At 36.1% G+C, this 144,179-nt stretch overlaps 13 protein-coding genes, 1 long non-coding RNA gene, 1 other non-coding gene and 5 pseudogenes across 16 annotated transcripts; 11 read left to right on the forward strand and 9 right to left on the reverse strand.

Annotated features, from left to right (window-relative positions):
- The first annotated feature begins 3,200 nt into the window (after nt 1-3,200).
- On the forward strand, nt 3,201-5,285 carry LOC120197690 (annotated as a pseudogene).
- A 12,807-nt stretch (nt 5,286-18,092) lies between these two features.
- LOC120197693 (squalene monooxygenase SE1-like) lies at nt 18,093-19,789 on the forward strand. The gene is made up of 6 exons (XM_039199118.1): nt 18,093-18,344; nt 18,470-18,581; nt 18,680-18,854; nt 18,954-19,122; nt 19,196-19,414; nt 19,487-19,789. Exons 1-6 carry the CDS (start codon nt 18,093-18,095, stop codon nt 19,772-19,774), a joined length of 1,215 nt encoding a protein of 404 aa, XP_039055049.1. The 3' UTR covers nt 19,775-19,789.
- A 67-nt stretch (nt 19,790-19,856) lies between these two features.
- On the forward strand, nt 19,857-20,470 carry LOC120197312 (squalene monooxygenase SE2-like). Its single transcript, XM_039198889.1, has 2 exons — nt 19,857-20,132; nt 20,222-20,470. Exons 1-2 carry the CDS (start codon nt 19,857-19,859, stop codon nt 20,336-20,338), a joined length of 393 nt encoding a protein of 130 aa, XP_039054820.1. The 3' UTR covers nt 20,339-20,470.
- A 5,975-nt stretch (nt 20,471-26,445) lies between these two features.
- Nucleotides 26,446-27,278, reverse strand: LOC120197313 (annotated as a pseudogene).
- A 6,163-nt stretch (nt 27,279-33,441) lies between these two features.
- Nucleotides 33,442-37,856, forward strand: LOC120197480 (annotated as a pseudogene).
- An 8,560-nt stretch (nt 37,857-46,416) lies between these two features.
- On the reverse strand, nt 46,417-46,821 carry LOC120197315. The gene has a single exon (XM_039198890.1). The coding sequence runs from the start codon at nt 46,819-46,821 to the stop codon at nt 46,417-46,419; it is 405 nt and encodes a 134-aa protein (XP_039054821.1).
- Nucleotides 46,822-48,449: 1,628 nt separating this feature from the next.
- Nucleotides 48,450-49,770, reverse strand: LOC120197285 (mitochondrial import receptor subunit TOM6 homolog). Its single transcript, XM_039198875.1, has 2 exons — nt 49,528-49,770; nt 48,450-48,672 (listed from the first exon to the last, which is right to left on the reverse strand). Exon 1 carries the CDS (start codon nt 49,696-49,698, stop codon nt 49,534-49,536), a length of 165 nt encoding a protein of 54 aa, XP_039054806.1. The 5' UTR covers nt 49,699-49,770; the 3' UTR covers nt 48,450-48,672; nt 49,528-49,533.
- Nucleotides 49,771-50,491: 721 nt separating this feature from the next.
- On the reverse strand, nt 50,492-52,482 carry LOC120197284 (cold-regulated 413 plasma membrane protein 1-like). The gene is made up of 4 exons (XM_039198874.1): nt 52,259-52,482; nt 51,372-51,479; nt 51,224-51,294; nt 50,492-50,860 (listed from the first exon to the last, which is right to left on the reverse strand). Exons 1-4 carry the CDS (start codon nt 52,423-52,425, stop codon nt 50,607-50,609), a joined length of 600 nt encoding a protein of 199 aa, XP_039054805.1. The 5' UTR covers nt 52,426-52,482; the 3' UTR covers nt 50,492-50,606.
- A 3,240-nt stretch (nt 52,483-55,722) lies between these two features.
- Nucleotides 55,723-57,337, forward strand: LOC120197281 (protein JINGUBANG-like). Its single transcript, XM_039198873.1, has one exon. It carries the CDS (start codon nt 55,799-55,801, stop codon nt 57,170-57,172), a length of 1,374 nt encoding a protein of 457 aa, XP_039054804.1. The 5' UTR covers nt 55,723-55,798; the 3' UTR covers nt 57,173-57,337.
- A 434-nt stretch (nt 57,338-57,771) lies between these two features.
- LOC120197286 lies at nt 57,772-58,464 on the reverse strand (annotated as a pseudogene).
- On the reverse strand, nt 58,316-59,536 carry LOC120197282 (annotated as a pseudogene).
- A 6,132-nt stretch (nt 59,537-65,668) lies between these two features.
- Nucleotides 65,669-77,873, forward strand: LOC120197316. Its single transcript, XM_039198891.1, has 2 exons — nt 65,669-66,144; nt 76,551-77,873. Exon 2 carries the CDS (start codon nt 76,638-76,640, stop codon nt 77,871-77,873), a length of 1,236 nt encoding a protein of 411 aa, XP_039054822.1. The 5' UTR covers nt 65,669-66,144; nt 76,551-76,637.
- A 5,893-nt stretch (nt 77,874-83,766) lies between these two features.
- TRNAK-UUU lies at nt 83,767-83,839 on the forward strand. Its single transcript has one exon. It is a non-coding gene; the product is annotated as a tRNA-Lys (tRNA).
- Nucleotides 83,840-84,797: 958 nt separating this feature from the next.
- LOC120197280 lies at nt 84,798-87,106 on the forward strand. The gene has a single exon (XM_039198872.1). The coding sequence runs from the start codon at nt 84,887-84,889 to the stop codon at nt 86,954-86,956; it is 2,070 nt and encodes a 689-aa protein (XP_039054803.1). The 5' UTR covers nt 84,798-84,886; the 3' UTR covers nt 86,957-87,106.
- A 426-nt stretch (nt 87,107-87,532) lies between these two features.
- LOC120197317 lies at nt 87,533-89,590 on the forward strand. The gene is made up of 4 exons (XM_039198892.1): nt 87,533-87,643; nt 87,707-88,268; nt 88,494-88,712; nt 88,951-89,590. The coding sequence occupies exons 1-4, from the start codon at nt 87,533-87,535 to the stop codon at nt 89,586-89,588; spliced, it is 1,530 nt and encodes a 509-aa protein (XP_039054823.1). The 3' UTR covers nt 89,589-89,590.
- A 674-nt stretch (nt 89,591-90,264) lies between these two features.
- On the reverse strand, nt 90,265-93,503 carry LOC120197433 (protein EI24 homolog). 2 transcript variants are annotated; one of them, XM_039198965.1, is made up of 12 exons: nt 93,265-93,503; nt 93,089-93,154; nt 92,852-93,002; nt 92,118-92,170; nt 91,804-91,938; nt 91,650-91,713; nt 91,449-91,534; nt 91,278-91,360; nt 91,021-91,097; nt 90,810-90,925; nt 90,632-90,733; nt 90,265-90,483 (listed from the first exon to the last, which is right to left on the reverse strand). In XM_039198965.1, exons 1-11 carry the CDS (start codon nt 93,384-93,386, stop codon nt 90,667-90,669), a joined length of 1,020 nt encoding a protein of 339 aa, XP_039054896.1. In that variant the 5' UTR covers nt 93,387-93,503; the 3' UTR covers nt 90,265-90,483; nt 90,632-90,666. The 2 variants fall into 2 exon arrangements, with proteins under 2 accessions (XP_039054896.1, XP_039054895.1); XM_039198964.1 differs by lacking the exon at nt 90,265-90,483 and having other exon boundaries at nt 90,610-90,733; nt 93,265-93,502.
- Nucleotides 93,504-93,942: 439 nt separating this feature from the next.
- On the forward strand, nt 93,943-95,096 carry LOC120197728 (cx9C motif-containing protein 4). Its single transcript, XM_039199145.1, has 2 exons — nt 93,943-94,114; nt 94,801-95,096. The coding sequence occupies exons 1-2, from the start codon at nt 94,029-94,031 to the stop codon at nt 94,904-94,906; spliced, it is 192 nt and encodes a 63-aa protein (XP_039055076.1). The 5' UTR covers nt 93,943-94,028; the 3' UTR covers nt 94,907-95,096.
- Nucleotides 95,053-98,786, reverse strand: LOC120197726 (probable magnesium transporter NIPA4). Its single transcript, XM_039199144.1, has 9 exons — nt 98,144-98,786; nt 97,576-97,632; nt 97,117-97,207; nt 96,886-97,046; nt 96,651-96,778; nt 96,426-96,563; nt 95,986-96,078; nt 95,643-95,748; nt 95,053-95,487 (listed from the first exon to the last, which is right to left on the reverse strand). The coding sequence occupies exons 1-9, from the start codon at nt 98,292-98,294 to the stop codon at nt 95,381-95,383; spliced, it is 1,032 nt and encodes a 343-aa protein (XP_039055075.1). The 5' UTR covers nt 98,295-98,786; the 3' UTR covers nt 95,053-95,380.
- On the forward strand, nt 97,214-97,648 carry LOC120197729. Its single transcript, XR_005523291.1, has 2 exons — nt 97,214-97,336; nt 97,540-97,648. It is a non-coding gene; the product is annotated as an uncharacterized LOC120197729 (long non-coding RNA).
- A 17,992-nt stretch (nt 98,787-116,778) lies between the features above and the next one.
- On the reverse strand, nt 116,779-117,578 carry LOC120197417. Its single transcript, XM_039198953.1, has one exon. It carries the CDS (start codon nt 117,420-117,422, stop codon nt 116,889-116,891), a length of 534 nt encoding a protein of 177 aa, XP_039054884.1. The 5' UTR covers nt 117,423-117,578; the 3' UTR covers nt 116,779-116,888.
- Between the last annotated feature and the right edge of the window lie 26,601 nt (nt 117,579-144,179).

A 144,179-nucleotide genomic window follows, 5' to 3' on the forward strand; every position in this document is an offset into this window, starting at 1 on the left:
TTGGTGAAGTGGGTGGAGTTTCAAGCTCTTGTTGAGGTCCTTGTTGAGGTTCACCTAGTTATTCCCTCATTGTCTGCTTATCTTCTTCAAACTGAGGAAAGAAATTAAAGTCATCTGCATGAGAGTTAAAATCTCATTCTCCTTCTTCGTTGAAGACCACATCTCGACTAATCATAATCTTCTTATTGTCTGGATTGTACAGCTTGTAGCCTTTCGAATTAGCATCATAGCCGATGAAGATAAAACTCTCGCTTTGATCATCAAGCTTCGTTCTTCTCTCGTCTGGTACGTGAACATGGGCTATACTTCCAAAGGTTCTCAAGTGGGAAATGTCAGGCTTTCTTCCACTCCATGCCTCTTGCGGTGTCTTTCCCCATACACTTCTTGTTGGAGATCGGTTTGACAAGTAGACTGTACACTCTACTGCTTCCGCCCAAAATTCCTTGGGTAGTTTCTTGCTTTTGAGCATGTTTCGTTCCATGTCGAGGATTATTCTGTTCTTTCTTTCTGCCACACCATTTTGCTGGCTAGGAATTGTCATTGGTCGACAAATTCCATTTGCTTCACAGAACTCTTGAAACTCTCTGGAAGTAAATTCTCCACCTCGATCGGATCTCATGGCTTTGATATTTCTACCGCTTTCTCTCTCCACTGTTGCTTTGAACTTCTTGAAGACTTCAAAAACTTCTGACCTCTTTTTCAAGAAATATACCCAGGTTTTTCTTGAAAAATCATCAATGAAGAGAAGAAAATAGTTATTGTTACCGAGAGAGCTTGGCTTGATCGGTCCACACACATCGGTATAGATGAGCTCAAGTGGCTTCTTAGCTCTTGTCTTTGACTCTTTTGGAAAGCTTTTCCTGAATTGTTTCCCGACTAGACACCCTTCACAAAGCTGGTCAGGATGGTTGATGTGAGGTAGTCCCTTCACCATCTCCTTCTTAGATAACAGCTCTAGACCTCCAAAATTGAGATGCCCAAATCGAAGATGCCAAAGCCATGATGCATCTTTGTAGCAAGCTATCAGGCACTTTGCAACATCATTTTGTATGTTGATCAAGAACATTATATTCTTTGACATCAACACTTTAGCAATAAAGTTATTATTATCCTATTTTATAGAAAGATTATAATTAGTCATATGAATATCATAACCTTTCTCTACCAGTTGCCCTAAACTTAAGATGTTACTTTTCATATTGGGCACATAGTAGACATTTGAAATAAATTGATGTCTTCCATCTTTCAAACGGGTAAGGATGTTACCTCTTCCTTTCACTGCTATTGTGGAATCATCACCAAACGAAACATTTCCTCTTACTGACTCGTCTAGCTCCATGAACATGTCTTTCCTTCCACACATGTGATTGCTTGCACCACTATCAAGATACCAGGAATTTGCTTGGTCACCATCAGTTTCCTTTCGTGCTAGAAGAAGAGTTTCTTTTCCATCTGTCTTTTCCTCCACGTAGTTGGCCTTCTCCTCAATTTTGTTGTTGGGAGCTCTACATTCTGAAGCATAATGCCCAAACTTCTGACAATTATAACATCAAACTTGAGATTTGTCATATCTTGAGTTCAGATTGATTCTTCCATGACCTCGTGTTGAGCTTTCTCCTTTCTCATAGTTGTTGTTAGAATTGTTGTTGTTGTAATTCCAGCCTCGTCCACGACCTCGACTTCCACCTCGTCCATGGCCTCTACCTCTGCCTTGGCCATGTTGGTTTCTATCATTGCATTGGCTTTCATGCATATCCTTGAGTTGCAGCTTGAGGAGTTGCTCAGTAAACTCATGCTTCTTTTTATGCTTCTCTTCGTATGCTTGTAATGATCCTTGGAGTTGCTCGATCATCATTTCTTCCAAGTCTTTAGTTTCTTCAATCGTCACAACGATGTGCTCAAATTTGGGATCCAACGAATGGAGTATATTCTTTATTATTCTCACATCTTCTAACTTTTCACTATTTCTTTTTAATTGATTAGAAATAGCTACTACTCTTGAGAAATAATCTAAAATAGACTCAGATGGTTTCATATGTAAGGATTTGAATTCACCTCTTAATGTTTGGAGACGGACATTCTTCACTTGTTCGGATCCTTTGTAAGAGGTTTGTAGCTTCTCCCACGCTTTCTTGCTAGAGCTTGCACGCAAAATCTTTTCAAAATCATCATCATCTAATGCTTGATAGATGAGGTAGAGATCCTTCTTGTTTCTCTTTCTTGAATCCTTCAAAATTGTCTTTCGATCGGTTGTAAGAGTAGCAAAAATAGCATCATCCACAATCTCGTTACAGCCTTTCCCACACATCTTATGATCTAAGAAGTGCCTTCATTTTGATACTCCAATTGTCGTAGTTGTTGTTGTTGAGTGTCGAAACTTGGAATGATGCCATACCATTTGCCATATCTCTCAATATAATGAGATTTTGTAAAATCCGATTGCACAGATGAATCCGGAATGCCGAAAAACCTTAGGAGAAACTTGGACAACTCGGCCAATGGGCTCTAACTCGCTGACTCGACTCAACTCGGTGAGTCAACTCGATTTTCTAGCAGTAGTCTTCCGGCGGTGCATCAGAACTCAAATTGAGAAAATTCTGGCGACGACGGATTCTTCTCGTCGAGACCTTTGATCTTTTCAACTCGCTCTGATACCACTTTATTGGAAATAAAACACTCACACAAAAAACTTTTATTGAAACTCAAACAAATATTACAAGAGCACTCTCACTCAAAAAAAAGAACTACAACTCACTCTTATAAGACTTTGCTTCTTCACTCACTTAGAAACTCTTAATTTTTCTTGATGTTTAAACTACAATGGGGATGGTTATTTATACTTCTTAAGAACAATCCTATACCACACAAATAAAATAATTTAAACCATTAAAGTCTACAAATATCTAACTCTCACTTAACTAAATTAATGTAAGTAATGACATCTTCATCTAATTGATGTAAGCAATGATATTAATTTAGTTTATGCTTGGGCTTAGGATCCCATAATGGATCAAGTTTATGATCCAACACTATTTAGATTAATTATGTGTATCTATCAATACGAGAAAATCAGTTCAATATCCAAATATTTTGCAACAGTAGTAAAGTCAATCAACCACTACATCCCGTGCTGATTTAAAGAAGCATAGTAATCATCAGAGGTAGGTGATGCACTGATAGTTCATCAGACGCATTCAACTATGGCTGACCATTACGTAGTTGGAGTTGCGGGTGCTATAGCTTCTCTTTTGGGGTTTTTTTTCTTGTACAACAAGCTTAAAAGAACAACTTCTATGGAGTTTCCGAACGAAAACTATGTAAAAAAAACTCGAAATTGTGAGGATTCTGAGTCTACGGATGTTATAATAGTTGGTGCTGGTGTTGCCGGTGCAGCTCTTGCTTATTCTCTAGGAAAGGTTCAAATGTTTCTTGTTTTCTTTATGATTTAACTATGATACGTAAATCATTCTTATGTGCTAACATGTCGCAGGACGGACGTCGAGTGCGTGTGATAGAGAGGGACTTAAATGAGCCTCGCAGGATTACCGGTGAAAATCTGATGCCAGGGGGCTACGTCAAGTTGATTGAGTTAGGCCTTGAGGGTAAACAAGAACAATCCTAGATTTAGATAGCTTATACAGCGTTATAATGTTACTATGTTGCTGGAGTTAAGCCATGACATTGAATGTGGGCACTGCAGAATGTGTTGATGAGATCGATGCTCAACAAGTTCTTGGCTATGTTCTCTACATGGATGAAATGGATGCCACCATATCTTTTCCATTGGAAAATTTTCAGTCCAATGTCTCCGGAAGAAGCTTCCATAACGGCCGTTTCGTTCGAAGGTTGCGGGAGAAATCTGCGTCTCTTCACAAGTAAATTTCGATCCATTGATTTCGTTCATATGAAATTTCGCAAAACAAAACTTTTCTAGACATGTTCAAAATCCATGTATTGATGATATGATAATGTAGTGTGAATCTAGAATAAGGGACAGTGACATCTCTGCTTGAAGAAAATGGGACTGTCAAAGGAGTGCACTACAAAGATAAGAGTGGTCAAGCGCTGACAGCTTATGCTCCTCTTACCGTTGTCTGTGACGGTTGTTTCTCGAATTTGAGACACTCACTCTGCAATCCTAAGGTGAAACTGCTTACCTTGTTGAATTTTATGCTTTGAGAAAATGTAAAGATGTTGATTGTTTTCTGCAGATTGATGTCCCCTCTTATTGTGTCGTCTTTGTTCTTCATGCCAAAATTATGGAGTTATTGTAATAGCAAAGCCTTCGCCTTTTGCATTTTATCCCATCAGCAGCACTGAAATCCGTTGCTTGGTCGATGTTCCTAGTCGGAATTTACCTTCCATTTCCGACGGTGAAATGGCACATTACTTGAAAACTCAAGTGGCTTCGAAGGTTCTTCCTGAACTGTACTCAGCCTTTATTGCTGCAATAGACAAGGGTAACATAAAATAATATCGAATCAAATCATGGCCGCTGCTCCACACCCGACTCCCGGTGCGCTTTTGCTTGGCGATGCATTAGATATGCACCATTCTATAACCGGAGGGGGAATGATTGTTGCACTATCTGATGTTGTTTTACTGAGGGATCTTCTAAGACCTCTGTACAATCTACACGACGCGTTCGCCTTGTGCAAATATCTCGAGTCATTTTACACTCTGAGGAATGTACTGTAATCCCATGTTTTATGTACATTTCGAAAGTGAACGATGACAAAAAAACCGGTATAATATCGCACTTTAACCACATTTACAGCCGATGTCATCTACAATAAACACATTGGCAAATGTCCTACACAAGGTGCTGAGTGCCTCATCCGATCCTGCAATGCAGGACATTCAGCAGGCATGTTTCGATTATCTGAGACTTGGAGGTGCATTTGCATACGGACTATCGGCTCTGCACTCCGGTCTATGCCCTCGTCCACTAAGCTTGGCATTTCATTTCTTCGCCATTTCGATATACGGTGTCGGCCGATCGTTACTCCCGTTTCCTACTCCGAAACGCTTTTGGAATGGAGCTAAACTCCTTTAGGTGAGTATCTGTATTAAAGAATTCATGTGCCACAGGAACATTATATAAATATACAGATTGTTACACATTAACTTGTTCTATATTTGTTGCTTTTCAAGTTGGAACAAGCATTGTTCTCCCATTTATACAGTCTGAAGGAGTGAGACAAATGTTTTTCCCTGTTACTATGCCAGCATATTATAGAACTCCTCCTGGAAATAAGGACACAAAAGTATGAGAAGAAATTCCATAGTTTCTCGAAGTAAGATATTTAGAGAAAATAATACTTTGTTTAATTACTAAAGTCATTTAATAAATTTAATACGCTACATGTTTATTTTATAAAGTTTAATGTATGAACATCTACAAATATGTAATTAGGTTTTTCAAAGTCAAAAAAGAATTTTATGATTAGAAATAAGATTAATAGTCAGCTTGTTTTGGGTTGTTAATTAGGTAGGCCTAAATTCTTTAATTTTTATTTTTATAAATTTATATAAATTTTTATCTTAATTATTTTATCTAGGTTAAATTACACATTCATCATGAATTTTAATCTCTCTCCTATTTCACTAATTGTACTTTCAATTTTTTAATTTACAAACATAACTTTGAAATTACTTCTATTTTGGTCACTCTAACTTATTTTTTCATGTGATATGACAATTTTATTATTATTATATTAATAAATGTAGATTAAAATTAAAAAAAAGAGAACATAACCTCAGTGACCGAAAATGCCTTATAATATACGATTTTAACCAACTTTTTTTGGATTTTCCAAAATGACCAACAAATTCGCAACGCGAACGCCAATTTCGCAACCCAGTTTCCAATTTCGCAACGCGAATATGTAAATCGTAACACAGAAGTCAAATTCGCAACGCGATAGTCAAATTCGCAACGCGAATCTGTAAATCGCAACGTGAATTTGTAAATCGCAACACAGAAGTCAAATTCGCAACGCGATAGTCAAATTCGCAACACAAAAGTCAAATTCGCAACACAAAAGTCAAATTTGCAACGCGGAATTTCAAATTCGCAACTGAATTTCAAATTCGCAACTGAATTTCAAATTCGTAACTGAATTTCAAATTCGCAACTAGATTTTCAAATTCGCAACACGAATTTAATTTCGCAACATGAATTTAATTTCGCAACAGGTTTTAGTTTCGCAACACAAATGTTTTGGATATATAACAACACAGCAGCAGCGGCAACTCATAACCTAAATTCCTAAATCGCAACTCATTCCATCTCCATCTATCATTCTCTCCGGTGACATCTGTTCCTATATCCAACGACATCCTTCCCCATCTCTAATTTTTTTTACATAATTTTGTTTCTATATAATTTTTCAATGATTTCTCTCCAAAATTATCAACTATCAACTTAATAAAGGTATGTTTTTCTATAAGTTAGTGATGATATGTAGTTTATAGCTTGTTTGTTTAGTAAATTAATTTACAATTTGTATAATGAAATCATCTAATGTTGATCATGTTTGGATAGATTTGTGTTTTGGAGGGTCATGGGAGAATGTTCATGGTGTTTTACAATATGTGCCTTTACCCATGAATCTTCAACTAAAATTGTCATTAAAAAAGTTAACTTATGAAACTCTAATGTTACGTGTTGCAAAGAAATTGAATTTAGAGTCTCTAAGTGGATTTAGGTTATCTTATCAGAGAAAAGGTAAAGTTTATTTGTTAACCGACAATGAAGATGTTGAACGATTCATTGCTTACATTAGTGTTTCGCATGAAGATGATGTTACATTGTATGTTGTTGAACCTAGAAGTAGTGAAGTTGGGTCAGTAGCGGGTAATAATCAACTAAGTTCTTCAACCCCAGTTTATGGTGCTCACAATGTACAACATTGTTATCAACCTCAAAATTTAATGGTTCCACCACAATTTCATCACCAATAAAATTTTGTTTCACCACATTTCCAATACCAAACACAATATCAAACACAATCTCAAAACCCACAACATTTTCCTAATCCAAATCCCAATCAACTTTCAGCACCAAATTCCGGTTTTCGTATTGACCAGTTAGACGATTATGAGCCAACAGAAAAAATTGTGAGTACTAGTCAGTATTTGAAATTTGATCTTGGTCAATACCCAGACTTTGATCTTGGTCAATACTCGGATTTTGATGATGTGATGGAAGAAGAAACAGACCCTGCATGTAACGATTTTGATATTGGTCAATACCCGAATTTTGATGATGAAACAGCCGCTGCCGAGGAAGATGTTGTTGATGATAATGAGGAGGAAGTTACGACTGTGAATGAACATGTTGAACATCCATTCTGTAATTCATATAACACTGAAGAAGAAGAAAAAAAGAAGTCCCCGAAGAAAAGAAAAAGAAGAAAATGTCGCGGGAGTATAACTGGAATATGCCAGAATTACTTCAGATACCGGAAGAAGAGTTGGTAAAGATAGCAGTTGATTGTTACAAAAAAGTTATTCGTGTCAAGAAAGATGATTGTTTTGATACAAAGGAAGACTTGAAGATAGCTTTGTATACGAAATGTGTGGAAGATGGCTATCAACTAAAAGTTAATAAATAAAGCAAAGATCGTTTTGAAACAAAGTGTATAATTGACAAAAACTGTACGTGGCGTATGATTGTAAAGAGGATAAAAGATTACGAAATGTTTTAAGTTAGGACTTTTATTGATAAACATGCATGTTCAAGAACCCAAGTTTTTCCTCACCATAGACAGGCAAACAAAAAGGTGTTGGGTGGTTTTCTGGCTGAGTTAATGTTTTTGAATGAAAGGGTATATCGAGGACATGAAATTATGACTGACATGAATGCTCGGTTCAAGATTAGTATCTCATATTCTCAAGCTTGGAGAGCCAAATGTTATGCCTTGGAATTGTTGAGAGGGTCGCCAGAAGCATCGTTTGCCCAACTGCCGGCTTATTGTCACAATTTAAAGCTGAAAAATCATGGGTCGGTAACTCATATCAAAACAGATAGAGATGGACGCTTTGAGTTGTTGTTTATCGCCATTGGTGCTGTGGTTAGTAAATAATTATAATTTTGTTGACTTATTTTTGTTAGTTGCATGCATTTCACATTTAAATGATTATATTTCTTGTGTATATGATTTTGTAGATTCGTTCGTTTATTACTTGCATGCGCCCAGTTATTATAGTTGACGGAGCACATTTGAAAGGTCGATACCTTGGAGTAAACTTATTAGCAGTAGCCATGGATGCTAACAATGGGATATTTCCAATAGCTTATGGGGTTGGCAAATCTGAAACCTCTAATTCATGGTCATGGTTTATGGGGCATCTTAGGGATTGCATAGGTCCTATTAGCAATCTGATAATCATATCCGATAGGGCAAACTCAATTGACAACACTGTTAGAAGGTGTTTCCTAGATGCTTTTCATGGACTTCGTGGTGTTCATTTGTACAGAAATCTAAAATCAAGGTCTGCTGGTATAAAAAATCACAAATGGACATACTAGAATGCTGTAAAAGCTTATCGGAAAGTGGATTTTAATAAGCATATAAATTGTTTAAGACGTGTTTTGCCTCAATGTGCTCAAACACTAGAAGATGTTGGATTTTAAAGATGGTCAATAGTACATCAACTTGGAGCAAGATATGGTTTCATGACGTCTAATATTGCAGAATCAATCAATGCTCTAAGTCGTCATTCCCGAAAATTACCCATTACTATGTTAATGGAGTTTTTTCGAGCCTCTATTCAACAGTGGTAATGAATGTATTATTTCTTTAAATTCGTAACTTATCATATATTTTACTAAGTATTATTTATTTAAATTTACAGGAACATTGGAACGTCGTGTTACACCATGGACTGAAAAAAAGATAACGAAATGTGTTGTGAGGTCAACGTCATGGAGAGTTGAACCATGTTCAAACACTTTGTTTGAAGTATTGGATAATAACTTAAATGGGATTGTCGATCTAAATGCAAAGACGTGTAGTTGTAAGAAATGGCAAACATATGGTTATCCGTGTGGCCATGTTATAAAAGTTGCTTTTAATCTAAACCAAGATGATTCAAGCGCATACGCTATGGATTGCTACACTACAAAAGTATATCGATAGACTTATGCCGAGATTGTCTACCCATGTCCACATCCTTCTGAGTGGGACATACCAGATGACTTAAAAACAATTTTGCCACCAGTCATGGACAGCAGGCTACCTGGCCGACCAAAAAATCACGATCGTATATCGTCTAAGGGTGAAGAGAAGAGGATATCGACATGTAGTCGGTGCAAGGAAAGTGGTCATACAAGGTTGACCTGTGGATCACCAATGCCATCACAATCATCTTTTCCTCTACCAAAAAATAGATCCTCATCAAAATCCAAAGCTTATATGGTGCCAAGCAAAAGGAAATCAAAATCGCAATCAAAATCAAAATCTCAATCACAACCGGGTTCACCTTTTGGGACTTATTAACTTAGGTGATTTTTAAATGCAAATGTTGTATTATGTGTATTTATGTGTGAATGCATACATTTTCAGTTAGACATTCATTAATATCTTGAGTTTGAACATTGCTATGATCTGTTCAATTGTTATCATGTTGGGATTTTCTCTTGTGTTTGATTGCTTGGATAGTTGTTCTCTTGCTTCTTCAAGTGTCCTTAGCTTGTATTTATAGCTTGGAATGTGTTTGATGTTGTATGTTGCGATCAACGTGAAAGTCAAATTTGCAACGCGAAATAAGCATTGCGATAGTCAAATTCGCAACCCGAAATCGTAAACCGAAAATCGCAACGCGAATTTGACTTTCGCGTTGCAAATTTGACTATCGCAACGCTTATTTCGCGTTGCGAATTTGACAATATCGCAACGCGAATTTTACTTTCGCGTTGCGAATTTACCTTTCGCATTGCGAATTTGTACCTTCAACAGGTCTTTTTTGCCTTCAACATAATGCGGATTGAATTTAAAACAACAAATCAACTTTTACATATCAATTAAACAAGCAAAAAAATAATTTTTATTTACACATAAAATTAAACAAATCAACTTTTACAAATCAATTAAACAAAATAAAAAATAATTCTTATTTCCTCATCAATTAAACAAATCAACTTTCAATGTAAAATTCAATTAAACAAGCAAAACAAATGTACCCCAGACTGTTATTTATGCACAAATACATCAACTTCACGCAGCTCACGTCAGGAATAACCTGCAGAAACCAAACATTTGCTCAAACAACATTTTCTACACATATAAAACCAACAAACAACAAATTATTGAATTCTAGGTACTTAACCAAACATTTTCAAACCAACAAAGAGTATATATGTTAACAACACTTGCTCAAACTTACCAATTGTTTATGCAAACTTTAAGCACGCGGATGCAGGTAGGCAACGTCTCGCATATATCGCTCGAGCCATAAAATGTCAAAACCATAAGCCTACTGCACCTCTATCTCTATCTGTGGGAGGTAGAAGGTGTTTACTTCCTGCCGTCAAACGCTCCAAGCACATGCATACAAGAGGACCACAATCCCCTCTGGCTCCCTCCGTTTGTTGTGGCGCGGTATCATCTCTGATCATTGTAACTTTGAACTTTTTTGGCTTCTTGTTTCCAGAATTAGTCCATAATCAATCGCGTCCAAGTATTTCGCCAAATGAGCGCTCCATCCCTTACAAATAATATCTCTCAAATCAGACAATGATATGTAATTCAACATGCTATCATATACCATTGTCTTCAGGGATGGGAGCTGAAGCTCGACGAAAAGACAATGACGACGTTCCAAAACAGGGATAAACACCTACAATCATAAATAATTGTGCACATCAAATAAAATTTATTAAAACCTTTAAAATATTCAAAAAATAAATACTAACCTTATCGACATCCCACCACGCAGGATAAAGTTTAGCTTTTCCATTACCCAGCGTATATGAAGCATCTCTCGGATCCTTCAAGTGAGCTACGTGAAAAGACGTCGGCATAATAGTCCATCGAGTATTTCTTATTTTCCTCAATTTCCTTATTATTAGAAGACGTGACACCCGTGCTTCAATATGTTGTTTTATAAAAAAAATACATATATTAGTGAATTTATTAATAATTTAAAAAAATAATCAAAATGCAATATAAGAAGAATATAAGACTTACCACCCCTTCGTGATAGCCATTATCTTCAACCCCTAATAAAATACCCCACCAAGACCGATCAAGAAACAAATGCATAACATCGTCGAGTTTGCATAGGTCAGAATAACACCCCTTGCTCCGCTCATGTAAATAAAAATCAACTGCGGTCTTAGCCTAAAGGGTATTATCCGTAATTGTGTCTGGTAGTGTTTTCCTCTCCTGCTGAGGAATGGTACTGGCCGGTAACACATACGAAAGCCAACTCGCATCCATCATATCGGGTACGGGAGGGGGTTTATCAATATGTCGACATATGACGTCATGTGAATCGGGCTCTTGAATAGCGGGCGGGACCACTTGAATGATGACAGGGGCCTTTTGAACGGTGGAAGGGGCCTCTTCGATAATGAGAGGGGCCTCTTGAACGATAGGAGGTGCCTCTTGAACGATGATAGGTGCATCGAGCTTCTTCTTATGGAGTCTTGGCACTAGTGGGGTGAACGGAGACGTAATGGCACGTGCACAACGTCTGATACGTGAACCCCGTTGTGCAACAAAAACCTGATGTAAAACATCTACCTTATCGGGCCGTTGAAAATAAATTAATACATAAATCAGTAAATAAATAAATAAATAATGCCGAAAAAATGTTATTTGTATTTTTAGTATAATATTAAACAAATTTACCTCATTGCGTAGAGTATGAACCTCATTCTGCAATGATAAAACAATCTTGCGTAGAGCGGCAACCTCATCACGTAAAGTAGATACCTCACCAAGTAGCGCACCATTGTCATCGTGTAAAAAATCCACCTCACCACGTAAAGACCGAACCTCATCACGACATGCACCATTATCTTCACGTAAAGTACCGACCTCATGACGTAAAGCACCGACCTCATCACGTAACTCCCCTAACTCATCTCGTGGAGGTGGAGAACATGGAGATAAATGCCGTGGCCTCTTTGTCGATCGCCTATAATGAGGTGATGGTGGAGAAGAGGCTCGATGATGTGATGGAATAGGTTATGGTAGAGGTGGAGAAGAGGCTCGATCAGGTGATGGCTCTGGGTGTCGAGCTGTAGAATCGGCTCGATCAGGTGATGGCTCTCGAAGTGGGGGGTGCTCATCATCCGTCCCATAAAAAAACCGCTTACTAGCTTGCCACCAATCAGTGGCAAGCTCAGCCTCTGTAATAGATAGTTGGCCTCCTAACAATATAAAAGCTCAAACAAAGTTAAACTTGTACTAGTAATAACTTGTTTATATATGGTATTATTTGTGTGTTAACTTACATCATTCATCGTCGTATATAGGAGTAACTCTTCCCAATCCAACATGTGGATCCTCTTCCAGGTAATAGCCCTAAGAATATCATTTGATCTTTTTATCGCATATGTCTGCATGCTGGGGAAAGCCTCAAATATCCAAATCTACAAACAATATAATACACAAACATTAGTAATTGTTAAATAATTAATTATAATTTTGGAAACATTATATAGAAATTCTTACCTTAAAGGCCCAAGTAAAGCCTGTCAAAGTGTATTTAGAACCATCGCCCCGCAAACTTTTTCGATCCTCAAAGGTAGACGACAACTTCTTCCAGGTAGCTTTCCATAGATATGAACCCCACGGAAATAGGTTCCATGCATTTAGGTCCTCTACCAATAATATTATGTCCTCAGAGATAGGTTGTCTTCCCTCTTTGCATAAAAAGTCGGTATGTAAAAGTAATAAATGGCATACTCGGACAACATCAAGGTCATCCATCCGAGTAAAACCATCTTTAACAAATAATCTCTTCAAGTCGTCGAATTCTAAACTCGGCTTCGACTTTGCCAGCTCAGGAAAAACCCGAGATAACCATGATGGGCGGGAGATATGACTAGTGTATCAGGTTACTTCATCGTATCCGAAGCGTAGACCAGTGATTAAGCAAAACTTCTCCCGCCCAAAACAAATATACCCCGGTGCCGGAGGAAAATGAAACCATATCTTTTCATCACCACGTTGTATCCTCTCGGGTAGATCGTTAGTCATGGTCTGAAGAAACAAATGTGTCAACATAGCATCTCCACCCGTATGTTGTACTTTCAGCCATGGCCCGAAGCAGGTATCCTCAAACAAATTTCTTTGTAGAGGTGTAAGCATCGATGCAATTTTAGTGGCTAGGCTTAATTTATTCCTTAAGGTCAATGCAGCCCAAAAAAAATTCTACAAAAACAATAAACATACCAAGTTAGATATACCAAAAACTACAAATTATACACCATAAACAGACATGATATTAAACAGTGAAAACAAAGCCAAATATGTTTCAAACTAGCACGGTATTCACCCAAGTCATTATTCCATCATAGTTCACAAAATGCATCAAAAAACATTCCAGAAGTAAGCACTTATATAAACATTTAAAAGGACAACATATAGGTTTAGTGCAGGTTCAAGGACAACATAAAGAGTAGTAGTTTATTCTTGAAACTTAAATTAGCAACACTGTGAAGTTAGTATTTGTCTTTGTTTTGTCTTTTTGTTGAAGTAATGCAATTCATTCAATTGCAGAATAAGAGTAGTTTCTGAAACTTAAATTCGAATCACAACGAGAAAATCGCAACGCGAAACTAAAATCGCGTTGCGATTTTGGTGTTGCGATTTTCATTTTCGTGTTGCAAATTTAAGTTTCAAAAACTATTCTTCTGCAAATTGAAACTTGAATGAATTGCATTTCTTCAACAAAAAGACAAAACAAAGACAAATACTAACTTCACAGGGTTAAAGACTAAGCAGTTTAGCAGTATTGGCAGCAACCGAATGAATTTACTAAGCAATCTCAGTGAAATGGTTAATCTTTATATATATTGAAATTACCAGTAAATTTATCATCAATATAAGAAAAATCTAATAATAATACAAAAATTTCAAAATAAAAATAAGAGATTAAAAAACTAACCATCGGTGGTTGATTTTCTATTTCTGATCGTGAATGGTTGTGAGGGTTGCTCTGAGAGATAGAGATAGACGGATTTCGTCGGAGATGGGGACGGATGTCGCCGTAGAGAGATGGAGATGGAGATGGGATTGAGTTGTAATTTAGGGTTTTAGGTTATGATTTGCGATAATATTGTTTACATTTGTGTTACGAAATTAATATTGTGTTTCGCGTTGCGAATTTGACTTTCGCGTTGCAAATTTGACTTTCGCGTTGCAAATTTAACTATCGCGTTGCGAATTTGAAATTCAGTGTTGCGAATTTGACTATCGCGTTGCGAATTTGACTTTTGTATTGCGAATTTGACTATCGTGTTGCGAATTTGACTATCGCGTTGCGAATTTAGAAACTGGGTTGTGAAATTGGAAGTCGCGTTGCGAATTTGTTGGTCATTTTGGCAAATCTAAAAAAAATTTGTTAAAATCGTATATTATAAGGCATTTTCGATCACTGAAGTTATTTTCTCTTAAAAAAAATATATTCAAACCTTAAATTACAAACCCTCACCCCACCTTCGACAGTCTCAACCTCACCAAAATGTCCCTTCCTTTTCGGCCATCCCCGTCCAACGGCACCACACCTTCCTTTCTGGCCATCATTCATCCACCAGTACTACATTTTTCTTTGCCCAAATCTCTCACCTTACCTACTATTTTCTTTAGTAGCTTTGAAAACTCAGAAAACCTGGGTTTCTTTCGCTGCTTTTAAGTTAAATGTACAAATTACCTAAAATCTTGTTTGTTTTAAGTTATCGACCAAGAAAACGAAGACCCATGATTAGTAATTTACTGAAATTTTCTTTCGAGAAATATAGAATAGAAAGTTGAATCCTTTTACAGTCTCAGATGATGGTGGCATCTACATTTTCTCGTCCTCAAACTCCTTCAAAGCTCATTGAATCAAGAACCGATCATGAAGAAAACCCAAATACAACTATAATTAAAGGGTTTGCTATTAAAGACAATGGCTCCATTGTTAAAAGAAAACCCAGAGGTAAGACAGGTTCCTTCATGGTATTTGTCTTCATCTCCATCACCTCCTTCAGCAGCGACAGTTAAGATGATGGCAAGGTTTCCTTCACATCTTATTTCTCGTTCCACTAGTACAGCGGCGGCAGGGGGGAACAAAATGGAAGGTGTTGTGCCAGTGGACGGGCCTTAGCTGAAAAGGAAGGGACAAATTGGTCAGGTTGAGGCTATTGAAAGTGGGGGTGAGAGTTTGTAGTGTAGGTTTTTGATATAATTTTTAGGTTTAGATATGATTTTAGATTTTCATTTAATTTAATGTGATTTCTTTATTTTAATCTACTTTTATTAATATAATAATAAAAATAAAAATATCACGTGACATGAAAAAATAACAAAATAAATTAGAGTGATGAAAATATAAGCAATATCAAAATTCAGTAAGTAAATTAAAAATATTAAAAATACAATGAGTGAAATAATAAAGAGAACAAAGTTTAGTGATAAATTATGTAATTTACCTTATTATCTATTTATATTTTTTAAATATATTTTTATTATAAAAAAATCTTGAGAATAATACAAATTAGGTATTTATAATTCAACCTAAACTAAATATAATGCCGACCCCTTAGCATGTTGAAAAGAAATTTTTTTTTTTTTTTGATAGCTTAAATAATCTAAAACATCAATGGATTAATAGGGTAAATTACATCCAATGAAATCATTAATATTTAAAATTTTACATTATAGTCACTAATATTAATCGATTTATCATAAAGTAAACCTCACAACTTTGATGTTACAACAACAACAACAACAACAACAAAACCATATTCCCATATGCAATAGGGTAAGGGGGAGGTAGGGTAGTAGGATGCCTCCAATACCAGGTTGAGAGCAACTTCCGTGGAAGACCTCCGACAGTTAGAAAAATTAAAAGTAAAGATAGAAATAACATGCATGTATAAATAAATAAATAAATAAATATTTGAACAGTCTTCATATGCAGTCTACATATGTGCGTCTGAAATGTGACGTAATCCCTGCAAATAAATCCCTGCATAAAAATCTCTGCATATAGACAGAAATGTAAGACCCGACTAATATTTAAAAAGGGTAAAACTTGAAGTGAAGGATATACAAAATTCAACGATAGCAAGCAACGAGAAGGAATAAAGTCAAATGTGTTAAAACCTAAACTAAAACAACACTACTCCGCTACCCTAGTTCTAAGCCTTCATAAATTCCAATGACAGAAACGTATATAAAGAATAAGTCATGGAAATTACTACAAATGCATAAAAAGAAGACAGAGATGATATACCCTATGGATGTGATCTGTACTACTCGGTTACCCTGATCTTAAGTCTCCATACTTTCCTATCAGAGGTCATGTCCTCAGTAAGGGCTAAATCCTTTAAATCAAATCTCAAGCAGTCTTCCCACTTCCGCCTTGGTCGTCCTCTCCTTCTGGCACCGTCGACTGTAATCGACTCCACCCTCCTGACCGCATCCGATGGTTGTCGCTTAAGGACATGCCCAAACCACCGTAGTCTTCCCTCCCTCAATTTTTCGGGTATAGGCATCACCCCCAAGGACATCCTAATAGCAGAGTTTGGTGTCATGTCCCATAGAGTCCTACCACATGCCCATCGAAGCATTCTCATTTCTGCGGCCTCCATCCTCCTTACGTGATCCTTCTTGATTGCCCAACATTCTGATCCATACAGCAACGCTGGTCTTATTTACATTCTATAAAATTTTCCCTTAAATTTTAGAGTCACATTCTTGTCACACAAAACTCCGGTAACAACTTTAATGTTAACTTTTGTTAAATTAATGACATGTCACATTAACGAATGAGGTAATATTTGATTTGACCTTTAAATTATAATTAAAGTATCAATTTGATCATTTTACAATTTTAAAATGGAAAACCCGATGACGACAAATAAATATGATCGCGAAGTAAAAGAAACGAAAAATTAGATACCGATATTTACGTGAAAAATCTTTTTGCAAAATGTCACAGATGGAGGAGAAGAAGTTTCACTGCATCAGAACAAGATTACAAGAAGATTTATCGTTAAATGCAATTTAGAGTTTAATCAACCTACTCCAAAACTATAATCCTTCGTCAAGCAATTCTAACTAAACTCTTACCTATAATTCTGATATTTTATTAAAGAATCTGGTATGCAAGGCCGGGATTTATTTATATTTGTATCGCCAAACTTCAGCTAGATGTATCCAATACTCTAGACTTATGCTATTCCAGGTGGCTAAAAAGAAGTAGTGTCACTGCTTAACTTAGCTAGGTGAACTACCTTAATTTTTGCATGCTATTTATTGTTTGTAATTACACAATAATAATGCGTTCCGATAACTAATTATAATTATATTCTTTAATTCTTAAAATATAGTTTATAGGATAACATCATTAAGTACACAGTTGAATCTTATTATTACACGATTAAGTGGTAAATATCGCTCGTAGTGTTCGAGATGAGAATATATATTTATTTATTTTCTAGTATAATATAATATTATTATCATATTTAAGAGTATGACTTCTGTTTTAAATTTAAGATAATCCATCTTCTTTAAAGTTTGGCTTAATTAGTGTTGAACTCATCAAACTAAACTTAAAACACACCATTAATATTTAATACCAACGAGGGATGAACCCAAAGGAGGTAATCGGGGTAATTACTAGTCTTGAAAAATTTTAAATTATCATGTATTTTAGAATTTTTTATATATTTTATATTAATAATTTGTTTTTGGCTTTTAAAATTTTATGAATGCATCTCTTAACATAAAATTTTACATCCGTCCCTATTACCGTCCATGGAGTAGCCATGAACGAAGAATAGTTATAAATTATTGCTTCACCAGTCGCAGACTGCATTAGTCTCCTATTTTCCTTGATCATTCATTCCATATTTTGTTCTTAAAATGGCTGATTATTACATAGTTGGAGTTGCAGGTGCAGGTGCTGTAGCTTCTCTCTTGGGGTTTGTTTTCTGGTACTACAATTCTCTAGTGAGATTTAGGGGACTGAGCACGATGAATACAACAGCTTCTATGGAGTTTCGAAACGAGAACTGTGTAAAGAAAGCTAGAAATTCGGAGGCTGTTGGGACGACGGATGTTATCGTAGTCGGTGCCGGTGTTGCCGGTGCTGCTCTTGCCTATTCTCTTGGAAAGGTCCCAGTATTCTCTCTCTTTTCCTGCATGGTTTCATCATCTCAATTTCTTCATGCATGGTTCTATGTAATTTTACATGTTAAGTATAATTTCCAATCAGTCCATCATCGATTTATAAGTTACAGGACGGACGTCGAGTGCGTGTGATAGAGAGGGACTTAACCGAGCCTCTCAGTATTGCCGGTGAAAATCTGATGCCAGGGGGCTACCTCAAGTTGATTGAGTTAGGCCTAGAGGGTAAACAAGAACAATCCCAGATTTAAATAGCTTATACAGCATTCTAATGTTACTATGTTGCTGGAATTAGGCCATGACATTGAATGTTGGCACTGCAGAATGTGTTGATGAGATCGATGCTCAACGAATTCTCGGTTATGTTCTCTACATGCACGGAAAGGATGCCACCGTATCTTTTCCTCTGGAAAGGTTTCAGTCCAATGTTGCCGGAAGAAGCTTCCATAACGGTCGTTTTGTTCAAAGGTTGCGGGAGAAAGCTGCATCTCTTCACAAGTAAATTTCAATCCATTGATTTCGTTCATCTGAAATTTCACAAAACCATACTTTCCTAGACATGTTCAAAGTCCATGTCTTGATGATATGATCATGTAGTGTAAGTCTAGAACAAGGGACAGTGACATCTCTGTTTGAAGAAAATGGGATTGTCAAAGGAGTGCACTACAAAGATAAGGGTGGTCAAGTGCTGACGGCTTATGCTCCTCTCACAGTCGTCTGCGACGGTTGTTTCTCAAATTTGAGACGCTCTCTATGCAATCCTAAGGTGAAAATGCTTAGGGAATCTTGTTGAATTCTATGCTTTGAGAAAATTTAAAGATGTTGATTGTTTTCTGCAGATTGATGTCCCCTCTTACAGTGCTGGTTTTGTTCTTACAAACTGTAAACTTCCATGTGAAAATTATGGAGCTCTTGTAATAGCACCTCCTTCACCTTTCGTGTTTTATCCGATCAGCTGCACTGAAATTCGTTGCTTGGTTGATGTTCCTAGTCGGAATTTACCTTCAGTTTCCGATGGCAAAATGGCCGATTACTTGAAAACTCAAGTGGCTCCCAAGGTAGTCGGATTTTTCTTTTATCGATTCATTTTGTGAACACAATGGACTATCAACATGACTTGAACATTTCAGGTTCCTCCTCAACTGTACACTGCCTTCATATCTGCAATAGAGAAGAAGGGTAACATAAGAATAATGCCCAATAAAATCATGGCTGCTGCTCCATACTTGACTCCCGGTGCACTTTTGATCGGCGATGCATTCAATATGCGCCACGCTTTAACCGGAGGGGGAATGACCGTTGCACTATCTGATGTTGTTTTACTCAGGGATCTTCTAAGACCTCTGCAAGATCTATCCGATCCGTCCACCGTCAGCAAATATCTCGAGTCCTTTTATACTCTAAGGAAGGTACTGTAATCCCATGTTTGATGTACATTTCGAAAGTCAACAACATCGAACAAACCCCTATAATTTCGAACTTTAACCGCATTTGCAGCCGATGTCGTCTACCATCAATACATTGGCCAATGTCCTGCACAAGGTGCTGAGTGCCTCGTCTGATCCTGCAATGGAAGACATCCAGCAGGCATGTTTCAATTATATGAAACTCGGAGGCGTGTTTGCATGCGGACTATCGGCTCTTTATTCTGGTTTATCCCCTCGTCCATTAAACTTGGCATTTCATTTCTTGGCTATTTCAATCTATGCTGTTGGCCTGATGTTACTTCCATTTCCTTCTCCCAAACGTTTGTGGAATGGAGCTAAACTCCTCTGGGTTATTATCTTTACCGAACAATTCTTCTGCAACATGAACATGATATAATTACATGAATTTACCATGATCTTTTCTGTTTTTTTTTCCAGGTTGGATTAAGCATCGTTCTTCCCTTTATACAGTCTGAAGGGGTGAGACAAATGTTCTTTCCTCTAACTGTGCCAGCATATTATAGAACTCCCCCTGGAAATGAGAGAAAACCATGAGAAGAAGAAGCTCCATTGATGAATTTGCAGCATAAGTTGTGAGCAATTCCATGTCTGTTTGTTGTCAGTATTGAGTTTAGGTAAGTTTGGTAATGTCTACAACAATGTTGTTTGCAAATCGTTGCTAATACTTGTAAGAGTATATCAACAAGTCTCCATCAAGTATAAATACTTGTTTCTTGCAACTCAGAATAATATATCAATATGGCTTTTTAGATCTTTATTTGTAATTTCACAAGAAGATGATAGTGTTGGAAATAAAACACTCACACAAACAACTTTTATTGAAACTCAAACAAATATTACAAGAGCACTCTCACTCAAAAACAAGAACTACAACTCACTCTTATAAGACTTTGCTTCTTCACTCACTTAGAAGCTCTTAATTTTTCTTGATGCTTAAACAAAAATGGGGAGGGGTATTTATACTACTCAAGAACTATCCTACACCTTACAAATAAATTATTCCAAACAATCATACACCACACAAATAAACTAATTCAAACCATTTGAAAATAAGACATACCTAACTTTCACCTAACTAAATTGATGTCATTGCTTACATCAATTAGGGGAAGATGTCATTGCTTACATCAATTTAGTTTAGGTGTGGGTTTGGGTTTGGGTTTGGGTTCTCATAATGGATCAAGTTTATGATCCAACACCCCCCCTTAAACTTGATCTTGTGACCCCTAGTAAGTTCCTCAATCTTATGAAGTATTCGCTTGTCAGTGGCTTGGTAAAAATATCGGCAACTTGATCTTGTGACTTCACGTATTCAACTTCCACATCCTTTCTTGCAACACACTCCCTTATATAGTGGTAGCGAATGTCGATGTGCTTGCTTTGATCATGGAATACTGGATTCCTTGCTAAGGCAATGGCTGACTTGTTGTCGACACAAACCTTGGTAGGCTCTTCTTGTATCAAACCTATATCTTTCAATAGATTTCTAAGCCAAATTGCATGACAAACGCATGAGGTAGCAGCAACATATTCCGCTTCATAAGTAGACAATGTGACAATCGGTTGTTTCTTTGACATCCATGTGAAAGCAGTATCTCCCATGAAAAATACAAATCCAGTAGTGCTCCTTCGATTATCTATGTCTCCACCCCAATCACTATCGCTATATCCAACAAGCTTGTAATCATTAGAAACTGAATAGAACAAGCCAAAGTCAATTGTACCTTTCAGATAGCGAAGAATTCTCTTTGCAGCTTTAAAATGGGTGGTTGTTGGAGATTCCATGTAGCGACTAACCAATCCAACTGCGTGAAGAATATCAGGCCTCGTGCAAGTTAGATAACGTAGACTTCCCACCAAACTTTTGAAGAACGTTGGATCTACACTTTCTCCTTCTTCATGTTTGGACATCTTGATCCCATATTCTGTCGGTGTGCTTATTTGCTTACAGTTCTCCATCTTGAACTTCTTTAGGATCTCCTTTGCATAGCTTTCTTATAAAATGAAAATTCCATCCTTTTGTTGCTTAACTTCAATGCCAAGGTAGTACGCCATGAGCCCCATGTCTGTCATCTCGAATTCCTTTATCATCACATCCTTGAATTCATTAAACATGCTTGGGTTGCTTCCGGTGAAGATCAAATCGTCCACGTAGATGCACACGATCAGAATATCTTCATCTTTGATCTTGATATATAGAGCGTGCTCGTAGGGACATTTGTTGAAGCCATTTTCTTGGAAGTACTTGTCGATTCGGCTATTCCATGCCCTTGGTGCTTGTTTTAGCCCGTAAAGAGCCTTCTTCAATTTCAACACCTTGTCTTCGTGCCCTTTGACTTCGTAGCCTGATGGTTGTTGAATGTAGACTTCCTCTTCAAGAACTCCATTTAAGAAGGCAGACTTTACATCCATCTGTTGTATCTTCCACTTGTTTTGAGCTGCCAAAGAAATGATTAATCTAATAGTCTCCAATCGAGCAACAGGAGCAAATACCTCATCATAGTCAATTCCAGGCTTTTGACTATAGCCTTTAGCAACTAGCCTCGCCTTGTGCCTTTCAATCTCTCCTTTGGCATTTTGCTTTATTTTGTACACCCATTTGACACCTATCGCCTTATGTCCCTTGGGAAGTGAGATAAGTTCCCATGTGTCATTCTTCTTGATGGCCTTGATTTCTTCGTCCATCGCATCTCTCCACTTCTTTTATTGTATTGCTTCTTGAAAGATCACTGGTTCACAATCGGCAAACAGACAAAATAATGTAAGATTATCTTGTCGTTCAGTTACCTCATAGAGATCTCTAAGGTTTCTTGTACGTTGCACAACTCTTTCACTTTGACTCCCACTTGACAATGACGAAGGTGATGAGTCTCCTTGAGTGGTTGATGTTGGTGAAGTGGGTGGAGTTTCAAGCTCTTGTTGAGGTTCACCTAGTTGTTCCCTCATTGTCTGCTCATCTTCTTCAAACTGAGGAAAGAAATTGAAGTCGTCTGTATGAGAGTTAAAATCCCATTCTCCTTCTTCGTTGAAGATCACATCTCGACTAATCACAATCTTCTTTTTTGTCTGGATTGTACAGCTTGTAGCCTTTTGAATTAGCATCATAGCCGATGAAGATAAAACTCTCGCTTTTATCATCAAGCTTCGTTCTTCTCTCGTCCGGTACGTGAACATGGGCTATACTTCCAAAGATTCTCAAGTGAGAAATGCAAGGCTTTCTTCCACTCCATGCCTCTTGTGGTGTCTTTCCCCATACACTTCTTGTTGGAGATCGGTTTGACAAGTAGACTGCACACGCTACTGCTTCCGCCCAAAATTCCTTGGGTAGTTTCTTGCTTTTGAGCATGCTTCGTGCCATGTCGAGGATTGTTCTGTTCTTTCTTTCTGCCACACCATTTTGCTGGGGGGATCTAGGAACTGTCATTGGTCGACGAATTCCATTTGCTTCACAGAACTCTTGAAACTCACTGGAAGTAAATTCTCCACCTCGGTCGGATCTCATGGCTTTGATCTTTCTACCGCTTTCTCTCTCCACTGCTGCTTTGAACTTCTTGAAGACTTCAAAAACTTCTGACTTCTGTTTCAAGAAATATACCCAGGTTTTTCTTGAAAAATCATCAATGAAGAGAAGAAAATAGTTACTGTTACCAAGAGAGCTTGGCTTGATCGGTCCACACACATCGGTATGGATGAGCTCGAGTGGCTTCTTGGCTCTTGTTTCCGACTCCTTTGGAAAACTTTTCCTGAATTGTTTCCCGACTAGACACCCTTCACAAAGTTGGTCAGGATGGTTGATGCAAGGTAGTCCCTTCACCATCTCCTTCTTAGATAGTAGCTCTAGACCTCCAAAATTGAGATGCCCGAATCGAAGATGCCAAAGCCATGATGAATCTTTGTAGCAAGCTTTCAGGCACTTTGCAACATCATTTTGAATGTTGATCAAGAACATTCTATTCTTTGACATCGGCACTTTAGCAATGAAGTTATTCTTATCATCTTTTATAGAAAGGTTATAATTATTCATATGAATATCATAACCTTTCTCTACCAGTTGCCCTAAACTTAAGATATTACTTTTCATATTGGGCACATAGTAGACATTTGAAATAAATTGATGTCTCCCATCTTTCAAACGAATAAGAATATTACCTCTCCCTTTCACTGCTATTGTGGAATCATCTCCAAACGAAACATTTCCGCTTATTGACTCGTCTAGCTCCACGAACATGTCTTTCCTTCCACACATGTGATTGCTTGCACCACTGTCAAGATACCAGGAATTTGCTTGGCCACCATCAGTTTCCTTTCGTGCTAGAAGAAGAGTTTCTTTGTCATCTGTCTTTTCCTCCACGTAATTGGCCTTCTCCTCAATTTTGTTGTTGGGAGCTCTACATTCTGAAGCATAATGCCCAAATTTTTGACAATTATAACATCGAATTTGAGATTTGTCATACTTTGAGTTTGGATTAATTCTTCCACGACCTCGTGTTGAGCTTTCTCCTTTCTCATAGTTGTTGTTGGAATTGTTGTTGTTGTTGTAATTCCAGCCTCGTCCACGACCTCGACTTCCACCTCGTCCATGGCCTCTACCTCTTCCTTGGCCACGTTGGTTTCTATCATTGCGTTGGCTTTCATGCATATCCTTGAGTTGCAGCTTGAGGAGTTGATCAGTAAACTCATGCTTCTTCTTATGCTTCTCTTCGTATGCTTGCAATGATCCTTGGAGTTGCTCGATCGTCATTTCTTCCAAGTCTTTAGTTTCTTCAATCGTCACGACGATGTGCTCAAATTTGGGATCCAACGAACGAAGTATCTTCTCTATTATCCTCACATCTTCTAACTTTTCACCATTTCTTTTTAATTGATTAGAAACAGCTACTACTCTTGAGAAATAATCTGAAATAGACTCAGATGCTTTCATGTGTAAGGATTCGAATTCACCTCTTAATGTTTGGAGACGAACCTTCTTCACTTGCTCGGATCTTTTGTAAGAGGTTTGCAGCTTCTCCCATGCTTCCTTGCTAGAGCTTGCACTTGAAATCTTTTCAAAACCATCATCATCTAATGCTTGGTAGATGAGGTAGAGAGCCTTCTTGTCTCTCTTTCTTGAATCCTTCAAAGTTGTCTTTTGATCTGGTGTAAGAGTAACAAAAACATCATCATCCATAATCTCGTTATAGCCTTTCTCTATGATATCCCACACATCTTGTGATCCAAGAAGTGCCTTCATTTTGATACTCCAATTGTCGTAGTTGTTGTTGTTAAGTGTCGGAACTTGGAATGGTGCCATACCATTTGCCATATCTCTCAATATAATGACTTGATTTTCTGACAGTAGTCTTCCGGCAGTGCGTGGCGGTGCGTCACTCAGATTGAGAAAATTCTGACGGCGTCGGATTCCTCTCGTCGAGACCTTCGATCTTTCCAACTCGCTCTGATACCACTTTATTGGAAATAAAACACTCACACAAACAACTTTTATTGAAACTCAAACAAATATTACAAGAGCACTCTCACTCAAAAACAAGAACTACAACTCACTCTTATAAGACTTTGCTTCTTCACTCACTTAGAAGCTCTTAATTTTTCTTGATGCTTAAACAAAAATGGGGAGGGGTATTTATACTACTCAAGAACTATTCTACACCTTACAAATAAATTATTCCAAACAATCATACACCACACAAATAAACTAATTCAAACCATTTGAAAATAAGACATACCTAACTTTCACCTAACTAAATTGATGTCATTGCTTACATCAATTAGGGGAAGATGTCATTGCTTACATCAATTTAGTTTAGGTGTGGGTTTGGGTTTGAGTTCTCATAATGGATCAAGTTTATGATCCAACAGATAGTCCGTAATCAAATTATATATCCAAAGATAAAAATAAGATAATTTTAATTTTAGAAATCCTAAATCTTTATGAAATCAATGTGTATCTGAAAGGATAATATTAATTTATAAATTCAATATCAACATGATATAATCTAAGAAAATTATAATATCTTGCTGATCAATCAAATTCTGATACGCTCATATTTTTTCTGAACGCGAAAATAATCACCATTAATGATAAGATCGATTTTTTATTATTTATATTGATTCTTTTATACCTTGAAAAATATAAAAAAAATCAATACGATATTGTTTTAAATATCATTAAAATTCTCTGAAATATATAATTGAACATTAATATAAAAACATTATTTATATTTTGATTTAATCTATATATTTTTATCTAAATTTATTTTATTTTAATTTATGTTATTTAATAATCATCTAAATTATAATTTAATTATAATTATAATTATTCTGATATTAATATTTATAACATTTTTTGTGTTGATAAAGCATTCATTATCAAACTGATTCAATTTTAAGTTTAATTCAATTTAGTTTGACATGTTTAATAATTTAAATTCGGTATTTAAAAGTAATCCATACTCAAAATGATTCGAAAAAGTATAGTTAAATAAAAATTAAACTTTGAGTTTCAATTAAAAAAACTAATTAGTTAGCTACTTCATTAAATATTATCGTATAGATCAATATTGTTCGTACATAATTAAAAACTAAACAGATTAATTATATAACGTAAAGCAATAGTCTTACCTTCAATTATTCATATAGATCATTTAACAATCTATGTCAGGACCATGACCAAAATTAAAACCTTCTATATCAAGACCGAAGTCAACGTACCCACTTGACTCTCCGGCGACAAAACCACCATTTTGGACGGCGAAGCTGGTGGCTGCTGCCGCGGCGAATACGTCTCCCATCAATTCATTAACCCTGCTAGCCACATTGTTCCTCAGCTCCTCCATTGCTTTAGCATAAGCTTCAAGTTCCTCAATCCCCCATATTGCTATCGATAGGGTCTTCCCACCAAAACTCTCCCCATCTCTTCTTTTCTTCGTTCTCTTTTTCAATCTCTTTGATTCGCTTGTTTTCGACCTCTAACTTTTCCAAAGTCTCTTGACACTCCTCGTTAAACTCCTCAATACACGGAACGATGGCGCCGTTTATCGTCGAACCATCGTCTTTGAGAGGGTTTTTGCTAAAATAACGATCCAATATCACATTTATATCCAGGTAGCCAAAGCAAAATGGTTTCCCTTTGGGAGAGAATACAATGATACCGATGTTGGGGCCGCATAAAACGCAAAGTTCGCTTCCCTTTTTGAATAAACCGTTGCGATGCTTCGAGAAAGTTACTTGACGACTGCTTTTCGTTCTCGAGTTATTCTAGAATTAAATGAATTATAAATTTTCTACTTTATTGGAAAATTATACGATAAAATTGATTTAACTTTAATTTTATAAATTTAGAAGAAAAAAAAGTATAATAAAAAAATTAAATTTAATGTTTAATTTGGTTAAATCTGATTTTCATTTTTTCAGTTAATTTCTTGTTTTTTTTAATGAAAATGCTAATTAATTATACAATTTTTAATTGTATCGGCATGATAATTTTATAAAATAATCTACGTGTACATTATCATAATTTTAAAATTATTTAATGACCTGATATATTAAATAAAATAATATCACTCGAGAAATAAAATACGTGTGAACAACCACACGAGTTATTATGTTTGTCAGTTCGTACAAAATTTAATGTTATAAGTAATATTTTTTTTATTAAAATCACAACATTTTGATTATAAAAAATATTAATGTCATATTTATTTGTTTTCTCTCAAATCTATTTGATTAACGCTTACAGCTGATTCAGTCACCAGTTATCTCTATTAAATTAATTTTTTAAATAATTTTATAATATTAAAAGGAATTATATAAGAATCATTATACAATCCCAAAGTTTTTTCCGTAAAAAGATTAATTAATTATATATTATAGAATCCCAAAAGATTTTTTTTCTGTAAAAAGAGACTAATTATTGCCTTAAACCAATGCTTAATTAAGCCTTAATTAAATATAATAATAATAATCTAATTTCATAATTATCCAAAATTTTATACTCTATGATTATGGTTTGTAATTGGAGAAAAAGTACAAACTCATTAAAGTTCCCGTGTTTGTTTATTTTACAATATCTTGAATATTAATTCTTTGATTAAATCGTAAGTAATCATTGATATTTTTAATTATATTAATCTAAATGTAGTTTTTAGAAAAACATATTTATTTATTTGATAATGACTTTTTTATTTACAATAAAACTCACTATAATTAATTAAATAATTTTAAAGTTGACGGATTTTATAAATTATTTTTCTGTTCACCATTTTCCCTTTAAAAAGTTATATTTCTATTTAATTTTTTATATTGCTATAATTCATAGGGCAGATATCTTAGAATCTAAATTTGAATTTAAGGTTCAATTTATTTAATTTATTGATTCAAATTAGTATCTAAATTTTACTTTTTATTCAAACTAATATTTACGATAAATAACTTTAATTTAAGCAATTTAAACTTAAAAATCAAGTTTATATATTGAATTGGATCAAAAAATATAACTACTATATTGAATCTTAAAATCAAATTTATACACCTGATTAAACAAAAAAATTAAATACCAAATTACATCTTAAACATAAATTCAACTGGTATATATCATATTATATTCGTAATATATCTAATATTGATGTCGAGTTGAAGTTCGTGTCGTTTTCATATTATATCTAATGCTTTTAATTTAATGTTTATTAATTATTTTTATGTATCAGAATTATTATTTTAATAAATTTTATATATCACAAATTAATATTATAGGAGTAATTTTTTTTAAAAGATTTTCTTTATCATTATATTTAAAAGAGTTAATTGTAACATATATCTTAAATTATGACTTTCAATTTAAATTAGTCTTTAAACTTTTAAACGTTTTCATCCTTAAACTATGACCCTTATTTTAAATTAATCTCTAAATTTTTGAATATTCCAATTTTATCTTAAAATTTTATATATATATATATGACGTCCTATGTCAATAAATTTGTCAAAAAATTATGAACCGATTTCTATTATGTAATAGTATGATTTGACGTTAATAATAATTAATGTTGTATCAAGCCCTAAAAATATTATTTAGAAATAAATTGCAAGATTCTTTAGCTTTTATTTTTTTCTCTCAATTTATTTATAATTCTTTATATAATTTTAAAGTTAAATAATTATTTTATAATAGTTTTATTAATAATGAATGTGATTGGTACGTACTAATAGTTTAATGATGAAATTGAAATGTTTAAAAATTTAAGGATCAATTTATAATGAAGATTCATTAGGGGATGAAATTAGAATTTTCAAAAGTTTAGGGACCAATTTAGAATAAAAATCATAATTTTGGTTGAAATTTAAATGTCCAAAACCGGACGGACTGATTTAAAATGCAAGTCATAGTTTGGGGGCGTTTAGTGCAGTTGACTCTATTTAAAAATATGAAAGGAACCCGCGGACAGTTCTTGCTCTAGAGCATCTTATTGCTCAAAAGGAACCGGACCTGATATTCCTCTGTGAGACACGTTTACAACGTCCACGGGTTGAGTCTTTGAAGCGTCGCCTGGATATGGAGGGTTGTTTGTTTGTTTCTAGTAGTTCTTCTTGCACTGGTTTGATTTTATTTTGGCGTTCCTCGATCTCTGTACAGTTGCTTTCGTTTTCTGATCTTCATATCGATGTTATGCTTGATGGTGCTTTTTACACTTTCCGATTTACTGGGGTCCATGGATGTAGTGACCGTCGCCGCCACTGTGATACTTGGGCTTTGATTGATCGCCTTCGTTCACACTCCTTGCTACCTTGGGTTGTTGGGGGAGACTTTAATAAGATCCTCATCGATTCCGAGAAGGTTGGTGGTCGCCGGCGATGTCGTGCTGATATGCATGCTTTTCGTGACACACTCCATCGCAATGAACTTTGGGATATGCGGTCTCTTGTCCGTGGTTGGTTTACTTGGCATAAGGGTACTTCATCTTCTACTCAAATTTGTGAACGGCTTGACCGTTTTGTTTCATCGGCTGAGTGGCAATCTCTTTTTCCACTTGGCATGTCTACCAGTTATTTTATTTCTGCTTCAGATCATTATTATATTCTTCTGAACACGTCTCCCTCGACTGCTCCTGGTTCCCGTCTTCAGCATGATTATTTTAAGTTTGATGAATGTTGGGGTACCGATCCGGAGTGCGTGGCCAAAGTGCGTGCTAGTTGGCTCCATTCTGATGCTTCATTGCTGTCAAAAATTGCTGGTGTGGGCTTGGTTTAGAAGGACTGGCAGCGTGCCAAGTTTGCAGCTAATAAGGGCCATATCTTTGATCTACGGGAGCGTTGTGGACCCATGACCTTCATCGCCGCCTCACTTCTGCTGAAATTTACTGGCCACAACGCTCCCGTGTTAGCTGGCTTGCTCATGGTGATCGCAACATGTCGTACTTTCAAGCTCGTTCATCTAACCTCCGTAATCTGAACAATATCAAGGGTCTATATGCTGCGTCTATATGTTGCTTCTGGTGTTTGGGTAAATGAGTTGGAAGATATTCATGTTACGGCAGTGGACTATTTTTCTACACTCTTTATGACATCTTCCCCTCCTCCGTCGGATCAGCTACTCTCTACGGTTGCACCGGTTGTTACAAGTGCCATGAAAGATCAACTCCTTGCTGAATATACTAAAGAAGAAGCTCACTCCGCTTTCCTCCAGATACACCCTCACAAGGCACCCGGAATTGATGGATTGCCAGGTAGTTTTTTAGATCATTTTGGCCTCTAATTGGTGATGATGTACTTAATTTTTGTTTAGATCTTCTTCATGGCCGTGAATCCTTGGCTAATGTAAATCGTACTGTGTTGGTACTAATTCCTAAAGTAGCCGAACCAGAACTGATGTCTCAATTTCGTCCAATAGCACTATGTACTGCCATTTATAAAATTGTCGCCAAAGTGTTGGTTAATAGATTGCGACCACTATTATCTGATTGCATTGATGATAACCAAGGTGCATTTGTGGTTGGTCGGTTGATTATTGATAATGTCCTTATTGCCTATGAACTGTTCCATTATTTGAAACAACACGGCAGAGTTGCCTCCTCACGGGGTGCTGCGCTAAAACTAGACATGGAAAGGCCTATGATTGGGTTGAATGGCCATTCCTCCGAGCTATGCTTCTTCGCCTTGGTTTTGCTGATCAATGGGTGTTGTTGATAATGTCCTGTGTGACTTCTGTCTCCTATCAAGCTCGTATCAATGGCTGTCTATCTGACTGTTTTTGTCCCTCTCGTGGTCTTCGACAAGGTGACCCACTTTCCCCGTTCCTTTTTGTTCTCAGTGCTCAAGGCTTATCTTCTCTTTTACATTGGGAACAACGTCATCATCGCATACAAGGTAGTCGGGTTAGTCGACATGGTCCTCGTATCACTCACCTTTTTTATGCAGACATTTGTCTATTATTTTTGCGCAATGCCGAAGCTGAATTTGCACGTGTTCGGGATGACTTTGCTTTATATGAATGGCTCTCCGATCAGAAGGTTAATTTTTCTAAGTCCAGCCTTTATTTCTCTCCATCTACCCCCCCTGCTTTGCAATCTTCACTCAGTTCTTTAGTAGGTGTTTCCTGTGTTTCTGATCCGGGAATGTACCTTGGGATGCCTCTAATTGTCGGTCGAAATAAGACTCAGTCTTTTGGCTTCCTTCGCGATAGAGTTGCTAAGCGTGTCCGGGAATGGACAAAAAATTTGATCTCTTATGGCGGTCGTGCAGTGTATGTTAAAGCTGTTGGTCAGGCGTTGCCTACTTATGTCATGGGTTGTTATCTAATTTCGAATGGGGTGTTATCTGACATCACGACTTGCCTTAGTACATATTGGTGGACGGGCGACACATCCTCTCGAGGGTGGCCGCTTGTTGCTTGGCACACTCTTTGCCAACCAAAAAGCTTAGGCGGGCTTGGTTTCCATGATTTCCGGCAATTTAATGTTGCAATGCTTGGCAAACAACTTTGGAGAAAACTTCAACAACCTACTTGTCTAGTGGCTCGGATGTTGGCAGCGAAGTATTTCCCGACGAGTCATGTTCTCGAGGCTTCGCTTGGTGATCACCCTTCCTTTCTTGGCGAAGTTTGTATACGGCCATTAAAGAATTACGTGCCGGTTTCCATTGGCAGGTGGTATTAACAGTACGATTCCCTTACATCGTGCTAACTGGGGTGGTCTTCAGCCGGTTCATCTTCAATCTTCGTATTTTGATGGTACTTCCCTACCGATACTCTGTGGGGATTTTATGTTGCCGGATGTTCCCCGATGGAATGTTCCTTTGATTCACCAAGTATTTGTTGAAGATGATGCTCAAGCGATTCTGCAATGCCTTATCGCACCAGTTCAATCAGATGCGCTTTTATGAAGTGGTCATTCATCAGGTACCTATTCTGTTCGTTCTTGTTATAAATGGGTGGTTCGTCAGCGCTCTACAACCGTCCCTGCTTCCCGGTTATGGCTTTACCTTTCCCGTCTACCCACTCTCCCTCAGGTACGCATGTTTGGCTGGCGGGCTGCTCATGAGGCACTTCCTGTTGGTTGTCTTGCTCATGTTGGTGCGACTGGGGTACACTGTTGTCTATGTGGTTCGGCGGAGGAGACAGTTTCGCATGCATTGCGTGATTTCCCATCTGTCTCTCAAATTTTAGTGGAAGCTGGTTACTTGTCTACTCTTCATCCCATGGATTTTTCATCTTTCGGTGCTTGGTTGGAGCATTTGATGAATACGCTCTCGGTTCCTCGTTTATCGGTCTATTAGTTTTACTTTGGAAAATTTGGCATCGCAGGAATATTTTCTTTCATGAAGGACAATGGCTTCCCGGATGGCAACTGATTGCTTCAGGTACGGCATTCCAATCGGAATACTTCAATGCTGTTGCTTGTTCTGCGTCTTCCGCTTCTGCTGTCTCCTCTGGTTTGCATCCTCAACGCTGGACGAAACCTCAACCAGGTACTTTTAAAATAAATGTTGATGCTGCATGTCCTCGGCCTTCTTCTTCCTCGGCTATCGGCATTCTCCTTCGTGATAACTCAGGTGCGGTCATTAGCGGGCGCGCACTTCCTGTTGTGGAGTCTCGCTCTGCTGGTATCATTGAAACTTAGGCCATTTGCCATGGTGTCCATTTGGCGGTGGAGATGGCACTTCTTGCTGCTGTCATCGAAAGTGATTCATCGAACGTTGTTCAACAGCTTGCAAATCCAGCCACTGATCGTTCGATCCTCCGGTTCCATCTGCTTGAAGCACGAGAACTCCTTGATTCCCATCCTTACATCTCTGTCCGATTCGTTCGGCGTGAGGCAAATGGAGCTGCTCATGCACTTGCTAATTATGTCTCCATTTCGTCTGTGCCTTTAGTTTTTCAGTCTGTAATTCCGAATTGCATTACTGCAATTGTTACTTCTGTCGCTATGTTCAATTAATGAATACCGTTTAATTTCAAAAAAAAAATGAAAAGAAGCAAAGGACAAAAGTGAAACGACAGTGTTTCGTACTTCCAGAAGTGTATGAGAAGAAAGCATCTTCTTCACCACCTCTATTTTCCTTAGCTCTCACAAATTTTTAAATATATAAATTTTTTTATAAAATCATTTAATTGGTTCTCTCTATTATAATCTTCGCTTTCCCATCCTTCGTTTCTTCTTTACACTCTTCAAAAAGATAGTAAAACTATTGCTGGAAACGAATCGATTCAATATTTTTTTCGACAAGAACAATAGTATTTATTGTTATATTAGATAAATTTGGAAGCTTGTCGATTGATCAATCTGTCGATGGAGGATTGTTGGAGCGGCGATGAAGATTACTGCTATTCGTCCGATCGAAACTCCCTCGACGGTCTCGAGAATGAGGACTCCGATTTACAGTGGGCCCCTTCAAAAGGGTCCCACTAACAAGGTCGATTTTCTCCCTTTCTTTGTCTTCTTAGGAATTCAATTTCTTGTTTCAATTTGGCATCGGTTTATTGATTCTGGGTTCTGAGTTTTTTGTTTTTTTTCCAGTTTAAAGCTTGGGTTTTTGTTTTCGTTCGGTAAAAGATGGTTTTGGGATGTCTTGTGGATTTTCAGAGGATAGAGTAATTTGAAGGAGCTTTACGATTTTCCTTTTTGTTTGGGGATGTGTTGTTTGCATGCTCATTGAGGAATTCTTTAATTTCACAAGCAGAGGAGCTGCTGATCGTTGAATTTGATCAATTTTTTTTCTCCATCTGATATGTATATCCTCTTGCGTGTGCTTTTGTTAGACTATGTTGCGTTGTGTAATTGAAATTTTCCCCTCCAAGAACATGGGGCGGGGGTGATTAATCTTGATGGGAAAACCTTAAAGAAGAACAGGTTAAATAGTTTTTTTTATGGATTATATTATCTTCATCAGAATTCTTAGAATGGGCGCATACTTGTGTTGTAACCCTTTATGGTTTTATGCAGGTAATTACGAAAGAATCACTTTTAGCTGCGCAGGTAAAAAGTTATTCCCTTTCTCTTTTTTTTGGTTTCCCGTGCAAGCCTGCTTTATTTTTTAGGATTGGAATTGAACTGATTGTTTTGGTAGAGGGAAGATTTGCGTAGAGTAATGGAGATGCTATCTCTTAGAGAGCACCATGCTCGGACTTTATTTATTCATTACCGATGGGATGTTGAGAAGTTGCTTGCCGTACTTGTGGATAAGGGGAAAGCAGACTTGTTTTTTGAAGCAGGTGTTTCTGTTGTTGAGAGTGAGGATACAGAAACACTAGTGTCATCTTCATCTCTAGCAATGTGTAACATATGCGTAGAGGAGTTACCTGGTGGAAAGATGACGAAAATGGACTGTGGCCATGCCTTTTGCTAGGCCTATAAATGAACTGAACGTTCAGCGAACCGTTCATGAACCGTGCGGCGGGAAGTTTGTTTATGTTCGTTTATTTATTAAATGAACGAACATGAACAAGATTTTTTGTTTGTTTAATTAAATGAACGAACATGAACATAGGTCTCGTTCGTTCATTTACGTTCGTGAACGTTCGGTTATGTTCGTTTATGTTCGTTTATGTTCATTTATTTATGTTTAACCTAATCTTCTTAAATCAATTTTGGTGACCTATTTGTAAGTATCTTAAAAATATTAATTAATCTGATATTCTGATGATTAACTCCATAATTAATCCAATTTTATTTGGAGATTAAATTCAATATGTTAACCCGTGAGGCACCTCGCACCTATATTTATTTTCCCCTTTTTTTCCCCAAACCCTAGTGTTCACTAGAGAATGGAGACGATCGCTGAAAGCTTCAAAACAAGTTATATTATAGTGCAATCTGAAGTTTTACAGGTATGTTTTCATCTCTTTCTTTGTTTTATTTGGCTTAATAGTTGATATGTAAAGTTATTGCGGGTATCTTCACATCTAAAACTCAAGAAAATATTATACTTCTTTCTAGAAATAGATGGGAAGATAAAGATAACAATCAGAAGTATATGAACATCAGTAAAGAGAAAAATATATAGAATTTGTCAGAAAACAAAACAAAGGTTTCTATGCAATTTCTGAAAAATAATGTAATAGCGGAAAATGATTGTTCATATGTAATCATGGACCACTAAGATAAATGTTATAGCGTTAAATTAAAGTCGTGTGAATCATTTAAAATCTTTAAAAGATCGATCGAAATATTTGATATCTTCAAACATTTCATCACTGCTAATCAGCTCTTACGCTATTTATCACTGTAGATTTGGTTGATTTGCATTGTCAACTATTTTTCATGAAAGAACAATGGAAGGTAGGGTCTCCAACGTTTATGTTCGTTTATGTTCGTGTTCATTTATGTTCGTGTTCGTTTATATTCGTTTATTTATTAAATTTCGTAATGTATGCACAATGTAACTGAAGTTGTAACAGCTTGCACATTTTAGTCTATTGAGTTGATATATTTCCTCCTTTTTCCAGGTTGGACAGAACAGTTTGTTGTGAAGATAAATGAGGGTCAAAGTAAGCTCATTAGGTGCATGGCACACAAGTGCAATGCTATTTGTGATGAAGCTGTTATCAGAAATCTAGTTGGTAAAAGGCATCCTGATCTAGCGGAGAAATTTGATCATTTTCTTCTTGAGTCATACATCGAAGATAATAGGATGGTTAAATGATGCCCTAGTACTCCTCATTGTGGAAATGCCATACGCATTGAGGATGATGAATTTTGTGAGGTAGAGTGTTCTTGTGGTGTACAGTTTTGTTTTAGTTGCTTATGCGAAGCACACTCTCCATGTTCATGTACGATGTGGGAGCTTTGGATGAAGAAGTACCGAGATGAATCAGAAACAGTCAATTGGATCACTGTTCATACAAAGCATTGTCCAAAGTGTAACAAACCTGTGGAGAAGAATGGTGGATGTAATCTTGTGAGCTCTATCTGTGGACAAGCATTTTGGTAAGGATTTCCTTTTATTTTAACTACTGTTTGCAAATTTCTGAAACCTGTATAAATCTTTTCTTGGTGACAATTAATTCTCTAGATTCAGTGTTTGGTTCTGGCATAAATGTTTATTTCAAACCAAAGCTTTTGAACTTGAACAAGCTGCCACATTAAGAAGAGCTTAAGTGACTTGTTCTCCTTCTCTTTCCTGTTTAATTACAGTATTTGTTTTATTTACATGATTTATGCACTGCTAAATATGAATTACTTTTATCACATTTCTCTCTTTTCCAACTAATGCAGTTGGCTGTGTGGTGGTGCTACTGGGCGGGACCATACGTGGTCAAGAATTGCTGGTCACAGCTGTGGTCGCTACATAGAAGACCGTGAAAAGAAGACTGAACGAGCAAAGCGAGATCTCTATCGTTATATGCACTATCATAACTGTTATAAAGCTCATACGGATTCGTTTAAGCTTGAGAGTAAACTCAAGGAGACTATACTGGATAAGGTATCAATTTCAGAAGAGAGGGAATCCAGACTTAGAGATTTCAGCTGGGTAAATAATGGACTTCTTAGACTTTTCAGATCAAGGCTGGTTCTGTCGTTTTCATACCCTTTTGCAATTTACATGTTTGGAGACGAATTATTCAAGGATGAGATGACAGATGAGGAAAGGGAAATAAAACAGCATCTATTTGAGGATCAGCAGCAGCAGCTTGAGGCAAATGTTGAGAAACTCTCCAAGTTATTGGAAGAGGCCTTTGATCAATATACCGATGATAAAGTTATGGAGATACGGATGCATGTAATCAATCTTTCTGTGATCATTGATAACCTTTGTAAGAAAATGTAAGTCTAGTTATTACACAACTACTAATTGATGTTTATGAGAGGGTTTTAAGTTCATGTGCTGAGGCTATTGATAAAGTGCATCGAAGGAATTGATAAAACTACTGGTAATAAAACTACTAATTGATAAAGTTATTGGGTTCTCTCCAACGAAATGCCCATAATATAGCTCCATACAAATCCAAGGGCATCGAGAAAGCGTCAGAGCTTGCTGTCTGTTGGAATAGTAAACCCAGTACTACTGGTAAATGCCTTCCCTCTGACTGTGGCACTAGTGGTATGTGCACTTATACTTTTGGAGATCAACACACACATACACACAAAAAACTCATATATTTTAAGGATTTTACTGACAATGCAATATAGGAAAACGCAACCGGTCTTTCAGCTTTGGGAGTTCAGATGACAGTGGTTGCCCATCATCGAAGCAACCTAAAAAGGAGAGTTATGGAGGTGGTTTCTTTGATCTGTAACTTGCCGGCAGAAGTTCTTGACAGGAATTGATCTCTCTAATAGGCTTTTTCCAGATAAGTACATATGTACAGATCTAACTAGAGACCTTTCACTTTATCTAATGGGATTTGATGATTCTATGGATTGAGCATAGAACCGCTCAAATGATTTACTCTCCCTGCTTAGCATCTTTTTTGTCCCTCTTCTCAAATTTATAGATTTTGGAAGATCAATTCTGGATTTCCATAGGTTCTTTTATCTTTCAAAGTTTGTGTGAACTGAAAATCCATTTAATGTACAGAAGCCTTAGGCTTTTGAATACGAGTAATTTCTCAAACCTGATATTTGAGTTGTGCAAAGTGTGCTCCTTTGAGATATTCTTCATTGCTTATCTTTGCATCTGTTGGAAACTATGGAGTTTGCTTGGACCTTTTTTTTGGCAATTCTACTTGTCGCTATCTGATCCAACCCGTCGGTCATGAGAGCCATGAGAATATATGCCGGAATTATCCTCTTTAGGTGTTACCTCCAGATATTAAGTTTGTCACCCACAAGTTCTGCAAGTTTGACAGATCAAAGTACATAGTCTCTATCTTTGTCATTTTGCTTAATATATCTTTCTCTTTCCTGCCGGCGATGATGTCCGATGCCGACACTGACAAGCTCGGTCCCCCATTCGAGCAGGACTTGAGCCTTCTGAAACTCTGAGAAAGTCCGAAGCAAGCAACTCATTTAGTAATCGTCATATAGTTTAATGCTATAATTGTGATTAAAATTCCAAGTTAAACTGATCAATCAATCATAGATCCTTGGCAACGTTCTTGACAACCGAACTTAAGGAATGCTATTTACTCCTTTTTAATATTTTCTTCTCTATTTCTAATACCATATCCCACGAAAAGAAAAGGCAAGAAACTTTTCTTAAAGAACTGAGAGAGAGAAAGAAAAGAAAAAAACAAGTCTTTTATGGATGGATTCTAATCTTTTTCCTTTGTCAAAGGGAATTACACAAAGGGATGCGCACCAAAGCAAACATTTCATATAAAAAATAGGGTACAGAACATGTTGAGTATTTTATCATTTTTGTTCCGTTTTAGTTAACAAGATATTTTTGTTTTAAAATTATACTTAACGTTTAGTTTTTGTTTCATCTTTTAATTCTGTTAAAAAAAATTAACGATGATGTTAACTTATCACTATAAGATAATGCCACATTATCATTGAAAAATATAAAAAAAAATCACGTCAGCAAAATGAAACTAAACGTTAAATATAACTTTAAGAAAATAGTTAGGGTGACTAAAACGGAACAAAAGTGATACTTAGAGTATTAAAAGTGTAGTTTACCCTAAAAATATTAATCTTTTGTATGCATTCTTTGACCTTCAACTTTCAGCCCTTTTGAGGTCTGGTTTCTTTTTCCTCAAGTTCTGCCTCCCTTTTGGTTATTTTAAAGGGATGACAACACATCATCCTATGTAACTCGAATTTGATGATGAATATTCGACACGAGTATATGTTTGATATGAATTAATATATATATATATATATATATATATATATATATATAATATGTATGAGTGTCAAATGTGTCGACATGCATTTTCGTCCGGCTTTATATTTATACGTTAATTCATGCCATATAATTAATGTATAATATATATGTATTATATTATATAATATATACATATTATGTTGTAATTTATATAGCATAAATATATATTATATCAATATATATTCATTTTGTTATTTTATTTTTCAAGTCCAACAATTACAGGCCCAAATCCATACAACTGGTGACCCAGAACCCAAAGCAAACCCAAATCTGGAGCCCCGACCCATACATTAACCCGAACCGATTAGGGTTTCAAAACCCTAACCTTTTCTTTGGTTCCAACCGCCAGACATCACCACTGTTGGATCTCATCTTGATCCAACGGTCCACAACAGGGCCCGGCTAGGGTTTCATCATTTTCCCTCGACGCCGCATCTACCTCCTTCGATGATTCCTCACGCTTCATGCAACCAACGTCCGTTTTTCTCGGTACATCAACGAGCATCGGCGACATGTGACACAAAAACACCCAACAAACAGGAGTGTTAGTTTACATATGACTCAAAAAAATCGGAACTAAAAATAGGCTTTTTTAGGCTATATATATATATATATGCATGTAAACATTATAAAAATCATCAAGATATACAAGAGAAATACAAGAAAATACAGAAGCAATATCGGAGAAATCGAAGCACTTGTAAACGTTCGAATGGAAATAAAAAGGGTACCTTTTTTTACCTTGTTCGACTTTCTACTCGCATGCAATACTCCCTTGTTGTTTGTTGTTTTTCCTATTTTTTTGACTCGGAAAAAAAAATCAATCGACCGATGATCGGAGGGGAGGGCAATCGAGGAGTTTCCTCAGATCTAGTCCTCCCCAAGGCTAGTTTTTAAAAAAGGTTCGGATTTTCGAGAAGGGGAGGGAAAGAGCTTTCAAAAAATATAATTTTTTTGCCACCGCCGATGAACGGCGGACGGCGAGGCGGTTACCGGTCGATTTTTGAGTTTCACGACCGTGTTCTTCATGAAAATGAAGAACACGATGAATGTTTTCAGAGGATTTTTTGGCTTTGCCTTTGATCCATTTCGGGGGGAATGAATTTTGTTGTTAAGTATTGGCATTTATACTCAACCCGTGGAGACCCGTGACCCGACACGCGGATCCTAGGATCTGCGTGTTTTTTTCCTGGGAATGGGATAATTCCCATTTTGGTCCCCTCGTTTCTAAAAGGCTTAATTTAACCCCTAGATTGAATTTATACCCCGATTTTTCTTTGAAATCTACCACCAAATTTGTTTTTCTATCAATTTGGTCCTTTATTATAATAGTTTTATATATTTTATTTATTTATTTAATTTACCATTAATATTTACCAATACATATTTTTATTACTTTTTACTTCCTTTTATTCGTTTCTTTATTTATTTATTTTTCTAACATTTTCTATTTATGTAAATATATTTTTATTTTTTTATATTTTATTTTCTGTTTTTATCATTTTTCTTTACAAAACATTATATATATATCCTTATTTTTTCATTTATATATATATATATATATATTAGTTCTGTTATTTTTTTAATTATTTTTATTTTTCTATATTTTGTGCTTTTTTGTTTCTGTTTTTATTTGATTTAATATCCTTTTTCTTATTTTATTCCTATTTTATTTTGCTTTGTTTTAGTTTATTTCTTTTAATTCAGCATCATGTATTTTGTTTTTATATTTTAATTCAATTATGCAATTTATTACACCTAATACTGTTGAGTTAATCGATTGATTGAATCGGCCAAGAGGGGGGTGAATTGGCAATAAAAATTTAGGTGGAAGCTTTTGTAGAAAATTGAAAGAAATTGCACAGCGATTTAGAGTGGTTCGACTTTATCAACCAAAGTCTACGTCCACTACCTTAGCTATCCACACTAAGGAGTTTCCAACAAATTCACTAATTTGTTCTTTCTTTTGAGGCCAAAGAGATAACCTTACAACTCCCTCAAGAATATACCCCAATTCTTGAGAACACTCTTTTCTCAAAGAGAAATACAAATTTGCAAACTTACAAGAAAAACCTCACAAGACAAATATGTTTGCACAATTCTAGAACAAAGAAAGAACACTCAAGAATAAATACAATTGAGCACAATAAGTGTTCTTGAAAGCAAAATGAATATTGAATGAAAAATAGGCTTGAAATGCTCAAACTTGAGGTTTGATGCTTTCTCTTTGATTCTCTCTTGATTCTAATTGCTTGATGTTTCTTGTTATTGATCAATGGCTTCTAAGCTTGCTTAAATACACCTTGAATCACTTCTGAACGTTGGGGATGATTAGAGAAAATAATATAGCCGTTTTAGTGTGAAAACAATTAATAAAACAGTTTGGAGCGTGGGGGGAATCGGTATCCCCTATGGGGAATTGGTTCCCTAAGTGTAAAATTCAAATATTTCGACTGTTATACAAAGGGGGAATCGATACCCCCTGGGGGGGAATCGGTTCCCTCCGAGCATATTGGAATTCTCGGAGCCAAACCATTCAGGGGGGAATCGGTACCCCCTTGGGGGGGAATCGGTTCCCTCTGAACAATCTGGAATTTTTGGCTTTGAAATGATTCGAAATACTTTGTAAAATTATTTTGAAATTGTTTTAAGATTAAAACTTAATTTTACACTTGAGTAAGGATTAAAAATGATCTTTAAAAGATTTGGAGTAATGTTTTGATATTCGAATAGTTATATCGAATATACTTAGAAAATCATTTGGAAAATCTTAAAATTCATTTAACATAATTTGTTATATCGAAATATCAAAATGTTTTCAACAATCTCCCCTTTTTTGATATAACAAAACATTTTAGTAATTTTAAGATTTTGAGATTTTGAAATCAAGTTTTGAAATTACTCCCCCTTACTTTAACACTAACACTTCTCCTATTTATCATTTAAAAAACACATTTAACACTTCTCCCCCTTTTTGTTAAATCAAAAAGACATTTTAAAGAATTAAACAAGGTTTTGAAATCATTTAGCCAATTGGTTATATTTTAAGTTGCTAAGATCACAAGCAAGAGAAACGTTAGCCATTAGTTTCATAATCAATATTCATAGTTAATGTGAAATGGCAAAATTGGTCATATATCTAATCATGAAGTAAATAATGCAATAATGAATAAATTTAATCACACCAAATAGATAATTTCTAACCATTCATAAATCCAAACAAATTCAAAGTCAATCAATCCACAAATTCAAACATTCCAAAATATTCAAAAAGTTAAAACAATAAGTTTGGAGTTCAAAGCAAACCATAGAATCACATATCAGGATCAGGAGGAGGAAAACGAGCTCGCATAGCGGCCATTTCGTGAGTGAGGTCATTAATATGCGCGTTGGTTGCTTCGTTGTTTGCACGCATCTCCCGAAGAATTTCTAATTGTTGAGCTCCCATTGTGGATAAGTGGGACTCTATAGAAGTAAAGCGCGAATCCATGGTAGCATATCGGAAATTGAATGTCTCCATAAAGGATTGAAAATATGGAGGCACTTGATGCGTTTGTTGTGCTTGCTCCTCGGGCTTCTCCTCGGGCTGCTCAGGCTCATTTTCGGCTTCATCGATGTCTCGCATTAATTGCTCAAGCTCGAGATCTTCGTCAGCTTCGGGTGGAGCTTGTGAAGAACTAGCTCTCGGAGTATTTGCAGAAGATCGAACCCATTCACCGGTTTCTTTATCCTTAATCCATCCCGCTCTCGTTAAGGAAAGAAGGTTAATTTGTTTCTTAAGGGGAAAAACGGAATCTAGACCGACTCTAAGCCCAGCTTTGGAAAACAGATTACTCAAAATGCAACCGTAAACTAGGGATGAACATAGTTTCTTGTTAGGAACAAGATTTACGGTTTCAACAATTTCAGCAAAAATAATCTGAGGTAGGTTAATTTTAATATTGTTTTCGAAACAATGTAACCACCAAAGATATAAGGCTCTAAGAGTAGAATAACGACCTCCGTATGGTCGAAACCACCAAGAAATCATTAGATGAAGAAAACGTTCATGAAGGTCTAAGACACTTGCACTATCCCTTCTTTTATAACGAGATCCTAAAACCTATTTTTCATTTGAAATACCATCATTATCTAATCCGAATGTATTGGCTATGTAAGCCGAGTCAATATATAAGAATTGTCCTAGAAGGTAGGAACGAATTCCTATGGTTTCGGTTTCAGTTTGGTTTTTAACACAAACGGCATTAGAATAGAAAATACGAACAAGTTGATGGTAAACGATGGGTTCAATGTCAAAGAGTTTATCAAATTTCCACTCTTGTAAAAGAGGAAGATATTTAAAATTAATAGCTAACATAGCTTGACGAGAATGAATATGTTCTTCCCGGATTTTGTAAGAGTCGAAATATTGATAATACCAAAAACGATGATTTCTAGGACCAGGATGATTGAAACACGAATTTTGGATAGTCAAGTTAGGATCAATGGGATTAGGATTAGAAATTGGAATAGGAGGAGGATTTGAAGGTGGATTTGGTTGACGGTGTGAGCGACTAGATGATGACCTAGCACGTTTAGGATTGGACATAGTTTAGGAAATCAGAATAAAATTGATAACCTGCAATTTAGAAAACACATGTATGCAATTCAATCAATCCCAAAACTCAATTGAGTCCTCAATATTTCAAGGTTCTCTAAATCAATCCTAATGGGCAAAGTTTTTGAAAAACTTTTGAAAAATCTTAAAATTCATTTAACTTAATTTGTTATATCGAAATATCAAAATGTTTTCAACAAATACTTTTTTAACTTTTTAAGGGTATTCTTTCAAATCCATCAAAGGTACATAATTTGGATCGAACTTTTATTTTTCAATTTTCTTAATTAAGATAACTGAAAATTAATTAGTACCGAAAGGGTAGTTCGAGGGTGTTAAATGTTAATCATTCCTTGACTCTAACCGACTCCCGAATCCGACATATCTTTGGTAAGATGTCGATCAGGTAAGAAATCAAGGTACATGATCAACCTATTTTGTCCTTAAAATAAATAATCGGTGACAACTCTAACGTTTTTTTCAAGTTGAAGCCTAATTCCGGACTCACCTGAAAGACGGCCGCGACAAAAATGCATAATAAAAAAAGTCGAAATGAAATAATTCAACTCAAGCCATATAATCGGCATGCACAAAGCTTTTTGGGATATAATCCCAGAGTTATAAATACTGCAAAGATTGCAATTTTGGGAATCAAGATAGCTGCTAAAATCCCAGAGTTATTTGAACAACAATGGCTGCCTATGAAGGAAAAGGTTTCACCGAAGAGCAAGAACCTTTGGTGGTCAAGTCATGGACCGCAATGAAGAAAAACTCAGCTGAATTGGGTCTCAAATTCTTCTTGAAGTAAGCATTTCGATTGGTATTTATTTTTCATTTCTTTTGTTCTTGTCAATGATCCGGTCATTGAACTATTTTCAAATGATCGTTTTGGTCACTAAATTTTCAAAAATGGGGCAGGATTTTTGAGATCGCACCATCAGCCACGAAGCTGTTTTGATTCTTGAGAGACCCAAATGTTCCATTGGAGCAAAAGCTCAAGCCCCATGCAATGTCTGTCTTTGTTATGGTACGTAAAGCCTTCTGCATATTAAGTTTCCGGTCAAATTGTGGTTTCGGTCCCTCTATTATGCTATGAACATACTTGGTCCCTGAAAACATGCATGGATGAACCGGCGGACGGCGGTGTTCCCCCGAAAAGTTGGAATTCTCAAATAATTTAGATATTTTCTTTGTATTTTCTATTGATAATATATTTTTGTTTCCTAACATAAAATTTTACATCCGTCATTGTCTACAGACATGTGAATCTGCTGTTCAGCTACGCAAAGCCGGCAAAGTTACAGTGAGAGAGACGACTCTGAAGAAACTAGGGGCTACCCATTTCAAGTATGGTGTAGTTGCTGAACATTTTGAGGTGACAACATTCGCTCTTTCTGAGACCATAAAGGAAGCAGTTCCAGAAATGAGGTCAGCTGAGATGAAGAATGCATGGGGTGAAGCTTATGATCGCCTGGTTGAAGCCATTAAGGCTGAGATGGTGGCCTGCTCTCAGGCTTGAAGTGCTTCCTAATTTGGGTTCAATAAGAGTTGAAGGTTCAGTCATTTGATGCTGTAATGTAACATAGTTATTGCTCATCATTTCTGGGTTTTGTTGCTTCTTTGCTTGTGTGCTTGCGTCTGTCTTTTGTTTCCTTATGCAGTTTCATAGATGATTGGAGAATATTTATGTACACGATTAATATGATAAAAGGATCTTATCCCATTTGATTTTGAGTAAAAATGTTGAAAAATAATTGATAGATTTTTGGGGGAAATAATCGCGAGATGACATATGAGCTCTTTTCTTTTATCATTTCCCACTACACTTAGAGATGATCATAGGTCGGGTCAAGTTTGTAATCCATTTGAACTTAACTCCAGTATATACCTCTTAACCTGTCACCTGATTCAGCCCGGATTTCAAAAAGTTTCATCCGACTAATCAATTCAATTTTTAGGGTGAAAATTTGTATTCAACTCAACCCAACACAAACAAACTTTATTTTTATCAAGTAAAATAGGAACGTAATTGAAAAAGTATAGATAGAGAGATATCATAGTAAGGTGCGGGTGCAAATTTTTTCCTTAGAAATTAGATTATAATTTAGGTCAAGTGAAACCTTCCTAAATCTAAATTGAATCAGATGGAAATGAAAGAATATAATACTCAAATCAAACTCGAATGAACAAAAAACCTGATATAATCCAACTCATGATCATATCTAATTTTGATCCTATCTGTTTCAAGTCCTCTCTTCAGTTATCAACATGACATCAACGTAATGTAACATGTTTGGAAATTAAGGTGAGTCCAAATATTTTATATATATATGTATATATTGTGCAGCTGCCTGCTTGCATAAGGCAATTTGCTGAATAAAATATTCAAGTAAAGTGGTGTTCAACCAACTACCAATTTGGAACTAAAACAGCTTATATTATATTATAGAACTGGTGATTTTGTCAAATATAATCGAATAAATACATTGCACAATTGATCTTTTGCCTTTTTGCCTTTTATAATGCAGAAAAGATAATGATTTGGAAATATACAAAGCATATACAGCACAGTTGTTTCTGCAAGATATGGTTGTCCCTGTATGATATCATTCTTGTTTCCTCGTCAATTTAACAATTAAATGTTAACTCGAATTTATACGATTATAAATGAATTAAAATAAAATTTTCATATGTAATAGGAATACGTATGTTTGAAATTTAACGTGTTTTTAATATACTTTACACCACATCTGAATTGTTATTCAACCTCTAAATTCTGGACTCTAGAAAACATGAAAATGATGCCTTGTGAAGAGTAAACAGTGTTCAAATGAGATAGTGATCCACTGGCTTTAACGGCAAGTGAACACAATTCTTGAAGAGAAAGTGTCGCTTGAGATTTGGACAGTGGCATGAGGAAGTAGATTCGATCAAGTCGAAGCTGTTCGTCATCGGGTACGCGAGGAGGGCGTGAGTTTACGTACATGAGCTCCGAGTCACAGAGGAAACAGTCCGGATTCTGAGAGAGAATAAGGCAGGCTTTGATGGGTTGCCTGAATTCTTGAAGGTTTCCATTTGGATGTATGATTTTGGTCGTGGGTGGCGGTCGGCTCGAGTTTCCGCCCTTCCTCGTCGAGTGTTGAGAAGATGCACAAACACCCATTTTCGAATCGATGATTTCGAATTATACTATCACAACACGGTCATCTAAGCCGAACCAAGTCGAGATGAAAAAAGAGAGTGGAACTGAGGCTGGAATGGAGGAAAACGGGTGTGACATTGAGCATTTTATAGGGAAAGAAAAGCAAGGGCAAAGATGCTCCAATTCCCAGGTTTTGAAGAAAGCCAATAGTTTCTTACATTTTTATAGGAACTAAAAGTGATGCATCAAGATCAACAATCAGTTTGTCTTATACGATCATATATTAGATTTCTTAAGGTTAAAGATTTAAATTTTACGTTTACGAATAGAACAAATTGGGTTGGAAATAGGGATGGCAAAAAAACCCTAACACGACGGAGAAAACCGAAAACCGAATTAAACGGGTATGGGAAAAACCGTTTATGCTAAACGGGGCGGGGAAAAACCGTTTATGTTAAATGGGGACGGGTTTAGTAATCCCCGCCCCGATTACCCGCCCCGATAAATATTAAAAATAATTATTATATATATATATAATATTAATAAATTTAATTTAAATTAAAAATATATATAATATTTATATATTTAATTTAAATATATATACCCGGCCCGAAACCCGTTTAAATAACCGTTTATGCTAAACGGGGATACTCGTTTCCCCGCGGTTTTCTCCGATTACCCGATGGAGATCCCCGTTTAAATCCCCACGGTTTTTTAAGCGGGGACGAGTACAAGTTTTTTAAATGAGGACGGATACGGGTTTTTTAAATAAGGACAGGGATGGGGACTAATACCCAGCCCGTTGCCATTCCTAGTTGAAAAAACCACTCTCACAATAAACCTCTACAAAATCTAATCTCGATTATTCGATCAATAAATTAGATACTGATAATTAATTAAAAAAAGTTAGATGCATTAAGTATGCAATTTGAGGCTGCTAAATAAAGTGGGGATTTAGATATGGTCAATGATCGAGTCAAAGAGCATAGATTCTTAATTCTACAATTATTTTTTATTTTATACCATCCCTTTTCGTACTGATTAAAAATAAATTTGTCCAATTGTCAACACTAAAAGTATTTGATTAAAAATTTGTTGTTCACTTCGAATTTAAACACCACGTATGTCAAGATATGAGCACTCATTATCAAATGATTAAAAAATTTTAAACAGATATTACCTTACATTCACCCAGATTTATTAAAAAAAATATTCTCTATACTTCTTCAGTTACGTCTCTATTTTATCTAATATTTTTTTTTTTACATATTTGTTTCAAAATGGGTAAGATTTCATTAAATCCAAATCGAATCAAATGACAATTTAAGAGTATTATACTCGAGTTGAGTCCGATCAAATTTATGTAGCATCGAGTGAAGTAAAAGAATCAGTTTGCTCACCCTTACCAATAAGACCATTTTTTTAAGGTCCTCAAACCATGACCTAAATTGTTTGTAGTTTAATTGAATCTTTAAAATATTATATAATCATATCAATCAAATTCTTTTATAGACCTAACATCAAGTAGGACATTTGAACTAACATTTAACGACTAAGCTTATGGCTAAGATGACATAATGACCAAATCGATACAATATCAGCTCTTTGAGGGCACAATTAGAACGTTCTTTAAGTTCGGGCACTAAATTAAAATCCGATCCAAAATCCAAATACTAACAGAGACCAGGTGATTGTATATTCATGTAGTTATGACTGGATTCATTTGAATAAAAAGACCAACAATCATATGACCAAAGCAAGCACGCAAATAAACTAATGTGATCACACTTCGGCCCTGTACTAAATCGGAAAAGGAAACTGGAACTCACAAACTCTTTCGTGTTCCGATTCAATTCTCGGCTTGTAAATCCACTGCATCATAATAGGAGGAAAAATCAGCAACAAACTTTTCCCAGCCACTAAATTCATATTGAAGGCATAGATTTTAGGTGCACTGGACTGATAATCTTACTCAACGATCGCAGAAAAAGTTAAATAACAGTATTCTATTTCGATTGTCACCATGCAGGCATGCAAATCTAAACTGAAATGCAGAGCGACTAATTTAGATAACGATATTGTTTGGAAGAAAGATAAAAGAGACTTGCCCATGAAAATGGGGATTTGCTAACAGCTATACAAATTTGGCATAAGAACCAGTAGTCATACTACTTGGCAAGGGAAAGGCACCAATGCACACTTATGTAAATGGATACAAAGAATGGCTTTCATAGCTTTTATAACACACTCAACTCGCAACGAGACAGTAATGGCAACTTTCAAGGAAGTTGAACGGATAGATCCGAACCCCGAAAACAGTTGTGATAAAAGAAAATCATCCGAAGCCAATGAATATACTCCAAAACTTTAACAAAGATGACAATCAGGAAATTGAAAGTGCCCTAGGAAGGCAAGGCAACCGTTGTTCACCTATAGGACAAGGCATCCCCTGCCAAAACTTTAACAAAGATGATACTTTTAAGCTTAAATACTTAATAGGTCCTTGTTCTTTAGAGGTTAAGCAATTCAGCCCCTGTCAATGTTAGATCCTATTATAACCATCCAGAATTTCATTGCCTTCCTGAGTATACCCATTTGGAGAACTTCCATTTACATAACAATAGTCTGTAAAAATCCACATAGCAAACAATACCCAGTCCCCAGAATTGGCCTTCTTCTTATAATAAAGATTTCAGGGTACAATAAAGCTAAAGTCCTTGAATTTACCTGAATCTAGAACTCGAGCTTGAGCTCATCCTTTTCATCGGAGAGGTAATGGAGAACGTAAGGGGTGACACGAACCACGGCTACCCAGACCCCAAACATAACCACGTGTGCCTTCAGCTGTTTCAAGGCCGCCGCCTTGTCGGGTTTGCGCATAAACATACCTGGGAACATCGCTGCTTCTGTTTGAGTTCTGTTGTGATTTTCGATTCGAGTGGTCGATGGAGATGGAGAGGGAGAGGGAGAGGGAGAGGGAGAGAGAGAGAGCCTCAAACACTAGCCGCGTTGGGGTTTTAATGCTACGGAGAGGAAGCTTTTCAATGTATTTGTTGGCTTATTATACAAACTAGTACCTGAACTTGATAATCTTTCTCAAATTGGTACCTAAATGTGGAAAATTACAACTGACCAAATTGTGAATCATGAGACTTAATGGTATCATTATTAGTTAAAAATTATAAATACCAATTTGAATAAAAAAATCGAGTCTATACTTAATTATACAAAAAAATTGAGTATCAAATTAAACTCTAAAATTAAATTTAGGTGCATAATAAGACAAAAAAATTACATATCAAATTAAAATTTCAAGTTTACATACCAAACTATTTATTTACCTTTTATCTTCATGACTATTATTTTTGAGGTAAAGTTTCAAAATTTTGAGACCTTACTAATAAAGTATCAAACTCTTTACCGTCTCATTAAATATGTGTTGATTTATATTTCAATGTCATTTTCACGTTACCTTTTATAATATATTTTATATCATATTTTAGTTCTTTTAGTACAATGTGCTTCAACTTACATCTTGTGCGATACAATAATAATTATGTAAATTAAACTAAAATTTTACCTATATTAATTATTAGTTAATCTAATAGGATGAGACGGTTTACGAAACTAGAAATAGTGTTAAAGAAGTCGATTTCAAACAATGCAAAACAAAAAATCAGTACACTCGGACTTGCATGAACACTCGATGGATAGATACATGTCTTAAATACAAGAACCAGTCCATTAATTATAGTGTAACAAGTAAACAATGCAAATAAAATCAAGAAAACTGGTGATTTAAGAGCCTACAGGATTTCAACGATCAAAGCCCAAGCAGGATAGACCAACAGGAGAATAATGCCGACCGTGTTCGATATCCCGTGCGCTTTCGTGAATGAATTGCGAAACCCACCCGATGCCCTGATGTGTTCTTGAAGAAGGTAACAAGCAATGGCAAGGCATATCAACACACCAACCAAGCTGTTTCTCAGCGTGCTCGAGAATAAGCTCGGAGCCACCACGATTAGAAGAATCAAAGCGGCCGGTAATTCCAGCCAATCTGCAGTTTCAGATCGTAGTTGTCAACTCACCAACCACTTCAATGCATAATCTTTCAAACAATACAAGGCAAAACAAGCATCGGTCCTCGGCGTGTTATATCGGCCAGGCTAAGGTGCAAGGAAAGCCTAAGACGCCCACGAGGTCGAAAACACCCGACTTGTCCGGTTGTCAGCCGGAAAGCCAGGCCGTTTAGCATGGCAAGTAACTATCAAAACCCGACAACCTTGCCAAGAAGCACCTTGAACAACTTACATTACGGGGCGATAAACCAATCGCTAAACAAATCAAGTAGGCTAGTGCACTAGTAAGGGCAAACATAGTGAAACAAGGAGATATCAACATAGTAAAACAAACATCATACCTGGAAAACGCCTAGGGAAAAACAAGCGTAAAACAACTGCAACAAAAGCAATCCATTTTCCGATGTCTCCGCTGCACGACCAAAACAATTTATTAATCTCGAGGAGACGAAGGAATGCTTGAGGTACGATACGATAATGGATCTTTACCGGAAGGCGCTGAACAGTACCCAAGGAAGACTCAAGAAGATGTATGGGATTAGTAATGTTGTAAGAATGTTTGTTTTCCAATTTGTTCTGTCCAAAATCAATAAATATCTGCAATAACCACAAGGAAGGACAGAACAATAAACCATTAGAATTCTTGAACACGTCAGTTCTGATCTGCATTCGAAAAACTTGATTAACTCGAAGTAAAAACAAGTCGTAATTCGATCTGGGCATAAAAAGTAACAACCTGAATTCTAATCGATCCGAATCCAAACTAATTGTACACAAAACAATTCGTGCCTGAATACAATCGAGATAATCCTAAAATCTGGAAATGGAGCTAAAAACAGGTTTTAATTCGATTTGATCATAAAAAATCAAACACCCTGAATTCTATTTGAACTGAATCTAAACTAGCTGTACTCGAAACGATTCAAACCCGGTTACAATCGAGATAACTCTAAAATCTGAGAATGAAGCTAAAAACAAGTTTTGATTTGATCATAAAAAATAGACAACTTGAATTCTAACTAAACAATTTGAACACGAATACAATCGAGATAACCCTAAAATCTGAGAATGAAGCTAAAAACAAGTTTTGATTTGATTTGATCATAAAAAGGTCAACAACCTGGATTCTGATAGATCTGAATCCAAGCCAACTGTACTCCAAACAATTCGAACTCGAATACGACCCAGATAACCTAAAATCAGAGAATGAAGCTAAAAACAAGTACTAATTCGATTTGATCATAAAAAGCCAACAACCCGAATTCTAATCGATCTGAACCCAAACTAACTGTACTCAAAAGGATTCGAAGGCGAATACAATTGAAATAACCCTGAAATCTGAGGATGAAGCTATGAAGAAATAAAGAGTAGCATACATGGCAGCAAAAGAAGCGACCCACTCAAATACTGAAACCCCAAATCCGGAAGCACCCAACATGATGGAATGATTAGCGAGCTTCTTAGCAGCAAAGACGAGCTCTTTGAAATCAGAACTCATCAGATGACTAGTTTCTTGCTTAGCCCTCGTTGCTAAATAACTCATCTTTTTTTTCTTCTTCCAGAATCCTATCCCTCAGCTTACGAGTCACAATGCTATGGATAAAACCGAAGAGTGATCAAAACAGAACATGTTAATAAACAATTCGCAGCGTGTTCGAGATGACTGGAAAATAGTAATAAACCAATGAGACGCCTCCTGGTGTTCCTGGGAAAAGGCAAATGATTTTGGCTTGTTTTGGACATTGAGTGTCACGTGGAGGAAGATGCTTAGCTATGGTACTGTTTAACTATGTACTTTGAGTTAGTGCCCTAATTCGGACTTCATTGAAAATATATTTCTTTTGGACCAAATCAATTTGAATTTTCATGTTAAAAATTAAATTGAATAATTCTTTTTTAAATTAATCTTATGAGATGATAAAGAAAAATATTATATTTGAATCGAGGTAAATTAAAAACTCGATTTATGATCATCTCTAATGGCAGCTTTGTTTATTGGGCCTCTTTGTTTCCAAGTTTGGTGAAGAAGAAGCTCGAGCCATAGGATGGAGGCCTTTTATTGGGAGAATGGGCTATCTGTTTGGACTAAAAAAACATTATTTTTAATTATTAAAAACATATATTTTAATTTTTCAATAATATTATAGTTATTAATCAGGAACTGACGCACAATTTTATATTTGAGAGATACAACTTACAAATATTTAGGGGCAAATTTATAAAATTTTATGGAGTAAAAATAAACTTTCAATAGAAAATATATAAATTATATGAGAATTTAAAATTTTCAGGGATCGACCCCGCCAACCCTTATCCATCAATAATTGTAATTTTTATTAGTAAAATAAATCATGACACATTTTTTTATTATAATGTTAAAAATAATTATCCTTCTTCAAATATTTAACATAACCTCTCAAAGCACAATCCATCAGTTATTTTTTTTAAATATTTTATAATTATCAAACATAAAAAGTATAAATAACTCAAAAATTATTTTGGTAACTAATCCATTAATTTCCACAAGGTTAATAAATGTTTGCTACTATATCATGAATTCAGAAAGATAATTATAAATACATGAACCAACTTTTCTCAGTAGTTAAAGGAATCATTATTATTCTTAGAGGTCATGAATTCGAGCACCATCGACTGTAATAGTGATTGGACGTTCATTATCAAATGCTTGAGAGTAATAAAAACAGATGTTACTTTGTAATCACTTTTAGCTTAATCGAAAAAAAATAATTATAAATAAACAAACAAGATAGTAAGATAATTATATAAAAATTTATATAAAAATTCTAAATAAAAAAGATCACAGGCAAAGGAGAAAGATAATTATTAATAAGCCAGTTGTACAGCTGAAAGTTGGTCTTCCATTTGTGCTATGATCACTTAAAAATATTCTTCTTCCTCAATAATCAATGACATTATTAGGGTATGGGACCTGATCAGTCAGTGCACGACATGACGATGATTACAGGGAATGTATCTTCGTGTTGTTTAATGTTGATTTGTCTCTTTCATGTTTGTCATCCTTAACGATGTCCATTTCCTGAACATGAGCAAAACACCAGTAGGCAGTGCATATATCAATATAAAGACTGAGAGAGAGAAGAAGACGAGCGACAAGACGTGGACTAAAAAGGAGTTGTCGAGGTTTGGAAAAGCAGAATAATTGTGATGGGCTGACAACCGAACCAATTTGCACCAGAAATCGGGAAGAAAATGCAGTGTCTGGGTAATGTCATGAAATGGTTCAAAGTCGGAGTAATGGTGCAGTCGTTGAACTAACCCAGAAAAGAGCTTGATTAGCCAACCTGTGGCTAGGAGTGAGTTGAGTCATCCCCAACGAAACCCTATTTTGGACTTATTTTAAGGTTTGAAAATAATGGATCTTTCCACACACAAAAATTAATAATTGAGTGTCAAGATTTTATTTCATTTTCCTTTTAAGAAAATCTTAACAAAAATTTTCTCGATAAAACATTATAAATCTACATTTATTGCATGTGGTCATGTATAGATATACATAGTTTGACGGATAGAATTATTGTTAAAATTATTTTTAATAATTGATCTTATGAAATAAAATGTCTAATTCTATCATTGTTTAGTGTTCGCACATATATTATACATGCACCAAAGTACAATAGATTTGAAAGATGAGAAAAGAGTTGTCGTAGAAGATTCGAACCGTAAATTTGATGTTAATAAATAACGACGAATCTGCAAACTTTTCGGATCCTTTATAGTTTAAATATTTAGTCAAATAAGACCTATGCCTCTCTCAAATTTTAAATTAAATTCTTAATAGATCATTTTTCTTTTGACATAAAACAATTTAGTCCCCAATATTTGATCTTAACTCATTCACGTTAACAAACTTAAGGGACGTGAAATTGCACCATTAAACTAATAGCTAAGGGCAATTAAATGTTACTCTATGGTAACTATCGATATATTATTTGTGGTGATTGGTGGCAATAGAAGATACCAGAAAGAGATCAATATGCCATATCTATGGTGATCATGGAAGGTAAGAGGGTCCACTTCCGAAGGGCACTAAGGCTAAAGACATCGTTTTCATTTGAATTTTTGTTTGCCGCTATTGTAAAATGGATGGACGCACTACTGCTGATATGAAACACAATTGAATTTAATAGATATGTTTCAGTAATTAATCACGATATTATTATTAGCATATATTGTTCAAACTAATATTATCACATCATTATTCTAATAATAACATGTTTAAATAAAAAGGATCTAACAGAACATTCTATCCCTCCACCTATTATCAGACTAGACCCAACTTTAAGGAGGCTCAATCCAATACGAAAAGCTATCAATCTTTTTGAAGTATATATAGAAAAAAAATTTATTAGATAAAATAGAGACTTAATTAAAATATGTATAAATTATTCCTAAATATATAAAGGATAACTATACTATTTTTTTAATCAATCAAATAAAAAAAAATTAATCATAAATTCGAACTCAACATAATTTGACCTTAATAAAAAAAATTTAATTAAAAAACTAACTTTATGAAATCGAAGTGATCAAAAGTATTGATGCCAATCCCTATGAACACGTCTACATATCCATGTATAGAGCAGGGCACTTTGTCTAATTATATAATTTGTTTTATTTTAATTTTAACGGGTATCTTAAATTGCTATTTATTTCCTTATTACTGGCAATAGCCGGTTCCACTCATCCCACCACGTTTCAAAAAAACCCAGAACCTCACATTTACCTAACACTAATTTAATCTCCATCTATATATAATCTTCGCATTATCCCATCATTTTACCCTCAAAACAATCTCTCGCCAATGCTTTCCTTTCACCTTTGACATTACAAATTCCGATTTTTCTGATCAAAATCATCAGTTTTTTTGTCAAAAAATGAGGAACGATGAAGGTGGAACGATGGTTTTGGAACACGCTGGCCACCGTGGCCGACCAAGTAATCTTAGCAATTTGTTTGCAATAAACAATGGCACTGGCGAGGAAGAAGAAGACTCCCCACATCGTCATAGCAATGCTTCAATGGCCAGTCCGAGGTATTCCATCAGCACCACGACGAGCGGCGAGGGTTCTCCTCCTCGCATGATGTCGCCGTGGATTCAGCCTTCTCCATGGCATTTCCCTAGTTCTTCGTCTGCCCTCGAGAACGATTTCGGCCAAATCGGACTCATCGGGTCTATCGTTAAAGAAGAAGGCCATATTTATTCATTGGTCGCCGCCGGTGATGTGTTATACACCGGCACCGATAGCAAGACCATCCGCGTCTGGAAGAACTTGAAGGAGTTTTCGAGTTTCAAAGCTAAAAGTGGGCTGGTTAAAGCCATTATCGTGTTGGGTGATCTGATCTTCACGGGTCATCAAGACGGTAAAATCCGTTGCTGGAAAGTTTCATCGTCGAACCCTAGCGTGATCAAAAGAAACGGCAGTTTCCCGAATTTCACTGATTTCCTCAAAGGCTCTGTTAAACCGAAGAATTACGTTGAAGTTCGGAAGAAGAAGAGCGTTCTTCGGATCAAGCATTTCGATGCTGTTTCGTGCTTGAGTTTGAATGAAGAATTCGGACTATTATATTCAGGGTCATGGGATAAAACCATGAAAGTGTGGCGGATATCGAATTTTAAGTGTTTGGAATCCGTCGACGACGCGCATGACGATGCTATAAACTCCGTCGCCGTCGGTTTCGATGGCTTCGTGTTCACCGGCTCTGCTGATGGGACGGTTAAGGCCTGGAAGAGAGAGTTTCTAGAGAAAGGAACCAAGCATTCCATGGTTCAAATGTTGTTGAAGCAAGAGAACGCGGTGACGGCGTTGGCCGTGAGCAAGAAATCGGCGAAGTTGTACTGCGGATCCTCCGACGGACTCGTCAACTTCTGGGAACATGGGAACCAAAACCTAACGCACGGCGGGGTTTTAAGGGGCCATAAAATGGCGGTTCTCTGCATGGCTACCGCCGGAAACTTGGTGTTCAGCGGCTCAGCCGATAAGAGCATATGCGTCTGGAGGCGAGAAGAAGGCGCCATCCACATGTTCCTCTCGGTCCTATCCGGTCACACCGGCCCGGTGAAATGCATAGCGGTTGAAGAAGATCACGGCACTTCGAGCAACTCCGACCGCAAGTGGATTGCTTACACTGGCAGCCTCGATAAATCAATCAAGGTGTGGCGCGTGGCTGAACATGCACCAAACTTGAGGGTGATCCAACACGGTTTCCTTTCTGACGATGATGACGGGGGAAGAGGCAGGCTCGTTTAGTGGGCCTCGGAAGGCACCCTTGGCGGCTGTGGAAGGAGCCACGTGTACAAACCAAATAATTTTAGCTGCCACATCGGTTAAAAAAAAGCAAGGTAAAAGAGGGTAATTTTAAATTTTACAGTCTATGCATGAAGAAGAAGATAGAGTGAATAGCTCATGAGCATTATGCTTTGGCTTGTTACTTGCAGCTTAAGGTTGCTTATTTTTTTATTTTCCTTTACTCCAAATTGTAATATGGTATTGCCTAGCTTGGACAAGGCATTGCCTAGTTGTAAATTTGTAAAGGAAGGTATTCAACATTATATGATTTTCTCCATCTCTTCTATTTCACTCAATTTGAATAGAGTATAAATAAACATAAATCAAATATATATATAGCCTATAAAAGTATAATATAATTATTTCATATCACGAAAGTCATTTATAAACAATTTATATTAAAATTTTTATTTATTTTAATCTTTCATGTTTTAATAGGATTTTGTAGCAAAAGTATAATATAATTATTCGAGTGGAGAAAAGATAAAAAATAAGAAAATATTGTAAATTACTTAGTTTTTATCTCCTTTCATAGCAGAAGTATTTGATTTGACAGACACTTTGGACACACATCTGTGCATTCAACTTGACTTGCAAACCAAGCCATATGCATCTTTGCACCAATTACCTATAGAGCATGGAAGGTAGCTTTGGGGTAAGAGTAACCTCTAATGGTGTAGCTTTAGGCACCGATATTCCGGGGCTTTCACTCATATTGACTGCATTATCCGAGACTGTTCCCCATTTTAATCCGTGAAGCAGTCGAGCCAAAGCTAAGTGTTGGAACCGAAGCATGAAAGTGATACCTGGGCAAATCCTTCTACCACAACCAAAAGGTATGAGCTCAAAATTTTGACCCCTCACATCTATGTTAGCATGGTCACTGAGGAATCTCTCAGGCAAGAATTCTAATGGCTTACTCCAAATTCCGGGGTCACGCTGCAACTTCCAGAGGTTAACCAAAAGTCGAGTGCCTGCCTGAACATGGAAACCAGCTACTGTACAGTCCTCAATGGCTTCTCTTGGTACAGATAGAGGCGCTGCAGGGTATAGCCGCATTGTTTCCTTGATAATGCTTGCAGGTATATTAAGTTGTTTATGTCCGACTCTTCCACTTGCCGTTGGTTTCCGACATTGATGTCGAGTTCATCTTGGGCCTTCTTCAGCACATGGAGATTATTCAAAAGCAGGGAGACTGCCCATGTGAGTGTGACCACATTGGTTTCAATGCCACCCAAGACAATAATCTGCAATCACAATTACCTAGTCAAAGGTTATCTGTTGTCTGATGTTGCTATGAATTACATGATTCTAATCAACAATAACATACCAGGCAAGTTGCTTTAATGGTATCATCGGCCTCTCAAGATGGAACATTGCTTTCTTCCATGATCGACAACATGAAATCGAGGAAATCCCGATCCCCTTTGACACCTTCGTTGCACCTCGTTTCGCGATGCTCGTTCACCCAGCTTCCGAGTACAAAATCCAACTCCTTTGCTGTCTGCTTTATTCTTCCTATGTTTCCCATCACTACATCAAGCCAACCAAGAAAAGGCAAGGCATCGGAAAACAAAAACAACCCTGCCAAATAAGAGAAACCACAAGAGGCCTTCTGGCATCGTCTCAATTCCTCGATTCCTTCAGTACCATAGTATCTTTTTCCAGCAATCATCCACTACAGCAACGCCTCTGTTCCTCACCGACTGCTCATATAAATCCTTTATAAAACTATCAATTTCGATGTCGGGAACATGCTTGAGTAACTCGAGCCGACGACTAGAGAGGAGCTCCACCGTTACTAGTCTCCTTGCACTACGCCAATACAGTCCATAAGGTGCGAAGCCTAACATGTTACGGTCGTACCCCATATGCTTTACGGCTAAGGACTTTGAACGTGTGAGGAAGACCTTATCATTGGTTGTGAAACATTCCTTCGCAACTTCCCAATTACTCACCACAAGTGCTCGATGAATCCCGAGACGGGTCTATAAAGCCGGTCCGTACTTGTCGGCCATGTCTGCAAATGTTCTATGCAGCAGCTGGTTTTTCCCAAGAAGACGAAGATGACCGATAAACGCTATCACGCTGGCAGGCTCCGGGGGCATCCTCTGTTGTTTCTTCTTGCCTGTAACAAGGATGATGGCCACTGATATGGTAATAATTATGGTGGAAAAGAGTGCAAACAGGAGATTTACCTGAAATTGTAAGGAGATTTCCATTGTGTGCTTCAATGGAGATGAATCAAAGTAATTCCTTATAAATTATCTATAATAAATACAAAATTGGAACATAGGTAAGTAGATAAAAGTTAAGAGATTATGAATAATTCTTGTACGAGAAAATAATGTCGTTTCAACGACAAGGCCAAGTGGATATACACCAAATACTGTTGCCAATCTTACCTACACATTTCCATTTAGGGTGATATAGTTATCGGAACGATTAACAGTAAAGAATATGATCAAATAAAAAATAAAAAAACATCAATATTTACGTGAAAAATTTAAAAAAATAAAGGTTAAAATATAATGACACGGACATACATAATAAATAAAACAAGATCGTGAGCAACACCATTTGTATTATGGATGGCAGAATGACCCGAACCCGACGGGGAAACCCGAAACCCAGTTAAGTTTGGGTCGGGTTGGGTTTGAATGATGTCGGGTCGGGTATCAGAGATTTTTTCGGGGATTTTTTTTGGTTCGGGACAAGGTATTCCCGCCCCGCCCCGATTATATATATATAATATATTTTTATTTTTTATATTAATTATATATATAATATTTTATATATTTTATATTAATTATATATATAATATTTTCGAGTTCGGGTTTAGGTATAATATTTCGGGTCGGGTTCGGGGACGGGGCAAAAAAATCCTCGTCGGGGATGGGGATTCATTTTAGGGACGGGGACGGTGACGGGGCGAGCAAAACCCGCCCCGAACCCGCTCGGTTGCCATTCTTAATTTGTATAAACTATAGCCGATATACCTGTCAGTGTATTTTAACGCCCCAAGATATAATGTTTTTTTATATAAACTATGTGAAATGTTTAAATAATAATAATATAAAAAAATGAGGTCGTTATTAACAATGAAGGTTGAGGATTAAAAATACTACTTACCACCCACTATCACCACGCAATTCAACTCAAGCATCTGCTAAACCACAAGGTCTGGATTATTAAACTCTACTCTTGTTTCTTGCCAATGGAACTCCATCATTTCAGCCACCAACATCCATTGTTGTTTATCCAACACCCGAGTAAAGCAGTTCACTATTTCGGGTGTGATCAGCCTCTAGAGGGTCCCAGATACGGCTGCGACAACTGCAACTATCATCTTCATAAGCGGTGTGCAGAGTTAGAGTTACCCTCCCAGATTCATCATCATTTCTACCCTCCGCACCCTTTGATTCTCTTCCCAAAATATCCTTCTTATCTGGGTTCTTGTTGTTGAAGAAAAGTCAAAAAAATGGTGGGGGAGCACCGCCTAATTATAAGTCAACAAAAGGGGCTTATTTTTTTAGAATTTGGGGGCGTCGGTTTGGGTTTTTTCAACATTTGGGGGAACCGAATTCGGTGCCCCAATTTTTTATTGAAATAGAAATAGGGTTAACTACAAGATTAGTCATAAGTTTCAATTATAAATACCCTAACTCATTTAGTTTCAAAATCATCCCAAAAATCATTTCTTTCTCCCAATACTAGAGAGTTTTCTTGTGAGTAGTGAGTGTTTTGTAAACACCTGTAAATTTTCTCTCTTAGTAAAAGATCTGCAGCAGTCCGGAGACGTAAGCACAATTGGCTGAACTCTGTTATCAATTTCGGGTATTATTTTTCCGCTTTTATTTCGTATTCTCACTAATCTGGTTATAGGGAAATTACTTGTACTTGTTTATTTCCCAACAACTGGTATCAGAGCTTATGGTTGTGAATTCTGTCAAATTTTATGCGAGGTTACTATTCAGGTTACTATTCATGTGAATAGTGAATTTTGTGAATAGTAAAATTCGGTCGGCGATACGAGTTTGTCGACGGAGGTCTTCTAATACACGGTGGTTCACATAAATTGTCAGAAACAATCCGAAGAAGCCAGATTCGAGTGGGAGCAATGGCTGCAGACGAAGGGAAGGTGAAAATTGAAAAGTTCGATGGTGCGGACTTTGGCTTTTGGAAGATGCAGATCGAAGATTTTCTGTACCAGAAAAATCTATATCAACCCCTCTCAGAAAAGCAACCAGATGGCATGAAGAATGAAGACTGGGCTCTTCTCGACCGACAAGCCCTCAGAGTTATCCGGCTGATGTTGTCTCGAAATGTTGCTTTCAACATAGCAAAGGAAAAGACCACGGCGGGTCTTATGGCGGCTCTTTCCAGTATGTATGAGAAGCCATCGGCCTCAAACAAAGTTCATTTGATGAGGCGATTATTCAATTTGCGGATGACGGAAGGGGCATCAGTGGCTCAACACCTGAATGAACTCAACACAATCACAACTCAGTTGAGTTCCGTGGAAATTAAATTCGATGATGAAGTTCGAGCTTTAATTCTATTATCATCCCTACCAGACAGTTGGAATGCTACTGTTATAGCAGTTAGCAGCTCGTCGGGAAATAGTAAATTGAAATTTGACAATGTTCGGGATCTGGTACTGAGTGAAGAAATTCGACGGAGAGAATCGGGTGAAGCATCAACCTCCTCAGCCTTGCACACGGATTCCAGAGGGAGAACTTCAGAAAGAAATTCAAATCGTGGCAGATCCAAATCCAGAACGGGAAAATCAAGAACGGGAAAGAAAGATTTTACCTGTTATAACTGCGGCAAGAAGGGTCACTTTAAAAGAGATTGTCGAGCACCGAAGAAAAATACCGGCCCACAGGAATCTACCAACGTGATAGAGGAGACAGGACATGCCATGATTCTAAGCGTCAACAGTCTAATTGAATCATGGATCTTGGATTCAGGGGCATCTTTCCACTCCACCCCATGCTGAGAAATCATGGAGAACTATGTCAGTGGTGATTTTGGGAATGTTCATCTAGCCGATGATGAAACCTTGAAGATCGTCGGAAAAGGAGACATCCGATTAAAGTTGCCAAACCAGACCACATGGACGCTGAAAGGAGTGAGACATATTCCTGGCCTTAAAAGAAATTTGATTTCTGTAGGACAACTTGATGGTGAAGGATTTAGCACAACCTTTTCAGGCTGTGAATGGAAGATTACCAAAGGAGCACTCGTCATTTCTCGTGATAAGAAAACTGGTACTCTCTATATAACCTCAAATTTAGAGAATATTATTACAGTAGCAGATGCTGATGGAAAATCAAACATATGGCACCAAAGGCTTGGCCATATGAGCGAGAAATGGATGAAGACACTTTTGTCAAAAGGGAAGCTGCCAGATCTAAAGAATCTAGATGTCGGACTATGCGAGGATTGCATCTTTGGAAAACAAAAGAAAGTCAGCTTTGCAAAGATTGGTAAGACACCCAAGGATGAAAAATTAGAGTTGGTTCATACTGATGTATGGGGACCATCTCCAGTTTCATCTCTTGCAGGCTCATTATATTATGTCACATTCATCGATGATTCTACAAGGAAGGTGTGGGTTTATTTTCTGAAGAAGAAATCAGAAGTCTTTGATACCTTCAAAAAATAGAATGCCATGGTGGAAAATGAGACTGGTCTGAAAGTCAAGCGGTTGAGGTCTGACAATGGATGAGAGTACAAAAATAGGAGATTCAGAGATTCAGAATGGCGTAGCAGAGCACATGAATAGAACTCTGAATGAATGTGCCAGAAGCATGAGGATACATGCCGGATTACCCAAATTTCTATGGGCTGAAGCTATCAACACTACAGCTTACCTGATCAACCATGGGCCCTCAGTTCCTTTGGATGGCAGAATACCAGAGGAAGTTTGGAGCAAGAAAGAAATAAACCTTTCACACTTAAGAGTGTTTGGTTGTATTTCTTATGTACATAGAGACTCTGCTGAAAGAAGTAAACTTGATGCTAAGTCCAACAAATGTGCCTTTGTTGGTTATGGCGGTGATGAGTTCGGTTACCGGTTTTGGGACTATGAAAATCGGAAGATCATCAGAAGCAGAGATGTCATTTTCAATGAGAATGTGATGTACAAAGACAGGTCAACTGTAGAATCAAGCAGTTCAAATACCAAAGCTGAAACAAAGGAATTTACTGATTTCGAGGAGATTTCTGGAAATGATGTTCAGATCAGTGCTGAAGCAGTTCAAGAAGAACCAGGCACACCGGAACTAAGACGCTCCTCCAGAATTCCTAAACCAACCCAACGTTATTCGCCTTCTTTGCACTACTTGTTGCTGACTGACAATGGTGAACCAGAGTGCTATGATGAAGCAATGCAAGTGGAGGATTCAGTCAAGTGGGAGTCTTCCATGAAAGATGAGATGGACTCACTTATGTCAAATCAGACGTGGGAATTAGCTGAATTACCACCAGGCAAGAAAGCGCTCCATAACAAGTAGATCTACAGGATCAAAGAAGAGCACGATGGGAGCAAACGCTACAAAGCAAGATTGGTTGTCAAAGGTTTTCAGCAAAAAGAATGTGTTGACTACAATGAAATTTTCTCTCTAGTTGTAAAACTGTCTATAATCAGACTGGTGTTGAAAATTGTAGCTGCAGAGAATTTACATCTTGAGCAATTAGATGTAAAGACAGTCTTCCTTCATGGTGATTTGGAGGAAGAAATCTATATGAGGCAACCAGAAGGTTTCATAGAGGCAGACAAGAAAAACCTGGTATGCAGGTTGAAGAAGAGCTTGTATGGTTTAAAACAAGCTCCTAGACAGTGGTACAAGAAGTTTGATAACTTCATGAGTAGCAGTGATTTTACCAAATGCCAAGCAGGTCATTGTTGCTACATCAAGAGGCTCGACAACAGCTTCATTATTCTATTGTTGTATGCTGATGACATTCTCGTTGCAGGCTCAGACATGCAAGAGATTATAAACTTAAAGCAAAAATTGTCGAAGCAGTTTGCTATGAAGGATCTGAGCGCTGCAAAGCGGATTCTTGGGATGAGGATCAAGAAAGACACAAAGTCAGGGACTTTGATGTTATCACAGGCTGAGTACATCAACAAAGTACTCTCCAGGTTCAACATGCAAGATGCTAAACCAGTAAGTACACCTTTAGGTGTTCATTTCAAACTCTCCAAAGAACAGTCACCAAAGACGGAGGAAGAACATGCACACATGGTGAATGTGACGTACGCCTCAGCAATTGGAAGTCTGATGTATGCCATGGTTTGTACCAGACCAGATATTACTAATGCAGTGGGAGCTGTTAGTAGGTACATGAATAATCTGGGCAAAGTACATTGGGAAGCAGTCAAATGGATCCTCAGATATTTGCGGGGTACCACAAATAAAGACTTTGTTTCAAAGGTGGAGATATGATACTGACAGGCTATGTAGATGCTGACTTAGCCGGAAATGTTGACATTAGAAGGAGCACTACAGGGTATGTCTATACTCTAGGAGGTACTGCAGTGAGTTGGGTTTCTCAACTACAGAAGATAGTTGCTCTCTCCACAACTGAAGCAGAATATGTTACTGTTACGGAAGCCAGCAAGGAGATGGTTTGGCTCCAAAGTTTCTTGGAAGAGTTAGGCAAGAAACAAGAGAACAATGTCTTGTACTACGATAGTCAAAGTGCTATACATCTAGCAAAGAATCCGTCTTTTCATTCCAGAATGAAGCAAATACAATTGAGATATCATTTTATCCGGTCTCTTCTGGAAGATGGGATTTTGAAACTTGAAAAGATTAGTGGAGCTCAAAATCCAGCAGACATGTTAGCAAAGACGGTAACTACGAACAAACTGAAGTTGTGTTCAGCTTCAGTTGGCATGCTAGAGTAACAAGACCAGAAATGCAACTGCATTGATCGAGGTGTGAAGATAGATTAAAATCAGTCTTCAAGTGGGAGATTGTTGAAGAAAAGTCAAAAAAATGGTGGGGGAGTACCGCCTAATTATAAGTCAACAAAAGGGGGCTTATTTTTTTAGAATTTGGGGGCGTCGGTTTGGGTTTTTTTAATAATTGGGGGAATCGAATTCGGTGCCCTAATTTTTTATTGAAATAAAAATAGGGTTAACTACAAGATTAGTCCCTAAGTTTCAACTATAAATACCTTAGCTCATTTAGTTTCAAAATCATCCCAAAAATCATTTCTTTCTCCCAATACAAGAAAGTTTTCTTGTGAGTAGTGAGTGTTTTGTAAACACCTGTAAATTTTCTCTCTTAGTAAAAGATCTGCAGCAGTCCGGAGACGTAAGCACAATTGGCTGAACTCCGTTATCAATTTCGGGTATTATTTTTCCGCTTTTATTTCGCATTCTCACTAATCTGGTTATAGGGAAATTACTCGTACTCGGTTTATTTCCTAACACTTGTAACTTCTGTGAACGCCGCTTTAGGGGATTTGCTTATCGTTGTGATTCTTGTGACTTCGATCTCCATGGAACCTGTACTTTACTTCAAGTATCTGTTGCTTCGAATTTCCCTACCTGTTTGCACCAGCATCCATTGTTCTTCGTCGAAAACCATGAAGACGAAGTCACAAACGATTGCTATGGATGTAAGAATCCATTGTTCGGTCCGATTTACCACTGCTCGGATTGTACTTATCCGACGTTCTTTAACCTTCATAAGAAAAGTGCAGAATCAAGCCTTGAGATTAATCACCCCTATGATCTTAAGCACCCTCTTACTCTTTTGCCGGCACCAGCTGCTACTCATCCTCAAGAATGTAGCTGCTAGTTGTGCAAAATCCAGTGGGATGGGTTTGTTTATTCTTGCTCTCTTTGCAACTTTGAGCTTACCCTTGATGATTTCTTGGCACCAAAAGAAATCACAGTTGCAAGTCATGGACACCCATTGATAGGGAAGCGGTGGCGGATTGATGAATGTTGCTCTTGTTGAAGAATCAAACCTAGAAAGCTCTAGACTCAATAAAGAACAATGGGAACAAATAGGGAAGGTGGCGGCAATAGATAGGGTTATTTAGGGTTTTTGTGTGTGCTGGAAACAAGATAAGAAATAAGATTAAAACAAGATAAAAAAAAGATAAAAGAATTGCAAATAAAATAAGATAACCAAGAAATCAAAAGATATCCCTTATGAAGGTGAACGGTAAAGATGATTGATGACGTGGATGGATATGTGGAAAATCGATGGATAATGTCCTATCGAGCCCTCCTAGTCGCTATGAAAAGGCAAACACGTTAATATGGCTCTAACCAACCCTCCTAGTCGCGATGAAAAGGCAAATTGGAGTGTGAAGATTAATCTCCCTCACAAGAACTTGAAAGAACTCAATGAGAAGAAGCTTCGAAGGCACAAGGCAATCAACACTTGCAAAAACGAACTCTCGTTGTATTATTAATCAAAGAAATCTTGATTTACAAAGTTTAATGAAGCCTCCTTTATATAGGGACTGAGTTCTAAAGGTCCTAAATAACTAATGAATAAAATAATAATAAATTAAACATATCTTAACTCTAATTCCTAATAAAATAATAATAACTAAAGATAATATTTTTAACCCAACCTTAATTCCTAATAAAATAATAAATCTAATCCTAAAAGATAATGCATCATCCTATATTAAGTTATATTACAAATAATCAATAAAAATATTAAAAATTCGTAATATTTACAAAATCCTGTATTAATCCCGTATAGGATTTTCTGCATGCACCGTCTTTAGTAATACAACGGTTGTATCTCCAGAAGACAACGGTTGTAATACAAAATCCTGTATTGAGTTCCCGATATCGGATTGATACGATTAAAGAACCGTTGGAAATATAAGATACATACGGTTGTATCTCCAGAAGACATGTCGACCAAATAAGATCAGGATACCATTCAAAAAGTCGTATCAAGTCTGCTGCTGTTCTGATCTTCTTTTCCAAAGCTTGGATGAGTGGATCATTTGGAAGAGTTATTACTTCTTCCTTTGATGTGAGCCTTGTGATGCATGTATCATCCTCCCTTTCTTCAAAAATATTCGACCTCGAATCTGAAACATTAAAGGGAGAAACATTAGAATAGTTTAATAATCCATTCACATTATGCTTACCGAATAGATATGCTTTGAATCTTCGAGACTTTGTTCTTCTAATAGGTTCGAGTAGAAACATTAGTCCAAAGAAGCATGTATTATGGACTCTGGTGCATGTATCATTCACCCACTCCTCAAAAGGATTCGTCCTCGAATCTAAAAATCCAAAAGAAAGAGATTTAGATGTGTTGAAAGAAAAACTTGTGAAACATTTACCAGGATCAATGTGATGTTTCTTTATGCGTTTTAGTCGAGGTTTCTTCTTTGTAGGAACTGATTTCTTGTAGTCTTGAAATCCTCTTTTGCATACAAGTCTTGTAATCTGATGTTTTGGTTGAAATTCAACATGGCGTTGGCCACTGTTGGCTTTCTGTATGATTATTTCAGATAATTTCTCCATGGTTTTATTCGTTTGTGGCGAGAATGAGTGTTTAAAAACCATGTCAACTGGTTTGTTAAAGTAATCCCTTAAGTCTCCTAAGTGTGGTTCATGAATTAATGATTCTCAAGAGGAGATTTGTGGACTGTAGAACCTGTTTAGTTGACAAGGAAACTCATATACAAGATAAAGCTCATTAAAAGCACTTTTAAAAGTATGGGTAGAAATATCAAAAATATCCGAGTTATCGTGATATACATCTTTGATATGTTCAATTCTCGGAACAGTAGTATAAGTTTGATAGGTAAGAGTATACCTTCGTGGTAGTCTATCATATATTGTGTTTTGCTTACCTCGGTATGTTACACACTTAAAGGAGTTGTGTTTAGTATAGATGACAACTTCACGAGCCTTACCTTGTAAGAAGGAGAAGAAGTACGTTAGAATGTCATAAAAATGAGTAATAAAATACTTACCTTTAGACTCTCGTAAATCGTGACTCTTCATAGATATGGCATAGTGATTAGGGCTTTCAGGTGGTAACCCGTCAGGAGGGTCACCTAGCACTATTCGACAACTCTTGGCGATGGAAGATGGTGTAGGCCAGTCTCGTGTTGCTTTTACTATTTCATCATTTGCATGGATTTCCTGTGCACGAACTATAAAGCCTGTAGAGTTGTTCAAATCATGTTTCGTCATTAAGATGGCGTCACGACTAAGGCTTTCCTGGATGTAGCCTTTTTGTAACAAATACAACTCTTTGGTTTCTTCGAGATTGTATGTTTGATGAGGTATGATGGAACCTTGAATTAGATTGTGTTGAAAACATTTTGATGTTTCGATATAACAAATTAAGTTAAATGAATTTTAAGATTTTACAAAAGATTTTCTAAGTATATTCGATGTAATTATTCGAATATCAAAATATTACTCCAAGTCTTTCAAAGTTTATTTTAATCCTTACTAAAGTGTAAAATTGTGTTTTATACTTAAACTATTTTAAAACAATTTTACAAAGTATTTCGAGCCTTAATCGAGCCAAAAATATTTTCTTTTTAAAGGGTTTCAAGAAAAATCAGATTGTCCAGGGGGAACAGATTCCCCCCAGGGGGTATCGATTCCCCGGGAACAGATTCCCCCAGGGGTATCGATTCCCCGGGTACAGATTCCCCCTGCATGGTTTGGCTCCGAGAAATAACAGATTACTCGGAGGGAACCGATTCCCCCCTTGAGGGTACCGATTCCCTCACTGTTCATCAGCCCAACGGTCATAATATTTGAATATTATGAAGGGGTATCGATTCCCTATGAAGGGGTACCGATTCCCCCCATTCTGGGCAGCCTATTTTTGCAGAAAAATCATTCCCAAACGGCTCCAAAACATCCCCAACGGCTAGATATGACTTCAAACACATTCCAAGCTATAAATACAAGCTAAGGACACTTGAAGAGGTAATAGAACAACTATCCAAGCAATCAAACATAAGAGAAGAATTTTTCATTCTTATTTCATCTTTCTCTTGTATATATTTTGTTCTTGTGAGCTCAATCTTGTAAACACCTACCTTAGAGAGGTTTTCTTGTTTACATTTCTTATCATTTTGTAAAGGGGAAAGGTTCTAGCTTAGCCCGTGTAAAAGCTAGGGAAAGGTTCTAGTTTAGCCCGGAAAAACTAGGGAGTTTGTAAGGTTACTCTTTATCCTCAAAAGAAAGAACAAATTAGTGAATTTGTTGGAAAATCCTTGGTGAGGAGCTAAGGTAGTGGACACAGACTTTGATTGAGAAAGTCGAACCACTATAAATCGTTGTGCAATTCTCTATTTTTTAATCTCCTTACTCCCTAAACACAAAACCGTTCCGACCCCTCTTTACAAACTGTTCCGGTTGTCGATTCGAGCTTCTGAAAATCCTAACAATTGGCATCAGAGCCTAACTCGTTAAGAAGGTTTAACCACCTTGAGACAATCCTAGAAGAAGCTCAACCAATTCCCGACGCAACCGACAAATAAATGACTTTTTCCTCCGGTGCTTATTATCTTGAAGAATATCCTATTATGGATTCACAACCGGTCAACAAGCCACCCTTCTTCAATGGAGCAAATTATACACATTGGAAGAATAAGATGATGTACTTCATTCAATCATACAATCTAGGAGCTTGGTACTCAATCATGGACGGTTACTCTTTTCCACCCGGCAAGTACAACGATTGGAGTAGAGAAGAGCAGAAAAATTTTAGCTTAATTCTAAGGCTATACATATTCTATTTTGTGCTTTAGGCCCAAATGAATATGGAAGAGTCTCATCTTGTTCCAGTGCCAAAGAGATTAGGGATAAGCTCCAAGTCACTCATGAAGGAACCGACGAAGTGAGGGAATCAAAGAAAAGTCTTCTCAACCATAGCTACGAGAACTTCAAGATGAAACCCGATGAAGACATCAAAGCTATGACGGATATATTCTCTATGATTGTCAACGGTCTCAATGGATATGGAAAAATAATCCCAAATGAGAAGCTTGTGAGGAAGATGATTTACTCTCTTCCAAAGGAGTGGCAATCAAAGAAGACAGCCATTATCGAAGCAAAAAACCTAAAGTCTCTCACTCTCGACGAGCTAATTGGTTCCCTTCTCACTCATGAGATGATGGTGAAGGAAGATAAAGAAAGGGAAGAGAAGAAAAACAAGAAGAAGAAGAATGAGGACATAGGCATTAATGAAAGCTATCAAGATTCAAGTGATTAGGTGGGTGAAGACGATGATGAACAAAAAGAAGAGATGGTCAAGCTCTTGAAGAAACTCAAGAGATTCATGATTTCCAAGGAAGTGAAACATGAATCAACCAAGAAGAAGAGTCCCCCGGTATGTTTTGATTGTCAAAGAAAGGGGCATGTCATGTATGAATGTCCTCTTCTAAAGAAAAAGGGGAAGAAGACATTTGTTGCATCTTGGAGTGATGAAGATGATTCCAATGATGAAGATGAAGTAGTCAGCCTATGCCTCATGACCACTCAAGAAGAATTCGAGGTATCTTCTAACTCAAATGAATTTAATTCATTTACTTTTGATGGGTTACAAGATGCTTATAATAGGTTGTATTTGGGATTTAAGACCATGAATTCCAAATATATGAAATTAATTTCAAAACTCAAAATTGAAAATAAATCGATTTTGAAAGCTAGAGTTGATTTTGAAAATCAAAATGAAATTTTGAAAAATGATTTATAACTTTCAAAAATCAAAATAAATGATTTAGAAAAGAAAAATTTTGAGTTAGAAGTTAAGCTTGAAAGCTTAACAAAAGAAAAAGAATTAATTTCTAAAAACAATCTATTATGTTTAAAAATGGCAAAATGCTCACATTGCCATTATCATGGTCATATGGAACATACTTGTCCTTTGAAGAAAAGAAAACATTTTAAAATTAGGCAAGTATGGGTTCCAAAAGGAACAAGGGGCATTGTAACTAACGTTCAAGGATCCAAAGCAATTTGGATACCAAAATCTACTTAAATGTCTCTTGTAGGTATGTGAAAGCAATTGTGATGAAAATGATGATATTCAAGATACTCTAGCCACACATGAAAAAGGAATGGGTAACCTCTAAGCTTAATACTTTTAATTTTGGATTATTTGGTTGCTCATTTGATTTTAAGCATGCATGAGTTTTGGTTTTAAATGATTATACATCATTGTTTTACTCTCATGTATGTTCAAAAGATGATTATGATGAACATTTTAAAATTGTAATGATTTTTCAAAATTTTTAGTTCATCATAATAAAATTTTGGTCAAAATTTGTTTTAATGCAAATGATATCTCTCTAACAATTGATATCAACTTTTCAAATACTTTGATTTTATAAATCTTTAAAAAAATTGACCTAAATTTAAATGTTTATGCATGTGGTTTAAATAAAAATGATATCCCTCTAATAATTGCTATCAAAAATTTTCAAATGCATAACATTTTTAGAAAACTTTATGCATATGATCTTAAATTCAACAATTAGTATTGCATAAAGTATTTTAGTCTTGGATATATTGAATTTCATATGCCAGTAACATGTTTGTTATTCTTTGTTGAAATTCAATTTTGTTTAAGTGTCAAGATCTTAAAAGAAAAATTTTATTTGGAATGCATTTATTGAGGGGGAGATTTGATTTTTTTCAAATGATTTTTAAAATGTCAAATTTACTACTTACTCTCCAAATTTATTTTGAACTTCAAATATTAGTGTCTTTTTGATTTAACAAAAAGGGGGAGAAGTGTGAAGGTGTTAAAGTGGAGAAGTGTTAAAGTAAGGGGGAGTAATTTCAAACTTGATTTCAAAATATTAAAATTACTCAAATGTTTTGTTATATCAAAAAGGGGGAGATTGTTGAAAACATTTTGATGTTTCGATATAACAAATTAAGTTAAATGAATTTTAAGATTTTACAAAAGATTTTCTAAGTATATTCGATGTAATTATTCGAATATCAAAATATTACTCCAAGTCTTTCAAAGTTCATTTTAATCCTTACTAAAGTGTAAAATTGTGTTTTATACTTAAACTATTTTAAAACAATTTTACAAAGTATTTCGAGCCTTAATCGAGCCAAAAATATTTTCTTTTTAAAGGGTTTCAAGAAAAATCAGATTGTCCAGGGGTAAAGATTCCCCCCCAGGGGGAACAGATTCCTCCCAGGGGGTATCGATTCCCCGGGAACAGATTCCCCCCAGGGGTATCGATTCCCCGGGTATAGATTCCCCTTGCATGGTTTGGCTCCGAGAAATAACAGATTACTCGGAGGGAACCGATTCCCCCTTGAGGGTACCGATTCCCTCACTGTTCATCAGCCCAACGGTCATAATATTTGAATATTATGAAGGGGTATCGATTCCCTATGAAGGGGTACCGATTCCCCCCATTCTGGGCAGCCTATTTTTGCAGAAAAATCATTCCCAAACGGCTCCAAAACATCCCCAACGGCTAGATATGACTTCAAACACATTCCAAGCTATAAATACAAGCTAAGGACACTTGAAGAGGTAATAGAACAACTATCCAAGCAATCAAACACAAGAGAAGAATTTTTCATTCTTATTTTATCTTTCTCTTGTATATATTTTGTTCTTGTGAGCTCAATCTTGTAAACATCTACCTTAGAGAGGTTTTCTTGTTTACATTTCTTATCATTTTGTAAAGGGGAAAGGTTCTAGCTTAGCCCGTGTAAAAGCTAGGGAAAGGTTCTAGTTTAGCCCGGAAAAACTAGGGAGTTTGTAAGGTTACTCTTTATCCTCAAAAGAAAGAACAAATTAGTGAATTTGTTGGAAAATCCTTGGTGAGGAGCTAAGGTAGTGGACGTAGACTTTGATTGAGAAATTCGAACCACTATAAATCGCTGTACAATTCTCTATTTTTCAATCTCCTTACTCCCTAAACACAAAACCGTTCTGACCCCTCTTTACAAACCGTTCTGGTTGTCGATTCGAGCTTCCGAAAATCCTAACAGATTGGTTTGGCATTGTTTTCCTCTTTTCAGTGGTAGTTCGTTAGGTAGATCACCTAACACTTCTCGAGAATCATGTAAAAGAGACGAAAACACACTAGGCAAATCCTTGTTAATGTTAGAAATCGAAACAATTGATTCCCTAAAGCGAACAAGGATGCAAGGTTGTTTGTAAAGAAGGTTCTCTCTCAATTCTTTTGTACTCACACATATATTTTGAGTCACTATTTTCATCAAACATCTAGGTTCACTCACCTCCCACGGGTTAAACTTTAGGGACTAGAAGTGTGTAATCCTTTGCTGGTCGTTGTTTCTCCTTGTCGGGTTTGTCATCTCTGGACTTTTTTTAGAAGATGAAGAAGGATTTGAAGGATTACCTTGGTAAGAGGATGAAATACCTTGGTAATGTTCTCTGAATTGGAATCTCCTTTGGATTTGTGCTTCGATTGTCATTGCTTTCTTTAGTGTATCTTCAAGGTTTTCGTACCCATGGAGGTTAAGAAGATCAGTGATGTTTGAGTTCAAGCTGAAGATGAATCTTGACACGGTGACCTCTTCTTTTTCGGTTATGTTAGCCCTATTGAGTAAGGACTGCATCTCCTTATAGTAGTCTTCAACTGAACTTCTACCTTGTCGGAGTCGGTGTAGTCATAGTTTAACTTCTCGTGTATAATGTGTCGGTAGGAATCGCTTCCTCATGGTTTGTTTGAGGTCGGTCCAAGAAGTGATTGTTGGAATTTGGAAGTTCTGGATCTTTTTCCTTGTTTGCATCCACCAAGTTCTAGCATATCCTTCGAATTGCATGGTGATGAGGGGAACTTGTTTAGCTTGGGGGTAGTCATGGTATGAGAACATGAGATCAACTTTTCCTTCCCAAACAATGTACCTGTCCGGATCGTTGTATCCTTTGAAAGATGGGATCATGAACTTTGGTTTTGCAAAGAGTTCGGGTGCTTGGAAACGTGGTTGTTCTCGCTTGGGTACCAAAAGTTCAGCATTGTTTGGTCTTTGATTCTGTTTTGGTAGATCCAGTTGTGGTTCTCGTCATTCTCTCACGGTATTGGTAAGTTCATCAAATCTTTCAACTTGAGTCGTGAGTCGTGCAAGTGTGGCTAAGATAGCCGTAAGTGTCTTGTTGTTATTGTCGCCCATCCTTAAATCATAACACTCGAAAGAAAATTTTAAAGTAAAATAAAAATAAAAGAAAGAAAATTCAACGAAGCAAGAAACCTCACAAGTCACTCCAAGAAAGTAACACAACGAGAGGCAAGTAAGCCGATCTTGTACTCTTTAAAACTCACTTTACCAAGTAGTCTTCCACAGTTCGTATCGGAGTTTGATTACTAGCAAAGGCGATAAGAAAAACCTAAAAGCTCTAAGAGGCCAAACAAAGGTTAGACTCCAAGAGAACGAGAATGCAAAGAAGAAAGAAGTATGCAAACTCTTTAGTCCTACTAACACAAGGAAGATAATGTGTTAGATAATGAAAAAGAACAATAACAGGGAAAAACAAAAGAACCTAAAGCACTAAGGGTCAAAGAAAAAATGACCAAACCAGAAAACCTAGAAAACGCTGGATCAACTTGAGCAACGTTTTTGAGGGGGTTACCGGTATCCAAAAATTCTGGAAAATTTCTTGAATGTCTTTAGATGCGTCAAGCAACCACCTGTAAAATTTCAGAACCAAATACTTTCAGTAGTATCCAGTAGACTCTGTTGAACGGTGAGTCCTCAAACAATCTGTTTTTCTTGATCGCTTTGTTCGAAGTTGTTCTTGATATCCAAAACTTCTTATTTTTTGTGTGAATGATCTCCAATATATGGAGTTTCAATATGTAAATTTTCACCACAAAAGTCCTCCTGTAGAATTTTCAAGAAATTCGACAATATTCTAGACCGAATCTGCCGATAAAACTTGAATGTTGTATTTGAAGGCTCTAATGAACTCTGATTGAAGTGAATTTTGGACTGGAGATTAAAATTAAGATGAATATGATATCTGAAGAAAATAATCCCTAAATACCTTCATTTTCAATTTTTTTTTTTGAAATTTTGGCTTTTTTGTTTTTTTTTTGTTTTTTTTTTGTTTTTTTTAAATAGCAAACTAACAAGAATGATTTGAATCTAAATTAAAATTAAATAAAAATAACCTGAAACGATGAATCTTCTCTGAACTAGCTCCGTTGGGGTACCTTGACGGTGTTGTGTGCAAGAACAAACAAGATTGCTTGCTTCTTTCCAAGAATCGTCCCAAATCTGATACCAATTGATAGGGAAGCGGTGGCGGATTGATGAACGTTGCTCTTGTTGAAGAATCAAACCTAGAAAGCTTTAGACTCAATGAAGAACAATGGGGAACGAATAGGGAAGGTGGTGGCAATAGATAGGGTTATTTAGGGTTTTTTTGTGCTGGAAACAAGATAAGAAATAAGATTAAAACAAGATAAAGAAAAGATAAAATAATTGTAAATAAAATAAGATAACCAAGAAATCAAAAGATCTCCGTTATGAAGGCGAACGGTAAAGATGATTGATGATGTGGATGGATATGTGGAAAATCGATGGATAATGTCCTATCGAGCCCTCCTAGTCGCAATGAAAAGGCAAACACGATAATATGGCTCTAACCAACCCTCCTAGTCGCGATGAAAAGTCAAATTAGAGTGTGAAGATTAATCTCCCTCACAAGAACTTGAAAGAACTCAAGGAGAAGAAGCTTCGAAGGCACAAGACAATCAACACTTGCAAAAAATGAACTCTCGTTGTATTATTAATCAAAGAAATCTTGATTTACAAAGTTTAATGAAACATCCTTTATATAGGGGCTGAGTTCTAAAGGTCCTAAATAACTAATGAATAAAATAATAATAAACTAAACATATCTTAACTCTAATTCCTAATAAAATAATAATAACTAAAGATAATATTTTTAACCCAACCTTAATTCCTAATAAAATAATAAATCTAATTCTAAAAGATAATGCATCATTCTATATTAAGTTATATTACAAATAATCAATAAAATTATTGAAAATTCGTAATATTTACAAAATCCCGTATTAATCCCGTATATGATTTTCTGCATGCACCATGTTTAGTAAAATGGCCATATCTTGAGTTCCCGATATCAGATTGATACAATTAAAGAACCGTTGGAAAGATAAGAGACAGACGATTGTATATATAGAAGACATGTCGACCAAATAAGATCAGGATACCATTCAAAAAGTCATATCAAGTCTGCTGCTATTCTGATCTTCTTTTCCAAAGCTTGGACGAGTGGATCATTTGGAAGAGTTATTACTTCTTCCTTTGATGTGAGCCTTGTGATGCATGTATCACCCATGGATTCTTCTACTGAAACAAATATCATTTGTTTGTGATTTTTGTGGCATCGCCGGAAATCACAGCCCTTATCTCTATATTATGTGTAACCTTGTTGTACACAAGAAGTGTATTTCGATGCCCCGAAATTTCATGATTACGCGACATCCTCATGTGATTTCTCATTCATTTTGTCTTCAAGAAGATGATCAGTTTCAAGAATGGATGTGCAAGATTTGTTATGAAGAAGTCGATACAAGGTATGGCAGTTACTGTTGTTCTGATTTCGATTGCAATTATATTGCTCATGTATATTGTGCTACCAATAAAGCGATTTGGGATGGAACAATTGTCTCGGAAGACGCGAACAAGAGGTTCGAGGAAGCATCATGTGAGTCTCAGAACTTGATTACCGATGTTGTTGAACAAATGCGAATCGGTGAGCATATGGTTGCGGTTGAGATCAAACATACCTATCATGATCACAATCTAATACTCATTTTTAGTGGAGAGATCAAAGATGATAGCCAATGTGATGGGTGTATGAGGCTTATCTCAACTCCTTTCTATAGTTGTGAGCAATGTAAGTTTTTTCTCCATAAACATTGTGCTGAATTGCCTAGAGAAAGACGACATCCATTTCACAATCACTTGCTAACACTCTCGAACTCAAACTCAAGGGGTAACTATTCAATATGCTATGCTTGTTGGCGTCCTTACCATGGATTTAGCTATCAATGCAACTACAAAGATTGCGGATCATTCTTTCGATGCGACGTTCGATGTATTTTGTTATCGGACACTCTAAAGCATCCGAGTCATGAGCATTCACTCTTTCTCATCCACGATTTTCCAACAAAGTGCAGTGGTAGTCTCGAAGTAATATTCGAAGATTGTATTGCATATAGATGCATGAAGCGTTGTGATTTCACTTTAGACATACGATGTGTGAAGTTACCGCTCACGGCTCGATACAAGTACGACAGACATTCCCTTACTCTGACTTATTCCGATAATTCTAGTCCTTCTCAACATTACTGTGATCTGTGTGAGAATGAACGAGACCCGAATGACTGGTTTTACTACTGTGCCGATTGTGATAACTCTCTTCATTTCGTATGTGTTCTCGGGGATCCTCTGTTTATGAAGCTTGGAAGCAAAGTCAAATTGTCTTGTCATCAACATCCATTAACTGTTGTGAAAAACATCTGGAATTGTCGTCGATGTAAAGTATGCAGTAGTCTTCGCAGTGGGCCTACTCTAGAATGTAGAGAATCTGAATGTAATTTTAACATTCACTGTGAGTGCAGTCGACTTTTATATAGATATTTCCAATGATATTTCATTAAAGTTTAAAGCTCTTGTATGGTTGTTGAGCGTGTACCTCATACATAAAACATACATATATGCATACCATGATTTTCTCATTGCTACGGATTTCATATCTATTTCATGCAGGTTTCATAGAAGGGTCTTTGAATTTGATTTTCACTTTTCTGATTTTTATCCCACAAATTGGAACTTTTTCTTCCAAGATAAAATGTCAGGAAAATATTTGATGTCAAGTAGTTCATCATATACAACATCTTGTTGCGAAAGACGGCTATCTGATAGAGCAAAATCGCAACTAATAATTTGAGAAAATAAAAATGAAGATAAAAGAGACACAAAATTTATGTGGAAAACCCTTAAATAATATAGGGTAAAAACCACGGGCAATGGTAGAAGAATTTCACTATGAGAAAATAGGAATTACAACCTCTCTCGATCTACCAATGAGAAAATAATGATAATTCTCTCTTGATAAAAAAGGAGAAAACAACTCTCAAGAAACTCTCTAAATTCTCTAGTATTTGAAGAAAGCTAAAATGCTTTGGGATGATTTTGAAGCTAAATGAGCTAGGGTATTTATAGTTGAAGTTTTAAGGACTAATTTGTAAATACCCTAAATTACAATGGCTAAAAAAGAGATTTTACCATTGCTGAAAATTCAACAATAATTGTTGTCCCTTTTTTTCAAGCAGCACCGAAAGTTGCATTTATTATGCACACTTTCGGTGCATAGTCAACAATCTCCCACTTGAAGATTTGATTGGAACAATCATATCTTCACACCATTCTTTCTACCTTGTACCATCATGTTGCTTACGTCTCTGACAGGCCACAAGAGGATCGACACCAGGTAAATTTATCAGCATTGATCGCCTTCGTCATGAAATATGTTATATTGTCTTTGGTATGGATCTTCTGCATATCTATCGTCCCTTCTTCCACCTTTTCACGAATGAAATGGTATTGAACTCGTATGTGCTTTATCCTTGAATGAAATCCTGGATTCCTTGCTAGATGCAAGGCATTTTGACTGTCACAAAACAGAGAGACATACTCTTGATTGTGCCCAAGCTCCTCCAATAGCATCTTCAACCAAATTGCTTCTTTACTGGCTTGTGTAGCTGATACATATTCTGTTTCTGTTATGGATGTAGCCACAACTGACTGCAATTTTGAAACCCAGCTTACAGCTCCACCAGCAACTTTAAACACATATCCTGTAGTAGATTTGCTTTTATCTAAATCCCCTGCCAGAATCAACATACCCATTGATAAGTAAATTTGATCCTCTGTAATATAATGCAACATTTGAGGTTCTTTTGATGTATCTCAGGATCCTCTTTACTGTATTCCAATGCTCTTTGCATGTGTTCACCATGTACTGACTAACCACTCCCACTGCTTGTGCAATGTCTGGTCTTGTGCATATCATAGCGAACATTAAACTTCCCACTGCCGATGCATACTATACTCGAGACATCTCCATCCTCTTTTCTTCACTGCTAGGACTCATACTAGAGGATAATTTGAAGTTAATAGGAAGAGGGGTAGAAATTGGCTTACAATCTTGCATGCTAAATCGTGACAAGATCTTCTTTAAGTAATTCTTTTGTGAAAGCCAAATCTTCCTATTACTTTTATCTCGATGAATTTGCATCCCTAGAATCTTGTTTGCTGATCTCAAGTCCTTAATTTCAAATTCCCTAGCCAGTTGTGCCTTCAATTCTTCAATATGATCTTTTTTGGGTCCTGCAACCAACATGTCATCCACATACAACATCAATATAATAAAATCGTTATCACCAGACCTCTTGAAATAAGCACAAGGGTCTGCATTAAGTCTGTTGTATCCAAGGCACATAATGAAGGAATCAAATCTCTTATACCAACACCTCATCGCCTGCTTTAGACCGTACAAAGACTTGTTCAACCTGCAAACCAAGTTCTTATTTTCTTTTTCTTCAAAACCTTCAGGCTGGAGCATGTAAATCTCTTCTTCAAGATTTCCATGAAGAAAAGCTGTTTTAACATCTAGCTGCTCTAGATGTAAGTTCAATATAGCACATATTGCCAAAACTACTCGAACTGTTGTTAGTCGAACCACAGGAGAAAATATTTCATTGAAATCAATACCTTCTTTTTGAGCATATCCTTTGACCACCAGTCTTGCACGATACCTCTCAACTTGATCGTCACCATTTTGCTTGATTTTGAAGACCCATTTGTTACCAATTGGCTTCCTTCCTTGTGGTAGTGGCACAAGGTCCCATGTATTATTTTTATGAAGGGCTTCAATTTCTTCTTGTATCGCAATCATCCACAGTGAAGCATCTGAGTTGTTTATTACCTCATGGTATGTTGATGGCTCACCGTCCTCTGTTAAAAGGCAATATGTAATATTACCTTCTATAACATAATCTAAGTGCCAATTGGGACGTCTTCTCACACGATCTGATTAACGAGTTGTTGGAGCTTCAGAACTCTCTGGTTCTGCTTCAGAAGAATCTTCTTGTTCAACATCCTTTTCCACATGTATCTGTGTAGTCTCTGACTTTTCAGTGCTATCATCGTCTTCTTTTCTTTGTAGCTTATCTTCTACAAAGACAACATCTCTGTTGATTATCACTTTGCGGGCAGTGGGATCCCACAAGCGATACCCCTTTACTCCATCAGCATACCCCAAGAATTTGCATTTCCTGGATTTTGGATCCAACTTTGAAATTTCTTGGGAGTTGTACATCACGTACACAATACTTCCAAATACATGGAGGTTTGAATAATCAGCTGGTTTACCAGTCCACATCTCTATTGGTGTCTTCAACTCTATTGCAGTTGATGGAGCTTGATTCACCAAATAACAGGCGGTATTTGCTGCTTCTGCCCATAATGATTTTTCTAGGCTTGCATCCCTCAACATTGCTCTTGTTATTTCTAACAAGGTTCTGTTCATCCGCTCTACCACTCTATTTTATTGAGGAGTGTTTGCTACTGTGAACTGTCTTTTGATACATTCTTTCCTGCAAAAGTCATCAAATTTTTGCTTGTGTATTCTCCTCCATTATCTGTTCTGAAATACTTGATCTTATTTCCAGAATCAAGTTCCACCCGCGCTTTGAAGTTTTTGAAAGTTGAAAACACATCTGACTTCTTCTTAATAGGGTACACCCAGCATCTCCTAGAGTAGTCATCAATAAATGAGACAAAGTATTTTGCTCCGCCTAGGGATGTAACCGGTGCTTTCCATACGTCAGAATGAACCAATTCTAGAACATTTTTGCCTCTAGAATTTGACGTGTTGAATTTCAACCGGTGCTGCTTACTTGTTATGCAATGCTCACACAAAGTAAGTGATACATTTGTTAAGCCTGGAAGTAGCTTTTTCTCCACAAGGACTTTCATTCCTTGTTCTGACATGTGTCCAAGTTTCTGATGCCATAGCATTGTAGAATCTGAACTACATGAGGCAACAGAGGCTTCTACTTCTAACAAAATCTCTCCCTTTAGCATGTACACGTTTGCTGCTATCTTTTCGCCTTTCAGTACCACAAGCGCTCCACGGAACACCTTCATGATTCCTTTCCGTGTGTCAATCTTGCTTGCATTATTATCCAACAATCCGTAGGATAATAAATTTTTCTTCAGGCCTTTCACATGCCGCACATCTCGAACAACTTTAATTGTTCCATCATACATCTTCAATTTGATAGTTCCCACGCCAATGATCTCTAAGGCATGATCATTGCAACTATACACAGATCCTCCTGAGACAGGTTCATAATGATAGAACCATTCTCTTCTTGAGATCATGTGATATGTTGCTCCCGAATCAATGAGCCATATATTTGCATATCTCTTTCTACCTTCCACGGTGGTTGACGCTTCACAACATAGAACATCTCCATAATCTGAAGTGTTTGCGGTATTACCTTGTGGATTGGATTTTTTATTTAGGCTCCAACAATCCTTCTTCAAGTGACATTTCTTTCCACGGTTGTAGCACTTTAAATTCTTCTTGCTCATCGACTTCGATCTACCATGTTTGTGACTGCTGCTTTGGCCACGTTCTGTTGATCTTCCTCTCATCGTTGTCATCGTTGTCAACGCTTTTGCTTGTTGCAGATTTACTTGTCTGTCTTCCTTATTCTTGCGCCGATTTTCTTCTTGTAGAACAGCAGCTGCAACATCATCGAAGACTAAACTGGTGACATTACTGTTTGTCAAGTTGATGATGAGTTGATCGTATGAATCCGGTAGACTTTGAAGTAGAAGTTCAGCACGTTCTTGTTCTCCTATTTTACAGCTTAAGGATGTAAGCTGAGAAAATAAGGTGTTCAGTGTATTTAAGTGCTCCGTCACTGAAGTAGATTCTGGCATACGGAGAGTATACAATTTCCTTTTAAGGAAAATTTTATTGTGCAGCGATGTGGCCTCGTACAATTTGGTGAGATGATCCCATATCTCCTTAGCTGTCTTCTTCTCCTCGATGCTTGACAATACTTCATCTGCTAATGCTAGATGAAAGTTTGCCATAGCATTTCCGTCCATCTCGTTCCATTTGCTGTCATCTGCGAAATCCACCGGCCTTTCATTGATAGCCGCTAGACACCCGTCTTTCCTCAGGATGGCTTTCATCTTCAATTTCCACAATGATAAATTTCTCCCATTGAACTTTTCAATGTCAATTTTTTATTGTCATAGCTTCTATTATTGATAGCTCCCACTATTTCACTATCGTGAATAGTTCTCTAGAACCTCAAAGAATGGGTAATACCTTCTTATTTTCTTATGTTGGAGGATCCGCCTTTTGGTGGCAACCACAAAGACAATAAGCAGATATTACACACTCAAATATGGCTCGGATACCAATTGTTGCGGAAGACGGCTATCTGATAGAGCAAAATCGCAACTAATAATTTGAGAAAATAAAAATGAAGATAAAAGAGACACAAATTTATGTGGAAAACCCCTAAATAATATAGGGTAAAAACCACGGGCAACGGTAGAAGAATTTCACTATGAGAAACTAGGAATTACAACCTCTCTTGATCTACCAAGGAGAAAACAATGATAATTCTCTCTTGATAAAAATGAGAAAACAACTCTCAAGAAACTCTCTAAATTCTCTAGTATTGGAAGAAAGCTAGAATGCTTTGGGATGATTTTGAAGCTAAATGAGCTAGGGTATTATAGTTGAAGTTTTAAGGACTAATTTGTAAATACCCTAAATTACAATGGCTAAAAATAAGATTTTACCATTGCTGAAAATTCAACAATAGCTGCTGCCCCTTTTTTTCAAGCAGCACCGAAAGTTGCATTTATTATGCACACTTTCGGTGCATAGTCAACACATCTCGGTGTGGAAAATGTTGAATAATCAAAGATTAAAGTTGATTATTAGAGAATTGATTGATAATTGATTGGTTCATGTTGGCGTAGGTCATATACTCGATCTACTCTATTGATTGTGTCGTGAGATTATAGATCGAAGTTATCTTCTTTAAATACTTATAAATTAAGAATTGGTCACCCTCGAGTGTGCCTCCAATGTTCAACCTATTGTTAATACTTCTGCAATGTTGTTTTGTTAATCTTATGTGGAGTACATGCAATCTCCACGCTCAGGTTGCCATGCAAAACTCTTCATTGGGAGTGGTATTTGCAACATCTCTTTTCACTATCCGACTGCTATATCGGAATTGATTATGAACATAATGAGAAGTAATTCGGGCTTCTTTTATTATATATATATATAATCATTAAAGTTAATGATGTGAATATTTTACATTGAAGGGAAAGTCCAAATTCCAAAAAACATGCATATTTATCCCATGTCGAAATGTGTTTTATTAATTTTGTTTGTAAGTAACAATTATTAAAAACCGAATTATTGTGTCAACTAGCCGTCTTAGCTCAGCTGGTAGAGCGCGTGGCTTTTAACCACGTGGTCGTGGGTTCGATTCCCACAGACGGCGTGTTTATTTTTCATTTTGACTCCGCAATATGCTTGGGGAGTAACGGAGTATAGCTCGGGAAACACCACTATCCGCTCACATGGTGGTTGTGTCGGTTATTGTCTGTTTTTTTTTTTTATGTATTTAGCTTTGGTTTGTCGACGACTTTGTTTGTATGGGATGCCTTGATCGTCTCCGACGTCCACATTCCGATCCAACACCAGATGTAAATTGAGTGCAACATGTATAGATATAAAATTGAAAACTAAAGTAAATTCACAGGGAGGATACAATTGATCTGCAAATACTAAGAAGATCCCTGAACTAGTACTACAGTTAATGGCATCGATACCACTAAATCTCTGGTTGAGTGCCTAATAAAAGACCAAAAGACATCTACGCACAGATCATCTTCATTTTCGGCATTGCCTTCATCATCTGCCGAGCACGTTCTTTCGCTTCGGCACTGAGCTTTGCGTCGGTCTCCTGTAACATCTTTTTCCTCTCTGCTTTCTTTTTCTGCAAGGCTTCTTGCCTCGCATTGTGAAGTTCGAATTTGACTTATATATTAATGGGTCAAAAACTTTTGTTCAAAACCTATTTTTTGAGGCTAAAATCTTTGTCTAAATTATGTCAAATTCCAAACAAACCTTTAATTTGAACAGACAAACTAACAGTTGAACATATCAACGATGAAATGCTTAAATAATCAAACTTGGCTAGTTGAATGTTGAAAATATAACTTATCGTAATTTAATAATCGGACGATTTGTCGATATATGTATAAATTAGTATGTACGCTGTAGAAATTGCAAAATTGGAGTAGGTCACCGAATCCCTTACAAAGTACGATTTTTTTTAAACACCCAATTGCCTAATGGGAACAGAACACACGTCATTGTTTAACTATGGGCATGTTTGGATTGTTAACCCTGTTGCATTCATTTACCAACCATGGACGACAAGTCAACGACCAAGAACATTGGCATCTCCCTTGAGACCCTAATAAAGCATCTGCTAACTGCAAGGCCTGGATTCAAGTGAAGCAAATTAAACATTTTTCTTGCAATGGATCACACTGTGTCTGAAAGCATGAAAGGTGAGGACATGGAAATCCATCATTTCAGCCATCACCATCCACTGGTCTTTATGCAAGATCAGGGTTTCGCAAGTGAAGCAGCTTCCTGCTTCGGGTGTGGTCGGTCGCTAGAGGGTTCGAGCTATGGCTGCACTGAATGTAGGCATTTTCTTCACAAGGAATGTGCAGAGTTAGCGTTAGCCCCTGAAATTGATCATCACTTCCATTCCCAACACCATTCGACTCTTTTGCCAGGATTTCCTTATAGGGGTGGTTTTTGTGATTTTTGTTATAGTGGCTCTGCAGGATTTGTTTATCATTGTGCTTCTTGTAGATTCGATCTGCACGTAAACTGTGCTCTGCTTCAATCATCCATTGCTGCAAATGTTCCCTCTTATTTGCACCAGCATCCATTGTTCTTCCTTGAAAACCATAACAAGGAAATCAAACGCGATTGCTCGGGATGTACGAAACCGTTATCTGGTCCAATTTACCACTGTGGGGATTGTTCTTCTAAATTCTTTAACCTTCATAAGGAGTGTGCTGAACTACCCCTTGAGATTAAACACTCCTACGACCCTAAGCATCCTCTTACTCTCTTGCCGATACCACCTACTCATCATCACGATTGCAGTTGCTATCTATGCAAAATCCAGTGGGAAGGGTTTGTTTATTCTTGCTCTATTTGCAAGTTGGAGCTTACTCTTGATGATGTTATTACACCACCAAAGATCACAACTGCAAGTCATAAACACCCATGGAAGCTTCTGTTGAGACAAATGTCATTTATTTGTGATTTTTGTGGCATCGCTGGAGATCACAACCCGTATCTCTGTACGAAGTGTAATCTTGTTGTCCACAAGAAGTGCATTTCAATGCCTCGCAGTATCATGATAACAAGGCATCATCACATAATTTCTCATTCATATTCTCTTCCACAAAATGAAGTCGGATACTGGATTTGCAGAATTTGTTATGAAGATGTCGATACAAGGTATGGTAGTTACTATTGTTCTGCATCCGATTGCAATTATATTGCTCATGTATATTGTGCACCCAATAAAGCAATTTGGGATGGCACAATTTTCTTGGAAGACAATGATGAGAGCTGCAACGTAACACAACATACATCCTCGAATTTGATTATTGAAGTTGTTGAACAAACGTGTATTGGAGAGCAGATGGTAGCGACTGGGATCAAACATGAATACCATGATCACAATTTAAGACTCACTTTTTCTGGGGATATTGAAGATGATAGCCAATGTGATGGGTGTATGAGGCCTATCGCAACTCATTTTTATAGTTGTCATCAATGCAAGTTTTTTCTCCATAAAGATTGCGCTGAATTACCTAGAGTAAAACGACACCCATTTCACAAGCATGTGCTAACACTCACAAACTCGAGCTTGAGCCCAGTGGATGGCTATTCAATATGCTATGGTTGTTCCCGTCCGTACAATGGATTTAGCTACCGATGCTACAATGAAGAGGGAAAATCACACTTTAATTGGGACATTAGATGTATTTCACTATCAGACACTTTGGAGCATCCATGTCATGAACATTCACTCTTTCTAGCCCACAACTTTCCAACCAAGTGCAGTGGTTGTCATTCAGAAATATCCCGAGATTGCATTGCATATAGATGCATGAAGCGTTGTGATTTTACTTTAGATATACGATGTGTGGCGCTACCGCTCACAACTTGGTACAAGTATGACAGACATCCTCTTACTCTGACTTATTCTGATGATTCTAGTCCTTCTCAACATTACTGTGATCTGTGTGAGAATGAACGCAACCCCGATGACTGGTTTTACTACTGTGCTGATTGTGATAACTCTCTTCATTCCATATGCACTCTCGGTCATCCTCAGTTTATGAAGCTTGGAAGTGAAGTTAAATCTGCTCGTCATCCACATCCATTAACTGTTGTGAAAAACATTTGGAATTGCCCTCCATGTAAGGTATGCGGTAATCTTTGCAATGGGACGACCCTAGAATGTAAAGAATCTGAATGCAACTTTACCATCCACTGGTGGTGCCGTTTGCAGTGATATTCCACTCAAGTTTATCAAACACAGATTCTGCAACTTCAAAGGTTTGGAAGTCTGTAATCGTTCCATGTAGTGGTGTCATTGAAGGATAATATACTTTTAAATTGTGATGAGTTGATATGCTCTTGCCTGCTGAAACTAAATTAGGTGAGAAGCACGATGGAAAAATTACACTTTTTTTTAATAGTTTGTGTTAATTATAAGATAGTAATTGTTTATAGTCTTGACAACGCGAACACACCCAATAGTAGTAGCTACTCAAATTCAGAACTTTTAAGGAGAAAAACATTCTCTTTAATCACTAAGACCACTAGATGAGTTCAAACAGTAAAATCACACTTAAATCTCTTGTAAATGAAGTACTTGATATTAATAGATGAAAAAATAATGGACCTTTTATTCACAAATAGGTGGCAGTTCCATTTTATTTGGCCAACATGAATTTAGGCCCTACAACCATTAAATGAGTGCATTTACGGCTGAAGACATTTACGACTCCCTGAGATCATAAACACCCCTAATAAACCATATCTGCTAACCTCAAGGACTGAAGCAAATCTGAGTTGTTATCTTGCAATGGATCGCACTGAGTCTGAGAGCAGGAAAGAGGGAGATATGGAAATTCATCATTTCAGCCATGAACATCCATTGATGTTCATCCAAGATCAGAGCTTTGCCAGTGAAACAGCATACTCCTTTCGGTGTGATCAATCTCTTGGTGGTCCGAGATATGGCTGCAATGAATGAAAGTATTTTCCTCATAAAAGATGCGCAGAGTTAGAGTTAGCCCCCCAAATTGATCATCCCTTCCACACTCAACACCCTTTGACTACTTTGCCAAAAGTACCTTACGAGGGTACTTGTGATTTTTGTTCTAGAGATTGTTGGGGAATTGTTTATCATTGTGCTCCTTGTATTTTCGATCTGCACGTAAACTGTGCTTTGCTTCAATCATCCATTGCTGCAGATTTTCCTACTCGTTTGCACCGGCATCCATTGTTATTCGTTCAAAATCATACGGAGGAAGTCAAACACAATTGCTCTGCTTGTAAAAATCCATTATTCGGACCAATTTACCACTGCACACATTGTTCTTTGCCTAAGTTCTTTAACCTTCATGATAAATGTTCTAATTTAGCCCTTGAGGTTAACCACCCCTATGACCCTGACCATCCTCTTAGTCTCTTGCTGAAACCAACTACTCATCTGAATAATTGTGGTTGCTATCTGTGCAAAATCCAATGGGAAGGGTTTGTTTATTCCTGCTCTCTTTGCAACTTTGAGCTTATCGTTGATGAATATTTCGCACCATGAACAATCGAAATCGAAAGTCATGAACATCCGTGGATGCTTCTGTTAAGAAAAATGTCATTTACTTGTGATTCTTGTGGCATGCTTGGAGATCACACCCCTTATATCCGCACTACGTGTGACCTTGTACACAAGAAGTGTATTTCGATGTCCCGTAAGATCGTGATAACATGACATCCTCATGTGATTTCTCATTCGTATTCTCTTCGAAAAGACCAATTTGTAGATTGGATGTGCAAGATCTGTTACGAGGAAGTCAATAGAAGGTATGGCAGTTACTCTTGTTCTAACACTGATTGCAATTATATTGCTCATGTACATTGTGCTACCAATAAAGCAATTTGGGATGGAACAATTGTCTTGGAAGACAATGATGACAGCTGCAATGAAACATTGCATGAATCTTTGAATTTGATTACGGACATTATCGAAAAAACGATTATTGGTGAGTAGATGGTAGCAACTAAGATCAAACATGAGTATCATGATCACAATTTAAGACTCATTTTTAATTGGGAGATTGAAGATGACAAGCAATGTCATGGGTGTAGGAGGCCTATATCAATTCCTTTTTATAGTTGTGATCGGTGCAAGTTTTTTCTCCATAAAGATTGTGCTGAATTGCCTAGGAAAAAACGACACCCATTTCACAAGCATGTGCTGACGCTCAAACTCACAACCAGGGGTTGGCTATTCATCATGCCATACTTGCTGCCGTCCTTATCATGGATTTAGCTACCAACACGACGAAGATTGCAGATCGTCCTTTCAATGTGACATTCAATGTATTTTATTATCAGACACTCTAAAGCATACGAGTCATGAGCATTCACTTCTTCTCGTCCACGACTTGCAAACACAGTGCAGTGGTTGTGTCGGAATAATGTTGAAACATGAAATTGCATATACATGCATGAAGCATTGTGGTTCAACTTTACATATATCGTGTGTGACACAACCGCTCATAGCTTGGTACAAGTATGACAAACATGCTCTTACTCTGACATATTCTGATGATTCTAGTCCTTCTCAACATTACTGTGATCCGTGTGAGAACGAACGCTACCCTAATGATTGGTTTTACTACTGTGCCGATTGTGATAACTCTCTTCGTTCCAAGTGCACTTTCGGGGACCCTCAGTTTATGAAGCTTGGAAGCAAAGTCGTATACGGTAATCATCCACATCCATTAACTGTTGTGAAAAACAATTGGAATTGCCCTCCATGTAAAGTATGCAGTAATCTTTGCAATGGACTAGCCCTGGAATGTAAAGAATTTGAATGCAACTTTACCATCCACAATTGGTGCCATTGGCAGTGATATTCCACTCACGTTTATCAAACACAGATTCTGCAACTTCAAGGTATGTCCTTTATTTTTTTTTAATAGTAAGGAGGCAAAAGCCAGATTACATTAGAGGACGTTAGGCCTCAAGTAAGGTGGCCCATAGATATCACAATGGAGGTTCTGCAGCTTAAAAGGAGCTTCAGGGAGGATACAAGTTGTTCCATCTGTGCAAACATCAGTTTTGGCGAGATTATCAGCAATCGAATTTGCTTCACATTTGATAAGCTTGAATTCCAACTACCAATTGCGAGAAAGAAGCCGGACAATCATTCTAATAAGAGTCATCGGGGACAAAGAGGGATTAATTGAACTAATTAAGTTGTAAGCTTCAATGTTGTCCGTTTGACATTGGACCTTTTCATAACCCTGTCTCGAAGCAAGGTTGAGTCCTTCAAAAATACCCCCGAGTTCAGTTTGGAGGATCGAAGAAAACCCTATGTTTTTGTTCTTCATATCTACTTTGCACTATGTTATTATTGCTTGAACACTTCCAAGTTTGTTTAGATTAGACATTATCTGTATACAGACATCATCTATGTTTCCTTTTACTTGGTTGTTTTTGTGATAACTCCATGTACTTTGGAGCTGGCTTGTTTGGAAGTCTGTAATCATTATATGTTCCGGTATTTTTCCACTTGCATCATTTCGCATTATCATTTTCATTTATAAGTTAATAACACCAAACTACACACATTTCTGATAATCTCGTAAAGGGACAGAAATCAGTGACAGTATATGCTCTTACACTTTTAATTTCTGCATTTTTATGTACACAACACTTATACGAAAACGAATTCCCAACGGCCATGGCGCTGTCGTGAAGATTCTTGGATGAAAATTTTAAACCAACTGCCAGTCATTCACAACCCTGTTCAAGAAAATACGAGATCAAACATATTTAACGACGATGAACGAAAAAATTTGCTCCGAGAACAAGGTTCGGCACATGTAAGAACACGAGAAAAGAGATAAAAAGTTCAAAAACTTCTTTTCCGAGCTTGTGAAAATGGACTTACTGTTGAGAAGCTGTGAGAAAGTAGGACAGTATCTGTTATAGCGTTTTATTGTCTTGCATTTGTTCTTGGGATTCCAACGGGAAGAGGGACAAGACTCGCATCCTAGAGGAGAAATAAATGATTACATTAAAAAACAAAAGTTTAGGTATTTTAAAGCTAATTAAAGCAGGCGGCTTACAGTAAAGTATCCGCTGCATAAAATATCGGAAGCTTCCCCAGCTCGGCACCACTAAATCCTCTTCTTCGAGTGGAAATAACTCGCTCGGCCTCTGTGCCTGTTGCAGTAAGAACAAACTGAAAAACATGCATGTTAAAGACCATCCAATGTTTCGGGAAAGAGAGATTCTATAATTACCAGAAGAATAAGGGTTGAGAGACTTGGGACGAACCAGAGGGAAGAGTATGGCCATAAGACCGTAGCCGACAAGAGGTGAGAAAAAGAAAATTGCCAGAACACAAGGACTTCCTAAAAATACAGTTAGAATATCAGTGAGATTTCGAACATTATATAGCAGTCCGTTCAACAAAGAGTGGTCTAGTATATAGTATTTATTTTCAGCTTGTAAAAGTACAAATTTTCTCGAGTTCTATTCACTTCCGTAACGGCAATCTCAAATAGAAATTGTCTGCAGTGAAAAGTAATTACCAAAACCAGCAAAGAACGCCCAATTAGTTTCGAAGAAGTCCAGTCTCTTTTCCAGACCCCATTCCGTAAAGTTCCATTTGTACCTAAGAAGTTTAAACGTTTTTTATCCACTATCTAGCTCAGAGTAAGGGCAAAAAGATTAAGAACACAAATACGTTTTTTACCACGTACTCGAAACAGTAATAAGCATACATCCAAGAAAGAAGTATGAAATTGAGTGCCTTCCCGATATAGGGTATAAATCCCGTGGCATAAACCTTCATGTAAATTGTAAAAGGATGCAAGTCATCATCTCGAAAATATAGATAACTTCATACACAGAAAAGTGTTGAAGGAAGCCCGAAAAAATATGATATAGATGATATTTTTTACCTCTAAGAAAAACAAAGTCAGAAGAAGCACCGAATATACCTGCTCCCCAATTCCGATCATGATCCTGAAGGAAAATATACAATGAAAACCAGACTTACACATCTATGCAATGTTTAATTTTTTGTTTAAGAAGGACGCCCACAGTCATTAGTACCCTCCAAGGCCAGCCGGCCTTGCTGCATTTGCTTTATTGTCCGAGGTCAATTTATCATTTTGTTTTGGGGATTCCACCACAGAAGGCCCGGATCTCCCCATTGCAGCAAAACCATGAGTAGCAATGTCATTGTACCTGGACCAAGACATTGTTGGTTCAAACAGAAATTCGGAAACAGATAACTTTAACATGCGTTTTAAATCCCATCTGGTAATTTAAACGATTACAGGATACGAAGGTCCAGATGGATATTGCAATTAATTAAAATGTCGCATAGGAGAAACAACTAAAAGCATGACGGGTGAGAAAAGTACCAGAGATTGCTCAGAATAAAGCTGAAGACGTACAAGGGATAGAACCAAAATACCTGCAGGTGATAAATCAAATTGGTGATGATACCTGGTTTGATAAGGTTAATTTTTCATAGTGAGACAAAGATCACAAGACACTATAAGCATTGTCTCGCTTCTAAATCCTTTCAAAACATCATATGTTAGGTCAGCAATTATCAGAACTAATGTTAAAACCTATATAAAGGCATAAGATTAACAGCAACTGCAATAACACATGCAGAAAATGAAACAATGTGCATGGTACGGCTGTGATGAAGTACACTATGAGTATTGACCATGAAGCACAAAGATAAATCAATACACAATTACATGGTAATTATTGTCTCGCTTCTAAATCCTTTCAAGACACCATATGTTTGGTCAACAATGACAGGAACTAATGTTAAAACCCATATAAAGGCAAAACACTATCAGCAAATGCAATAACACATGCAGAAAGCGAAACAATGTGCCCGGTACAGCTGTGATAAAGCACACTATTAGTATTAGCAATGAAACACAAAACGCACAGTTCCCGGCTAAGTACTCGAACAGGATTGAGCCTACAGGAAACTTTGGAAATAATACATATAGATATAGGGCACAACAATTGAACTTTTCTTTTAGAAAGCAATCAGAAAGCACATAACCGTAAATAGCAACAATAATGCAGTTTGCATCGTACACAAATCAACACAATTCCACTAAACACTTACATAAAACAGCTGTATGAGGAAGCCACGTAAGAAGGAATAAAATCTGAAGACACCATGGAATTCAGACATTTCTTCACAACCGGCCTGCGTGTAATGATCAGGCAATATCCATTGTAGTATTGGGATAACAGCCGAATGCAAGACAAACAAACTGAAAAAAAAATACAACAAAATAAAGCAAAATTACAGTCATTTTCCAATAAGCAATTCTGGAAAAAAGAAGGAACTCAGCTTTACCTTCCTAAGAAAATGAATCCATTTAAAAGGAAACACTGTCCGGTTCTAATCAAAAGCTTCTTCGACCTGTCAAAAACAAAACAAAACAAAACCCATCTAAATGAACAAAATCCAGATTTTAGTTACCGAGAAAAAGTAGATTAGAGTGATTGATTAGAAGAGAAAACACAAGAAACCTGTAGCAAAGAACGAAAACTCTGTTAATACAACAAGCTTCTCTGAAACCCTCCGCCCATAGAATCGAAGCTTGTTTTAATTTGGATCTCGAAATTTCAATCAATGGTTTAATATCGTCCATCTCTCTTTCGATCGATAATCAGAGGGAAAAAGAGAGTTTTATCCTTTCACTATGGCGACCTTTGACGGACAGGACAGAGGCTTTGGCTTTGAGACCTTGTGAGAGCTTTGCCTTCAAATGATTGGACCACGTCTAGACTTACACGGCAAGTTCAAAAGAGTCGTATGATGAATTCGAAGTTAAATTAAATTAAATTGAATCGTTATAAGTTAATTTTTCAATTTTAAAAAATTAAAATCATATCAATGTCTTAATATATAGAGTTCGAAACTGATAATAATATTTTTATTTTTATTTTTATTTATAATTTATTGAAAATAGACACCAAATTAAATTTTGAGATCAAATTCAAGTGCTTAATTGAATTTAAAAAATTAGATACCAAAATAAACATTTAATCCAAGTTCAGATACCAAAATGTATATTTACCATTAATTCAATGTCAAAATGGCCGAAGTCGACCCGAAATTAACCGGTCCAAACCAACGCCACCCGTCGATTTCTCATATTTAAGCTGCCGCTTCTCTACGAGATTCTTGAGCTTACGTGAATCGAAGAAAAAGAACAAAAAGAAATTTCATCAATTTTAAAGCTGAGAATATTTGATTTTAGAGTGGAGAAATTAAATCATAGAAACAAGAGATGGCGCAGCCAAGCAAAGAGCCTTGCAAGAAAGAAGCTTGCGATATCCAAGCTTGTCTCTCCAAGAGCAACTTCCTTCCTCAAAGGTAAGAATCTTTAGGATTTTCCTTAGTAACTTGATTGATTTCGGGTATGGTTGGGCTTTCTTAGAGAACTTGATCGAGGAACCTTGAAATCGTCCTTGGTTTAATTATATTGAAAAAGGGATGGATCGTGGATATTCGTTTTTAGAGACAATGGGGTAGCTTACAAGTTAAACTGTTTGTATCAGTTTGATCCATCCTTGATGCTGCGATTATTTTCAAAAATGGATGCTTAATTTGAGTCCTGTTTGTGAATAAGAAAACTAAACTAGCAAAAGATGTCTCCTACTAGACATTGTCAATATCACCCTGTATTGGTCCGTCTAGGGTTTTAAATTCTTTAGATTAAGATCGTTTCGAGTGTAGGTTTGGTTCAGTTTTGAGTTGTTTCGAGTTCTGTTCATTCACATTTGTCTGTCAATATTACCATGTATTGGTCAATTTAGGTTTTAAATTTTTAGGTTAAGACCATTTCGAGTTGGGTATTTTCAGGTTTGAGTAGTTTTGTATTCGATTCATTCAAGTCTGCTAGTTTTTTTTGAAGTCATTTTGGGTTTTTCTTTCATTTTGATTTGACACTTGGATTAAGATCATATTGGACTACTTGTTATTTCGATTTCTAGATCATTCTAGATTGGGTCATTTTGAACTCGGATTTTTTCTAAAATGATCCGTGTTATGTATCATAGGTGCCAGAAAGTAATCCAACTGCTGCAATCTTGCTGCGAGAAATGCAACTATGAGTCCACCCATTGTGCATCTGTGTCTGCTCTCCTAAAGCAAATAGCCAAGTGAATGCAAAGACTGGACATCATGGTTTGATTTCGTTTGTATTTTGCTTCGACGTTGTCGGTACACTACATAATACATATAACTCAACTGACGCATTGTATTTTGAAAATCAGGCACATATGTATATTTGAGATGCCATTTTAAATAAATGAGAAGGGAACAACAGTTGATCTACCAAATCAAAATTGCAAAAGATTTGCTAGTATCTGATTCTTTTCTTTGTCCTTGTTTTTCTCACTTCACATGTTGAGAACATTGGATATAGTTTATACAAGGCAAAAGAGATTACATTGGGACTATTACAAGGCAAAAGACTCTGAAGTTCATATAGTTTGGTCTCGAAGCCGTACGGATAATCTCACCTTCCCAAAATGCGGGTGTGATCGAATCGGTTGTAAAATACACCTCGACATTCAACAAGGCTTCTCCCCATAAGCTCTACTGAGATTTGTAGAATGGCATCGATGACCTAAAGTTTCAAAGTGATCTCAATGAACCCTGGCACTTAAGAGGGACGCCTTCATCAAAGCCATCTTCTTCGTCATGCTTTAATGCTCGAATTGACATAGATGTCAAACTTGGACCTGGTTTAAGATATGATCCATCAAATGTTTAAAATGTCAAAAACAAGTTGAAAGCTCCAATGAAGTAATGCTGCAATGTGCTCCATGTGCTACACGAGGTAATTAATCGCGATGAATGAGAATAAATTCACTATTCAAGGTTGATGAGATCATACCATCAACCATATCCTTGGTTTTGTGAAGAAGAAAAGTTCCTGAAAGGATAGTTACAAATCCACACATTTGTGTTATAATCTGCGTCGGGGTCTGCCTGTCCCAATCCTGATAAGAATGCAAACGAGTAAGCATTTTATCAAGTCACAAATTTTAGTATTGAAATAGAGAAGAAGATGGAAGAAGCACATATATATAGGTTAAGCAATCCATTGCACGTAGTAGACTAATCGATACGATAATAAAGTTTAAACACGGCCTGGTTCAGAAGATGTAATATACGTTGAATGGTATAATTTAATATACTTATGAACCATTTTGATACCATAAATGTCTGGCAATTACCTTAAACATGATTACACTCGCTAAAATAGTCAGTGATGTGAACATAACATAGTATATGGGAGAAACAACAGCTGTGTTGAAAGTGTCAAGTGCCTGCAAAATCATAAATGGATAAATTTCAACTAATGAATGAGGCAAGCATATCCATAAGCATAATGAACCCTTTCTATAAATTTTAAATTAACTAGTGATCAAGACAAGTTTTAAGATTACGTTGGCTAATTAACTTAGTGATCTTCAAGAAAATGAAAATTCCAATATACCCTTTCTATAAATTGTTCAAAACTAGAGATGAAATAGAAAATAAAAAAATATAAATATTTATTTGTTCTCTCTTCACATTCCCCACATTGCTATCTTCTTTCATTTCTTTGAAGGGTAAAATGAATGACATTAAGATAGATATCAAAGGAACAAAAGAAAAGACAACTAACCATTACCTTGTTTAAATAATTAATTTGAGTAAGCACACAAGTGATAACAACTAAAGTAAAGGCCCATGTTTGTGGATATACAAGCTGATTCATTCCTGAAAAGGTTAATTTCAAGGCTATACCAAGTGCTTTAACACTCATGACCTGTGAAAGAACACTTAAATAAAAATCTGCAAATATATCGGAATGCAAATAAAATTAAGTTACCACCAACTTGATAGGGATGCATACCGAAATGGAACCCACAAGAGAGCAAACTGCAATGTAAACCATAATGTGCGTCTGTCCATATTGCGGTACAATGTGGAATACAAGTATAAAGACAACTGTTAAGACCAGTGCTGTGTAAAAGAGGAACCCTGAGAGAGGATCAAAGAGGAGCTACAATTATTTTCTTTGTTTGCAGTTCAACAATTTCGAATATAAGACAGTGTTCAGTGCCAAGGGCAATGTAACAAAATGGAACCTGGCTCTGTAGCAAGATTCCAAACTTCCGTTACGGATTCAATCTGACGTTCTGGCGGAGCATGCAAAACAATAGTTGTAGATCCCACGACACATAAAGCACAACCAAGAATCCCAAAAGTATGTAATCTTTCCTGTAAAATTATATGCGCAAGAACCGCACTGCAAGAGGTGATAATTAGCAATCAACAATAAAAGACCAAATCTAAATTTGAGTGATATGTTTCCATGCCTGATAATAATGCTGAGGGCACCAAGAGGAGTAACCAGTATAGCGGGTGCAAATGCATAAGCTGCAAAATTAGCAATTTCCCCCACAACCACTGTAGCACAGCCAATTACCAAACAGAATTAACCATTTTCCAATCCAGAATCATGAACCATAAGCAACTGAAACAACTAAGTAAATTTAACAAGACTGCACAGTTGGAATAGTTCCTAAACATTAAGATGTATGCATGCAACGAAATTAAGAAAATTATATTTCTATAGATGCCAACAAAACATTGAAAGGATCATCCCATTATGAATAGGTGCAATGTGGCTTCTACAAGATCATCTTTTAGGGATAATATTCGAAAAGAAGAGAAACAAGAAAGGGCTAAAAGTAGAGAGTGGTTCCTGAATCCCATTAGGGAAACGAAAACATAAAAAGGAGCGTTAATGATAGACAAAAATCCATAAACCTTACTTGTTATCATGCCTATCCACCAAAGTGGCTCCAACAAGTAAGAATAACCTCCAACGCCTGTGCAAAAGGTAAACACCAATAAAACAAAAGTCATTGGCACTGTGTTAAGCACAAGCCACAAGAGCAATACAAGAGTCCTTTTAAAGAATGAAAACTTGAAAAAACAATAAATGATAGCAAATGCATCCCAAAAAGTTCTTCAGGCAACTGAGGTAAATACTAAAAAAAGAGTGCCAATTTTAAAGCAACATAACAATAATATCATGAACAGAAAAAAAATTATTCAATAGCAACAAATTATACAAGCAAAACAAACCATCAACTCGTATGCCATTTTTCTTCAGCATAGTCTTCTAAAGACATATACATTACTTTGACAGATTATGCATAACTTTGCTAATAAAATCTTTCACTCAAATCGTTTAATGACTGTAAATTGATTCCCGACATTTAAAGTTCACTCAATTTCACTTTCTACATTGGGTTCTATAATCCAATGCATTGCAACACCCTGCATTAATCAAGAAAGAAGAAGAATTGTTGATAAAAGTTTGATAAATTGCAGTACCTGCCCTGATACCGGAAGAACCAGCTTTCTTCAAGCCTTTTTTCTTAACAATGAAACTGGCCCCAATAAATAAGCTGGAGGAAAGCGCTAAAACCAAACCCTTAAAATTATCTGCGGACATCCCCTCAGTCCACCTCCGTACAGCCGCCATACTTTAAAGCTGCAAAAAAGTTTCCAAAATCCCTAATATGAACCGGGAAACTCTACACAGAGTCACAGTAACTCGACCCGATCCTTAATCAGCTCAGAACTCGGACCGAGTTTTAAAAACGAGTTCATGAATCTCGAAATCAATCGCGATTTTAACCGATCTTGACCTCCCAAGAATGACGGACACAAATAGCAGTTAATCCTTAGTATAACGAGTTACGAGAACGATTATATCCAGACAAAAAGAGACGACGAGACAAAGACGTTGAAACAGGAGGAGGACAAAAAATGATAAAAAAAAAAAAGAGAAAAGGCGACGAATATTTATAGTGAAGTTGAAGAGAGAGAGTTGAGTGGGTTGACTCGGGGTGAGTTGGGGCGGAAAGAGCAGATCTCACGTCTTGAGAGAGCGAAAATGGAACCGAAGAGAGTCGTGTGGCTGTCAGTGGGGATGAGAACGACCGAGTTAGCCGAGTTGTTGGGTGAGTTGCCGAGCTTTATTTATTTTGAAGTTTCTTGGAAAGGAAGGGAGTGAGAATTAAAAGTAAATAAATAAATAAAAAATGTGCGTGGAGGAAATGCGAGGTGTTTTTGTGCTACGGCTCTGGTTTAATTGTTTCCTAGGTGCTAATTAATCTTGAAGATAAGCAAATGAATCCTCTTATTTTTGTTTATATACTTTTTAAATCCCTGAAAATTTTGTAATTAGAAAAATTGATCATAGTTCCTCTTTTTAGGTTTAAATACTTTTAGATCTTATCAATTTCAATATTAGATAAATTAGACTCTAATTTCTTGATTTTTATGGATAGAGACATCATTCATTACCAAAAATAAAAGGAAATAAGAATAATAATCTAAAAATATAAAAGTGCCTATAGTAATTTTATTCAAAAAGGTAATTACATAATGATAAAATTGCCCTCCAACATTTTTAAAAATGATCACTTTGCCCCTATTCTTTTTTAGAGCATTTTAGCTCCTAACATTTTAATTTTTTATCAAAACAATCCATGTTGAATGACAATTAATCAACTAACGATTTTCATCTAACAAAATTAATTTTGACAAAAAAAAGGAAAACTTTTAGGAGTTAAAATGCTATTAAAAATAATAAGTGGCAAAGTGACCATTTGTACAAACGTTAAAAAGGTAATTTTCTTATTATACCAAAAGTAATAACACAAACATTGCAATCTTTACCTATTGTTTTAATTTCTTTCATTTTGATCCGAATTGACACAACCGTTAAAATCTCTACCCAGACAACCTATCGCGTCACCAAAAACACTCTTTTAGAAAGTGGATTGGAAACCAGTTCGGCGAGAGTAAGAACATGGATCCAAAGAGTTTGTATCCCCGTTGCAACCAAAATGATGATTTACAAAACATGTTTCCCTTTATAATTCTGTATGTATGGAACTGGCGTGCTTGGTAAATGTTAATTAAATCCTTAGGAAATTACAACAAAACAACTCTGGTTTCTAATTAACGGTTGGAAGCTATCAAAGAAAGGAGCGGTGGAACTGGTAACTCGAATTTCATCTGTGCTGAAGTTTTACAGAGTTAGAATGCATAGATGGTGATCATTTTCTCTTCCTTCCCGTGAGCCCAACTCAATGAAGCCGACGAATTTGCGCTCACTAACCGCTATATCCGGCTTCAGGCTAATGAATTCAAACATGAAGCCATGTTGATCTGTCATGGCATTGGTGCTGTCTGAGGAAGTTGTGGTCGCCTCGTCTTCATCGTCCGTGTAGCTTGTTACCGCCATGGCTTTATCAGCATGAGCTAAAGGTTCTCGCCTGATCACTCTGATCCTATACTGCCCCTCACCACCTTTCTCCACCGTCAGCCGATAAACCATCACTTTATCACCGATTTCCAGCTTCCAACACCGCACGAATTGAAGCCATCCCTTACTAAAAACGGGCTTCGGATATCCATTCTTCTTCCTTTTAGAACAAACAAAGGTCCACACTCTGCCATCATCGTCCATCACCCTAAACTCCACGGTATACCCGTCTTCAAAATCCAAGAAACATATTTTCTTCTTCGTAGGAACAGACAATCTCTTCTGTTTATCCGTCTTTGTAAGAGTCTTGACGAATAATACTTCTACTGCCATGTTTAAGAGGAAGAAGATATAGTGAGAAAGAGAGAAAAATGGAGTGTATATATAAGGAAATGGCTGCCATGGCGCGAGTTCAGTGGTTCCTCTGTTTCTTTATATTCGCGCGCCATATTATCAAGAGTATCGCTCGATCCTCTTGCTTATATGGCGCGACACTCTCGTCTTCATCAAACCCCCCAAGTTCACAGTGCAGAAGGCAAGTACATTTGACAGCGATATGAAGCGCAAAGAAAATAAGAAATAGAGTATATAACTGGCCAAATTATGATTTTGGTCCCTCTTCCATGCTTTAATCTGGGATGAAATCCAAATACCTTAATTTGATATATAATATATCTCAGCTCCTTCATTTTTTAAAGGTTATAAATAAATCACTTAATTAGAATATCTTTACGAACATATCACAACATCGCTAAAATTGAAATGAATGTCTAATTTGATTTAGTATAATTAACATTTAGTCCTAAAAATTTATACATTCTATCAATTTTATCTAGACAATTTAATAAAGTTAACTCTTCTTAGTTAGATATTCTATTAATTTAGTCTTATTCCTAAGATATTGTTAAATTGGTGTGGTTCTGTCATAGGTGGTTAAGGATTTGAAGATGTTGCAGGTAGATTTCTGGGTTGTGTAATTGGATTTGTAGCATGTTTGTTTTATATCCGGGACTTGACATGTAGTACTTTTTTTCCTGCATTTAAGTTTAAGGAGATTTTTTAATGTGATTAGTGTCAATGTATATCCATTGTATGATTCTCCTTTACAATCGTACCTTTATTTTTCAAAAAAAAAAAAGTTATCGTTAAACAAATTATTATATAAAAAAAGTAATAAGAGAATAATATAACATTTTTGGGAGAAAAACAAGTAATTCAAAAGAAGAATAAAGATTAAAATGATGAAATTTTAAATATTCAGGATTAAATTTAGTGAAATATTTTGAACTAAGACTAAATCGATAAACTCTAAATTTTAAAGACTAAAATTATTACACACCAAATCACATCATTATTCTATCTAATATATATTTCTTTGTATAGGAAGGAAAATCTACATTATCGATGTTAATTATTTAAATTACTTGTTGATACTAAAAACAGATAATTATATTAAATTAAATTAAAATATAAAGATTAAATTTTGAATTTGATCATACTAGGAATCAAAACCAAAATTATACCTTATTTTGAAGGCATAAATAAAATGATAAACTACATATTTAGTCATCTAATTATTCATATAAATTTGTTTATGTCACCTAATTATTTTTTAAAATCATACATGAACTTATATTTTTATTTCGTTTTGATCATCCGTCGTTAAAAAAATATATAACTTGTGACATGACAATATTTTTATTTTTTTCAATAGTAAATAGTTAAAATAAAACAAAAACGTAAATTTAAATATATATATATATATTTTTTAAAAAAATAATTGAATTATCAACACGGAATTCAGGAATAGTTCGGCAACTAAATATTAGCTTACCCTAAATAAAAAAAAAAAAAATTGGTGTCGGTCGACTTTCTTCTCTGTCGGATGATTTTCTCTTGCAGTGGTCTCCAAAATCTCGACGCCATTGAACTAAGGACTGAAGATGACGATGGAAGATTAATAAAAGATAGGCAGCGATGCTGTTCGATTATCTGTCGATGCGCGCGTTCTTCTTGCTTTTTTTTTCCTGTTCTGCCGAGTCAAAATCCAAACTATATATATATATATATATAAGAATACAATAATGAATCAAAATCAAACCCTAATCTCAAATTTGTCGAGCCTTGTCAGAAAGCAAAATCCAATTGAGCAATGTAATTAATTGGGAGATAACTTTTATATATAGTTATAGATATTATTAACTGTGATTAGGGGCCAATTAATTATATGTTTGTTGAAAATCTTTAATTGATTAACAGTGAATATTTATTAACGGATATTTTTATATTTATTTAATTGAAAATGTATTGTATACCACATAGTTACTTTAAGTGATATAATGTATTTTATATCATAATTATAGTGATGTGATATATGTTATATTATTAATTTGAGTGATATGATATGCAACATATCAATAATTAAAATATATATAAGAATATCACGTCAATAACATGTATTTAACGCTAGTTAAATAATGTTTTTCATTTGATAAAAGTTATTTTAACAAAAATAAATAAATGTTGAAAGTTAAAATACTAAAAAACATATATAAATCAAAATTATCACTTGGACTAGGGGTGCTTAATGAGTTGAACAGGTAGAACTCGACTCGTTCAAAGCTCGATAAAAACTCGACTCGAGATGACTCTACTTGAACTCGAGTTCGACTTGAGACTTTAACGAGTTGATTCGAGTAAAGTCCGACTCGACTCGATAAGTTCGCGAGCAACTCATTAATTTTTTTATATAATTTTTTCAGTAGTTATCTTAAAAAATTATTTCATTCAAAAAAACTAATTTACTAATAGATAATAAAAAAAGATGATGAATTGCTAATCTATTACTTTTCTAATAAACAACAAAAAATACTAAAATATTAATTAGTATTTTACTATACTAAAAAATCAAACCATATTTATTATTTTAATGTATTTATGAATTGTTACTTTTGGAGTTTAAACTTTGAAATTGTTTCATACACTCTTTTCATAATATTTTTTGGTTAATTTTATTAATTTATGTTTGTATAGTATTAATAGATTTTACCTATAATTAAGAAAATAAGGTAAAAATTTCGGTGAGCTTAACTAGCATCGAGTTTAACGAGCAATGAGTCAAACAATAAGTTTTTTTAACGAGCACGAGTCGAGCAAACATTTAACGAGATTAACGAGTAACGAGTCGAGCAATAAATTTTTTTAACGAGCATTGTTCAACTCTCGATCGACTCGCTCGATAAGCACCCCTAATTTGGACTAACATTGGGTTAATTTTATCGTTATGCCGATAATAAAATAGAAAAAGCTATTATTGTAATTATATCTCTATATATAAGTGGTAATATTATGTTGGTCGGGTTGGGTCGAGTCGAGCTTTTTAAACTCGACCTCATCCTTAAAAAATATGACCTAATCTAGGGGTGGATAAAACTCGAAGTGACTCAAAAAAATTGATTTTTTAACTCAACTTGACACAAATTAAAAGTTTCAATTTTAAATCGAACTATAAGTAAGACTCGGATAATCAATTTTTTAGAATCTAATAAATTGGTTTTCAAGTTTAAGTCTCTCAATTATGCATGATATATGTATATCACATGTAAAAGTTATAAAGAAATACAGTATATAGTTAAAAATATCGTTTAAATTATAAAATAAGACTTGTTAATTCGACTAATTTGAATTTCTTTTATTCAATTAAATAGTTATTTCTACTTAACTTCGAATTTAAATTTTTAAACCCATTAGATTAAGTTGAAACCCGTATATATTTATCGAACTCATACAACGAATCCGTTTAATATAGATATAATAAAAGTCAAATAATAAAATAAAAGACTAAGGTGGTGTTTGTTTTTGAAGAGGTAAAAGGTCTGCAGTCTGCAGACCACATCTGCAGACATCTGCAGCAGAAGAGGTGGACCAAAAGTCTGCAGTCTGCAAGAAGAAGACTGTTTGTTTTTTAACGTCTGCAGACTACTAAAATAAACTGAAATATAAAATAAACTGATTTTTTTAAACTTAAAAGAGTTTTTTGCAATATAATTTTAGTTTTACAATATTAGAATTTAAATAATTCATACAACTACAATAATAAATTTTTTAAGAAAAACAAACATCACCTTATTAATTCTATTATAAATCTCATATAATCACATGCATTATTAGTTTTATAAGTTTTATAGAATAAAATTTATAAATGATCATTAAATTATATGATTTTTTTAAATATGCAATTATGTAATACTTTTAATTTTTTTAAATATATATTCATAATTTATTTTTATAATTATATGATATTTTTAGAATATAATTTTTATAAATTATATGATTTCATATTTTGTAAATCTTAATTTTTTTATATTTTTTATACAAACACCACCTAAGCAATGTGTTTTAAATACTTATATTTTGTATAAAAAAGTTTAAATATAATTTAAAAATAACAAATCCAAAAAAAATATTATTTTTAAACTTAAATCAAAATAATTAAAATAAATATAAAATTTTAATAATATATAAAATAATTTATATGATATAAAATAAATTTAAAAAATTAATATTAAAATTAATATCTATAATATAATATTAAAAATTAATATTTAATTTATTTAAAAAATTAATATTTGTTGAGTTAATCGAATGACGAAATTGGCCAAGAGGGGGGTGAATTGGCAATAAAAATTTTGTGGAAGCTTTTGCAGAAAATTGAAAGTAATTGCACAGCGATTTACAGTGGTTCGACTTTCTCAAACAAAGTCTACGTCCACTACCTTAGCTATCAACACTAAGGATTTTCCAACAAATTCACTAATTTGTTCTTTCTTTTGAGGCCAAAGAGATAACCTTACAATTCCCTCAAGAGTATACCCCAACTCTTGAGAACACTCTTTTCTCAAAGAGAAGATTACAAATTTGCAAACTTACAAGAAAACCTCACAAGGTAAGATGTTTGCACAATTCTAGAACAAAGAAAAGAACACTCAAATATGAATACAATTGAGCACAAAAAGTGTTCTTGAAAGCAAAATGAATATTGAATGAAAATAGGCTTGAAATGCTCAAACTTGAGGTTTGATGCTTTCTCTTTGATTCTCTCTTGATTCTAGTTGCTTGATGTTTCTTGTTATTGATCAATGGCTTCTAAGCTTGCTTAAATACACCTTGGATCACTTCTGAACGTTGGGGATGATTAGAGAAGATATTATAGCCGTTTTAGTGTGAAAACATTTAATAAAACAGCTTGGAGCGTGGGGGGAATCGGTTCCCCCTCATAGGGAATCGGTTCCCTAAGTGTAAAATTCAAATATTTCGACCGTTGAACATGGGGGAATCGGTACCCCCTTGGGGGGGATCGGTTCCCTCCGAGCATACTGGAATTCTCGGAACAAAACTGTTTAGGGGGAATCGGTTCCTCCTATGGGGGAATCGGTTCCCTCCGAGCATTCTGGAAATCTCGGAGCCAAACCATTCAGGGGGAATCGGTTCCTCCTATGGGGGGGAATCGGTTCCCTATGAGCAATCTGGAATTTTTGGCTTTGAATTGGTTCGAAATACTTTGTAAAATTATTTTGAAATTGTTTTATGATTAAAACTTAATTTTACACTTAAGTAAGGATTAAAATGATTTTTGAAATATTTGGAGTAATGTTTTGATATTCGAATAGTTATATCGAATATACTTAGAAAATCATTTGGAAAATCTTAAAATCCATTTAACTTAATTTGTTATATCGAAATATCAAAATGTTTCAACAATCTCCCCCTTTTTGATATAACAAAACATTTTAAGATTTTTAAAATCAACTTTTGAAATTACTCCCCCTTACTTTAACACTTCCTTCAATTTATCATGTAAAACATTTAACACTTATTCTTCTCCCCCTTTTTGTTAAATCAAAAAGACATTGTAAAACAAGGTTTTGAAATCATTTAGCCAATTGATTTATTAATTATAAGCTTAAGCTGCTAAGATCACAATCAAAAGAGAGGTTAGCCATTAGTTTCACAAATCAATATTCATAAATAATGTGATATGGCAAAATTGGTCATATTGCTAATGATGATGTAAATGATGCAAAAATGAATAAAACACCAAACATATAAGTTCACACCATTCATAAATCCAAAATCCAACAATCCACAAAATCAAACAATCCAAAATATCCAAAATGTTGAAACAATATTCTTTTTGTTCAAAGTTTTAAAACTAAACACATAATCAAACATCCGGATCGGTAGGAGGAAAACGGGCTCGCATAGCGGCCATCTCGTGTGTGAGTTCATTGATACGAGCGTTGGTTGATTCATTGTTTGCACGCATCTCCCGAAGAATCTCTAATTGTTGAGCTCCCATTGTGGATAAATGAGACTCTATAGAGGAAAAGCGCGAGTCCATGGTAGCGTATCGAAAATCGAATGTCTCCATAAAGGATTGAAAATATGGAGGCATTTGATGCGTTTGTTGTGCTTGCTCCTCGGATTGTTCAGGTTCTTCTTCAGCTTCATCAATATCCCTCATTAATTGTTCAAAATCGGGATCTTCGTCAGCCTCGGGTGGAGCTTGTGAAGAACTAGCTCCCGGAGTAGAAGAACGAACCCATTCATCGGTTTCTTTGTTCTTTACCCATCCACTCTCGTTAAGGAAAGAAGATTGATTTGTTTCTTAAGAGGAAAAACGACATCTAGACCGACTCTAAGCCCAGCTTTGGAAAACAGATTACTCAAAAAGCAACCGTAAACTAGAGATGAACAGAGTTTCTTGTTAGGAACAAGATTTACGGTTTCAACAATTTCAGCAAAAATAATCTGAGGTAGGTTAATTTTAATACGGTTTTCGAAACAATGTAACCACCAAAGATCCAAAGCTCTAAGGGTAGAATAACGACCTCCGGATGGTCGAAACCACCAAGAAATCATTAGATGAAGAAAACGCTCATGTAGGTCTAAGACACTCGCACTATCTCTTCTTTTATAACGAGAACCTAAAATTTGTTTTTCATTCGAAATACCATCATTATCTAATCCAAATGTATTGGCTATATATGTCGGGTCAATATATAAGAATTGTCCTAGAAGGTAGGAACGAATTCCTATGGTTTCGGTTTCATCTTGATTTTTAACACAAACGGCATTAGAGTAGAATATGAGAACAAGTTGATGGTAAACGATGGGTTCAAGATCAAATAGTTTATCAAATTTCCATTCTTGTAAAATAGGAAGATATTTAAAATCGATAGCTAACATAGCTTGACGAGAAGGAATACGTTCCTCTCGGATTTTGTAAGAATCGAAATATTGATAATACCAATATCGGTGATTTCTAGACCCAGGATGATTGAAACACGAATTTTGGATAGTCAAGTTAGGATCAGTGGGATTGGGATTAGAAATTGGAATAGAAGGAGGATTTGGAGGTGGATTTGGTTGACGACTAGAACGACTAGATGAAGACCTAGGACGTTTAGGATTTGACATGGTGAAGGAAATCAGAATAGATAGAATAACCTGCAATTTTAAAACAAATGTATGCAATTCAATTAATCCCAAAACTCAAATGAGTCCTCAATATTTCAAGATTCTCTAAATCAATCCTAATGGGCAAAGTTTTTGAAAAACTTTTGAAAAATATGGTTTTGAGAAACAATATATGTATAGTTTTTCATAACAACAACATAATTTAATCAAAACACAATAATTTGAAAAATAACATTTTTTTTATTTCGAAAATTTAAAAAAATTTGAAAAATTCTTGTGTTTTTGATGAAATTAGTTGTAACATCTAGTTTCTAATCACTAAATAATCAATGCCCGATCACTATTTCAACCTAGAACTAATTGAAACTAATCCTATGTTCAAAAATAATGAAATAAAGAGTTTAGAAAAAATTTACCTTGAAAGATGAAGATTGAGGGGATTTAGATGTTGTTTGCACGATTTTAATGATTCCAACAGGTTTAGAAGATGATATTTGAAGCAAATTCCGATTAATATTGTTGATTTGAGGCAAAAATGGAGATTTGAGAGATTTAGAGGGGAGAAACGGCGAAGAGAGAGGAAGAGGGTTTTTGAGATTTTGGGGTTGTTCTGCCCGATTTTAGCAGAACCCCAGGGGGGTATCGATTCCCCTGTGGGGGGAATCGGTTCCCCTTCAAAGGGGGAATCGGTTCCCTCAGGGGGGGATCGATTCCCTCTGCACCAAAATGCTAAAATCCGATTTTTAAGCACAAAATGCTAAATTAATCTTTTCTAGTGGTATTGGCAACTCATATATCAAAAATTAATTATGTTCAAACAATTAAATTAATCTTTAATCGATTTTTGAACATAAAATTAATTTTCACTAAGAATCACAAACTCCCCCTAACTAATAGCAAGAATGCAATCAAAAATTATTATTATAAGCATTTTTCAAGATTTATTAAAAGGGCTAAAATTATTTTAAACACTTAGTGAAGATAGGTTGGTCAAATCTAATTCTCTCCTAAGTGTCCAAAATCTTTCCTTGTCTAAGGGTTTTGTAAAGATATCCGCTAATTGGTGCAAAGTATCAACAAATTCTAGAACTACATCTTCCTTAGTGACATGGTCTCTAATGAAGTGATGTCTTATTTCAATGTGCTTAGTTCTAGAGTGTTGGATGGGATTTTTAGTGAGACAAATAGCACTAGTATTGTCACACTTGATAGGAATGGTACCTACTTCAATTCCATAATCAAAAAGTTGTTGTTTCATCCATAAAACTTGTGCACAGCAACTACCAGCTGAAATGTATTCGGCTTCAGTGGTAGATAATGCAACACAATTTTGTTTCTTTGAAAACCAAGAAATCAGCATATTTCCAAGGAATTGTCAAGTACCGGAGGTGCTTTTCCTATCTAATTTGCATCCTCCATAATCCGCATCAGAAAAAGCATGCAAGCTAAAGCTAGAGTCTCTAGGATACCAAAGTCCTAAACTATGAGTGTCCTTAAGGTATCTAAAGATTCTCTTAACAGCTAGTAAATGTGATTCCTTAGGACATGATTGAAATCTAGCACATAAGCAAACACTAAACATAATGTCCGGTCTACTTGTAGTTAGATAAAGCAAAGAGCCAATCATTGACCTATATAATTTAACATCTACACATTTACCTCCTTCATCTAAGTCAAGCTTTGTTGAAGAGCTCATTGGAGTGTTATGAGGTTTCCCATTTTCCAGTCCAAACTTCTTGAGCATATCTTTGACGTACTTAGCTTGATTAATGAAGATGCCATCTTTTCTTTGCTTGATTTGGAGTCCCAAGAAAAATGAGAGCTCCCCCATCATGCTCATCTCAAACTCACTTTGCATTAGCTTAGAAAATTCTTGGCAAAGAACATCATTAGTAGAACCAAATATTATATCATCAACATAAATTTGAACTACTAATAAATCTTTACCTTTTCTCTTTAAAAACAATGTAGTGTCAACATTTCCTTTTAAAAAATCTTTTTCAATTAAAAAATTTGACAATCTTTCATACCAAGCTCTAGGAGCTTGTTTTAAACCATAAAGAGCTTTTGTCAATTTTAAAACATGATCCGGAAAATTTGAATCTTCAAAACCTGGAGGTTGTTCCACGTACACTTCTTCTTTTATAAAACCATTTAAAAATGCACTTTTAACATCCATTTGATATAATTTAAATTCATTGAAACATGCAAATGCTAATAACATTCTAATTGCTTCCATCCTAGCTACGGGAGCGTATGTTTCATCATAGTCTATGCCTTCTTCTTGAGTATAGCCTTGAGCAACAAGTATAGCCTTGTTCCTCACTATATTACCACTTTCATCAAGTTTATTTCTAAAAACCCATCTAGTACCTACAGTAGATTTATTATTAGGTCTTTCAACTAATGTCCATACTTTACTTCTCTCAAATTGATTTAATTCTTCTTGCATAGCCATAATCCAATGTTCATCTTTTAATGCTTCTTTGATGTTCTTAGGCTCTATGCATGAAATAAATGCAACATAATTACAGATATTTCTAAGAGAAGATCGAGTAGTTACCCCTTTTGATGGATCACCTATAATTTCACCATCTTTGACATAGTTGTACTCTCTTGGAAAAGATACTTCCCTTTCTTCAATGGTTGGATTCTCGAGGGGATCATGAGTTTCCTCATCTTTTGTTTCTTCCTTTGATGATGATTCTCCAACGTCATGTCTAACGTCATTTGCTTGTACAATACCTACATCATCATTAACAGAAGAATCCTTCCTCGGAAGGGGATTATCATCGAAAACAACATGTATAGACTCTTCTACAACTAAAGTTCTTTTATTAAATACACGATAAGCTTTAGAATTTAAGGAATAACCCAGAAAAAATCCTTCATCACTTTTAGCATCAAATTTACCAAGATTTTCTTTACCGTTGTTTAAAACAAAACATTTACATCCAAAAGGATGAAAATAGCTAATGTTAGGTTTTTTATTTTTGAGAATTTCATATGGAGTTTTCTTTAAAATTGGCCTAATCATTACTCGATTTATAACATAACAAGCGGTATTTGTGGCTTCCGCCCAAAATATTTTGGCAAATTATTTTCACAAAGCATGGTTCTAGCCATTTCTTCTAAAGTTCGATTTTTCCTCTCAACAACTCCATTTTGTTGAGGGGTTCTAGGTGCTGAAAAATTGTGGATAATACCATTAGAATTACAAAACTCAATAAATCCAAGATTTTCAAATTCAGTTCCATGATCACTTCTAACACTAGTGATAGAGTAACCTTTTTCATTTTGGATTATTTTTGAAAATGTGATGAAATTTTCTAATGCTTCATCTTTAGTACTTAAGAATAGAACCCAAGTGTATCTAGAATAGTCATCTACCAAGACAAATGCATATTGTTTTCCTCCCAAGCTAGTAGTTCTAGTTGGCCCAAAAAGATCTAAATGGATCAATTGTAATACTCTACTAGTTGATACATCATTAATAGATTTAAAAGAAACTCGTTTTTGTTTTCCTTTAGCACAAGCATCACAGATTTTATCATTATCAAATTTAAGCTTAGGCAACCCTCTTACTAAGTCTCCTTGAATTAACCGTTGCAAAACACTCATACTAGCATGACCTAGTCTCCTATGCCATAACCAACTATCATGCTCACCCTTAGCAACTAGGCATAAATTAGTCATATCAATAGAATCTAAATGCACCATGTAAATGTTTCCTATTCTATGACCAACAATCATAATCCGATTAGATGCAATGTCAATGACTTTACAACCATTAATTTCAAATAAGACATTGAATCCCTTATCGCATAATTGACTAATACTCAATAGATTATGCTTTAATCCATTCACATATAAAACATTTTTAATTTGTATGGAAGAGGTATTACCTATTGTACCAATACCTTCAATGTGACCTTTTGAATTATCACCAAAAGTCACTTCTCATCCATTTTTGACGTTAAGCTCTATGAACCGGCTTTTGTCTCCGGTCATGTGTCTTGAGCATCCACTATCAAGGTACCATGAATTTGAATTTGTTTCTCGTGCCTTGTAGCAATTCTCCTTTCCCTACAAACATAGATTAATTTTTTATTTTTGGTACCCAAATTCTTTTGGGTCTATATTCATTAGTTTCCAAAATCCTAGTCCCCTTAGGTATCCATTTGTGTAGGATATCTTTATCTTTAGTAGTAATGAGTCCTTTAGGAACCCATATACTTCTAAAGATTTTACCATTTAAGGTTCGTTGAGGATTTCTATAATTGTAGTTTCTAAAATCTTTTCTAACAAAGTTGGATTTTGAATTTTCTCCTTTTTCAAAACGTTTTGTTCCAACTTTATCAAAAGAAGTTTTAAGATCATCAATTTTCTTTTGATGATCATCATTGACCTTTGAAAGTAAATTTTGCAAATCTAAATTTTTCTTTTAAAACTCTTATAGTTTGATTTGCAAATCTTTGATTTTACTTTCAAGATCATTGTTGGTTTTGGATATGAGTTTATTTTCATTTTTCAACTTTGAAACATCATTTTTATATTTTAAAAATAATTTCTCATAATCCGAAGCCAACCCATTATATTCCTCTAATAACTCATCATAAGATAAATCATCAAAATCAGATGAGTTAGAGGTTACCTTAGAATCTTCCCCAAATGCCATTAAGCACAAGTTTGCTACTTCTTGTTCTTCTTCATCGGAACCTTCTTCATCGCTCCATGTAGCCACATGAGCCTTGTGCTTATTCTTTGATTGACCATTCTTCTTCAATTGTGGGCAATCATATTTGACATGCCCTGGCTTTTTGCATTCATAGCAAATGATCGGGTCCTTCTCTTTTGGTTCATCTTTGAGGCCTTCATTTCGTTTGAATTTTCTTCCTCGGTAAGGTCTCATCATTTTTCTGAACCGTTTGGCAAACAATGCCATTTCCTCGTCATCATCATCATCATTAGAATCACTCTCATCTTTTGTGGATTTGAGAGCAACTCCAATTTTTTCTTCTTCTCCTTCTCCTTTGGTGTCTCTTCAACTTTATCAAGGTCCACCTCATCTTCAAGCATCATCTCATGAGTGAGGAGTGAACCGATAAGTTCTTCAAGAGTTAAGGACGATAGGTCCTTAGACTCGATGATTGCCGTCTTCTTTGATTGCCATGATTTTGGGAGGGAGTAGACTAACTTCCTCACAAGCTTTTCATTTGAGATGATCTCTCCATATGATTTGAGACCATTGACAATCGTTGAAAATCTATCCGTCATAGCTTTGATGTCTTCATTTGGTTTCATCCTGAAATTTTCATAGCTATGCGTTAGAATACTAATTTTTGATTTCTTTACCTCATCTGTACCTTCATGTGTGACTTGAAGTTTGTCCCATATTTCTTTGGTGGTTGTACACGATGAAACTCTTACGTATTCATCTGGTCCAAGAGCACAAAAAATAATATGGATGGCTTTGGAGTTGAGCTGGAACATTCTTGTCTCTCCTTCACTCCACAACCTTGGATGAGTGAGAGGTTTGATGTATCCTTCTTCTACAGCATTCCATGCTCCCATGTCACTTGCTTGAATGAAGTACATCATTCTATTCTTCCAATAGGCATAGTTAGCTCCATTGAAGAAATGAGGCTTGTTGACGGGCATCGAATCGAGACCGGAGTCGAAGTTTGAAGTGGAGGCCATTGATGACTTTGTAATCGATGTAACTCTTCCCGGATCGACTCAAGAGGCGATTAAACCTTCAAATGAGTTAGGCTCTGATGCCAATTGTTGAGTTAATCGAATGACGAAATTGGCCAAGAGGGGGGTGAATTGGCAATAAAAATTTTGTGGAAGCTTTTGCAGAAAATTGAAAGTAATTGCACAGCGATTTACAGTGGTTCGACTTTCTCAAACAAAGTCTACGTCCACTACCTTAGCTATCCACACTAAGGATTTTCCAACAAATTCACTAATTTGTTCTTTCTTTTGAGGCCAATGAGATAACCTTACAATTCCCTCAAGAGTATACCCCAACTCTTGAGAACACTCTTTTCTCAAAGAGAAGATTACAAATTTGCAAACTTACAAGAAAACCTCACAAGGTAAGATGTTTGCACAATTCTAGAACAAAGAAAAGAACACTCAAAGATGAATACAATTGAGCACAAAAAGTGTTCTTGAAAGCAAAATGAATATTGAATGAAAATAGGCTTGAAATGCTCAAACTTGAGGTTTGATTCTTTCTCTTTGATTATCTCTTGATTCTAGTTGCTTGATGTTTCTTGTTATTGATCAATGGCTTCTAAGCTTGCTTAAATACACCTTGGATCACTTCTGAACGTTGGGGATGATTAGAGAAGATATTATAGCCGTTTTAGTGTGAAAACATTTAATAAAACAGCTTGGAGCGTGGGGGGAATCGGTTCCCCCTCATAGGGAATCGGTTCCCTAAGTGTAAAATTCAAATATTTCGACCGTTGAACATGGGGGAATCGGTACCCCCTTGGGGGGGATCGGTTCCCTCCGAGCATACTGGAATTCTCGGAACAAAACTGTTTAGGGGGGAATCGGTTTTTCCTATGGGGGAATCGGTTCCCTCCGAGCATTCTGGAAATCTCGGAGCCAAACCATTCAGGGGGGAATCGGTTCCTCCTATGGGGGGGAATCGGTTCCCTATGAGCAATCTGGAATTTTTGGCTTTGAATTGGTTCGAAATACTTTGTAAAATTATTTTGAAATTGTTTTATGATTAAAACTTAATTTTACACTTAAGTAAGGATTAAAATGATTTTTGAAATATTTGGAGTAATGTTTTGATATTCGAATAGTTATATCGAATATACTTAGAAAATCATTTGGAAAATCTTAAAATCCATTTAACTTAATTTGTTATATCGAAATATCAAAATGTTTCAACAATATTAAAATTAAAATCAAATATAATATAAAATTAAATATAAAACCTATTTAAAGAGGTTAGAAGACGTCTGCAGACATAAGTTCTGGTCTGCGCCGCGCAGACCACGCGCAGACGTTAGAAGAGCTTCTGTCTTCTAAAAAATAAACGGTCTGCGAAGCTCAATGTCTGCGCGTAGTCTACGCGACGCAGACATAAGAGCTTTGCATACCTTACACAGTAAAAACAAACACCACCTAAAGGTTACCACTTCAATCCTAACAGGAACGCGCGACTGATTGAGACAGAAATGAACAAAAATCTCTGCTACCAACCGTGTTGACCGATCCATTAACTCAGTTGAACTGAGTCATCTCACAATCTACAAAAACCTTCTTCTATAAAAAGCCTTGCTTTAGAGTCATTCGAGTTTAACTGAGCCATTTCACAATCTACAACCAAAAAGGCTTGAGCCGATGCTGATTAGTGAAAGTTTAGATGATGAGCTTCGATGCATGGAGGCTATCGTCGAAGAGCTTGTGTGGATGATTAATGAATCAGAGGATCCTACACAGCAAGCATGCCGTCGAATCGATTCGTTCATTGGCTGAAATCCGTGATGGAAGACGAAACCTATGCAGAATTAATAGTATTAAATTGTGGTTGCGGCTGCGGCGTTGAGGTTGCAGGTGTTACGAATGTAATAACATTATATTTTTTCAAAAAATAACTATGTTTTATATTGCAGATGTAGTTTACGGTGTCGCGATGATTTTGAAAAAACGTTGTAATACCTTTACACTGCATTACAACAGCAATTTAATACTAATACTGCTTTGGTGGAATCACAGCTCGGCAATGTGCAACAAAGGAGCAGAATGGACTGGTACTTAATTACGCGCTTCCTCGCCATGAAACCATATTACAGCGAGCGAACAAGCCAGGGTCGCGACTAAGATTATAATCGAGTTGAGTCAAGCTCCCGCTCAATATTTGCTGCTTGAAACTGGATCGAATTAAGCTCGTTCGAATAGGTTTTTTAAACTTTAATTCGGCTTGAAAAAAGATCGATCTATTCAAACTCGACTCAATATGACAAACAATATGAAGCAACTCTAGATTGTAATTTAAACATATTATATTATCTTTCTGTATGATATTTTGTGACTTTTAATTGATTCGAATTTGACTCGATATAATTATAGTTTTGTTGTATATGTGACACAAATGAATAATAAATTTTATTGCATATTTGATCATGTGATCTGAAGCTTCCTATTTTATTCATTTCGGACATAAGAAGTTTTAAATGCATGATAATGAATTATCTAAATCTTTCTTTTATTGGAATGGCCGAGCCTTTCTTGCTCATCATGCATTATTTTCTAGGGTAAATTATACTAGTGACTATTTAATTATAGTAAAAAATTTAATTTAAATATTGATCTTTTAATTTTTTTCAATTTGATCATTTAACTTTTTAGATGATGTCAATCAAAATATTTGTACTCAACATTTGACATAAGATTTGACTACACATAACATGATTTTTATAACTACATATTTAATCCTCATTACTTAAAATTTGACAAAGGAGCTGACTCATCACCATCTGATTAGAAGATTAAATGTATTTTGTTAAATTAAAATTAAGAATAAATTGATAGAATGCATAAGTAATAAAGAGAAAATGTATAATTGTATTAGTTTTGTCAATTAGCACATCAACTCCTCCATTAAATATTAACAACATGTAACTTGATTGACATTATTTAAATAGTTAAGTGGCCTAATTAAAAAAATTGAAAGATCGATGATCAAATTAAAATTTCTCTTTAGTTAAGTGGTCATATGTGTAATTTATCGTATTTTCATGAAAACGACTTAATACAAAAATTAACCCAAAACTATATTTTCTTCCAAATCAATTTAATAATTTCATGAAAGTGTTAATGACTTGATAAATATTGATTTGAAGTTGACTAATTTAAGAGGTAAATTACCTCATAAAATTATTTTCAAGATGAAACTAAACATAATTATTTCTTAAATTACATTGGCGCATACATACATATATATATATATATAGTTAGGATCTATTTACACCTAGTGTAAAACTCTTGCTTTATTCTTTCATGTACTAGGGAAGTCAAAAGTTAAGTTATATATACATATAATAAACACTTTAATTTGTGAGATGTTATTTGATTTTATCTTAATCAAAAAGCTTAATACAAAAATTAATCCAAAACTATATTTTTTCCAAAAAAAAATTAATTAAATTATTTTTATTTATAAATATGTGATACATTATTATTGAATATAGTTAATTTTAAAATAAAATGATAGTTTAAGTATAGTTTATGATAAAAATAAGTTAAATACCTTTGTGGGGGAAAACAATAGCGTAGGGACTAATATTTGAATTAAGCCTTGTTAAAACACAGTTGAGAAGATGCATAGGGTTTTGAAGATTTCTTCGATATCCAATTTCCCACCAGAGGAACGATGGGCTTCTTCTTCAACAACTTCATTTTCCTTTTCCCTTCGAAAAGACATTTAATTTCACAAACGGCCATCTGATTTCCCATTCTTTTCATTAGCTCAAAACCCAGAGTGGTCTTCCTAAGTGTCGATGTCGCCGGCTGCGGCGGCGTCCTTTTAGCCGCTGCAGCCGCCTCCTCAACCTGCGCCAGCTTAGACATGCTCCTATGAAGTTCAGCATTAAGCGAAGCCAACGCAATCTCCGTCTCGGTTTTTCTCTCCTTCAGCAGCCTCAACTCCGCCTTCGTTTCCTTAAGCTCCGCTTCGAGTTTCTTCAACATATCGACAACCCCTTGCTGGTCACTCTCCCGATCATCTTCTTTAACGGATCGAAATGGACGAGAAGTGTCGACGTTGGAGCGATCACCTTCGAGTTTGAGTGGCTTTGAAGGGGGAGTTGGGGCTTGGGTTTCCATGGTGGGAGAGCTTAGCTAGAGATGAATGAAATTCATAGGTTTTTTATGTATGAAACTATGGAGAAAGATGGGGAGAGAAGATTGGATAATGAGTTGGTTTTCGAAATTTCTTTGCTTTTACTGCAGAAGAATAGAAGAGACCGAGAGGTAGAAGAAAGGTAATGGAGAAATGGATATACTAGGGGTATTAAAATAACAAAAAAATAATTTAGGTACTAAAATGAAAAAAATATATATACATATTTTATGAAGCAATTTAACGCAATCTTTATGTAGGAAAAACTTGCATTGATGACAACTATACGGAGTTGAGTTAGGCCTCATACACCCAGCAAACTGGCTATTATTATCTTTGATCTCCCCGTCTTAAATTGTGATCATGGTATTCATGTTTGGTCTCGGTTGCTATCATATGCTCTTCAATTCAGTAACCAAATTCAAGGATGCATGCTGTGTTTCCTTGTAGCTCTCATCATTGTCTTCCAACACAGTTGTTCCATCGCAAATTGCTTCATTGGTTGCACAACATACATGAGCAATATAATTGCAATTGGATGCAGAACAATAGTAACTATCATACCTTGTATCCACATGTTCATAACAAATTCTGCAAATCCAGTCTCCGACTTCATTTTGTGGAAGGGAATATGAATGAGAAATCCTATATATGAGGCTGTCGTGTTATCATGATACTCCGAGGCATTGAAATGCACTGCTTGTGTACAACAAGATTACACTTAGTAGGGAGATACGGCTTGTGATTACCAGAGAGGCCACAAAAATCACAAATCAATGACATTTGTCTCCCACAATTTAACCTTTAAGTTGTCTCCCACAAAACAATCTGAAACAAAGAAGTCACTGATTAAAGATGAAAAGGTTAAGCTTTTACCGGCCAAGGCATCCCATACAAACAAAGTCGTCGACAAACCAAAGCTAAATAAAAAAAGAAACAGACAATAACCGACACCACCGCCATTGTTTTCAGTGAGCATATATAATGGTGTCTCCGTATTAGAGTATTATTTAACAGAGGTTGTTATAACTGATGGTTAATCTGTTATAACTGATGTCTATTCAGTTGGACTAATCTGTTGGGCTAGTTGGTATAATAAATAGTGGGCCTGTCCACTATGCAAATATACGTATGCTTTGTAATTCTCCTAAACACTGTATTGTTCTGATTTTCTGAAATAACATCAAGCTCAGTCTTCGTTCTCACTTCTCTTCTTCTTCACACATTCACTATCAGTTTTCCATAGCTAGATTGTTAGTAGCTACTCTATAAATTTCCTGTTATGGTATCATTCGCCTAAACTTCTTGCGGCCGTTTGTCTTATGATTCTGCGCAGAGTTCCTGATTTTTGTGCTTTCGTTTGCCCTAATTTTTCAAGTTGGTGCTAAATCCCTAATGTTGCGCTCCTAATCCTTGTCGAAGTGAAGTGCCTCCTTTGCTTGGCCTCAGCACAGTTCGTTGATCTCTGCACTCCGGTTGATTGTCAGTTTGGTCATTCGATTTCAGGCTGCGTCTTCACGTCATGTTTCTCTACTACTCCTTGTTTGGCTCTTCGATCTTCAAATCTGGTGAGATCGCTCCTTTACTTTTCTCGATTGTTCTGGCATACTGATCTTCAATTTACAGTTACTGCTCTCTATTGATCTGACATTCTGCTCTTCGATTTGTGTTTACTGTTCTCGGTTGATCTGGCATATTGCTTCCTTGCTGTTCATGTACTGTTTTGCTGCTTATATTTCGTTCTGATTGAAAGCTTGTGTGCTTTATCTTCTGCCTGCTTGTTTCCTTTATGGAAAATACTGCTGATGGCATCACTCTTAACTCTGTTAGCTCTGCTTATGTTGTCTCCTCTATACTATTTTCTACTAAGAAAATCAATGTGACCTTAGATGATCAAAACTACCTGTTATGGCATCAACAAGTATTCCTTACTATTAAAACTCATAGGCTTCAAAAATACATAGACTCTAACATCTCTTGGCCTACACAGTATGTAACTAGAGATGGTGTTATTAGTCTCAATCCTGAGTATGAACTTTATGAAGAGTAAGATGGAGCGCTTGCTTCCTGGTTGTTCTCCACTGTTAGGGAGGAAGTCCTACCACATCTCATAGGTCTTAATACTGCTGCTGAGATCTGGAATACTCTGCATAAGTTATATAGTGGCAAAACTACCTCTAAATTGATGTCATATAGGAGAATGCTTCATTCATATAGAAAGGGAGATCTGGGTATGCGAGATTATTTGATGAAAATTAAATATATATGTGACAATTTAGCTAGCTGTGATGAGATAATATCAGAATATGAACACATCACTGCTATATTGAATGGTCTGCCACCTGAGTTTGAGTCAGTTATCACTGTTATAACTGCTACCCCCACTCCTCCAGATCTAAGGTATGTCAGCACCATATTACTGGATACTGACATTAGACAATCTCAGTCCTTTAACCATGTCATAACTTGTGCTTATGTTGCTACTCAAGCTACAAGTGATCAAGTGACCTCCAATAATACTTCACATTCTGAATATCAGTATAAGGGTGAACTTGTTGATAATACTGGTCAAAATTTCAATAACAGTAACACCAGTAATAGGGGCAGAGGTCGAGAACGGTTTTCATCCTCTAGACCACAGTGTCAATTGTGTGGTCAGATGGGACATCTTGTTGAAAGATGCTATTATAGATTTGATATGAACTACAAAAATGAATCCTCTCGACCTACACAAAACACTAATACTAAAGGCTATTCCAATATTCAAGCCAATGTCAGCTCGTATGGTCCCAACAATGACAATTTCAACCCTTATAATCAAGTGTATTATACACGTTCTGCACCTCAAATTCCTCAGTTTTCTGCACCTCAATTTTATTCACCTCAAATTCCTCAATTTTTTGCACCTCAAATTACTCAATTTTCTGCACCTCAAATTACTCAATTTTCTGCACCTCAAATTTCTTAATTTTCTGCAGCCTCTCAAGTTCCTCAAGTTCTGCTTTTCGACCACATAATTATCATGTTAATATTCAACATCAAATCTGTTCGAATACCCACAATATGTCTTCATTCCCTACTGGAAATCCAAATAAGTTCACTGCTATTACTCAACCACAAATCACATCTCAAGCCTATATAGCTACATCTGATACACTAGATGATAATGCTTGGTATCCAGATTCTGGAACAACTCATCACATAACAAAAGACTTGAATAATCTGCAGATTAAAGACACTCATCCTGGAACAGGTAGTGTAATTGTAGGCAATGGTAACTCACTTCCAATACAGTGTACTAGTCAGTCACATTTCTGTGTTAATTTTAATAAGTTTCACTTAAATGAGCTACTATATGTTCCTAACATTACTAAAAATTTGATGTCTGTTTCCAAATTCACTTAGGACAATCAGGTTCTGCTTGAGTTTTATCTTAATTTCTGTCAAGTTCGTGACCTGCAATCTCGGAAAGTGTTGTTAAAAGTAAGTCAAGATGGAGGGTTGTACAAACTCAATATTGCTATGAATAATACTGATAATACTTGCTGGTGATAAATTACATATTAATAATGCTGATAATAATTATTTGTCTTCAATAAGCTGTTACATTGTGAATACTAGGGTGTCTGTAGATGTGTGGCATAAAAGACTTGGCCACCCTTCTAAAGAAGTATTATTTTCTGTATTAAAACATTACAATGTAACTCTTTCTAATTGAATAAAAAACATATATTGTGCAAAGCATGTCAGCTTGCTAAATCACACAAGCTGCCCTTTTATAACTCACTTACTGTGTATGAACAACCATTAGAACTTATAATATCAGATGTGTGGGGTCGTATTCATGTGTATTCTAATGGGTTTAGGTTTTATGTTGCCTTTACTGATGCTCACAGTAGGTATACTTGGATTTATTTCTTGAAACAAAAATCTAAAGTTAAATATGTTTTTCTTCAGTTTCATAGACAGATGGAAAGGCAATTTGGTGTCAAACTCAAGGTTTTTCAATCAGATGGAGGAGGTGAGTTTAGTGCTCTTCGAACTTACATTAAAGAACAAGGTATAGTACATAGGTTATCTTATCCTCATACTTCTGAACAAAATGGTTTAGAGGAAAGGAAGCATAGGCAGATAGTTGAGGTAGGTCTCTCTATGCTAGCTCAGGCTTCTATGCCTTTAAGTTTTTGGAATAATGCTTTCGCTAGTGTTGTTTTTCTTATTAATGGGTTACCTACACGTGTGTTGTCTGGTCTGTCACCATATGAGAAAAATTTTCATAAAGCACCAGATTATAGCTTTTTTAGAATTTTTGGTTGCACATGTTATCCTTTTTAAGACCCTATAATCAGCACAAATTTCAGTTTCGTTCTTCTGCATGTGTCTTCTTGGGACATTCACCTGTTCACAAGGGATATAAGTGTTTAGACTCTAGTGGTTGTGTCTATGTGTCAAGACATGTTCGATTTGAAGAAAATGAATTTCCTTATCAATAACACCAAAGTTTTCCCACTGTTTCTGGTCAATCAGTATTAAACAGTCGAAAGCACTCAAGTGTCAACAATATTTCTCAAAATAACTTATTTTATCATTCCTTTCTTTCCATCCCTACTAGCACACACAATTACAAATCTGTCCTACCATCTACTACACCATTAACATCATCACATTCACCATATGTATCATCTTCAACACAATAACACATCACATCTCCATTTCTTCCTCCAAATTCATCTCATTCAAATTCATCATCTTCTACACCATCATCATCTTCACCACATGTATCATCTTCATCACAACAATTCATCTCCTCCCCATCTCATCCATGTACCTCAGAATCAATTGAAACTACTACTTCATCTCCATCACCATCTCCACCTCCATCCTTACCACCTCCAACTTCACCATCACCACCATCATCTCCACCTCGACTAGTTCAGAATGCTCATCCTATGGTCACCCGTGGTAAAGCTGGCATTTTTAAACCTAAAGTGTTACTTGCTGAGACAAGTCCTCAAGAGCCAGCAAATGTCTATGAAGCATTATAGCATCCTGCTTGGTGTGAGGCTGTTCAAAGTGAATATACTGCTCTTATGAAGAATGGTACGTCGGAGTTAAAGCCTCTGCCTCCAGCACGCAAAGTAGTAGGTTGAAAATGGCTTTTTAAAGTCAAAAAGAAGCCTGATTGGTCAGTTGAAAGGCTTAAAACTCGTCTAGTGGCCAAGGGGTACTCTCAAATGGTGGGAAGAGATTTTTCTAAGACGTTTAGTCCAATGGTTCGAGCGAGTACAATAAGAACTATTCTGGCAGTTGATGTCATGAAAGATTGATCACTTAGACAAATTGAAATCAACAATGCATTCCTTAATGGGAGGCTAACAGAGGAAATATACACGTGCCAGCCTCCAGGTTTTGAGCAAAGAAGTGAAGATGGGAAGGAGTTGGTATGTTGCTTGAAGAAGGCTCTTTATGGGTTTCGACAAGCACCTAGAGCATGGTTTGAGACCCTGAGAAAGTTTCTGGTTGATTGGACTTTGTTGCTTCAAAAGCTGATTCTTCTCTGTTTATCAGGAACTCAGTATGTTCTAAAGTTTTATTAATGGTATATGTAGATGATATAGTCATCACAGGAAGACAGGTGATTGAAGTGGATGTCATAGTGCAAACAATTAATAAGGAGTTATTTCTTAAAGATTTGGGTCAGCTAGAGCTGTTTCTTGGAATGCAAGTTGAACATTCTCAAAGAGGCTTGTTTTTAAATCAGAAGAAGTATATCTCTGAGCTACTAAAAAGGTCAAGCCTAGATGAGTCAACCCCCACTCCTACCCCCATGGTTATTGCTCCTAAACTCAAGGCTAATGATGGACAGTTGTTTGGTGATGTCCATCTTTATCGTAGTATTGTAGGAGGTCTGCAGTATATATGCTTAACAAGACCTGACATAGCCTATGCTGTTAATAAGGTTAGTCAGTACATGAACAACCCATGTGATACTCATTGGAGGGCAGTGAAACGTATATTGAGGTATCTCAATGGGACACTTGAGTATGGGCTGTTTTTCTCACAAGCTAAAAATTTTAGTCTAGTCTGCTACACTGATACAGACTGGGCAGCCTCGGTGGAAGACAGACGATCCACAACAGGCTATTGTGTATACCTTGGAGGTAATCCGATAGCACGGTGCTCTAAGAAGCAAATCGTTGTCTCCAGGTCTACATCAGAAGCAGAGTATAAGAGTCTTGCTAATTCTATTTCTGAGTTAGTTTGGATAGAATAATTGCTTGGTGAAATAGGGATTAGTGTAACTGGAAAGTCAGTTGTATGGTGTGATAACACCTCTACAATCTCTATGGCAGCAAATCCAACACATCATACTCGTATAAAGCATGTAGAGATTGACATTCACTTTGTGAGGGAAAGAGTTTTGGCTAAACAACTCAGTGTTAATTTTGTTCCTTCTACAGAACAGGTAGCTGATATACTCACCAAACCATTGCCACCTGCAGTTTTTTGTTATATGCACTCTCACCTTGGTGTAAAGTCTTGGACAGAGATCAATGGTACCAGCTTTGTGAAGCAAGTCTAAAGAAGCCAAGGAAATATTGAATTGGCTATTCGGGTTAGTAGAAAACCCAGAGAATATTAGAGTATTATGTATTAGAGGTTGTTACAACAATTTGAAGGTTGTTATAACTAATGGTTAATCTGTTATAACTGATGTCTATTCAGTTGGGCTAATCTGTTGGGCTAGTTGGTATTATAAATAGTGGGCATGTCCACTATGCAAATATATGTATGCTTTGTAATTCTCCTAAACATTGTATTGTTCTAATTTTCTGAAATAACATCAAGCTCAGTCTTCGTTTTCACTTCTCTTCTTCTTCACACATTCACTATCAGTTTTCCATAGCTAGATTGTTAGTAGCTAATATGTAAATTTCATGTTACTTCCGAGCTATACTCCCTAAGCATATGGTGGAGACAAAATGAAAAATAAACACGCTGTCTGTGGAAATCGAACCCACAACCATGTGGTTGAAACAGTGGTTCGATTTTTAATAATCGTAACTTAAAACGCAACTTTAATTAATAAAACGCGTTTCAACATTTAATACATTTTGCATATTCTTTGGCTTGCCCTTCAATGTAAATTAGTCAAGTCATTCATTTTATTTTATTGATTACATTTATATAATATAATTATATTTTCTTAATAAAAACATTCATTAACTGAGATAATTTTCACAAAAGAAACAATTCAACCTCACTCTTCATTATCAAGTTCTTATTTTGAAGCCTAACTACTTCCCATTATGTTCATAATCACGGTCGACATCGCGTCGGACATGCTACCATCGGAGAAGTAAATGAGATGTTGCCATTACCACTCCCAATGAAAGAGTTTTGCATGCCAACCTGAGTGTAGAGAGATTCACCAAGTTGCATGTCATCATGCATAATCACAGTTAGCAAGGTAAAGTTGTGAGCTATTGCTTGGACACAATAAAATTCATAGGAAGAAAAAAAAGATTGAAGTTTGCTTTGGTTTAGTCCAGGCTGCCTTGCAAAATATGCTTTTATTAGGGTGTTTTTGGACTTTGACTTTTCGTAAGATCGTTCGATTATAAGAGATTACATCAACATCCAATTAATCAGATTTGATTATTTAAGGAATAATGAAGAGTAGATATGAAAAACAAAACACAAACCTGCGAGGTTGCAACATCCGTATTTGATGAACATGAGCACTTAAATCATTATAAGCAGCGAAGGCACTCATAGTGGATGGTAAAGTTGCAGTTAGATTCTTTACATTCTAGGGCCGGTCCACTACATAGATTACTGCATACCATACATCGAGGGCGATTCCAGATGTTTTTCACAACAGTGAATGGATGTGGATTCTTATTGGAAATTTTGACTTTACTTCCAGGCTTCATAAATTGAGGGCCCCCAAAAGCACATTTGGAATGAAGAGAGTTATCATAATCCGAAAAGTAGTAAAACCAGTCATTTAGGTCTCGTTCATTCTCGCACAGATCTTAGTAACATTGAGAATGACTAGAACTAGAATCATCAGAATATGTCAGAGGATGTCTGTCATTCTTGTACGAAGCTGTGAGCGGTAGTGTCACACACTCCATATCCAACACGAAATCGTAATGCTTCATGCATCTATATGCGACCTTATCTTTCCATATTACTCCGAGACCACCACTGCAATACTTCATTCGAAAGTTGTGGACAAGACAGAGTGAATGCTCATGACTTGGATGCTCCAAAGTGTCTGATAGTGAAATGCATCTGATGTCCCAGATAAAGTATGATTTGAAATCTTCATTGTAGCATCGGTAGCTAAATCCATGGAAAGGACGGGAACAACCATAGCATATTGAATAGTTATCCACTGGGTTTAAGCTTGTGTTTGTGAGTGTTAGCACATGCTTGTGAAACGGGTGTCCTTTTTCTTTGGATAGTTCGGAGCAAGCTTTGTGGAGGAAAAACTTGCATTGGTCACAACTATAAAAATGAGCTGAGATAGGCCTCCTACACCCATTACATTGGCTATCATCTTCGATCTCCCCACTAAAAGTGAGTCTTAAATTGTGATCATGATACTCATGCTTGATCTCAGTCGTTACTGTCTGCTCTCCGATACTTGTTTGTTTAACAACTTCAATAATCAAATTCAAGGATTCATGCAAGGCTTCCTTAAACCTCTCATCAATGTCTTCCAAAATTTTTCCATCCTAAACATCTTCATTGGTTGCACAATGGGCATGAGCAATATAATCGCAATCAGTTGCAGAACAATAGTAATTATCATACCTTGTAACATATTCTGCACATCCAATCCCCGACTTCATTTTGTGGGAGAATATAAATGAAAAATGATGTGATGGTGTCGTGTTATCATGATGTTGTGAGGCATTGCAATGGACTTCTTGTGGATGACAAGGTCACATGTAGTACAGAGATAAGTAATGTGATCTTTGACGATCCCACAAAAATCACAAATAAATGACATTCGTCTTAACAGAAACGTCCACAGATGTTCATGACCTGCAAATGTGATTGTTGGTTGTGCCAAAAAGTCATCAAGAGTAAGCTCAATCTTGCAAAGAGAGCACAACAAACAAACCCCAACCATTGGATTTTGCACAAATAGCAAGCGCATTAATGGGGATGAGTAGTTTACTTCGGCAAGGATGCTTAAGGTCTTAGGGACTAGGGGTGATTAGCCTTAAGGGGTGTGCTTCGTATCTAGCTGATGCTTTGCTTCATCAAGGGTATTGATTCACCATGAAGCAAAGATACATAAAGGAATCCATCCGCTCCTTTCTCCAGTTTGAGGAAAGGAATTTATGCCAATGGTTAACAGAACAAAGCAAATAAAACATGCACATATGTATGTATGAGATATACGCTCAACATACATACAAGAGATTTAAACTTGAAAGAAATATCATTGAAGTGATCTATATAAAAGTCGACCGCACTCACAGTGGATGTTAAAATTACATTCAGATTCTTTACATTGTAGAGAAGGTCCAATGCAAAGATTACTGCATACTTTACATCAACGACAGTTCCAGATGTTTTTCACAACAGTTAATGGATGTTTATGACAAGACAATTTGACTTTGCTTCCAAGCTTCACAAACAGATGATCCCCGAGAGCACATACGGAATGAATAAGTCAGAGTAAGGGGATGTCTGTCGTACTTGTACCGAGCAGTAAGCAGTAGCGTCACACATCGTATGTCTAAAGTGAAATCACGATGCTATATGCATCTATATGCAATGCGATCTTCGAAAATTACTTCGAGACAACCACTACACTTTGTTGGAAACTCGTGGACGAGAAAGAGTGAATGCTCATGACTCGGGTGCTTTAGAGTGTTTGATAATAAAATACATCAAACGTCGCATCGAAAGAACTATCTGCAATCTTCGTAGTTGCATTGGTAGCTAAATCCATGGTAAGGAGGCCAGCAAGCATAGCGTATTGAATAGTTACCCCTCGAGCTTGAGTTCGAGAGTGTTAGCAAGTGATTGTGAAATGGATGCCGTCTTTCTCTAGGCAATTCAGTGCAATGTTTATGGAGAAAAAACTTACATTGCTCACAACTATAGAAAAGAGTTGAGATAAGCCTCATACACCCATCACATTGGCTATTATCTTTGACCTCCCCACTAAAAATGAGTCTTAAATTGTGATCATGGTAGGCATGTTTGATCTCAACCGCGACCATATGCTCACTGGTACTCATTTGTTCAACAATATCGGTAATCAAGTTCCGAGACTCTCACAATGCTTCCTCGTACCTCTCATCACCGTCTACCAAGATAATTTTTCCATCCCAAATCGCTTTATTGGTAGCACAATGTACATGAGCAATATAATTGCAACCGGAATCAGAACAACAGTAACTGCCATACCTTGTATCGACGTCCTCGTAACAAATCGTGCACATCCAATCTTCAAACTGATCATCTTCTTGAAGATAAAATGAATGAGAAATCACATGAGGATGTCATGTAATCATGATATTCGGGGGCATCGAAATACACTTCTTGTGTACAACAAGGTTAAACGTAGTGCAGAGATAAGGGCTATGATCTCCGGTGATGCCACAGAAATCACAAATGAATGAAATTTGTTTCAGTACAAGAATCCCGGGGTGCCCATGGATTGAAACTGTGATTTCTTTTGGTTTTAAGAAATCATCAAGGGTAAGCTCAAAGTTGCAAAGAGAGCAAGAATAAACAAACCCATCCCATTGGATTTTGCACAAGTAGCAACTATAATCGTGAGGATGAGTAGCAGCTGGTATCAGCAAGAGAGTACAGATGACATCATGTACGTTGTTCAACATTTAAGCCAATTCATGTCGGCTTCTAAGAAGGATCATTGTGAAGCCACTTCGTGTGTTGTAAGGTATATCAGAAAGAGTCCAGGAAAAGGAATATTACTCTCAGCGAATAGTAAATCTCATCTAGTTACGTTCTGCAATTCAGACTGGGCTGCGTGTCCCATGACAAGGCGGTCGGTTACAAGATATTGCATCAAATTGGGTGATTCACTTGTTTGCTAGAAATCTAAAAAACAAAATACAATATGGCGTTCCTCAGATGAGGCCTAGTACATGTGTATGGCTTCCACAGTGGCTGAGCTTGTTTGATTGAAAGGATTAATTAAAGAACTAGGAATCAAGTGCCACGAGTTACCAGCAGCACTGTATTGTGATAACCAAGCAGCATTACAAATACAAGCGGACCCAGTTTATCATGAGAGGACATGTAACACATTAAGATTGATTGTCATTTTGTATGCGAGAAAATCTAAATAAGTGTTATTCATTCGAAGCATGAATCTACCAAAGATCAACAAGCTGACATTTTAACAAACGGAGTAGGAGTTAGACAACATGAGTATTTGTTGTTCAAGTTGTGAATACAAGATATGTTTCATTCTCCAACTTGAGGGGGAGTGTTGAAAGGAAGATTAGTTGGTCAGATAGGGAGTTAGTTACGGATTGTATATAAATTATTAAATTGTATTAGTTTACTAATTATAAAGTAGAGAGAATAACAGAAGTATTCTTTTCCTCATACACTTGATCTTCTTTGTATTTCTTTCCTTCCTCATTACCAGCTTTTAATCGTTGATAGCTCCGATCACTCCATGAATAACTCGGGCCCTGTAGCGATCGATCATGCCCAAAGCAGAAAGCTGTTTCACTTGCAAAACTCTCGTCTTGGAAGAACACCAAAGGATGGTGATGGCTGAAATGATGAACTTTTATCTCTCCTACTCTCAGACATAGTAAAATTCATACGAAGAAGAAAGATTAAAGTTTGCTTCGGTTTAATCTAGGCTACTTGGCAAGTAGATGCTTTTATTAGTAGATGAATTCTCATAGTACATGATTGGTAAATTCAATTATTGTTAAGGATAACGTGATTTCTGATCCATTAGCCAATTGAGTTGTCATCAGATTATTTGTAAGATCACTAAATTATAAGAAACTACATTTTTGTCACGATTAGAGGAGAAACGATAAGAATCGGAGCAAGAGAATTGGGAAAATCAGAGAAAGGATTAGGGATTTGAAATTGGGACTGGACCTAACATGTTTTACAGCCCACTAAGGATAACAAACATCTTGCTTAGCTGTGCAGGTGGTTATACTCAGTACAACAAGGACTGCCAGCTGTAGGGTAACTATGAGAACACTGTAATTATATAAAACATGTAATAGAGGAGGAGAAAGTATGCTTTGATTGAATGAATTCTAAGCTTCTTGAATATTTTCTTTTCTCTCAATTATTCGTCTAATTTCTCTCTAATCTCCTAGGGTCATAACAATTGGTATATAAAGCCACAACTCCTGGCAAAGCAATGGATGCATACTCTATTTTTTCTATGATTCAACAGCATATTGAAGACTTATCAAAGCTAGTGAAGGAAGATCAGTACCTGAAGAAAAGGATTGCAATGAATAAGGGTCGTTTGGAGCAGATTCTAAGGAACTTGACAGGAAGGACAGATGACTAGGAACCACTAAGCCCAGAAACTGAGCAAATTCATGGAGAGAAAAAATGGGTCAGCTTTCACTTGGTGAGTCTAAACTGTTCTTCTTTACTCCTAAAAAATATTATCAGTGACAATAGACGAAACATATGATGTTTCGCAAGTGTTTGATAAAATGTCAGCAAGAGTAGATCATGTGGTATTATTATCCATCACCGGTTCGATAAAGGTTAATTCACTGCTGCAGCAGAAACAAACCACGAAAGATGACAAGGTTGTTATTAGGGTTGAGTTAAATTTTGAACAGGGACATTAACTTCAAAATCAAATGAAGATTACAGATGCACTAAGAAAGAGAATCGCCCCTTATTATGATACAGGATGGAGGGTGGACCATTATCAACTGGGGAATATTGGAGATGCAAACGTGAAAGCCAAAAATGGGAAAGAATTGATGACGGACTCTGAAACGGGGTTGGTTCAGAAAACTATCGATGCATGTTTTTACCAACATTGTCTCAATTTGCAACCTAATCATTCCCAAGCACTTACCAACATGGGGAATATATATATGGAATGGAACATGGTTGCTGCTGAGGCTACATTGGCTGTCACAACATTTTGCCCGGTATTGTATGATACTAATGGCTTTCTGGAAAAGAACCGAGATCCTCTGAACTCGGGGTTGGTCCAACTTCTGTCATCTTGTAATGGCCAATTGCCATAATCATTTGCCAAAACAATGCTTGACCAATCTTTGAAACCAGTGATTTCATCTAAATACACGGAGCTAAGTGTTGTTATGAAATTCAAGGGCCAATTTTTCGAACTAATGCGCCAGTTAGAGAATACAACACCTCACTTTATTCGTTGCATAAAACCAAATTGCAAGCAGGTCCCTGACATGTATGAAGAGGATGTTGTCCTGCACCAACTTAGATATTGTGGAGTTTTAGAGGTTGTTAGAATATCAAAATCAGGATATCCAACTCGAATGACACATCAGAAGTTTGCAGAAAGGTATTGGTTCCTACTTTCGGAGACCAACACACCTCACAATCCATTAAGCATTTCAGTTGCTATTCTAAAACAATTTAATGTCCTCCCTGAAATGTATCAAGTTGGCTATACGAAACTGTTTCTTCGAACCAGACATATTGATGCATTGGAGCATAGGAGAAAATAGGTGTTGCGAAGAGTAATAAGGGTTCAAAAGTACTTCCGCGGTCACCGAGCTCGTTGCATTTTCCTTGAGCACAACAAAGGAGTAAAAAATATACAATCACTTGTTTGTGGTGAAAGTATCCGAAGAAAGTATGTTATTGAGGCCAATAGGTGCTCATCATTTGCTTCTCAGTTACTTGATAAGTAGTTGACATTAGTTGTATATTTACAATCTGTAATCCGTGGGTGGTTAGTCTGGAGAGATTTTGATAACAAGCATAACTCAAAACAGTTGAACCATATAAGCATAAACTCTAAACGAAGGACTGGTAGGAAGTTTTCTGAGGCAAAGGTATTCCCTACGGTTGACATGGAAACACCATACGAGCACCAGATTCAAGTTGTACCTTCTATTATGGCAGAGCTTCAAAGAAGGGTACTTAAGGCAGAAACAAATTTGGCTTATGCTTATAAAGACAGTGGAGATGTGGAAATTATCGTCAAACGTTATAAGCAGGCACTGTTTTTTCGACCTAATTTTCCTGAAGCTACTTGTAACCTCTTACATATATTACAGTGTGTACGCAACTGGGAGGAACGCGATAAAATGTTTACTGAAGTTGAAGGAATTATCCGAAGGCACATTACTATGTCAGTTCATTTCAGTGTGCAACCTTTCTAAGCCATAGATATTCTCAAGTGCGTCCCAAATAGTGCACATTGGCTCCTTAGATTTCCAGTTGCTGGAGAAATAAGACTGCGAGCGTATACTGCTGCAGAATGAGTACAACCAGACCAAATTATTTTCACTGATGTGACCACAAAACAAGAACATAGTAGGCATAATGCTTTAGCTGATCTATGTCTTGACAAGCCTTTATGCAATACATATACTACTGGCACAAATGTGTTATGGGCTGGCTTACCTATGGTGACTCTGTCTCTAAAAAAAATGGCTACAAGGTTTGTTGGATCACTTTGTCCATCTACTAGTTTGGGGGAGGATATGATTGTGCATAGTATGAAGGATTATGAAGAAAGGGTGGTTGAATTCGCATTAAATAGACCAAGGCTCCAATCTCTCACCAGCAAGCTCAAAGAAGTTCGTATGACCTGGTCGCTTTTCGACACAGCACGGTGGGTGCAAAATCTGGAGAGAGCATACTTCACAACGATTATTGAGGGCATGATAGGATATGTTCATCTTCCAACTATAATTCTCAAACCCAAGGAAAACATGAATCAAATGTTAAAGGCATGGGGTGTGAAGGCACAAAGCAAAATGGGAATTTATAGAAATTTGAAGGTCGGGGGCCGAGTTTACTTGAAAATCCAGTCTTACCATCAAACCTCACTTGCTCTTCGAAAGGGATTAAAGCTGGCAGCAAGGTTCTATGGTTCTATAATACTCGACAAACGTAGGGAGCAAGAGCACAATCAGATGCAGTGGATGAAATTAGGACTAGAAAACGTCACTGTGGTAAATTATATTGTACTGCCATCACCATTCTTAGATTTTGATCCTTGGGGACAAGGATCATTTCGTAAGGAGGGTATTGTCACGATCAAAGGAGAAGCGATAAGAATCGGAGCAAGAGAATTGGGGAAATCAGAGAAAGGGTTATGAATTTGGAATTGGGACTGGACCTAACACGTTTTACAGCCCACTAAGGATAAGAAACATCTTGCTTAGTTGTGCAGGTGGTTATACTCAGTACAACAAGGATTGCCAGCTGTAGGGTAACTATGGGAACACTGTAATTATATAAACCATGTACTAGAGGAGGAGAAAGTATGCTTTGATTGAATGAATTCTAAGCTTCTTAAATCTTTTCTTTTCTCTCAATCTTAATTCTCTCAATTCTTCGTCTAATTTCTTCTCTAATCTCCTAGGGTCATAACAATTTTCAACATCCAAGTAACCATTATTTAAATTACTCTATCGTGGATATATTTAAGGGTTGATCTATTTATCCAAATCCAAAGGTATATCTGAAACTCAAAACCATTTTACATATGAAGCAAACTCTATCGTATTAGTGCTGGAATGAGAAATTTAATGAAAATTATAGAGCCAACATGATTAAGGATTGGACAAATACGGTATTTGAGAGTTCCCTTAACCATAAAAACTCTCAGAAGCTCTTATTGTAAGGCTTTGACTGAGAAGATTACTAGTAAATATGAAAAACCAAAACATACCTTTAAAGTTGCATAATCTGTATTTGATAAACTTGAGTTGAATATTCCAGCCATCTGCACCGATAGTGGATGCTAAAGTTGCATTCAGATTCTTTACATTCTAGGGCAATTCCAAATGTTTTTCACAACACTCAATGGATGTGGATGACGACCAGATTCAACTTTGCTTCCAAGCTTCATAAATTGAGGTTTCCCGAGAGCGAATATGGAATGAAGAGAGTTGTCACAATCAACACAGTAGTAAAACCAGTCATTGGGGTTGCGATCATCCTCACACAGATCACAGTAATGTTGAGAAGGACTAGAATCATCAGAATAAGCCAGAGTAAGAGGATGTCTATCACATTTATACCAAACTGTGAGCAGTAGTGTCACACATCGTACATCTAAAGTGAAATCACAACGCTACATGCATCTATATGCAATGCGACCTCCATTTAGTAATATTTTTTTTTCTTTTCATTTTCACTAAATCGAATGCATAAGCCGTATATTGATCATACGTACGTGTTTCTGTCTATCCGTTTAACGGTCTAAATAAAGATTAATTGTGGGTACTAAAACCGATTCTAAAACCAATTACGGAACTTATATAACAAAGCTATGTTGAAGTCAAACTCAAAAGAAGAGTGTAGAAAGCTTAGGTGGTCCCATAAAAACTTATAAAATGGCAACAACTTTTGGAAGCATGCTAATGCTTAAGAACAAAGGAAATAACGTGGAAATGCACTAGCATGTCGGCAAAGATTTTTTCTTTAATTGAAATGAAAGCAAATGAAGACAAGCAAATATGTTCATCATTTAAGGCGGCAAAAAATTGAGAAATTGAGAAGCTTCTAACATTTTTAAAGTCGGTTTATTACATGTATAACACCCTCAACCCATATCCGACCCGGATACAAGTCTGAGGTGTCACATTGACTTTTCAAACTTTAAACTTTTAACGAAAACCAATGAAATTTAAAACTTTTATTAAAATAACATTGTCACTGTACACGAGTTAACCAAAACAAGACAAAACTAATCAGAGCATTTGTAACTAACACTTTTCTTACATGCCAACACACTACATACAACAAAATACCTACTGTGACTTTACTTCTGATCTGATCGCTGAGTAGAGATATGTTGATCTGCAAATTCCTATTCTTGATTCTCCTGCTCTTCGAAACCTACGTGTAAAAACACTTACACGCTAAGTCATAGACTTAGTGAGGTATAATTACATAATAAAGAATTACTAAAATATAAACATGTCGTCTACTATCCAAACACAATTATACTATCATACCATCATTTATTATACCACATATGAGCCAATATAAATCATAATAATACCATATTAAGATATAATTATATACATCCTCGTTATGTCTTATTTAAGCCCATATACACTATTGAGAACCCAAGGTATACGAGTATTATGAGGTTGTGCACACGTATGCTGTCACCACAGCTCAATGAATGTTCCGAAGGACCTATCCAGAGGTCATAAAGATCCTCGGTAACTATCCAGAGGTCATAAAGATCCTCGGTAACTATCCAGAGGTCATAAAGATCCTCGGTAACTGTCCATAGGTCTCGAAGAACCTAGGTAAACTATCCATATGTTCCTTAGAACATAGGTATACTGTTCATATGTCTCGAAAGACATAGGTAGTTCTTTGACTCTTGGCATGCCAACTATACTTACAGTTCTCATAACTCATATCATGGGCATTGTCTTTTACCTTATTACATATTCACACATCATATCACATTTTTCTTTTTCTATAACTCTTTATCACATGTTCATATGATCATCTTATTACCTATACCTTTTCATATAACCATTACATACATACATGTCATCATTTATGTTTTTATCATACTCCTATAGTATTATCCTTCATCTCTTTTATCTCTTGTTCATTTTTCATCCAATAACTTATATAAATGTATATATATCACGTATACTAGTTCCTAGGTCCCATCACACTAGCATATTTTCATATATTTATAATCACGTAGTTTATCTTTTTTCATATAATTCATGTCACCCCTCATATGATTTTATATTCATATGCTATATAATTCATATTCTTTCTTATGTTCTTTCCATACTTCTTATTTCATATTCTTATGAAATCATATTGATCATTTTAACTATTTCACATATTTAACACATTTATCTACCTATTTACACAACTCATATAATATATATATACTGTAACATGTCAATACATATGCTCATTCATACATATAAACCATAACAAACACAACACACACACTTCATATACCTAATATAGATATCTCGTAACTCATTCAATCCCATATGACACATACATTCATATATAAGCTCTAATCTAGAAAATAGACTTACCACAATCTGCATAGTATATCCCATAATGCATATGGTATGAATTCATATCATATTTAATAATATTGAATGAATCATGCATCAAGATATTAAATCTAGACTTATCGCAAGTCTAGAACTGAATATACTAACATAATCATGTTATGCACATGCACTCACCTTAGCCTTGTTTGAATTGAATCAATTCTAACCCTTCGATTACTTTGAAGCAAAGTCACGTTCAATATCTATATAATAATACATTGATACATATCAGTATCCAATTAATATACTCTAATCTATCATTTCTTAGACCAAAAGAAAGGTTTATTTATATTTCTCTTGAAGTGCATCGATGCATTCTTTAGCATGTGCATCGATGCAGTACCCGTGCATCGATGCACAAATTACCTTCGATGTTTTCATTTTAAGGGGATGCATCGATACACTCCTTATGCATCGATGCACCAATTGCATTCGATGTTTCCATTTTAATAGGTGCATCGATGCACTTCCTGTGCATCGATACACACTGAAAAATTTCTAGAGATTTACCCTTGATGCATCGGTGCACCTTGAATGTGCATCGATTCACATAGCTCAGAATTCATTTTAAATCCCGAAAATCTACTCAAAACAACTCAAATGCTTCATATTTCATCCCCTTTCATGTTCTTAACTCTTATACACTTATTTAAACTAATTAATACCCATTCAATATCTCTTACACTTCAAAATCTATTCCTCCACATAGAATTTAAGATTTTCACTCAAATTCCCATATGATATAATTCTGATTCTAACCCTTCATATCCCTTAATCAAGTTAGGGACAAGTCAAATTCAACTTCTAATTCTTAATATAAACTTTATTTCGATATTTCATTCAAAAACTCCAAATCTTTAAATCCTCATAATCTCTTCATCTTGTTGTTTTAAAGCAAATTAATCTTTCCTTAATCTTACTTAGCATCTAATAATCAAAACTAAACTTAAATTTCAGCACATAATCAGCTCAAGAGAAAACTCACCTTTGCTTGGCTTCACACGTAAAGAAGAATAAGAAAAAAGAAGAGAACTCTAGAAACCTCTAAACTTTGTTTCCTTCCTTCCACGTGTATCTATGTATACCATATATTATTATTATATTTTTCTTTTCTTTGCAAATGACCATACTATCCTTTCATTCCTCATTCTTTTCAATTTGATCTTACACCTCATTTCTCATATAAGTCTTTAAACCACTCAATTATTCTAATTTAAATCACCAAATTTTGAAACCTTAAAATTTAGTCACTAACCCGGTATTGAGGATGTTACAACATGTATATATATTTGAGCAAAGCAAGCATGTAGATAAGTGAGGAAAAGTGAGTAACGAGTGAGAGGAATAAAAATTAGAAAGAAAGCTTAGCAAAGCTATAAGTGTTTTGTGAACTAGCAGAAGCTAGTATTGTAATATTAAAAGTGTCATTGTAACATATTTTATTTCGTATAGATAAAAAATTCGAGTGCTATAAATTATCGTGAGCCCATCTACGCTTCCAACAAGTGGCCTCAGAGCTTGGTTCTTCAACATGGTGGAGAAGATGGCCAACATGATTCAACCATAAATCCCGAGATTGACAAAGACAAATTACGGAAATTGGAGCATTCAAATGAAGGCGTTACTAGGCTCCCAAGATTGTTGGGATATCATCGATGATGGTTACACCGAGCCTGAAAATACAGCAGCAGAAGCAGCCCTGGCCAATGAAGAAAAGAAGGTATTGAAGGAATCCCGGAAGAAAAAAAACAAAAGAGCGTTGTTCTTTATTTTTCAAGGAGTAGACGAATCTACCTTTGAAAAAATTTCTGATACGAAGACCGCAAAACAAACGTGGGAGATTTTGCAAAAATATCTACAAGGTGCCGAAATAGCAAAAAAGGTACGCTTACAAACTCTCCGAGCTGAGTTTGAGATCTTAAAATGAAAAATACAGAAACCATCGATGATTATATTAGCCGTGTGAAAGCGGTCGTAAATAAAATGAAAAGAAATGGTGAATCACTCGACGATGTTAGAGTGATGGAAAAAATTTCCAGTAATTAACAAGAAAATTCGATTACGTGGTTGTGGCAATCGAAGAATCAAAAGATTTATCCCAAAATTTGATTGATGAGCTTGTGGGTTCACTTCAATCCCATTAGCAGAAAATAAAACAAAATGAAGATTCAGAAAATTCGGAGCAAGCACTACAAAGCAAGATGAATGTCAACGAAGGAGAAGCTAGCAGCAGCTACACACGAGGTCGAGGAAATCGTGGTGGTTATCGTGGAAGATACAAAGGAGGACGATGAACTAGTGGAAGTGGTGGCCGATCATATAACACCGTTCAAATAAGTGAAAGTAATCCAACATCAGGTCGTGGAAGATGATTCAGAGGCCGAGGTAGAGGAAGATATTGTAACATCCTCAATACCGGGTTAGTGACTAAATTGTAAAGTCTCAGAATTTGGTGGTTAAAATAAAATGAATGAATAGTATAAAGATTTACATGTAAATTATTGTGTAGGATGGAATTTAAAGGAATAAGGAATGGAAGGACAATAGAGTAATTGAGAGGAAAAAATAATTAAAGAAATGATAAGTATAGATATAATGATACACGTGGGTGGAAGGGGAAAAACACCCAAGGCTTCCAGAGTTCTCTTCTTCTTCTTTCTTCCTTCTGCGTATGAACCAAAGCAAAGGTAAGATTTTTGATTATTGAGTTTCTTGTTAAATTTAAGATTGGTTTTTGATTAAGGAAAGCTTAAGTTATCTTAACATCAAAGGATGATGGAGTTAGGAGAGATTTAAGATTTGAAGTTCTTAAATGAAATCTTGGAATAGAGTTCATAACTAGAATTGAAAGTTAAATTTGACTTGTCATCAATCTAGTTAAGATATACGAAGTGTTAAAAGTAGAATTTAAACATGTTGAATTATTGATGTAATTCTTGAATTACATATGAAGGATAGGATTTGGAGGTTTAAGATGAAATAAATGAGTATAAATTGGTTTAAGGATGTGTACTAGAGTTAAGAATGAAAAAGGGGATTAAACATGAAGGATTTAATCCAAAATGAATGAATTTTTGGGTTCAAAAAGAGGATTCTGGGCAGAGTGCATCGATGCATATTCATAGCATCGATGCATCAAGGTTAAAACCCAAAAATTGTTTGAAGGTGTATCGATGCACAGGTAGTGCATCGATGCACTCTTTTAAATAAAAACATCGAATACAATTAGTGCATCGATGCATAAGGCATGCATCGATGTATCCCATTAATAATAAAACATCGAATGCTTTTTATGCACCGATGCACAAGTAGTGGATCGATGCACACCTTCATTAAAAGAGGAAATTGGCATTTATCTTAATCGAAAATGAGTTAGGGGTGTTATATTTAATGGTATCAGAGCTACGATTTAGTCGATTATCGGTATAAACCGGAGTCTAGAGTGTCTGATAATGTATACATACCAACAAAATAGTGGAAACTTTTGATCTGATGGAATAGTAAGTATATTGTTTTGCTAATAGAACTATATGGTTGTATTTTTATAGATGTCCGGACGAGGTAGTTCTAGGAATGAAGCGGGAGATGATAGACCCGCTAAAAGTAGTAATTCACATGCCCTGGCCAGGCAGAGTGAAGAACAGACATCCTCTGGAATGCTTGTAAATGATCAAGATATATTCTTTAGAACGTTAGACGTGGTATTGACGCGTTTCCAACCTCATGTTACTTCAACTCCAAAAATGAATGTTGCGAAAGAGTTGAAGGGATTAGGAGCTCCAGAGTTTAGAAGGGAAGCCGATAAAGGTCCTGTTACTGCGGACCTTTGGCTTAATGACGTGAAGGTCATGCTTATGGGACTTCATTATTCCGATGCTGAGAAGATGGATGGAGTAATTTCCTTATTGAGAGGACAAGCAAGGATCTGGCAGACCAATGTTACATTGAGGATGTCTAACGCCCAAGTAACTTGGTCATTGTTTTTAGAAGAATTCAAGCATAAGTACATCGGATATCAATTTGTTCGTCAAATGAAGCAAGAGTTCATGAATCTGAAGCAATGGAATCACACAGTATATGAGTACGAGTGTGAATTCAATATGTTGAGCCGCTTTGCTGCCGAACTAGTTCCTACGGAGAATGATACTTGTGAGTGGTTTGTAGAGGGGTTACGTCCTCGGTTGAAGGAAATGTTAATTGTCTTGAATTTATCCTCGTTTCAAGAGGTAGTCAACCATGCCAAGGCTCTGTAAAGAGCTCAGAACGAGAGGTTTAAAAATTCGAGAGCTCAGACAGTCAAAAGAACATGTGCTTCTTCGAGTTCTGCACCATCAAAAAGAGGCAGAGATGCTGGTTTTCGACCCCAAGTTAGATCCGAGTCAGTGGCATCCTCCGCTAGAAAATCAAATTAGATGAGAGGTAGACAAACTCAGTCAGTGGGATTTGGAGCTGGGAGATCTAATCAGAGTCAAGCCAGACAATGCCCACATTGTGGAAAGAATCATTCAGGGATATGCCGGATGATTTCTGGAGTCTGCTTTAGATGTGGGGATGCTGGGCATTTTGTTCGGGATTGTCCAATGATAACTAGTGAATCTACACAGCCAGAGAGATCTATTTCTACAGGCCAGAGAGAAAGAGGTAGAGGCAGAGGAAGAAGCCAATCGGAATCCTTTGCTCAACAGGATATACACTCCATTGCTCGAGTGTACAACCTCAAGACCAATGAGGATTGTGATGACCCAGATATTATAACAGGTACCTTTCTATTGTTTGACAAAGGTGTTATTGTATTGATTGATCCGGGTATAATTTCTTTGGAAATTATTAGCAATGAAGTAATAGTGACGAATCCATTAGGGTATAATTTTCGAGTAAATGTGGTGAGTCGAGGGTGTCCTATACGGATTCAGGGAATTGAATTTCCTGCTAATTTGATGGAATTACCTTTTGACGAATTCGAAGTGATACTGGGAATGGATTGGTTAATCGTTATTACGCTAAAATCGATTGTAGATTGAAAAAATGACGTTAAGAAGTTCTGAAGGGGTAGAGGTTATTATATTTAGTGAAAGATGGAATCCATTAGCAAATGTGATCTCAGTGATGACTGTAAAGAAGTTATTGCTACAGGGATGTCAAGGGTTCATTGCTAATGTGCTGGATGTTAGAACCAAGGAGAAAGGGATTGAAGGAATTCTTATAGTCAGAGAATTTCCCGATGTATTTCCTGCAGAGTTACCAGGTTTACCTCCGGACAGAGAGGTAGAATTCCAGATTGAGATAATACCAGGAACAGCGCCCATTGAAATGGCACCATACAGGATGGCTCCAAAAGAGTTGCAAGAATTAAAGATTCAATTACAGGAGTTACTAGATAAATGGTTTATTAGACCAAGTGTATCACCTTGAGCAGCTCCAGTTCTATTTGTTAAAAAGAAAGATGGATCAATGCGTCTTTGTATCGATTATAGACAGATCAATAAAGTGACCATCAAGAACAAGTATCCACTTCCCCGAATTGACGATTTATTTGATCAATTAAAGGAAGCTTCAGTGTTCTTAAAAGTTGATCTACGTTCGGGTTATCATCAATTAAAGATTCAAGAGAAATACATTTTAAAAATGGCGTTTAGAATAAGATATGGTCACTATGAGTTTATCGTGATGTCGTTTGGAGTTACGAATGCACCAGCTGCTTTTGTGAATCTAATGAACAGGATATTCCAACCTTATTTGGATCAGTTTGTTGTGGTGTTTATTGATGATATTTTAATATATTCAAAGTCAGAAGAAGAGAATAGTTCACACTTACATATTATTTTACAGATTTTACGAGACAAGAAACTTTATGCTAAATTTTCTAAAAGTGAATTTTGATTGAATGAAGTGACATTTATTGGACATGTAATTTCTGCAGAAGGAGTTCGAGTGGATCCCCAAAAGATTAAAGCTATTCTGGAGTAGGAAGTTCCAAAGAATGTATTAGAAGTTAGAAGTTTTCTGGGGTTAGCTGGTTATTATCGAAGGTTCGTTAAAAACTTTTCGATCATAGCATTACCCCTAACTAAACTGTTGAAAAAGGAAGTAAAATTTGTTTGGACTCAAGAATGTCAAGAGAGTTTTGAAAAGTTAAAGAAGATTCTTACAGAAGCTCCAATGTTAGTTCAACCTGAGTTTGGCAAGAACTTTATAGTGTATAGTGATGCGTCTCATAGTGGTTTGGGATGCGTATTAATGTAAGAAGGCAAGGAGGTGGCCTATGCTTCGAGACAACTAAAATTGCATGAGAAGAATTATCCAACACACGACCTAGAGATGGCGGTGGTAGTGTTTGCTTTAAAGATCTGGCGTCACTACTTGTATGGTGAAAAGTGCTACTTGTATACTGATCACAAGAGCTTAAAATACTTGATGACTCAGAAAGAGTTGAATTTAATACAAAGAATATGGGTGGAATTTCTCAAGGATTATGATGTTGTGATTGATTTCCATCCCGGAAAGGCAAATGTGGTAGCTGATGCCTTGAGTAGAAAGACGTTTGCAGCTTTGTGAGCTCTTGATGCAAGATTATCGTTAAAAGAAGATGGTGCAATATATACAGAACTAACTGTCAAGCCAGCATGGCTAGATCGAATTAAAGAATTGCAAGCTAAAGATGGATAGTGTTTAAAGAAGATACAACATATAAAGAATGGAGAGGGTACGGATTATGAGATTAAGTCTGATGAGAACTTGTATTATCGAGAAAGATTGGTAATTCCAAATGATGATGAATTAAAGAATGATTTATTAACGGTAGCTCATTGTAGTCCATTGACAATGCATCCGGGAGGGAACAAAATGTATATGGATCTCAAGAGTCGATATTGGTGGCCGGGAATGAAGAAACACATTACGAAATTTGTATCAAAGTGTTTGACTTGTCAACAAGTCAAAGCTGAGCATCAGGTTCCGTCAAGATTGTTACAACCAATTTCAATTCCTCAATGGAAATGGGAAAACATAACGATGGATTTTGTGACGGGGTTGCCTTTAACTCCGAACAAAAAGGATTCAATCTGGGTGATCGTAGATAGATTGACTAAGTCAGCCCATTTTATTCTGGTACGAACTGATTTCTCCATGGATAAGTATGTTGAGCTGGATATTAGAGAGATTATACGTTTGCATGGTGTACCTATTTCCATAGTTTCTAATCGAGATCCTAGATTCACATCACGGTTTTGGAAGTCATTACATGGAGCATTGGGAACTCGGTTGAACTTCAGTACAACGTTTCATCCTCAAATCGATGGTCAATCCTAGCGAACTATTCAAATTCTGGAGGATATGCTAAGAGCTTGTGTCATTGAATTCAAAGGATCATGGGAAAGGTATTTACCACTTGTTGAATTTCCTTACAACAATAGTTATCAGTCAAGCATCAAAATAGCTCCCTATGAAGCTCTATACGGAAGAAGATGTCGTACGCCCTTGAACTGGTATGAACTTAAGGATCGAGAAGTTATTGGTCCTGAGTTGATTCAGAATACGGAAGAAAAAGTTCAAGTAATTCAGAATAATCTGAAAGCTGCAGCTGATAGACAGAAATCATATGCTAATTTAAAAAGGAAAGAGATTGAATTTCAAGTCGAAGATAAAGTGTTCTTGAAAGTGTCTCCATGGAAGAAAGTATTGAGGTTTAGACGGAAAGGAAAGTTGAGTCCTCGATTCATTGGACCTTATGAGATTACTAAGAGAGTAGGACCAATAGCATATCAGCTAATTTTTCCACCTGAAATGGAAAAGATACACAATGTCTTTAATGTCTCAATGCTTAGGAAATATCGATCTGATCCATCCCACATTGTGACTACTGAAGAAATTAAAGTTTGACCAGATTTAACTTATGAGGAAGAACCTGTTCAAATATTAGCTCACGAAGTCAAGCAACTAAGGAACAAGACTATTTCATTGGTTAAAGTCTTATGGAGGAATCACAAAGTAGAGGAAGCAACATGGGAACGTGAAGAGGACATGAGGATTAAGTACCCCTATCTCTTTTCATAATGAAAATTCGAGGATGAATTTTCTTAAGGGGGTGAGTTGTAACATCCTCAATACCGGGTTAGTGACTAAATTGTAAAGTCCCAGAATTTGGTGGTTAAAATAAAATGAATGAATAGTATAAAGATTTACATGTAAATTATTGTGTAGGATGGAATTGAAAGGAATAAGGAATTGAAGGACAATAGAGTAATTGCAAGGAAAAAATAATCAAAGAAAGGATAAGTATAGATATAAGGATACACGTGGGTGGAAGGGGAGAAAACACCCAAGGCTTCCAGAGTTCTCTTCTTCTTCTTTCTCCCTTGTGCGTGTGAACCAAAGCAAAGGTAAGATTTCTGATTATTGAGTTTCTTGTTAAATTTAAGATTGATTTTTGATTATTAGATGATAATTAAGCTTAAGGAA

The sequence above is a fragment of the Hibiscus syriacus genome, unplaced genomic scaffold, assembly GCF_006381635.1.
Source record: "Hibiscus syriacus cultivar Baekdansim isolate YM2019G1 unplaced genomic scaffold, ASM638163v2 tig00117048_pilon, whole genome shotgun sequence".
In the NCBI taxonomy this organism is placed as follows: domain Eukaryota; kingdom Viridiplantae; phylum Streptophyta; class Magnoliopsida; order Malvales; family Malvaceae; genus Hibiscus; species Hibiscus syriacus.

Excerpts from the sequence above, each read along its gene's own strand:
- LOC120197317 (XM_039198892.1), top strand. The coding sequence starts at position 87,533 with ATGGATCGCACTGAGTCTGAGAGCAGGAAAGAGGGAGATATGGAAATT. Across the intron at positions 88,269-88,493 it reads TGATGAATATTTCGCACCAT|ATTGGATGTGCAAGATCTGT; the intron begins GAACAATCGAAA and ends ACCAATTTGTAG. Across the intron at positions 88,713-88,950 it reads TATCGAAAAAACGATTATTG|GGGTTGGCTATTCATCATGC; the intron begins GTGAGTAGATGG and ends ACTCACAACCAG.
- LOC120197284 (XM_039198874.1), bottom strand. The coding sequence starts at position 52,425 with ATGAGTTATTTAGCAACGAGGGCTAAGCAAGAAACTAGTCATCTGATG. Across the intron at positions 51,480-52,258 it reads GTCGCTTCTTTTGCTGCCAT|ATATTTATTGATTTTGGACA; the intron begins GTATGCTACTCT and ends TGGTTATTGCAG. Across the intron at positions 50,861-51,223 it reads TTTCCCTAGGCGTTTTCCAG|ATTGGCTGGAATTACCGGCC; the intron begins GTATGATGTTTG and ends CTGAAACTGCAG.
- LOC120197728 (XM_039199145.1), top strand. The coding sequence starts at position 94,029 with ATGGCGCAGCCAAGCAAAGAGCCTTGCAAGAAAGAAGCTTGCGATATC. Across the intron at positions 94,115-94,800 it reads AGCAACTTCCTTCCTCAAAG|GTGCCAGAAAGTAATCCAAC; the intron begins GTAAGAATCTTT and ends TATGTATCATAG.
- LOC120197693 (XM_039199118.1), top strand. The coding sequence starts at position 18,093 with ATGGCTGATTATTACATAGTTGGAGTTGCAGGTGCAGGTGCTGTAGCT. Across the intron at positions 18,345-18,469 it reads TTGCCTATTCTCTTGGAAAG|GACGGACGTCGAGTGCGTGT; the intron begins GTCCCAGTATTC and ends TATAAGTTACAG. Across the intron at positions 19,415-19,486 it reads AAACTCAAGTGGCTCCCAAG|GTTCCTCCTCAACTGTACAC; the intron begins GTAGTCGGATTT and ends TGAACATTTCAG.
- LOC120197281 (XM_039198873.1), top strand. The coding sequence starts at position 55,799 with ATGAGGAACGATGAAGGTGGAACGATGGTTTTGGAACACGCTGGCCAC.
- LOC120197315 (XM_039198890.1), bottom strand. The coding sequence starts at position 46,821 with ATGGGTGTTTGTGCATCTTCTCAACACTCGACGAGGAAGGGCGGAAAC.
- LOC120197316 (XM_039198891.1), top strand. The coding sequence starts at position 76,638 with ATGTGTAACCTTGTTGTACACAAGAAGTGTATTTCGATGCCCCGAAAT.
- LOC120197312 (XM_039198889.1), top strand. The coding sequence starts at position 19,857 with ATGTCGTCTACCATCAATACATTGGCCAATGTCCTGCACAAGGTGCTG. Across the intron at positions 20,133-20,221 it reads ATGGAGCTAAACTCCTCTGG|GTTGGATTAAGCATCGTTCT; the intron begins GTTATTATCTTT and ends TTTTTTTTCCAG.
- LOC120197285 (XM_039198875.1), bottom strand. The coding sequence starts at position 49,698 with ATGTTCCCAGGTATGTTTATGCGCAAACCCGACAAGGCGGCGGCCTTG.
- LOC120197280 (XM_039198872.1), top strand. The coding sequence starts at position 84,887 with ATGGATCACACTGTGTCTGAAAGCATGAAAGGTGAGGACATGGAAATC.
- LOC120197417 (XM_039198953.1), bottom strand. The coding sequence starts at position 117,422 with ATGGAAACCCAAGCCCCAACTCCCCCTTCAAAGCCACTCAAACTCGAA.
- LOC120197433 (XM_039198965.1), bottom strand. The coding sequence starts at position 93,386 with ATGGACGATATTAAACCATTGATTGAAATTTCGAGATCCAAATTAAAA. Across the intron at positions 91,939-92,117 it reads TTTATTCTGAGCAATCTCTG|GTACAATGACATTGCTACTC; the intron begins GTACTTTTCTCA and ends GTCTTGGTCCAG. Across the intron at positions 91,098-91,277 it reads GGCGTTCTTTGCTGGTTTTG|GAAGTCCTTGTGTTCTGGCA; the intron begins GTAATTACTTTT and ends CTGTATTTTTAG.
- LOC120197726 (XM_039199144.1), bottom strand. The coding sequence starts at position 98,294 with ATGGCGGCTGTACGGAGGTGGACTGAGGGGATGTCCGCAGATAATTTT. Across the intron at positions 97,047-97,116 it reads GCCCTCAGCATTATTATCAG|TGCGGTTCTTGCGCATATAA; the intron begins GCATGGAAACAT and ends CACCTCTTGCAG. Across the intron at positions 96,779-96,885 it reads GAATCTTGCTACAGAGCCAG|GGTTCCTCTTTTACACAGCA; the intron begins GTTCCATTTTGT and ends ATCCTCTCTCAG.